The sequence below is a fragment of the Leopardus geoffroyi genome, chromosome A2, assembly GCF_018350155.1.
Source record: "Leopardus geoffroyi isolate Oge1 chromosome A2, O.geoffroyi_Oge1_pat1.0, whole genome shotgun sequence".
In the NCBI taxonomy this organism is placed as follows: domain Eukaryota; kingdom Metazoa; phylum Chordata; class Mammalia; order Carnivora; family Felidae; genus Leopardus; species Leopardus geoffroyi.
Window position 1 is genome coordinate 20,591,906 of NC_059331.1, and position 134,191 is coordinate 20,726,096.

Genomic DNA, 134,191 nt, shown 5'->3' on the forward strand with positions numbered 1-134,191 from the left:
TACAAGGGCAAGAGAAACTGTGACACAGAACAGGGCGTGGATTCCAAGAGGGTGAGGAAGGTGTTGGCATAAGAGAGTTGCCAATTTGGAACCCAGGCAGAGTAAAGGGGGGGTCTGGACATGGGAGTTCAAGGCCATGGCAGTAGTAGGTATCATAGCATGGACAAGATGAAGAGGGCATCCTTAATGGTATAGGAAATCAGAACTTGAGTACAGCAAGGAGGGTATCTGTGCAGAGGGCATCCTGAAATTTCATGTCAGCCCCAAGTTAGGTGAGAGGGGCATTCACAGAGGACAGCAACCAATGCGGGAAACTGGAGCCTGAGATACATGAAGAGGGTAATGGCCCAGCAGGGTGTCAGAGCTCAAGCAGGGTGAGGACAATGTCTGCATAGCCAGCAGCAGCCATGGAAGATTAATTACATACAGAGGAGACCAGATAAGAAAATGTATTAAGTATAATTGGGACCAGGTGTCTTAATCTTGGAAACAGGAGGTAGAAATATAGAAAGTAGAAAACTAGAATGAACTCTGATTTTAGATTGTAATTGGAGATATCAGTGTGAACTCATACATTTCAATATAGATAGATGATAGATGATATAGATGATAGATAGATAGATAGATAGATAGACAATGTGTGCTTGTGTGTATGCACAAACATATATTCCCTATCTCTGTGCACTGAGAGGGCCTGGGACCATTGCACCCCAATGATAATGAGAACACCTTGCTGTGCTCTCTGGGGTACTCTACTGCATCCCCAAATTTGCAGTTTTTCCCTGGCTGCCAGTTTTTAAGGTGGGTGTGACCCCTTTCCTTGTTTTGTTGCTGATGCTAAATTTTTATGGCACTTGACCTTTGTGCTGAAAGATGAGAATCAGCTCAGGAAATGAGCTCAAAGAGGTAAAATGTGTCCACAGCCACACAGCAGTGAGTGGTGGAGTAAGGGATCTGACCTAGGATTTGACTCCAAAATCCTTGCTCTTTACTCTGAGACACTGAACACAAGAGGGAAAGGTAGTCAAGGAAAAAGACAGAAGTCCTTCAGAGTGAGAGACCAGAACCTGTGTGAGACACAGGGGTGGGACACAGAGGCACAGAGCTGGACATACAGAGCTCATGCCCCAATGCAATACAGAGAGCTGGAACCTGAGGCCTCCAGGCAGTATCTCAGAACCCTGTGAGCTGAAGGACTAGTTTGTCAGGGCAGAGTAGATGGAGCAGGACCAGATATAGGGGTTTTGAGCTTGCAGTCTTGATGGAGAATAACCCAAGACCCCAGGACCCTGTGTCTATAGGAAACCATGGGATAGCAGTGCCCAGATGGGCAAAGGGACAGCTTAACCTTGACCTCTTAATGGCCCCTTTATCACGACCTAGGCCCCAATCCCACCCCAGGGGGGCAGCTTTTCATAGGAAGTGACTGTCAGAGGCCCCAGCTCCAGCTGGACCAGCCTCTACTAAGACTGAGCCTGGGGATAGGGTGAGGGAGACATGGCTGATCTTTCTTAACTCTTTATCTGTGAGATGCTATGACCTGACACTCACTAGAGGGTTAGGCTAGCAGTGGAGTGCGTTCTTTCCCATCTCCACTCCGGTGGAACCTCCCACAGGTCTGAAGGGGAATGAATCCTAGCCTCCATTTGGGACTGGAGGATGAGTTTGAAGTAGGAATGAAGACTGGGGCTATGCACTCTTAACAATTTACAGTTTGACTCATTCTGACTTGGAGGCTGGGTATGAGGATACAGCCCCCAGTTGGGCAGGGAGTTTTGAAGAAGGTCGTTGAGAGGATATGACTGCACATTGACTTGGAAGCTGGACCCAGGCAACTGAAGGCCCCTCATCCCCTCCCTTATCCTTGGAATGTGCATGCCACCCACCATGCCACAGTGGGAGCCTTTTTCAAGGACATAGCCTTGAGAGAGCAATGTGGCATTGAGAACATCTGGACAGTATATGTGTCTGAACCCTGTTAAGGCTTATATATAAACTTTTAAGATTCTGGCAGGCAGGTGAGATCTACTCACCTTGAAGCCACACAAGACAAGCCTCATACATAAGTTCATTTACTTATTAAACCTGCCACCTACCAATCTGAAACAGCCTGCCTCCTCCTTTCCATCTCTCCTTGCCTTTTATAATGGGGGCCAGTTTATGAGCCAAAGGGAACCATGATCACAGAGCTTGGGGTGGATGGGCTCCTCTCATTCATGCAGGTGAGAGAACAAGCCCTAAGCAATTAGACCTAGGTGGGTGAATTCCCGACAAATGTGTTGCCATTGCCATCACTAACCCCCGCCCCCACCAGGCCTCCATTATATGCAACCTTGGGGAGGGGCACCATTTACATGAAGGATGCTCCCAGAGTTGGCCAACATGACAGGTTTCACCAACTTTTCTACTTATGGCAGACCTTGCTAATCAGTCTCTCCTCAGTCTGGACAAAGGCTCAGGATCCTTCCCCTTAACACACTCGGGCCTTTGGACAACCCGGCCCATTCCTCAGTGCCAGATGTGAAGTATCTGCTATCATGTGCCCTGACCTCCTGGAACCTGTCAAAGAAAGAGCCTGGGGGAAGACCACTTCACTGTTTTATTGGGAGGGGAATACACTCTGTCACAATGCAAGGCCCTGAGCCCAGCAAGATCTCTAGCTCCAGATGCAGCTGGTTGGCAGTGACTCTGTACTGGCCCTTGATGAAACCCTGGGAAGCACAGGAGTGGCACCTCCAGTAGGCCTGGATAATGCGGACAGCATTGAGCAAACGGCAATAGCGCCTCCGGATGCGCCACATGCGGACCCAGGACTGCAGCTTGACTGCCGCCCACTCCTTCCGTGTAAAGGTCTCCAGTGCTGTCCGCCGCCTCCTCTCCATTAGCTTTGTCAGGATGTGCTTCCACCAGCGCTGGATGATCAGCGCTCTGATTACCGCGTGCAGTAGTGTCCGGCGCACCAGGGTGCCTCGCCACCAGGCCTGGATCTTTATGACTTCTTGATTATTACTGGTAGAGGGCTTATTTTGATTTCTTGGGATCTTGCAAGAAAAAAAAAGGAGGGGGCATTTTGAGAATGTTCCCTACCCATTTGAGTTTGGGGGCATGCCAGAAAGGGGCCCAGATTCCCTATCTACAATCAGCCCTTCTTCTGAAGCTCAGGAGCACTGGACAAGGCACTGGCTGGAACAAGAAGACCAGGTAGGTGTCCTGTCTCTGCCACTCTCTGGTTAATGGACATGGACACAACATGTTGACCTCTGAATCTCAAAGTCCCCATCTGTAAAATGCGAGTACGTCTGCCCTGTCTATTTTATATGGATTAAGTTGGCCAGCCTAGGGCAAGAACACATGACCTATGGGTCAAAAAGTTACATGTTCCACCTGATCAAGACCTATGATCCTTCCTTTCAGACTCCACTCACCTGCTAGAGAAGTGGCATCTTTTGCTAATCCTGTCCTTTCATCCTTGACTCCAGCTCCAAACCACAACCTGCTCTCTTCCTCTGTCATGTTATGGTATTAAGTATCCCCCACCCCATAAAGTTTATTTCTTATCTTTTCCCCATCCTTACTCTTCTTGACTTTCACATTTTAACTCTTAAAAAGCAAACATATATGCACATGCTCTCTCTCTCTCTCTCTCTTTCTCTCTCTCTCTCTCTCTCTCTCACACACACACACACACACACACACAGACAAATATTGCTTAAGCTCAGCTTTCCATATGTTGGCTATTCCATTCCACAAACACAGCCCCTACATTCCCAGCCCCAGCCCTGTGTGGTCTTGGGGGATAGGGGCTCGTACTTGTCTAGTTTTCTTATCAGCACCATCCACTATCTGTGTCTCAACTGTATTTACATCTTCAGCCTGAAAAAGAAATGGGGAAAGAGGACAAACAAGAATGAGTTTATTCCTTTCTTAGTTCTAGACCATGCAAAAAACACTAGCTACAGGCACTGGGACACAAGGACCAGAGACATCCAAGTCAAGGCTCCTCCCACCTCTACATTATTCTCTGAGGTCAGTGGTACTGAGGATAAACTGGTCGGTTCCTCTTTCTGCTGAGACTCATCTTCAGTGGGTTCATTAATATTTTGAGGCTGGTCCTTCTCCTGCAAGTCAAGAGTGAAGCTGTGCTCCCTCCCTCTGCATTCAGTATCTCTAGCTTCCAGGGATTCCCAGAGTATTCATATGCCAGGGGGATCCCCTTATCCTAAGAGATTTATGGAGACATCCCTAAAAAGCCTGGTTTGTCTGTCTCTCACTTACTCACCATTGGATTGGGTGTAGATGGTTCAAATCCCCTCAGGTCTGTCTTCCTCTAGCCATGGATGGGTAGATGGAGTGGAGGGGGAGACCTATGATGTCATAAGGGCAGCTGTGACTCAGGCACAAGGATGCTCCCAATAGTTGAGCTGCATCCAAGGAAAAGACAAAAGTGCTGTCCATTCTTTTCTGCTGGAAATGGCCAAAGCCCTGAATACAAAAGTAAGACACTAGAATATTGGCCCACTGATGTACAGGTATACAAAAATAACCAGTCATTGATCATATCCCTAATTGGTAAAAGTGAGGATTGATTTAATTGTTAACAGTCCATTTATACTCAGAGAATACTAATAAATTATAACTGTAAAAAAATGAATTTAGGGGTGCCTGACTGGTTCAGTCAGTAGAGCATGTGACTCTTGATCTCAGGGTCATGAGTTCAAGCCCTATGTTGAATGTAGAACTTATTTAAAGGAAGGAAGGAAGGAAGGAAGGAAGGAAGGAAGGAAGGAGAGAGAGAGAGAAAGAAAGAAAGAGAGAGAAAGAAAAAGAATTTTTTAATAATGAATTTGATTTATATGTACTGATGAAAAAGTGTATCTAAGATATATTTGTAAGTGAAAAAGTTGGAGATCATTATGATCCCATTCATGTAAGTAAAGTCATCAAGATACATAACTATACATATATAGTAAATGCATAAAAAAGGGGGAGAAAGGTATATGTACCAAATTGCTACCAATGATTACCTTGGAAGAGTTGAATTGTTGAACCATCCATACAAGGCCCAGGAAACTCCATGAAGCTTCCAGGACCACCTGGGGCCCCCATTGCAGACTGCAATGGTCTCAGGTGCCCTCCTGTCTTCTTCCCTGAGGGACTCAAGGCTACATTTTATGGTGAGGAGTGGCCACTATAGAAGTTCTTAGCTGTGTTCTTAGCTCTGAACCATACAAAAGGCACTTGCCACAAGACCTCCCCACCTTTGCCTGTTCTTGTCCTGTGAAAGCCCACCTGGTTAGTGTGAGTCCCTGGTAGCCCCTCAGAGTCACAGCCCCAGGTGTCACTGACAGTGCATTTCTCATATCTTCCAGAACACTGAGGTAAGCCACATGACTGAGCAGTGGGGAGGAACTGAGAGAATATCAGGTAGGGCTCAAAATGTATCAAAGGGATGTGGGTTCTTCTAACCAGACTCCTTCAGGAAGCCTGCCCACAAGCCACTGAGGATGCCTCACCTTCAGATTCCCCAGCTGGCATATAGACATCTCTAGCACTCTGTGCCACTCACCCCATACTCCCTTACCCATGGCTGGCTCCCTGTGTAGGCCTCTGAGGATGATGAATAGAAGCCTTTGCAGATGGCCAGTGAATATGCATACAAAGCCAGTTGTCTCTGTGGGACTGAGAAAGAACACAATTTGAACATTCAGCACTGCCCCAGGGAAAGCAAACAGGAGGCTATCAGAATTCAGCCTGGCTTTACAGGATTGAGAGAAGACATACAATCTTAAGAATCCTCTCGAGAAGGAATAAGTATGGAGCAGGTATATTTATTTTTGAAGGAGAGAGAGATAGAGCATGAGCAGGGGAGGACTAGAGAGAGAGGGAGACACAGAATCCAAAGCAGGCTGCAGGCTCCAAGCTGTCAGCACAGAGCCCGACACGGGGCTTGAACCCACAAGCCATGAGATCATGACCTGAGCTGAAGTCAGATGCTTAACCAACTGAGCCACCCAGGTGCCCCACCCCTGCAAAATTTAAAAGCAACAAGAGCAACATTTTCTCACATATAAGGGAAACTCCTTAAAGGTATCAGTGGATTTCTCAGCAGAACAGGCCATGAGAAAGTGATATATTCAAAGATATGATATATTTAAAGTGCTAAAAGAAAAAAAAACAACCCTGCTAATCAGGAATAAAGCTGTCCTTTAGAAATGAAGACAAGATAAATACTTTCCCACACAAAAGCTGACAGTTCATCTCTCTCACCACAAGACCTGCTTTACAAGCAATGCTGCAAGGAGTTCTTCAAGCTGATATGAAAGGATGCTAATTAATAACAAAAACATATGAAAATATAAAGCACACTGGTAAAGGTAAGTATACAGTCAGATTTAGAATACTGTAATATTGTAATCTGGTGCTGTGCTAATCACTTAATTTTAGTACAAAGGTTAAAGGGCAAAAGTATTAAAAATAACTATAGCTACAACAATTTGTCAATATATACACAATATAAAAAGATGTAAATTATGACATCAAAAACAGAGTTGGGGGAGGAGTAAAAGGGTAGGATGTATATACAATTGAAGTTGTTATCAACTTAGACTATAAGATGTTTTATGTCAGACTCATGGTAGCCACAAGGCACAAACATACAGTAGATACACAAAAGAAAAAAAAAGGAAATCAAAGCATACCACTATAGGGGCACCTGGCTGACTCAGTCAGTAGAACGTGACTCTTGATCTTGGGGCTGTAAGTTCGAGCCCCATGTTGGGTGTAGAGATTGCCTAACAAAAAATAAAATCTTAAAAAAAAATTTTTAAGCATACCACTATGGAAAAACATCAAAGAAAGACAGCAAGAGAAGAAAGGAATAAAAGAACTACAAAAGAGCCAGAAAACAATAAGATGGTATTAGTAAATCTTTACCTATCAGTAAGTACTTTAAGTGTAAATGGATTAAATTCTCCAATCAAAAAGACACAGAGTGGCTAAATGGACAAAACAAACAGAAAAGACCCAGGTAATGCTAGTTAACAAAGACTTAAGTTTCAAGGACACACATGAGCCTAAAAGTGAAGGGATAGAAAAAGATATTCCATGCAAAAGGAACCAAGAGAGAACAGAGGTACCCACTTAGACAAAATAGACTTACATTATCTGATTTCAAGACTTACTGTCTTGGAAGACTATAAAGTTACAGTAATCAAGACAATGTGGTTTTAGTGTAAGAAGAGACAAACAGATCAATGAAACAGAATGAAGAAGCCAGAAATAGACTCACATTTACACAGTGTATTGATTTTCTTTAATGTATCAAGATAATTCAGTACAGAAAGGAAATGCATTTTCAATGGGGAAAAAAGAAAAAATCTTGACCCCTATCTAATATCATAGACAAAACACACCACACATGATGTGTCATAGATCTAAACAAAAATTAAAGCTAAAACTATAAAGCTTCTAGAAGAAAAACCATGAGAATTATTTTGTGACCTTGGAGTTGACAAAGATTTCTTAGACAAGACAGAGAAAACATTAAGTACAAAATATTGATAGAATGGACTTCATCCAAATTAAAACCATTTGTTTATCAAAAGACAGCATTTTTAAAGGTCAGCTGGGTGCTCACTTGGGCAACCCATACACTAAAATTGGAACTATGCAAAGAAGATTATCATGGCTCCTGTGCAAGGGTGACATACAAATACATGACATGTACCATATTTTTCAGTATGGAGACCACAGTCAACACACTGTATGGCATATTTGAGAGGTGCCAAGAGAGTAAATCTCTTTGTTTTATTATTATTTATTTTATTTTATTTATTTGATGGGTGAGGGACAGAGAGAGGGTGAGAGAGAATCCCAAGCAGGCTTCACACTGCCAATGTGGAGCCTGATGTGGGGCTCGAACTCACAAACTGTGAGAACATAACCTGAGCCAAAATCAAGAGTCGGATGTTGGGGCGCCTGGGTGGCGCAGTCGGTTAAGCATCCGACTTCAGCCAGGTCGCGATCTCACGCTCCGGGAGTTCAAGCCCCGCGTCTGGCTCTGGGCTGATGGTTCAGAGCCTGGAGCCTGTTTCCGATTCTGTGTCTCCCTCTCTCTCTGCCCCTCCCCCGTTCATGCTCTGTCTCTCTCTGTCCCAAAAAAAAAATAAATAAATAAACGTTGAAAAAAAAAAATTAAAAAAAAAAAAAAGAGTCGGATGCTTACTGACTGAGACACCCAGGCGGCCCTCTTTTTTGTTTTTGTTTTTAGATGTTATTTATTTGTTTTGAGAGAAAGAGAAAGAGTGCATGAGTGCAAGTGAGGGAGGGGCAGAGATAGAGGGAGGGAGAGAATCCCAAGCAGGCTCCATGCTGTCAGCGTGGAGCCTGAAGGGGGTGGGGGGTTGATCTCATGACTGTGAGATCATGACCTGAGCCAAAATCAAGAGTCAGACACTTAACTGACTGAGCCACCCAGGTGCCCCTGAGAGTAAATCTTAAAAATTCTCTTAACAAGTTAAAAAACTTCTGTAACTGTGTGGTGACAGATGTTAACTAGATTTACTGTGGTAAGCATTTTACAATATATACAAATATCAGATCATTATGCTGTACACCTAAAACTAATATAATGTTGTATGTCAATTATACCTCAACTTTTTTTTGAAGTCACAGGCTAAAGAAAAGAATATTCACTGTATATATTATATATACATAGAGACAGAGAGAGAATGTGACAAAGGTCTTTAGTCCAGGATAGAAAAACTTCTGCAACTTAATAATAAAGATAAGCAACCCAATAAAAATGGGCAAAAGACTTAATACTCCATAAAAGAAGATATACAAACAACCACCAAACACATGAAAAGTTTCTCAACATCGTTGCTTATTAGGGAAAGTCAAAACTTACGCTACAATGAGATACCACTACTTATCCATTATAATGGCTCAAATGAAAGAATTTTTAAAAACTGAGACCAAATGTTGGCAGAATGGAATGACCAATTTGGAAATTAGTTTGGCTGCCCCTGATAAAATTAAGCATACACGTACACCTGTTCTGTGACTCAGCAATTCCACTCCTTCATATTTACTTGAGGGAAATGAAAATGTATGTTCACAAAAAGACTTGTACAGGAATGCTTATAGCATTACATTCATAAGAGCCAAATACTGGAGACAAGTCAAATGTCTATAAATAGGAGAATGGATAAATATTTTTTATGAGTATACTCATAAAATACTATTAAACCATAAAAAGTAAAGAACTAACAATACATGTAATAACATCGATAAATCTCCAGACATTATGTTGAGGGGAAAAAAAGACAAACACAAAACAGAACATTTTGTATAATTCCATATACGAAGTTTGATAGCAGGCAAAACTAATACATAGGGATAGAAATCAGAACCAGGGTTGCCTTTGGGAATTAGGGCAGATTAGAAAGAGGCATGAAGGAATTCTCTGGAGTGATAGAAATGCCCTATATCTTGATAAGGTACAGATTTATGGGATGTATGCATTTGGCAAGACTTATTTAGCTGCACTTTTAAAATTTCTTCATTTCACTATACATAAATTATAACCTTGATTTTTTTAAGATAAAGTTGAAATAAAGCCATTTTCAAAAAAAATAAGAATTCAGAAAACAAAATTGCTAACAGATTCACATTAAAAGAAATGTTGAAGGAAGATCCCATATGGAAGCCCACATCAGCAGGTAGAATTGAAGGCCCCAGAAGTAGTGAACGTTGGGTAAATAGAAAAGACCATCTTTTTTTTTCTTTAAGCTTTTTATTTTAATTCCAGTATAGTTAACATACAGTGTTGTATTAGTTTCAGGTGTACAATATAATGATTCAACAATTCCGTACATTGCTCAGTGCTCATCACGATAAGTGTACTCTTTAATCCCTATCACCTATTTCATCCATTCCCCCACCCACTTCCCCTCTGGTAACCATTAGTTTGTTCTCTATAGTTAAGAGTCTGTTTCTTAATTTGTCTCTCTCTCTCTCTTTTTTCCCCCTTTGTTTCTTAAAAAATTTTTTTAATGTTCTATTCATTTTTGAGACAGAGAGAGACAGAGAGTGAGCAGGGGAGGGACAGAGAGAGAACGAGACACAGAATCCAAAGCAGGTTCCAAACTCTGAGCTGTCAGCACAGAGCCCAATGTGGGGCTCGAACTCACAAACTGCAAGGTCATGACCTGAGCCAAAGTCGGATGCTTAGCTGACTGAGCTGCCCAGGTGCCCCTGTTTGTTTCTTAAATTCCACATATGAATGAAATCATATGGCATTTGTCTTTCTCTGGCATTTCATTTGGCATTATACTCTCTAGATCCATCCATGTTGTTGCAAATGGTAAGATTTCATGTTTTTTATGGCTGAATAATATTCCTGTGTGTGTGTGTGTGTGTGTGTGTGTATCTTTGTCCATTCATCTGTCCATGGATACTTGGGTTGCTTCCATAATTTGGCTATTGTAAATAATGCTGCAATAAACATAGGGGTGCATATATCCTTTAGAATTAGTGTTTTTGTATCCTTTGGGTAAATACCCAGTATTGTGATTGCTGGATCATAAGGTATTCTATTTTTAAATTTTCTTGTAATTTTTTTAATGTTTATTTATGAGAGAGAGATAGTGCAAGAACAGGGGAGGGGCAGAGAGAGAGAGAGAGGGAGAGAGACAGAATCCGAAGCAGTCTCCAGGCTCTGAGCTGTCAGCAGAGCCTGATGCGGAGCTAGAACCCACGAACTGTCAGATCATGACCTACACCCAGGTCAGACACTTAAACGACTGAGCCACCCAGGTGCCCCTATTTTAAAATTTTTGAGGAACCTCCATACTGTTTTCTACAGTGGCTGCATCAGTTTGCATTCCCACCAACAGTGCACAAGGGTTCTTTTTCTCCACCTTCTTGTCAACACTTTTTTTTTTTAAATCCATTCTGACAGGTGTGAGGTGATATCTCATTTATTTACATTTCCCTGATGAGTGATGTTGAGCATCTTTTCATGTGTCTTGGCTATCTGGACGTCTAGAAAAGACCATCTTTTTTTTTTTTAACTTTATTTATTTATTTTGAGAGAGGAGAGAAAGAGAGTGTGAATGGGGGAGGGGCAGAGAGGGAGAGAGAGAATCCCAAGCAGTCTCTGTGCTGTCAATGAAATGAGAGATTATGACCTGAGCTAAAATCAAGAGTCAGTGGGAGCACCTGGGTGGCTCAGTGGGTTAAGTGTCCAACTCTTGATTTCGGATCAAGTCATGATCTCATGGTATGTGAGTTCGAGTCCCACATGGGGCTCTGCACTGACAACACAGAGCCTGCTTGAGATTCCCTCTCTCTCCCTCTCTCTCTGCCCCTCCCTGTCTCGTGCTCTCTCTCTCTCTCAAAATAAATAAATAAACATTAAAAAAAAAAAAAAAGATTCGGTGGCTTAACTGACTGAGCCACCCAGGTGCCCCATAGAAAAGACCATCTTTTAAAATTTCTTTAAAATACCATGGAGTCTGGTGCTGGCAAGATGGAATAAGGGCATTACAGCTAATCTTTCCCAATGATGACGACTAAAAACTATGGCTAGAATACCAAAAGCAACTGGAGGGGCACCGGGATGGCTTAGTTGGTTGAGCACCCAACTCTTGATTTCATCCCAGGGTCATGAGATTGAGTCCTGCTTAAGAGTCTCTCTCTCTCTCCCTCTCCCTGTGCCCCACTCACATGCCCTCTCTCTAAAATGAACGTTTTTAAAAAGTTGGGGAGATGGGGCGCCTGGGTGGCTCAATCGGTTAAGCGTCCGACTTCAGCTCAGGTCACAATCTCACGGTCTGTGAGTTCGAGCCCCACATCGGGCTCTGGGCTGATGGCTCAGAGCCTGGAGCCTACTTCCAATTCTGTGTCTCCCTCTCTCTCTGCCCCTCCCCCATTCATGCTCTGTCTCTGTCTCAAAAATAAAAACGTTAAAAAAATAAAAATAAAAAAAAAAGTTGGGGAGAAAGCAACTGGACTCTGAAAAGTGGACAAATAGCAGGTAGATTGGGGAAGAAAGACAAAATTTGAACTGTCAATTTGTTTCCACATCAGAGCTGAAGGTGTCTCAAAACACAGAATTGCACTAGTGTGGGTGGCAAATGATCCAAGAGAAAGCCCCTCTTTTTCACCAGAGGGTCAAAAAAAGGCACCTCCTCAAGCCAAAGATTATGGACAGCATCCCTCCCCCCACCCCACCCCCCATTTTCCTGTTTTTGTTTTCTCCCACGGCTCTGCCCCATGGCAAAGTCATAGAGCTGTCACAGTGGTAGCACCATGAGCTTCTGAAAAATCATCTCCTTGGCTAGAGGAAACATCCAGGATACAATCCAGAATTACTCAATTTATAAAGATCTAGGAAAATCTGATTAATTCTTAAGGAAAAAGACATTTAATGTTACAAGTATCAGACAACAACGTTTTAAACAGTTGTAACTATCTTCCATGATGGTAAAGGTGAACCCTTTCTAAATGAACAAAAACATAGTTCTCAGAAGAGACATAAAAACTAAAATAAAACAAAAGAGGGATGCCTGGCTGGGTCAATCGGTAGACCATGCAACTCTTGATCTCAGGATCATGAGTTTGAGCCCACCATTAGGTGCAGAGATTACTAGAAAACAAACAAACAAGGGTCGCCTGGGTGGTTCAGTTGGTTAAGTGTCCCAACTCTTGATTTCGTTTCAGGTCATGATCTCATGGTTCTTGAGTTCGAGCCCCACATCAGGATCTGTGCTGACTGTGCGGAGCCTGCTTGGGATTCTCTCTCCCCTGTCTCTGCTCCTCCCCAACTCGTGCTTTCTCTCTCTCAAAATAAATAAAATTAAAAAAATTAAAACAAAACAAAAAACTTAAAGAGGAACCAAGTGAAAATTTTATAACTGTAAAATACAATATCTGAAATAACTCACTGGCAGGCTCATTAGCAGAATGCAGATGACAGAGAAATCAGTGGGCTTGAATATAGAGCAACAGGAATGAAATAATCCAGAGAGAAATAATATTGTGAAAACAATTAAAAGAGCCTCAGCAATCTGTGGGACAATATTAAAAGGTCTAACACTTATGTTATTAGAGTCCCAGAAGAAGTTGATGTAGAAAAAACTTTTGAAGCAAGGCTAAGAACTGCCCAAATTTGTGAAAGGCATAAATTTACAAATTCAAGAGTCTCAGCAAACACCAAAGGGGATATACTCGATCAACAACAAAAAAGCAAACACCCTAATTAAAAAATGGGCAAAGGACTTGGATAAGCATTTATCCAAAGAAAATATCTGAGTGGCCAAGAAGTGCATGAAAAGATCCTCAACATGATGAATCATTAGGGAAATGCAAGTCAAAAGTGAAAGGTGATACCACCTCACACTCATTAGGATGGCTCTATCAAAAAACAAAAACAAAACCAAAAAAAACCCAAATGTTGGCAAGGATGGGGAGAAATTGGAACCTTTGTGCACTGTTGGTGGGAATGTAAAATGGTAGTCATTGTAGAGAACTGTATGGAGGCTCCTCAAGAAATTAACCATAAAATTCCCATATGTCGCAGCAATTCCACTTCTAGGCATACACCCCTCCAAAAAAACCGAAAGCAGAGTCTTGGAGAAATATTTGTACAATTGTGTTCAGAGCATCATCATTCACGATAGCTAAAACATGGAAGCAATCCATTTGGTAGATGAATGGATAAACAAAATGTGGCATATACGTACAATGGAATATTATTCAGTCTTTAGGGGAAAGGAAATTCTGACACCTGCTACAGCATGAATGAACCTTGAGGACATTATCTGAAGTGAAATACATCAGAAATGCATCAGTCACAAAAAGACTAATAGCGTATAATTCCACTTATAGGAGCTAGTTGTAGTCAAAATCGTAAGTAAAATGGTGGTTGCTAGGGGCTCGTGAGAAGGTGGGCTGTGTGCGTGTTGGGGGGGGTATTATTTAATAGGTATAGAGTTTCAGATTTGTAAGCTTTTGGCAGGTGGACAGTGGCGGCAGCTGCACAATGTATAGGTACCTAATACCACTGAATTGTATGCTTAAAAATGGTAAATTAAAAATTAAATTAAAAGTAAAGGTAAATTAAAAAGTAAAGGTAAATTAAAAGTGGTAAATTTTGTTGTGTGTTTTAACACAATAAAAAAGAAAAAGATGTATTCAAGAAAACCATGCCTTGGGGCGCCTGGGTAGCTCAGTCGGTTGAGTGTCAGTCTTCGGCTCAGGTCATGATCTCGCAGTTTGTGGGTTCGAGCCCCACATTGGGCTCTGCTGACAGCTCAGAGCCTGGAGCCTGTTTCGGATTCTGTGTCTCCCTCTCTCTCTGCCCCTCCCCCACTCGCACTCTGTCTCCGTCTCAAAAATAAATAAACATTTAAAAAAAAAAGAAAGAAAACCATGCCCACACATGTAATTAAACTGCTGAATATCAAATCTCAAGAAAAATCATAAAAGCAGTCAGAAGAAAAATGATGCATTACTTAGTGGGGAGCAAGGATTCAAACGATGTGGATTTCCCCTAGGAGGAGCACGCCGATAGGAAAGGGGTTAGTATATTAAGGTATACTTCAGTGTTGCTTTGCAGTGTCTTTCAGGAGGTATGTTTATGCCATCATTGAGCTGAATTGGAGGAGAGACACATGAAATGAATTCTATCGACGTCTTCTGACCTCGAACAGGATTTTTGGGGGTTTGATTTGAACCTGACCCCGCTGGCCTCAGAAGAATGAGGGCAGGCAGGAGCAGGTCTGAGGGTGAGGCCTCAAGAGCATGGGAGCAGGAGAGAAGCCTGTGGCTTCCTGAGGGGACCACACTATTCCTAAGTCTGACACTTGTCCCCAGGCAATAAGCAGTGTAGCGTGTCACTCCCACCCCAGGGGCAGTCTGTCCCCTCCAGGTTCTTGACCTGGCCCTGGCAGGAATGGCGGGGGTGGGGGGCAGGTCACCCTGACACCCTGACTTGTAGGCCTAGTGGTCTTGTCAGTTCTCAGACTCCACAGCCAGCCCCAACACATAATTGGACAGCCATGGCTTCCTGGCTGAGAGGTCAGCTTCTGACACCTACCAGCCCAGAGCAGTGGGTAGAGACCTGGCCTAATAAGGTCACAGAGGATACTTAGGGACCAGGGGCTTTCTGAGGTCTCCATCCCCAAGTTCCATGGAAAAGGATAAAAAGCTCTCTGCCATCAGAGGGGCAGAATGGAGACTGTGGGAGCCCTGTCCCTCCCTGGCCTTTTCCAAGCCACAGTCCCACCATCACCCGCTGTCCCCGCCCAAGAAGCTGCAAGAGACAAGGCCCAAAAGAGGAGGCTTTTAATACAAAGAAGGCAGGGCCTGGCCTGGGAAGGACTTAAATAAAGTGGAGAGGAGTCAGGAGCCGGCAGTGGGGGGCCTGGGGGCCCTGCGGAGGGGGATGATGCAGACGGAGTTCCGAGCCTCTTTGATGCGCCACCAGCGGCCAAGCCTGCAGAAGACAAAACGAAAGGAGCAGCTGAGGCCAGGCCCAGCCCCCACCACCCCCAGTCCCACCAGGTAGCCCAGCCTCACCACCCTCACCCCTCCAAGGATGCCTCATACCTGTGCTCCTGCCCCACCCCAGCCACCAGGAAATCCCCAGAGGTGGAGAACTTGAGGCTATTGATGAAGCCCACCTGAGAAGAGGGAGAGACATGGGAAGATGTGAGAACAGATTCCCCCAACACCACAGCCCCAGCCTCACAGCCAAGGGCTTGGCCTCAGCAGGCCAGGTTAAATCCCTGCTCTGCCTCCTGCACCCAGACCAGCCCTTGACCTGTCAGGGCCTTAGCCTCCATACCTGTGAGGTGGATGATAACAGAGCAGCAGCCGCACAGTGAAATTTGTGAGGATTTAAGGAGACAGTGTATGCCAAGTACGTCGGGTGTCAGGGGTAGCCCAGGGCTTAGCTCCTGGCTGTGGGATCCTAGAGACCCCATGACCATCACCAAGCCCTTCACTGTCACCAGATGTCGCTGACCATCCTGCCACTGTCCCTTAGGGTGCCACACATTCACAAGCCCTAGCCTGGTGTCAATCTGGCACCAGCCTCACAGAACCCATCACAGCACCAGGCCCTCCATGGCTCTGCACACAATGTTCCCTGCCTTGTCCCTGCCTTGTTCCCCTGCACCCAGGACAAGGTAGGGAGTAGAAAAGGGGAAAGGGGAGGAAGGGAAGAAGGAAGAGGAAAAAGGAGGGAGGGTTCCTGTCAGGTCCTATGCTAGGAGCTGGGACTATAAAAAAGAGAAGTCATAGCTGGCCCTGACCTGAGAAGCCTCCATTCTGGTAGGAAAATACAGTAAGGGTCTAATTCCAGGGGCCACGAGCTCCTGGGCCTCGGGACTGTGGCAAAGACAGGCTGGGCACTAGAGCCCCACTCACCAAGGGAATGTCACAGAGAGGGTCAAGCCGTCGGAAGCCCTCCCCACACTGCCAGAGCCGCACGCAAGAGCTGTGGGAGCCTGTGGGAGATGGGGAGACAGTGAGCACCCCCACGCCAGCCCACCCTGCAACCCCCTCCTCCCTGCCTCCAAGAGCACCCACCTGTAGCCACAAGGTCCGTGTTGAGAAGGGCTGCCACCGATGACACCCAGAAGGGCTGCTCCAGGCCTGGCTCCCCCTGCAGCCCATGGGCCTCACGCTGCAGGGCAAGTGGCCGCTTCTTAGAGAGGCCCCACAAGGCCACAGAGCTGCGAACGGAGAATATGATCATGAGGGGCTGGGGTAGGGCAGAAAGGCCACTCAGCGGAAAGGAATCACACCAGCCACACAGGGGGATTCCAGGAGGCAAGTCCAGGAGCAGTGGCAGTGGCATGAGACATCCAAAAGGCAGTTCTTACCCATCATCTGCACCCGACACCATGTGCTCCTCATTGATGAGCTGGATGCTGTCGATGGAGCCCCTGACAAAAGGAGCAGTAAGGGGCATGGCCCCTCTCCCCAACACCCTTCCCAACCCGGCCCAGCGGATCGCCTTACTGGTGGCCATAGAAGACAAGCTGGGACTCCTCCGGGATCTTCCACACGCGCACCGTCCCGTCTCGGCCCCCGGCCGTCACGCAGCACTCCCTGCTCAGGGCATCCAGCGCGGCCACGGCGTCCTGGTGCCCAAAGCTGGAGGGGGGCAGAGGCAGGATGGGTCACACATGAACAAGCACACACATCCGCACACCCTCTCCCCGCACACACTCACAGTGTCTCCACATAGGAGTTCTCCGCCACATTCCACACCTTCACAGAGCGGTCGTGGGACGTGCTGTAGAGCTGGTGGGTGCCTCTGCGGAAGGCCAGCCCCTAAGGGTACACAGAGAGCAGGTGAAAGGGGACCTGGACTACGGCAGGCGAGACGGGTCAGGCCCAGGGAGGACTTCCCGAAAAGCAGGTCACAAGACACAGGAGTCAGGGCACACTCCCTAGCCATCAAGCAGCTGCAGACTTCTCAGAGGGCTCCCTGCTTCTTAGGCAAGCCCACTCAGCCTCTCCCAGCTCTTCCCTATCCCTTCACCCCTTTATGTCCTTTACAGTGCCACCGACTGCACAGAAGTACAGGTTCTCTGACCTCAAGGACCCCCTGCCTCATTCACCCCATCACCCAAGCACCACCAAACATCCATAGTTCCTACCGACACAGCGTCCCGGTGTCCCGTGAAAGTGTACAGGTGCCGGCAGCTCTGGGCCTCCCAAATGAAAATGAGCTTGCTGCGGTCACCCGAGGCCTGTGGAGATGATGACAATGGCCCCAGGCACCTGATGTGTGCCCGGGCCTCTCACCCGCTCCCAGGGCCAACCCTGCCTTACAAGGTACTTGCCGTCAGAGGAGATGGCCATGCAGAGGATGTGGCTGCCGTGGCCGGGGGGCTGCCCCTCCACACCCTTCTTGGCTCGTGGGATCACATGAAGCTTCCGTCTGCTCTCAACACTCCCTAACACCAGGAAAGAGAGAGGCTACTGTGACGGAGGAGAGGACTGGCTGGCAACCCCCTCAAGGGCAGTATGGGGCTGTGGAAAAGGTCATGGCCTCAGGGCCAAAGATCTGGCTCAGCCACTGTGAGACCCTGCACAAGTCCCCTCAATTTCCTCATCTGTTAAATGGTGACAATAATGCCAAAAAGCAGCCACAAAGCCCCAAAGAAAAGGACAGGATGGAGCTTTGGGACCAAGGGTGCGCGTTCTTCTGGTTTCTCCTGAGGAAAGTACTCCGCTGTCAAAGGGGAGACCCAGGAGGACCAGGAATGCAATCCCAAGACTGCACAGGGCCTCAGGTACCCTCCAGCTGCCCACCTGCAGCATCACTCCTCATTCAATCATTATCCTGCCTCATCATCCCCAGTGACAGCAACACAGAGTCACTAGGGCCACTCCTGGGCAAAAGCTTCCGTTGTCATCCAGAAAACACTTCGTTGTTTTTTTTTTAATGTTTATTCATTTTTGGGAGACCGAGAGACAGACTGGGGGAGGGGCAGAGAAAGAGGGAAACACAGAATCTGAAGTAGGCTCCAGGCTCCAAGCTGTCAGCACAGAGCCCGACGCAGTTCTCGAACCCAGGAAGCACGGGATCACAACCTGGGCCGAAGTTGGATGCTCAACCGACTGAGCCACCCAGGCGCCCACAGAGAACACTTCTTCAGGAGCAAACTTACCTCCAGAAGCTTTCCCCATCAGGCCTCAGTCTGCCCTGATTACTCCCTCCTCCGCAGACCAGCCCTCCCCAAAGACCCCTGGTGAGGCTGCACCCCCACCCAGCTGCTCACTCACACTTGATAATGGTGCAGTCTTTGGCAGCAGAGAAGATGGCTGAGTCGTCAGGGGTGATGACCACACATGTGATGGAGAGCTGGTGCCCCCGCAAGACTTGGATGTCAGCCGGGGCTGGGGCCTGAATCTGGTGGGCAGGGCTGGGTCACTGCGACAGGGGGCAGGAAGGCCCCGACACATACACACACACACACGCCATCCTTTCCCACCACCCTGACCAGAAGGCAAAGTGGACACAGAACTGCAAGGATCAGACCCTTATCTGGTCCGTCCTGTCTGCCTTAGTGCTCACCATGTTCCAGAGCAAAGAAAGACCCCCACAGCCTGAGTCCCCAGGCTTACTTATACCAAAGTGCCCTGCCCACTCACCTCCTTTGCCACCGACTTCTGCAGCCTGCCTCTCTGCTCGAGCTGCACAGAGAGGAAAGGGTGAGCTCCCAGGAGCAGGGCCAGCCCCACCCTTCTCTCCTACCACCTTCCCTCTACACTCACCACATCCTCCTTCAGGCGCCCTGCCACCTGGTCCTCCTCAAATGCCTGGGCCTCAGCCTTCTCCTCCTCTGTGCAAGGACAGACCAGACCAAGTAAACCGAGGCCGAGACTCCACTTCTCCCTTCCCATCCCCACCACCACCACCTCCATCCTGGGCCCCAAACACTCAAGCTGTGTCCCATGGAAAGTTTAGGATGCCTTGGGCAAAGGAGGGGTCTCCTCCTGCCTACCCCCTGCCTTTACTTAGAGATAAAGTAAGCTGAAGGTCTGGCCCAGCCCAGGAGGCCCGTTACTCTCCTAGCCATTCTCCCCCAGGGCCACTGGCACCAGGAGCTCTGACAGCCCACCAGGTACCTGAATCAGTTACCCATCAGGTACAGCAGGCAGCCTTAAGCACAGACCCTGAACTCACAGGCCCAGTGCATGGGCTCACCTTGTTGCCTGAGCTGCTCCAAGTAGAGTTTGGCCAAGCGCAGCTTCTTTTCCTGGGCTGTCTCCTCCAGCTCCTCCTCCTCTTCCTCCTCAGTCTTCCTGGGAGCTAGGCTGGGGGTGGGGAGGGGCTGGCTCTGAAGGGGCTCACCCCGCTCCTCTAGCCTCTAGGACCATGCCTCGTCGCTGCTTCCCGACACTCAACCGCCCCCATCCCTGCCAGCCCTCATGGCCAACGATTACACATGTAGAAAACCAAAACAGGTGACTTACCAAATTGAAAGGACCTACCCAGTGCCTGACATAAGGGTGAAAAGAGACCCCAAACCCAAGAAGATCACTGTGAAGTTTCTCAATTCTAGAGGGAAAGAGAAGGTTCTACAGGCTGCTGACAAAAGGTTACATACAAAGGGTCAGGAATCAAAAGGCTTCAGAAGTCTCAACAACAACACTGAAAGCAGGCAGGCAAAGAGCCTCACACACAAAATTCTGAAGGAAAATGTGAACTCCTGGAAGGCCATGCCAGTTACTATCAGATATACAAGGTGCCACAAGATTGGTCTTTTCTACACTTCATTTAAGGATGGGGATGTGCTCCCCAAACAAGAGGATAAACTAAGAATGAGAAAGGCATGGGAGACAGGGAATAGGAGATCCAACATGAAAAGCAGAAAAGGTAAATCCCAGAACCACCCCCAGACAGGGGAGCAGCCAGCCCAGGTCTGAAAAAAGGACCCAAGAGGCAGACACGCTGGGATGTCATTGCCGCATCCTCACCTTGGATGCCACCTCACTATGGATGCCATAGCACCATCCTCTACCTTGAGGACAGGATTCCAGGTGAAGCTTAACTGGTCTTGGCTTGACCTTGTGCTGAAGTTTCTGCTTTCCCTTCCACGCCCACTCCCTACCCCGGCTGAGGGCACTCTCTTTACTCAAGACAAGTCCTACTTTGACTTGCTCCTGGGAGCTAGAGGTAGGTCACAGGAACCGTCCCTTCTGATCACATGCCTAAAGATACCTAGTCCTGGGGCGCCTGGGTGGCTCAGTCGGTTAAGCGGCCGACTTCGGCTCAGGTCATGATCTCGCGGTCCGTGAGTTCGAGCCCCGCGTCGGGCTCTGTGCTGACAGCTCAGAGCCTGGAGCCTGTTTCAGATTCTGTGTCTCCCTCTCTCTGACCCTCCCCCATTCATGCTCTGTCTCTCTCTGTCTCAAAAATAAATAAACGTTAAAAAAAAAAAAAAAAAAAAAGATACCTAGTCCCTGTCAAATGCCCCAGTTGTTCCCCAGGACTCATTCATGACCCTGCCCACAACTTTCCCAGAAAGGACCTTGGAAACTCTCAAGGAAGCCGAAGCTAAATCAGGTCACAGAGACCATTTAGTACTCAGTGCTCAGCAAGCCTTCAGCCAACAGGGTTGGTGGCTGCCCTGCTAACCAGCCAAGGTTAGAACTTGCACTCCGTTTACCCAAACTAATCGGTCTATTGTTTAGGGGTTCACACATAGGAGACAGAACTCTAAAGGAAAGCAAAGGAAATATACATTGTATTGTATAATTCCACTCATTTGATGTTCTGGAAAAAGCAAAATCCAGGGACAGTAGTTAGCAGGGACTGGAGGCAGGGCAGTAACTGACCACAAAGGAGTGGGGGTGAGTTCTGGAGTGTGATGAAACCCTTCTATACCTTCACAGTGGTGGTCATTATACAACTACATGTGTTTAACTCACAAACTGTACGCTAAAAAAGGTGAGTATTACTATATGTAAATTGTATCTGAATGAAAAAAATGAAGAAGAGAAGGAGAAGGAAGGGAGGGAGGAAGAAGGGGAGACCAAAGAAATGATTAACTCAAGTCAGGAATGCAGTTGGGGCTTCCAAGTTTCTGCAAATGGTCTAGTTCCTAACCTAAGGGGTGGGCGCACAGAGGTTCATCATTTCACCACTGCTCCCTATAGTACAAACACGTTTCATGAACTCTTCTGTATCTCATACATTCACAACACATTCTTTAAACGTTAAAAGTATTTGGCACAGGGCCAGACACACACCTGCCCAGAGTAACCTTGAGAGAAAATATATATCTCTGTGAGCAGGTTAAGGCCAACATGTACTCAGTTTTAGAAGCTGAATTTCTAAGGCCAACTCTAGGATCCATCCCCTGATATGACAGACTCCATTCCACAGGCTCAGGACTTGACACTTTGCTAGCGTCCTCTGAAACCCTGCATCATGCCCCACCCCTGTCACCTGCAGAATGAGGGAGGTATTAAAAGCCCTCAACAATCTGGATGCAGCCAACACCTACCTTTCCATCCTCTCCATCTCCCAGTCTGGCAGTTTTACATACAAATTTGACAATTTACATACAAAAAGCCCTAGACTTTTCTCTGATCCCTGAGTGTCCTCCCTACCTCTACGTGAGGGACTCCTCTTCATCTCTCCAGGCCCTATTTAAATGTTCCCTCACCTGTCTCCAGAACACAGAGCTGTAGAATACACATCCTATTACAACACGTTTTGTCTTCACCTGCCTGCTGATCTCTATTCTCAACAGTAAAGCCAGTACCTGGCGTATGTTGAGAGTCAGCGGGGAGAGCAGCAATTGTGAAATTGGGGAAAGCAGATGAAGAACTAGCAAGCATTTCTTGCATTCCACTTCCCTTACCAGCCAGTCCAGCCTGTGCTCAGGTCCCTGCCAATGAGGGAGCTCTCACTGGTCTCGCATTGGGACCCTGCAGGGAAGGAGATGAGACTTCTCAATCTCCTCAAGATGAGACCTACTCATCAGGGTTAGAACTGGAGGAAAGAGCCAAGATCTAAGAGCCAAAAAGGCGGGAAACCTGGGTTCTAGGCCCAGCTCTGCCCACACTCACTGAATCTTCCATACACCATGGGCCTCTGTGTCCCCTTTCCCCAGTGGAAGAGAGCTCACCTCTCACTCTCGGAGTCGCTGGAGATCTCCTCATTCATCTTGCCGCCTCCCTTGGACTTGCCCTTCTCCCCGGCAGAATCCGCCTGAGAATTAAATAATCCTTTCGTTGGTCAAGGGTCCCAAACACCCCGGCACTGTGCAAGAGCCCTTTCCGATCCCTCGAGAGCCGCGGGACTAGGAAAGGCGGTGGCCCCCCGGCTCAAGTGCAAGGCCTTCCAGGATTTGGCCCGCGGAGAGAGGGACGAAGCTGACTCCAGCTGGAATCCCGAAAACAGGGCCACGGAGGGGCTGGGGGCCAGGGTGTCCATAGGAGATGACGGTGGTCCCAGTAACGGGACTGACTCTGGCCTGCAGAAGAGCCAGACTCACCTTCCGCCGCCGCTTGCCGGCCCCTGCACTGGCCCCGGCCCCCGAGGCCGACCTTCCGCGTTTTCGAGCCGCCGCTGCAGCCGACATGCTGCCCACCTTGCGTGTAAGGACCGCCACGGAGAACTCACGTGGCTGCTAAACCCAGGCGGTCTGGCAAGACTCCGGGCCCGGATAGGCTCCCATTGCCTGGTAGGCCCCGCCTCCCACAGCTCCATTGGGTCCTTCTGTAAACTCTGCCACGCCCCCCAAGCGCCCATAGGGTAAACGCTTGTGGCCACGCCTCCAACAGTTCCTACAGGCTCCCGCGCCAGTCTCCAGTAGATAGCAAGCCTCTCCGGGCGCTTCCGGCACAAGGCAGTGGCGCGTGCGCCCTGCTTCAGGCTGACGTCCAAGGGCGGGTCGGAAGAGACGGGCTTTCGCTGTGTTTGCGGCCCTTGAACGCCGGGAGGTGTCAGAGATGCAGGGTTTCACGTCTCGGAACGTGACTCCTCCCCGTCGGGGGCGGGGGCAAGAACGAACCAGCCTGGCACTAGATAACCCGGGGAATCTAGGCAGCCTCGAGAAGAGGTAGGCAGTGCCTGCACCAGGGTCCAAGGTCATTGGCAACCGGCGGACTTGTACTGCGCACTTCTGGCCAGACAAGCGGCGCTCAGGATGCGTCAGTCCCTTAGGCCTTGGCTGTATCCCTATCAAGTGTCCATGGGTCCATGGGACAGGCTGCCGGCCTCCTCCTGCCCAGCCTCTGACTCACTTGACTGGTGGCCGGATAGCTAGAAAACCACACCCCCCACTCCTGTGTTGCCCCTGCCCCCATCTCTGGCGACTGTAGGGAAATCACTCTCCAAGTCACACCTAAGGTTACAGAGGGTTGCTAGACAAGGCCCTAGAACTGGAACTGCTGTGGGGGTCCTGATAGTAGACCTTCACTAGGCCGCCACTAGCCGCCAGGTCACGGCTTCTTTCTCCTAGGTGAGTGCCCTATGATCCAGCCCACAGCCCTCCGCAGGGCAGGGCAGGGATGGGTGGGACTGGCCCTTGCCCTCTGGCAGTTCAAGGCCACTGATCTCACACCCTGACTGGCACCCCCGAACTTTTGAACCCCTTGGGAATGAATGGTTTCTAGGCCTCTGGGTCGCACGTTCTGGAGGGACACATCTGGCCCCAGGAGTGTGGCCCCGGGGAGCTATTACTGCCCACTGTCCTCCATAGTTGGGTGACTCAGCCTAGCAACCATGTCAGGCCCATCTGAGTCAGCTGAGACAGGGGAGGAGCAAGCAGTACCCAGGGAGTGCTCTGAAGGGAGGAGGAGCCCAGAAGCAAGAGGAAGGAGATTCTCCTTTCACTTTCCCTCCCTCATCAGGACATACTGGATTGCTAGAGGATAGGGAACCACTCTTCCTTGACCCCAGGCAGACTGTACAGGGTCCTGGCCTGGCCCCTCTGAATGGGAAAAGGGAAAGGTGACTGGTACAGAGAGCTGGTTTTGGTCTGAATCTGGGAATGGGGAAATGGAAGCAGGGGGAGACAGTGGCTTGAGGGTGGGGGGTTGGGGGCAGAACACCAAAGGGCAAACCCAAAGTGGGGCAAGCTGGTGCTGTGCCAGCCAGGTGGAATGCAGAGTCCATGAAGCCCTGAGGGACCCCTCTGTGCCCCAGAAGAGCCATGGCTCCAAAACGCAAGCCCCCGGTGCAACATGCGGGTCCTGAAAAAAAGAAGGGGCGTCAGGGGGCAGAGGAGGAGGACAGCTTCCGCTCCACTGCCAAGGCTCTCAGAGCTGCACCCACGGAGAAGCACATAGTCCGAGTGGATCCAGCATGCCCACTCAGCCACAGTCCCAGGACTCAGGTAAGCTGTAGGCCCCATCCAGTCTTGGAGCCTACTCCTTCCTAGGTATAAATACACTCAGACCTACTCTGCTTCCCACTGGGGCTTGGTTCTGGCCTGATAGGTCAAGGTCCCAAGTAAGCTATGTTCCCCCAAGACCCCAAAGGTCATGTAGGGTTATATACCATCAGATCCAGGCAGGTCATGTCTGTTCTTCAGACCCCAGAGCAGGCCCCTGAGCTTCTTAGGCCTCCCCCTGCCACACTTAAGGCAGGGCTGTGACCCCTCAGTCTTCCCAGGGTTCACTATGTCCCCTAAAGCAGCCCCACAGAGCCATGTCCCCTGAGATCCCTTGCATGGCAGGGTCATGTCCCTGTCAACCCCCCAGGGCAGAACCAATGTCTCTCTCTGATTCCCTGATACAGGGCACAGCCATGTCCTCCCAGAACTCACCCCAACTGCCTGGGTTGAGTCATGTCCCCTCAGTCTGTGTCCCCCAGGGCAGAACCGTGACCTCCTCAAGCCTTCCCTGACAGGGCCTCCTCCGATGCCCCAGTGCAGCATGACTCCTTCCCCATCAGACCCCTGTCATTGTGCAGCTGGGTACCCTGTCTCATTCAAGGGCAGCCCAAGCCAGCCTGCCTTCCCTATGCCCCCTCTGGCCCCAGGTGCATGAAGACTACGCCTGCACCCTGAACCAGACCAACATTGGGAGCAACAACAACAAATTCTACATCATCCAGCTGCTGGAAGAGGGTGACCACTTCGCCTGCTGGAACCGCTGGGGTCGTGTGGTGAGTGCCACCTTCCCACCCTGTGCCCACCTCCTCCCCACCTCTCCCTTTACAATACATGCCCCCTACTCCCCCAGGGTCCCCACAACTTACTCAGCTGCTGACCACACCCCCTCCCCACTTCTGACTACCCAGGGGCTCTTGGCACAGCAGAGGGCAACTAATGTCCACAGTGGGTACTGTCGCAGGCACACCCCTGAAGGTTGTTGGTTGCAGGGAGAAGTGGGCCAGTCAAAGCTCAGCTATTTCATGTTACTGGAGGATGCAAAAAAGGACTTTGAGAAGAAGTTTCAGGACAAGACCAAGAACAGCTGGGTGGATCGGGACCATTTTGTGGCCCACCCGGGCAAGTACATGCTTATTGAAGTACAAGGAGAGGACGAGGCCCAGGAAGCCATGGTGAAGGTGAAGTGGCCAGGGAGGGTGGTGGGCCTTGCATTGAGGGAGGGGACTAGATGGAGAGACCCAGCCAGTTGTGTTCTGCCACTGTCCAGCTTTGTGGCCTCAGGCACAGACCTCTCTTCTCTGGCCTCAACCTGGCCAGTCTCTGTTTAATGCCAGGTTCTTCTCTGGCTGTGCCCAGCTACTCCTGCTCATTTGTGCCCTCTACCTCTAGATGGTTGGAGGCCCAGTAAGGACCATGGTTCAGCAGGTGCGGCCCTGCTCCCTGGACGCAGCTACACAGAAGCTCATCACCAACATCTTCAGCAAAGACATGTTCAAGAATGCCATGACCCTCATGAACCTGGGTGAGGGGAGAGAGGCCGGACAGGGTTGCAGGGGCCTGGGGGCTGCAAGGCCATGGGACTGAGTCTCCCTGACTTTCCCCACCTCCTAGATGTGAAGAAGATGCCCCTAGGGAAGTTGAGCAAGCAGCAGATTGCACGGGGCTTCGAGGCTCTGGAGGCACTGGAAGCGGCCCTCAAAGACCCTACAGATGATGGCCGCAGCCTGGAGAAGCTATCCTCCCACTTCTACACTGTCATTCCCCACAACTTTGGCCGCAATCGGCCCCCATCTATCAACTCCCCTGAGCTTCTGCAGGCCAAAAAGGACATGCTGCTGGTGAGGGTTGGCAAGTGGGTGGGCAGTGGGGCAGACAGACAGACTGGGCAAGGGAGATGGAGGACAGATGGCCAAGAAGGCCCAGATAGGTGGACTGAATGGGTAGGTTGAAGGACAGGGGAGGGGAAGGCCAGGCAGATAGATGGTATGGGGGTGCACAGGTGGGGTGACCATGGTCCCAGTCGTGTGGGAGGGAGGAGGCTGGGAGTCAAGTGGACAGACAAGCTGCCAGTGCCCATCACTTTAGGTGCTGGCAGACATCGAGCTGGCTCAGACCCTGCAGGCAGCCCGTGAGGAGGAGAAGGTGAAGGAGGTGCCACACCCACTGGACCGAGACTACCAGCTCCTTAAGTGCCAGCTCCAGCTGCTCGACTCCGAGGCACCCGAGTACAAGGTGGGCCAGGTCCCACAGAGGAGCCTGGCTAATAGCAGGCACTGTCCCTCTACCCATCTGCCCTCCTGGTGTGCAGAGGAATCCCTTGGCCTTGGCCTTCTCTCCCTGTGTCTGAAGGGCCCAGGGAGAGTTCTGGGACTGGGGCACCAGTGGGGGTTTGTCCACACATCTGTCAGCCTCGGCATCCAGCATCTGCTTTCCTTGCAGGTAATATATACCTACTTAGAACAGACTGGCAACACCTACAGGTGCCCTGTTCTTCAACATGTTTGGAAAGTAAACCGAGAAGGGGAGGTAAGAGAGATTCCTCCCAACCCACTCCCCTATCACTATCTGACTCTGAAGGAGATGACCTTAGTTTATGTGCCCATTAGTGAGTCAGCTTAACAACTTGTCAGTTTCCCTCAGACCCAGGTCTTGTGCACGTGTGCATGAGTGGATGTGATTGGCCAGAGGTGCCTTTGGCCTTGGTGGTGCTCTCTGAGCATCAGGGAGAAGCACCTGAGCTTGGATAGCATGACCTTTCCTGTTCCCACCTCCTTCCCCCCAGGGAGATAGGTTCCAGGCCCACGCCAAGCTGGGTAATCGGAGGCTGCTGTGGCATGGCACCAATGTGGCTGTGGTGGCCGCCATCCTCACCAGTGGGCTTCGCATCATGCCACATTCTGGTGGCCGCGTTGGCAAGGGCATCTACTTCGCCTCAGAGAATAGCAAGTCAGCGGGCTATGGTGAGATACCCCCGGGGGCCACCTGGGCAGGTGCAGGACACCAGGGAAGACCAGGCCCAGTGCTCGCCCAAAAGAGGAAACCTTGAATAGCTACTGATAAGAGTGCTCAGCGGGGCATCCTGAGTCCTATGGGGACTCCGTGGAGGGGCCAGTGGTCAGAGACAGGTCAGACAGCCCCAGGCAGCATCTCTTCCTGGAGCAGGTGATGCAGATAGGATGAGCGTGCCAGCCAGATGTGGAGGGGAGTGCAGTGAAAGAGGAGGTTTGGAGGTAAAGAAACTAGGAAGTGGCACACAGGCTGGGAGGCTATGCACACCATGTCAGGACCTCCAAGCACAGCCTGATGATAAGGCTCCAAGCAAATGCCTTGTGTGGGCGGGAGGGCTGGGGCCTGGAAGATCAAGGGAGCTTTATCCAGATAGTGATGGGACCCTCACCAGACTTGGTATAGCAGCAGCATCTCAGTGGCTACAGCCCCAGGGAGAGCGACTGAGGCCAGAGGCATAGGGAGGCCATGTTCTTACCCAGGCCAGATGTGATGGGCACACAACCCAGGCAGTGGAGGTGGGGGAAGAAAGAATCCGTGAGAGGGATGTGCGGGAGGTGGGATGGGCAGCATGTGTGACAGGGTTGAAGTATCTCTGATGACCCCCAAGTTTCTGTCCCGAGGTGTCCTCACTGAGGAGACCTCCCCAGACTGGCTCCCCGGCCAGCCCATCATTGGAGACCACTACCACCCACTGATCCAAGAGAGCAAGGTTGGATGGGGCTGATGTTCTCGGATGTCTGAGGTTGCTCAAGGCCAAGGGGACCACCAGGAGGGCAGAGGAGCCTATGAAGGAGTAGAGGGTAGCCTCAGCAGAGCCAGTGCAAGGGGGTCCTAGGCTAGGAGGTAGAGGATGCCAGTGGCAAAATCAACAGAACAGGCCAGAGAGAAAAGGCCTCCACCCTGGATTTGGTCACTGGGAGCCCCTTGCTGACGTTGGTGTCAGGTAGAAGGGGCTGCATACACCTGCTCTCAGGGATCAGAAGAGTTGGGTAAGGGGTAGGGGGGAGCACAGCCAGGACAAGTGGTGTTTTTAAGGATGCAGGAAGAGTGGGCACTTTCCTGGGCTCGGTCAACAAAGCCAGAGGAGATAAGGATGCAGCAGAAGGGGACCAGGGAGTCAGGTAGGAGGGCCAAGCTTCTTCCCTGTGTCCCCCAGTTACTGGCATGTCCTGCGGAGCCCACCAAATTGGCTACATGTTCCTGGGTGAGGTGGCACTGGGCAGAGAGTACCACATCACCATCGACGAGCCCAGCTTGAAGCAGCCACCTCCTGGCTTCGACAGTGTCATTGCCCGAGGCCACACAGAGCCTGGTGAGTCCTGAAAAGCTAGACAGGCCTGAGGATAGAGACCTGGGGCTGAGCTAGGGGACCAGGATGCTTTCAGGGCATGGTGGGCCCAGGAGGTGGGCAGGGAAGGAGCTGAGGAGAGGGACAAAAAGCAGTAGGCTTCCTCACTATGGTCATTCACTTTGTCATTCGACAAACATTTGCTGATTGAACATATTCCTGGGCATCCAGGAGGGCTTCAACGAAAAGGTGTCATTGACTGAGCATTGAAAGATAAGTAGGCATTTCCCAGGCAGAGAAATGGGGAGGATACTCCAGGCAGAAGGCCCGGCCTGTGCAGTGGCTTGGAGATTGCAAGGGAGGGAATGAGCAGGTGTTCCCTGTGGCAGAAGTGGAGAGCATAGGAGGCAGAACTTACTGGTAAAGCCAAGGACCAGTGACCCTTGAGTCACCCATGGACCTTGCTGTGCCCTGCAGATCCAGCCAAGGACACCGAGCTGGAGCTGGATGGACAGCGAGTGGCGGTGCCCCAGGGCCAGCCCGTGCCCTGCGCAGAGTTCAGCAGCTCCACCTTCTCCCAGAGCGAATATCTCATCTACCAAGAGAGCCAGTGTCGCCTGCGCTACCTGCTAGAGGTTCATCTCTGAGCTGTCCCCCTACCCTTGCCCCAGGGCCTGCTGGCTGCTAGACCATCATCTCAACCTTCCTGCCCATCCCCCATATCACCCCTTCTTGCCTCCAGATCTCCCTCTTGTGTCCCAGACAGTGATCCCCCCCTCCCTCCAATCCTTGCTAGCCCTGGCATGGCTGTGGCCCCAGAGTCTCACCTCCTAAGGTGATGGGCATGATAGGCTGCCATTATTACTGGGGCACAGATACAGCAGCCCATTCAAGTTAGAGGAGCACAGACTGAGAGTGGGCAGAATCCCAGATCCACCTGGGCTGTCCACCCTGGCCCAGCTTGTCTGTCCGAGAGGTGTGAGCACCAGGGTAGGCTAAACGTCAAGCATGCACAGCAAGCTTATTAAATATTGTATCTGCTCACTCCCTGGCCTCTGCTTGTCTGTGCCGCAGCTGCACCAGGCCCAGGCCTCCTTTTCTCTTGTTGGGGACCCACCACACCGCACAGCTGCACCAGCCCACTCCAGGGAGCAAGCACTCACAAGGTTGATGTGGGACGCACACGCATGCGCGCGCGCGCACACACACACACACACACACACACGCACAGGTCGATCTACATCCAAGTCTGCAACAACTAGCCTCCTGATCATTGAGCCTTCAAAGGGGGATTCCAAACTGTTGGGCATCTGGAGACTCACCTGGGCATCTGGGGACTCATTTGGCCCAGACACAGCCAGGCAAATCTAGCATTCCTGTCTTGGGGCCAAGCATCCATATGTATCTTACATCTGAATATTATTAACAAGTTCAGCACATATCCATGGAATACTGCTGTACAATCATGAAAGGAATGACAGCCACCCCCAGGTAACGCTGTCCACAAATGGGGTGCAGGTGCTAGAGAGCAATCAGGATCCAGTCCGGGGTCTCACACTGCATTTAGTTGTTGTGTCTCATCCGTCTCTTTCAGTCTGAAGCCATTCCTCAGCCCTTCTTGTCCCTTCATGACTTTGACATTCTTGACACTCGTGAAGGGGATGGGCCAGTTGTCTTACAGACTAACTCAAAATTTGGGTTTGTCTGATGTTTTGTCATGATCAGATTTGGGTAGTGCAGTTTGAGCAGGGACGTGACCTATGTGATGTGTCTTCAGTGCATTATATCCAGAGGGACATGTCCCATTCTAGGTGATGTTAATTTTGATCTCTTAAGGTGGTGACCACCAGGTTTCTCCACTGGAAAATTACCATTTCTCCTATTTGTAATTAATCAGTAATCTGTGGGAAAATATTTTGAGGTGTAAGTGTCCCATTTTTCCTGGACTTTCACCCACTAGCTTTAACATCCACTGGTGACTTTTACCTGGAATCAATGACTTAAATCAATCTTTGCTAAGATGGTTGCAAATGACAGTTATCTAATCCCACCATTTCTTTTATATTTATTGATACTAGTCCTTTTTCTTTCTTTATTATCCATATGGACTTGTGGATTCTTATTTTATGCATTAGGTTATAATCCATTACTATAATTATCCTGATCTTCAAAATGCCCCAGATTTTGCCAGCAGAAGGCCCTTCTAACTGATTCCTGGATCTATGTCATTTTCTGAGCACTTCCTTACTTTCTGGCATCACAAGATGTTCCAGGCTCATTTCACACAAACCCAAATCAGCCATTTCTCCAAGGAGCCCTGGTTCCCTAGAGCAGGAAATGGTATTTAGCATCCCAGATTTGGGCAGTAGTTATGCTCCTTAGTTCTGGGGTGTCATTGCTTGTAAGTTCTTGTAGTAAAGAGAGCCAGGAAATACGTATATGTATATAAATTAACACATCTGTCTGTCTATATCTATTTCTTCAATTCTAATCCAACACCACAGGGCTCTTCCATTCTTCCTCAAATACATATTTAAAATATCTCTTTTCTCTAACAGTCAGAATCTTGGTTTCCATCAACCTTAATATATTTACTTATCACTAAATCCCATGTGAAAAGGGGCTTCAGAATTGCTACACCTGTACCATTATGAAAAACAAACCTAAGTCAAGCTCCAGATGTATTGAATCTTATTCATGACCACCCTCTAGACTGAGGGTCAATGGTCAAAGCAGCAGTTTGAGCACAGGTTCAAATGTTATTTGGATGAGCTATTTATTTCTCTTCAGTGTGGCTGTTATGCATTTGAAATACAGGGAGGTTCATTTGTTCCTGTTTATAGTTCACTTTCAGGGAGTTTCCCTCATCTTCATTGATTTGTTTTTTTCAATCCATAGAACATTAACAGAGTCCCCAAAAGTCCAATCTTTTGGACATAAGCATGCACTCCGAAAAGTGTCCTTCTCCAGCCTTTCACTCCATTCCCACCAACCTGCTGCAGTTTCTGATTTATCCTTCCTTCATTTCTTTGTGCAAATTAAACCAAAAAAAACCCCACATAAACTATGAAGTGTTCCATTTTCCCCCCATTTTTAATTGAGTAGGACTGTTTTGGTAGGAGGGGGCACTCTCCAACCCACCATCGTCTCTGTCCCTCCCCTAGCACCTTTCCCAGCCCACGTTTCTCATTTGCTATTCCCACTTGGCCCTTCTGAACCCTCCCCAGGCCCTGGTGGCTCAGGCACTGCCCCAGCCCTGCAGGCCCAGCTGGGCAGGGAGAAGACGAAGGAGAACGTGTTGGACTTCCCCTTACTCTCAACCAAGACCTCAAAAATCCAGCTTCACCTCCTAGAGGCAAATACCTATGTTTAAATTGTGGCCAAGCTCAGGAAGTGGTGCCTGTGTGGACAGAGCCCAGGAAGCAGGTGACCTGGGTTCCAGGTACAACTTAGCTGTGTGATTTGGGACACATTCCTTACCTCTCTGAGTGCCGGTTTTCTCATTTGAATAATGGAGAATTGGATCAGGCCCTTCAAATTCCAGCAGGAAATGAGTCAAATCTGGAGGTTCATGCCCTGGTGGCTACCATCTAGCTCTATACAACGCTGATCATGTGCCTGGGGTGGGTTCTAGGGGCACAGGCACGAGCAAGACACAGCCAAAACCCCTGCTCTCATGGACCTTACAGGCTAGTACAACAGGCTGTAAACAAGCACATGCATAGATATGAAATTCATCAAGTAGGGAAAGTGCCAGGAAGAAAAATAAGTCAGGGTAAAAGAATTAGTGATGGGAAGGTGGGGGGATGTTAGAAAAGATGGTCACTGAAGGCCTCTCTCAAGCAGAGCCCTGAATTAGGTGAAGGACTAACTCCTGGACAGATCTGAGGGAAGCATATTCTGATAGAGGAAATAGCACATGTGAAGATCCTGAGGTGGAAACCAGTTTGACATGTTGGAGGATCAGCAAGATGGTTGCTATGGCTGGAAGTGCGGTCATCAAGAAAGAGTGTGAGGTCAGAAAGGTGGGGAGAAGGCCAGCTGGGCACAGAGGAGCTGAGAGTCTATTCTGATGATGGGAAGCTCTGAGAGGGATAACAGCAGGATCGTGACATGATCTGATTTGTTTTTAGAGGGATCCACTTCAGCAGCTGTGTAGAGATGGACTGGAGGGTGTGTTAATCAAGATCCATCAGCAAAGCTGAAATCACCCTGGGATTCCAGACAAGGGGAATTTGATAAAGGAAAGAAACTGAACTACCAGAGGGGATGGTGAGGCAATCCAAAGATTAGCAGCAGCAAGAAGTTGCTACCACCCTTAGGCTGGAGGGATAATGGAAGGAAATGATATTCCACCATGGGAGGCCAGGGTCTCCCTTCAGGTGTGGAACGACAGAGGGGGCTGCGTGAAGGAGAGAGAGGCTGTCCTCCACAAAGGACAGTAGATTCAGAGCCCCAGGCTGAGAGCATGAGAGGGAAAATACCTCGGCTTCTTCCCTCCCTCCACCCTCCAGTCTTCTGCTGCTAACTTCCATTAGCTGAATACACCCAAATACCAGCTATAAAGAACCCTGAGAAGTACAGTTCCCTGGAAGGCGGAGCACTGGGGAAGACTGGGGAATGGATCTGAGGACAAATGACTGCATGAGGTGCAGAGGCAGAGGCCAGGAGATCAGTTGAGAGGATGCTGAAGTGGTTCGGGTGGGGGGTGGTGGTGGGAGAAATGGCTGGATTCACACATATTAATGGATTGGACATGGGGCCTGGGGGAAGGGAGGCATTAGTAAAACCTTCTGAGATGGGGAAGACTCTGAGAGGAGCACATTGAGGAGAGAGGTCAAGAGTGATGGTTCTGTTTTGGACATAGGAAGTTTAAGGCACCCAGTAGTCAAAGTACTGGGGGAGATGTTGGAGAGGCAGGGGAGAGAAAGGAGCTTCGGATATTAGTCAAACCACCAGGGCATAGAAGGGGGTTGGACAGGGGACTGGGTGACTTCACCTGGGGGCATATGCCCCATTAGAGTCACATGGCTTTCCCAGAGCCAACCACCTCCGGTGTGGGGGGATGCCATACACTGGCTGGGACTGGGTTTTGCACCTTAGGAAAACAGAGGGTGGGGATCTTGCTCTCCCAACCCCTAACCCTGAGAATTGGGGAGGGATGGTTTCCTAAAGGAAACTCAGGGTGCTCTTAGCAGAAGGGACTTGTTTGCTAACAGCAAAAACAAAACCAAAAAAAAAAAAAAAACAGCAGTCGAAATGGTAACTACACTTAGCGTGGTTTTGTAATGTACAGAATTGTCGAATGTACACCTGAATTAATATATGTCAACTATACTTCAATTAAAACAACAAAAAACCCCAAGAGTTTCCCCCAAAGCCTCCTCTTATTAATTCCACACACTATCATGAAGCACCTAGTCTGTGCCAAGTTAATCCTTGTGGAGAGCCTACTATGGGCCACATCCTACGATGTTTTTCCCTCACTTTTCCTAGCCTCCTCTCCGAGAGAACTAGCCCTCCTGTAGCCCTCCCCGCTGCAGCCCTTGTCTTACTGGTACCTCAGTTTCCCCTCAGGACAAAAGCTGAATAATCTGATTACCCCCACTGGTGGAGATGAGAAGGGAGAGCATGTGGAGGACCACTTCCTGCCCTGGGGAAAGGCAGAGCAGGGTCCCACAGACTCTGAAGCCCCCACTCTGATGTCTCAGTCTAGACTCCAGCCTGTGCCTGCTCTGGGCCCCCCTCCAGAGGCACCCCCAGCTCTTCCACAGCACAGTCTCCAGCCAGCAGCTGGCAGCTGCTAGGACCCAGGGGGCTGGTGCCAGGCCCTGCTCCTCCCTTGCCAGCTCTGTCTCTAAAGGGCAACATCAGAGTGTCAGCCAGTACCATCTCCAGCAGAGGCTGAGTTGCGGCGGTAAGGGGAGAGAGCAGAAGTCCCAGCCTTGCATCCCTCCATGGGGCCGCCCAAGCCCCTGAGAGGATGGCAGCCTGGGCGATGGAGCCAGCACCGGGGCATCCTGTGAGGTGAGGGGCCAGAGGAGCAAGGGACAGGTGATGGGAAGAGGGGAGGGAAGACGCTCCATTTCGCTCTCTGCAGCCCAGCACAGGGTGAAGCCTGAGCGCTCGAATGGCCAACACCACAGTGCTGAACACCTCAGAAGTCGCCGTCTCGGCAGGGTTGATCCTGGCGGCTGTCGTGGAGGCAGCAGCACTGCTGGGCAACGGCGCGCTGCTGGTCGTGGTGCTGCGCACCCCAGGACTGCGTGACACGCTCTACCTGGTGCACCTGTGCGTCGTGGACCTGCTGGCGGCCGCCTCCATCATGCCGCTGGGCCTACTGGCCGCGCCACCGCCCGGGCTGGGACGCGTGCGCCTGGGCCCCGCGCCGTGCCGCGCCGCGCGCTTCCTCTCGGCGGCGCTGCTCCCCGCCTGCACGCTCGGGGTGGCCGCGCTCGGTCTGGCGCGCTACCGCCTCATAGTGCACCCGCTGCGGCCGGGCGCGCGGCCTCCGCCGGGCCTGGTGCTCACGGCCGTGTGGGCCGCCGCGGGGCTGCTGGGCGCGCTCTCCTTGCTCGGGCCGCCGCCCGCGCCACCCCCGGCTCCACCGCGCTGCTCCGTCCTGGCCGGTGGCCTCGGGCCCTTCCGGCCGCTCTGGGCGCTGCTGGCCTTCGCGCTACCGGCCCTCCTGCTGCTCGGCGCCTACGGCGGCATCTTCCTCGTGGCCCGCCGTGCGGCCCTGCGGCCCCCGCGGCCCGCGCGCGGCTCCCGGCCGCGCTCCGACTCTCTGGATAGCCGCCTCTCCATCTTGCCACCCCTCCGGCCTCGCCTGCCTGGGGGCAAAGCAGCCCTGGCCCCAGCCCTGGCCGTGGGCCAGTTCGCAGCCTGCTGGCTGCCCTATGGCTGTGCGTGCCTGGCGCCCGCTGAGCAAGCCGCAGTGGCTGAGGCGCCCGTCACCTGGGTGGCCTACTCGGCCTTCGCGGTTCACCCCTTCCTGTATGGCCTGCTACAGCGCCCCGTACGCCGGGCACTGGGCCGCCTTGCCCGCCGGGCTCTGCCCCAGCCCCCGCGGACCTGTACTCTCCGGGCCTGGCACCTGCCGACATTTCTGCAGCACCTCCAGGGACCTTCATTGCGCCCTGCCCTAGGCCCTCCTGGGGCACCAGAACAAGCCCCAGATTTGCCAGAAGGGGAGAACCTGAGCACGACAGGGGCCACCTGAGAGGAGATCTGTCTCCCATACTGAGCTGGCACTGGAGAAAGATGGTGGTGTCAGAAGGAGGCCCATCCAAACTCCTGCACAGTTCCAGGCAGGTGCCCTGCCTGGATTTCTGGCTCTGGAACAGGAGAAAGAGGGCCTGCAGCCTGGTGAGGCCAAGAGGCTTCTGGGAGCTAGGAATCCTGGGTTCTGAGCCTGACTCTGCATAGCTTTGTATACAGACCTACCCTTTCCTAGGCCCGTTTTCCCATTTGTATCCTGGACCATCTCTAAGAGCTCCTCCAGTTTAGGTGGTTTGGACACTCACGGCTAGTCCCCAGGCCAAAGAAGGAGAGGAAGTGGGCAGGATCACAGAGAAGTGGGCTCTAAGGGTTTACAGCCAAAGGGATGGACGAAGCAGGGCAAGGTCTAGGTAACAGCCACAGCAGGAGGAACCAGTGGCGAGATACTCAGAAGGACTTCCCTGACATCTACACCAAGGAGAGGCTGGACCAAGCTACTGGAACTCCTCTACCAGCTTCTAAAGTGCCCAGAAAACAACTGGATCAGTGTGGTGCCAGAGGCAGGAGGCTGAACAACATGACCCCAAAGGGCCCGAAGCCCCAAAACTGGCATGTGGAAGGAGCCAAAGCCCAATGGGGACCGGTGGATTCACAGATGGGGTCCTCCGGGACCTTGTCAACACCCATTTTCTGGAGGTTTTGCCAACACCCACAATGTTTCACAGCTTCCTGGTCTCTGAGAATATTTATTCAAAAACAGGGATTGAAAAAACTGTACAGAGTGTCTGCTGCTGAGAACTCGGCCCCTGCCTCCACACCACTCCCCCAGCTGCCCAGCAGGGTCCCCTCTTTGGGTTGCCCTCTGCCAAGCCCAGCCAGTCCATTCCAGTCAAAAGGGTATCAGTGGAAGCAGCAGGAATCTGCAGGGAGGTGGGGAGAGAAGCATGGCCCCCAGCCACCCCCCAGCCCTCCTCCCTGATCCCCACAGAGGAGCAGGAGACTGGGAAGCCCTAAGGGATGGGGAGTGCATGAGTGACCCTTTGAAGTGAGGGCACTAAGGATGCTCCCTGCATCCAAGCATAGAGCTAGAGGGGGTGGAGCCCCCTACCCTGGAGCTGCTGCAGTTCCCCAGACCCTGGGCCAGAAACTGCTCCCGCTCTAAGAGGAGTTACTCCCACAAACCGGGGCCGGGTGGGGGGTGCATCCATGCGTCTGGGCATTAGTGGTGTTTGGGACCCCAGGGTGGAGTCTCCTTGGGCAGATAGGGTGCAGAGGCAGCCCCTACCGGTGGTCCTGCCTGCCCCTGCGCCTGTGCCTCAGCCGGCCTCAGTAGGGGGAGAATTTCTGCCGCTCAGCTTTCTTGCTCCCATTGGCTGCTGCCATCTTGGCAGTGTAGGCCGCCAAGCCCGGCGGCGGCCCTGGGGAGGCAGGTGGTAGAGCCAAGAAGGGCACAGGCTTGAGGCCGATGAAGTTGGAGAGGGAGATGGCATAGGGTGTACCCAGCAGGCCTGGGGGAGCTGTGGGCAGGGCCGTCAGGGGCGGCGAGAAGGGGGCAGGCAGGTCTGTGGGGGCCGAGCCGGGCGTCCCCCCAGAGGTAGACTTGGCCGTTTCTAGACTGGAGAGAGGGATATGGGGGGAGATGCAGGGGAAGGTGGGGGTGAGAGAGGGGCAATGAGGGCAAATATAGGGGAGATTAGATGAAAGATGGAGAGGAATCGAGAACAATGACATAGGAGAGAACAGGAGAGTGGGAAACGGGAAGAAAGAATAAGCAGGTAAGGTACGGGGTGAGAGGAGACGCAGGGAGGGCAAAGCCCAGTGGAAAAAGACAGGGATGGGAAAAGAAGACACAAGGAATAGACGTGGAGGGGAGGTGGGGCAACATGGAGTGGGAAAGGCAGGGTTGGGGAGGCAGAGGACACACCCAGACAGAGACAGAGAAGGGAGATCAGCTTTCCCGCCCCAAGTGTGCTTTTCACAGGCACATAAGCCCCGTGACCTGGGGCACCCCCTCCCCACACTCACCAGGCAGTGATGAGGTACTGGGCCAGGGCGATGGAGACAGGAGAACCAGTGATGGTCACGTGCCTCTCGCCAGCACCCTCTGCTTGGTTCCCGATCTTGATATGTGCCCCTGACATCTGCCGGATCTCACTGATCTTGCTGCCCTGGCGCCCGATCACGCAGCCAATCAGCTGGGGGGACAACAGAATTCAACCCGAGGCCAGGCCCAGACTCCTGGGCCCCTGCTGCCCACCCTCAAACTACCCGATCCCCTGCTCACATCGTTGGGAACCAAGAACTCCTGTGAGCTGGTCTGTGTGCCAGGATCCAGTCCTGGGAGGGAGGAGAAGAGGGATCAGATGTGATTCTGGGCCTTTCCTGCCTCCCCATGTACATCCCAAGGGGGCTGTCTGCCCCTTAGAGTGTGCCCTTGCCTCCTTCTGCAGGGCTGCTCACCTGGCACCATGCTGGGTGAGGCAAAGGGGACTGCGTGGCCCGAGAGCTGCTGAAGCTTGGTGACCTGTGCCAAAGAAGAAGGGTCAGAAGTCAGAGGAGGCCTGGTTTGGGAAGGACTCCCTTGGGCTATGGTTACTCACCTCAGCTGGGGTCACAGCCCCATACTGACCCTGGACAGAAAAGCCCTGTGGGAGACAAAGTGGGTGAAAGGGGGTTACTGTGACAAGTCAGACCAATTTGGCCAGTCACTCCTCCTCCCACCCAACCTCCAAGTCCTTCTTCCATCCCTCCCCCATCTCAAGTCCCTTCTCCAGTAATGCTTCTCACCCCTCTTACTGTTCCACCTCACCTGGTTGGCAGAGAGAAGGACGGTACCTAAGGAGAGGCTTGGATGATATGGGATAGTAGCTCCTTTGGGTGGGGACTAGAAGGCACAAATGGGGGAGGCTCTGTCAGGACCCTCCGGGCCCCCCTGTATCCCCCAAGGGCCTATGTTTTCAAGGCCCTTCCCATGACCCCCAGGATAAATGCATCCCGACACCCTGGAGCTCCCAGTCCATCCCTGCAGCCCTGCCCTGCCTCCACCCAGTGCCATATGCATAGGACTTGGTGGCCTGACAAGACGGACCAGGGCCCATCCCCGTCCCGTCTCCCTGCACCAGGGCAGCACCTCCAGGATAACAGCACAGATCTGGCGCACACACAGGATGATGGCATCAGGTACCCCGGACACAGTGACAGCACGCTCTGTAGAGTTGGGGAGCAGGTCTCCTGCCACCTGCACCTGGGCACCCGTGGTCTGCAAGCAGAGAACAGGGGCCACTTCTGGCTGCCCTCGTAATCCAGGCTAGGGCTGCCCAGGCTTAGAGCTCCCCAGGGGACAGGAAGCCATAAGCCCAGATCCACTCTCTGAAGTGGAGGGTAGGACTCCCCGAGGGTGGTATCCCCCTTCTCCTCACCTCTCGAATCTCCTTGATCTTGGTGCCAGCCTTCCCAATCAGTGAGCCACACTGGCTTGCAGGGATGACAAGGCGCAGGGTCACCGGAGGCCTGGAGACATTTCCACCATTTGCAGGAGCAGCACAAAGGTCCTGGGTAGGAAGACTGTGGTTTGGCTGTGCTTGCCCCACCCCCGGAGCACCTTCCTGCTGGGGTTTGAAGGAGGGAAGCCCTCCCCAAATCCCACCCTAATGAAAGAACCCTGCCCCGGGCTTAGCCTTTCTTGCCACCTACAGCCACTGCGTGGAGTCGGAGCCCTGTTCCCCTCCCCCAGGGAACCACCCCTGGCCTCCCACCCCAGCCACCCACGGACCTCATCCAGCTTGAAGGCGATCATGGAGACTGCATGGAAGACGGCTGCTGTGGACCCAGTGATGGTGGTGATGCGCTCGGGGCAGGAACCCTCAGAGATGGTGATCCGGGCACTGCTCTGCGGGTACAGAAAGGCCGGGCAGCAGGTCTCCTTCTCCACTTCCTTGCCAGGAACCTGTCTGCCTGCCCACTCACCAGGCCCCGGCCAAGGCTGGAAACAGCTACCTTCCAAGGGCACTCACTGGTCATCCCAAATAGTGGGGTTCAGGGAAAATGCAGCTAGGGATCTCCCCTCCCCTCCAAACCAGGTGCCCTGGGCAGGTCTCCCAAACTCCATCCTCACCTGCTCCCGGATTCGCTTTACAGTCTCTCCTTTCTGTAGGAGACAAAATACAGAATGGCTCTTAGCCTGACTGGTCACTGCCCCCACACCTGGCCTAAGGCCTCAGATTGAAGTCTACACAGAACAGAACTGGGCACCTACCTTCCCAATTATGCTGCCAACCTCCTGCAAATGAGACAAGAGTAGAGTCAGGGAGCACCAATGCCCCAGGCCCTGCCCCTCCGCCGGGACAGGAGCTCTAGCAGAGACAGAACGCAGGAGATCAAACTGCTGGCTGGCCATACCTCACCTTGCCCCCCATCCACTCACCTTTCCATGCATTAGCATCCGAAGTGTGAGGGTGATGCTGAGCTCTGGCTCCTCCTCCAGCCCCGCATCTGAACCGCTCATCCTGTCAGGCGGGGCTGGGGCCACAGCGGCCTGGGGGTGCGTCCACGGTGCCCAGCCGGCTCTGGTGGGTGCAGCAGAAGCGGGGTTAGAGAGGAGCCCAGGTCTCTTTTGGGTTTCCTGCCCTTACATGAAGATATCAGAGCCAAACTAACTAAATTCCTACAGAAGAGAGACAGTTTCGAATGTCACACTGACCGGTGTCCTTGTATACAACTACTTGCTAGGTAACCCTGGACAGTTCATTTAACCCATCTGAGCCTCCGCTTCCTCATCTGTAAGAGGAGACTACCAAGTCCTACCATCAGAGAGTTATGAGAATTAAAATGAGCTAAGTACATATGCGGTAGGCAGCCAGTCTCCATGGGTATCCTTCCCTTTCCCACATATATTAGAAAAATTAACCAGGAGGCCTATGGGAGTCCAGAGAGGGAGAGCCTCCTCTCTGACCTTTTGGAAAAGGGGACCCCTGTGGATTGGGCCTTGAAAGTTTGGTTAAGGTTGAAGTTATTTCAAATGAGAAGCACTTGCATCCAGGAGCCAGAGCTCCCCACCCCCCGCCGCTGCCCCAGGACTATAACATGGAGTTGCTGCTGGAGCTGAGGCTGGAGAGCCCATCAGGAGCCACAGGAAGGCCTTGAAAGGAGGGTGGAAGTAAAGATAGCAAGGTTCTAGGAGGGTCCATTTGCCCCAGCCTTCCCACTGCCCGGCAGAGGCTTGTGGGGATTGGGGCACAAGGGCTGGGAATACCACCTCCACTGGTCACTAAAGCAGAGCCTCCCTGCAGACAGCAGGGTTCTTTCAGCACATGGGGCAAGGGGGTGGTGTCAGGAGACCAGCAGTCTGCATAATGGTTTTCCAAGCCATCTCTTGTGTGCTGCAGAGGTAAGAAGTGGCCACATTCCCAGCCAGGAATACTTTCTACTGCACCAGAAACAAGTCACTGGGCTCCCAGTCTCAATTTCCTCACCTATAAAATGGAGAGAATGCTTCCCCCCTGGAACTGGGTGATGGGTAAGAAAGGGATTTGGGGGCTGGGAAATGTCAAGGCCGTTAACTGTTAACTGACAGAGGAAGGAGGAGCCAGAGATTAGCTTCTGGGATTAGCCCAGCCGCCAGCCCTCCCAGCCCTCCCTACCCGACCCCTTTTCATGCCCCGACTTAATCCTGAACCTTAATCCTGCTTGGAAATCCCTCTCCTCCAGCCGGCTGTCTCCTACCAAGGCTCAGCCTTGATGGGGAGCTAACTGGGGGACCAGAACCCAAGGCAGAAAATGGAGTGGGACCAATTGGTGCCAAAGCTGAGCCAAGACCAAGCCCTAACTCTGCAAATTCCTTCTGCCCAGGAGGGTGTGGGAACCAAGGATGAGTGTGCCTGCCTAGAGCACTCTAGAGATCTCTGGGCACCTTCTTCCTCAGCCCCCTGCCCTATTCTGACAAGAGGGTCAAGGGCGTGGAGCATTGTCCAATCCCCTCGTTGGAACCCCCGTGCTAGCCAGAGCTTGGGCGTGGAGTAGGAAAGGGGTGCCCCCAGCCTGGCTTTCTCAGGAAGCCCAAGCAAGCCACTCTATGGCATGAGGCCTGTTCCTTCCCTGTACCATTGGGTGACAATGCTGTCCCCCCAAGCACTCAGTAACTTGTCTGCCCAGCACAGGCTCCTCCCTCCCCTTGAGTCCTGTCCATAGGCTCTCTAGAGGTCAGAAGTCAACAGTGGATACAGGGACTCTGTTCTGTGAGCATCCTGGCCAGCCTCATGCTGGCTGCCCTTGCTAATGTTCCCCCAGCTGCATGCACTTCCTCCAGCAAAGCACTTGTAATGACGTGCTTAGTTTGTGCCTCCCTGGACAGCCAAGCTTGGGAGCCCCTTAGAGCAGGGGCCAAGGCTGCCACCTTCTCCTTGTGTCCCCAGAGCTCAGACCAGAGCCAAGCTGGAGAAGGTGTTCAGAACATAATGGTGAGCTGAACAGATGAATTCACCAGACAGAAGGCAACCTGATGCCAACAGAGGGTCTATAACCTGCCCAAGGTCACAGAGAGGTGGCGGAAAGCACAGTCCTGCCTGCTAGTGTGGGGCTCTGTCACAGGCCCCGTCCGCCTCTCCTTTCTGGCTGTCCCGTCTGGATTTGTCAGTCCTCTTCCTGGAGCAGGGCTCTTGAAAGGTGAGGAGCAGACTTAGTAGTCTGTGAGACCCCTGCCTGGCTAGTACATGTGGGTCATGTCTGGAAAGGACTGACAACTTGTCCAAAGCTACGGTCTTAGGCTCCAGAATTTTCAGACACTCAGGGACTCCTTTGGAGTGGCAATCAGTGGGAGACTTCACACTGTCCCCATACCATTGCCACATTACCTCTTGGGGTCATAAGGCTTGAGGAAAAAAGGGCAAAGGGCCTAGAACGTGGCCAGAACTAGAGTTCCTGCCCTGCAAACGGTACCTGGGTCTGTAGTAGAGCCCACTGCCTCAAGTTCCATGGGTGACCTTGGCCAGGCCTTCACCTGACATGGACCTCAGTTTACCCACCTGTGCTATGCGTGTATGTATGGGGCTGGGGGTTGCTGGTGCTGGTATCTCTGTGTCCTTCCTGTTCTGAGGGACCCTCAAGATCTTTCCTGTTTTTAGGAGAGAACAAAAGTTCCTGACACAGGTTTCCCAAATTAGTCTCCTAGGGGCCCTAAGAGCAAACAATCCTATTAGGCGTGCTGGCTCCCCTTCTGCCCTCACCAGGGTTCTAGGGAGTTATTTGCTGGTGGGCCCTGGGTCCCTGCTGGGCCACCCACATGGCAGCCACACGTCATGCCATACTGACCTCCAGCTCACCTCTGGGGGTGCCCAGCCCCCTCTGGTCAGCAGGGCTCCTTGGCAGAACATACCAAGCTCAGACCAGGCCTCTGACCTCGGGTGTTCCCTTCTGCTCCCCAGGCCCCCTCCCCAGATCGAGTGCCCACTCCTTCTGTCCCTGGCTTCCTGCCACCCAGGCTGGAGGGGGCGGGGGGGGGGGGTGACAGCTGTGTAAGCGATGGCGGCTGCCCCTTCCTGCCCCTCCCCCCCAGCTGTCTCTCTCTCATGACAGCTGCCCAATCAAAGGGCCGGGGGCTTAGCCAGCTCCCCCCCACATGCAGGGATCAAGTGTCCACCCTGGCTTTGTTCTGGAGCAAGAACAATCCGGGGGAGGGGAGGGCTCCTGGGGCCAGGCAACTAAAGTGGACGGGACCGCCCCTTGGGGGATTCCCTTGGCTCTGCTAGCCAGTGTCTGGACCAACCAACCAGGGCCTACAGACCCACCTGGGCTAGAGAGAAAGTGTGTGTGGGGGGGGGCAGTCTCCAAGTTCATCCCCCACCTCACATCCCCTGACATCCCCCTCAGCACCACCAGGCTCCAACCTAGCAGCCTCCTACTCCTAATCCAAAAGCAGCCATGCTGGCCACACCCAGTGATGCTGGGGAATGGCTCGGGACATCAGGCAAAGCAGGGCGTGGCGGGAGGTGGACACTAGGCTTGGGGAGATCAGCACTGAGGGAGGGATCCTAACTCCCTTGCCTATCCTCTTCACTGGGTATGCTCCCCCTTCTTGATTACCCAGGCCTCCACAAGAAATGTTCCAGTATCCTCCGACCCATGTGCCCAGCCTCTCAGCCTTACAGCTTCCCAGGATGACCATTCATAGCACTTCTTGGGAGAGTCAGGGGAGGAGAGGCCTGCAGGGGAGCAGCCTGGGGGGTCCATGAGCTCCACCCTCTGGTTTCCTGACCCAAAGCTATCCTGTAGAATCTGTGCTAGGTAGCGAAGGGGAGCTCTGACAAGTTGTCTGGTGTCAGAAATGCTATAGCCTCCTTAAGGCATCATTAGGCAACTCCTCAAGAGTCCTCACAGCCGAGGGAAACTGAGGCAGGCCCAGACTGGGCTCCAGGAGGAAGGACACAGCTTCATGGTACAGCCCCACCCCCTGATACCCTTTGCCTCACCCAAATTGAGAAAGGTCTCTAGCTTTTATTTTCCATGCTGGAGACTCGGTCATTCTGCTGCTCAACAGCCATCGATGGCTCCCCAGTGCCCAAGGAATAAAGCCTGATCACCATAGACAAGCACTCAAGGCCCTTTGTGATCTGGTCCCTGCCAACTTCTCTTCTCTCATCTCTATCCCTTCTCCCCTACACACCAGGCTGCAAAACACGCCTAGCACCTCCAGGCCTCTGGGCCTTTGCCCAGGCTGAACCCAGCTTGAAATGCCCATCCTCCTCACTCTCTGTCAAAATCCTTCTCAAATGCCACCTCCTCTGTGAAGCCTTCCCCAACCTTCCAAGTCAGATATAATCACTCAGGCCTCTGTGCCCCCTAAAGATATGCCTCAACTCAAAGGAGCCCCAACTGGGCATTTTCAAGCCTATCTTTCTACTACCCAGGAAAGTAAGAGTTCCTCCAGGAGATCAGGAGCCAGGACGTGTGCAGGGAGAAGGGCCTGGCGGCATTAGGGACCAGAGATGGGGCTGAGGGTCCCAGAGAAGCAGTAAGGTTGGGGTGAGAAGATCAGAGCATGGGGGGGACCAGCCACATAGGAGGCCCAGGATCTGGCTGGACAGAATCCTCTCTCCATTCCTCAGCAGAGCCCCTGCTCCTGCTGTTTCTTTGGATCTAGGTGCTTCCAGGGCATGTCAGTGGGGTGGGGAATTTGTGCTGTGCTTTGAGACTTCCAGGGGCCCAGAATGGGTTCCCCATGTGGAAGGGAGGCTGGAAGAAGAGCTGGGGAGTGGCGCAGGTTTCACAAAATCAGAACCTGAGGCCCAAAGAGGAACGCATTTGTTTACAAGGCTACATGAAAGGCAACTGGCAGAGCTGGGAGAACCAGGGGTCCACCTGTGCAGCTCAGAGCTCTTTCCTCAAGAGGTCAATGCCACTGGGCGATGGTGATGGAGGCTAGAGGGGGGGTAGGTGGCAGGGATGGGAGTAGGGAGGGTGGACAGAGCCCGTCTGGGGACACAGGGCGGGGCAAAGCCAGCCTCCCTGTGGCCTGGGCCTGCCAGGGTGTGTGGGCCGCCTGCTCCCAGCCCCCCACCCTGAGCATGCAGGAAGAACAATCCCCTTGTGTTTGGGCAGTCTGAGCCTGCATGCTGATGAAGGCTGGGGGGTGGGGGCTGGGATGGGGGTGCTTTGGAGATTGAGGGGGTTCCAGGGCCCAGAGCGACTAGGGGACCTTCAGATGGGAAAAGGATAGGATCCCAGGTGCTGGCCCTGAAGCAGTGAGGGTAACCTCAGGAAAGAGTGAAGACTGGAGCTAAGGTTTAAGCTCCTGGAGAGTCCCTGGGGTCTAAGAGCTCTTTGTAGGAGAAGGAGGGCCCCTAGGGATACATGCCCTGTTGGTCCAGCATAAAGGTAAACATTGTGGGCTTGGTGGGGACCAAGAGCCCACATTCTGGAAGGAGGGCATGCAACTGGCTGTAGGTGCATCCCCTTGAAGACCACTCCCCATGGTGCTGGAGCCGGGCGGAGCACTGGGTGCCACAGGTCTCAAGATGGCGGGCCTGGGACAGGGGAGTGAGGAGGTGGGCACCTCCCTCTCCTGGCCAGGCAGGCATGAGAACCAGGCTGAAGTGAGTAGCCAGAGACACCCCCTGTCCTCCAGGACTCCAGCTAGAAGCTAGGTCAGAGCTGAGGGGCTGAAGAGCCACAGGGCATGAAGGACCACTCTGAGCCCCCAACTGTCATCTCCACACACCCCTGGATGGAGATCTGTCTGCCGCCCCCCCCCCCCAAACCAAGGACTGCGGAGAATGGGAAGGGGTGTGTGTCCAGCCAGGAACTGCAGGGGAATGGCAGATGGGGATAGAGATGGAGCAGAACCAGAACCCAAGGCAGGAGATCGAGAGAAGAGCAGGTCCAAAGAACAGAAACAGCAGGTGGGATGTGGGCCTCGAATCTGGGGTCTCAGGTCCAGGAAGGCCCTCCCTTGGTGCTGGGGGCTCCTCTGGCAGAGCAGCGCCCCCCACCTGTGCAGGCCTGGGCCCGAGTGGGACAGGGAAGCATGTCTCCCAGTCTCCCAAATCTGGACCCCGGCCTGTAGACTCCAGCGCGGGCTCCCCACCCCCCGGCCGAACCCCCAAACTTCGCGGCCCGCGGTGCCCCGCCCGGCCCGCGCCCTACCTCGCTGGGGCTGTCCTGCGGCGGCGGCGGCGGCGGCGGCGCGGCGGCTGGGCCGCTCAGTCCCACATTGTCCCCGGGAGAGGCGGCCGCTCACAACTGCGAGTGACATCAGCTGCGAACAATGAGGGGTTTGACAGGCGCGGAGCCCGGCCGGCCCGGAGCCCGGCTCCGCGCCCCCCCCCCCACCCCCCGGCCCGCCCGGCCCGGCCCCTCCCCGCCCCCTCCCCGGATCCGATTACAGCGCGGCGGGCCCGCCCCAGCCGCCCCAGTGCCGCAGCCGCCCGCCCCGCCCCGCGCGCCGCGGTGCGCCCCGAGCGGTGGCCGTTTCCGGGAGGGCTGGTGCGACCCTCCCCCGGGAGGTCGTCCGCGCGCCGAGAGCGGGGGACCTGGCTGGGTAGGGGTGGAGGGGGTGCCCGGCCGCGAGCGACCGCCCAGTGGTCCCGCGGTGCCTGGCCCCGAGCCCCTGCGCTCTCTGCCCGCCAGGGCCGCCCGCCCGGCGCCTGCGCCGAGCCCACCGCTCCCAAATCTCGGCCTCGGGCCGGCCGCCAGGCCCCACGCTGCCTCGCTCGGGCTCGGATCCCTCGGAGCCCGGATTTCAACCCTCCGCCCGACCCGATTCCCAGCTCTGCTCGCTTCTGCGCCTTCCATCCCCGCAACCCCGCGCGGGGCTCTCGCCCACCAAGACCCGCGCCCCTCAACCACCCACAGCTTCCGCGAGGCCCGGCCCTTGTCCACCCGGGACAAGTTACCGGACCAGCTGGAGGAGGGGCCTGAGAGCGGTGTGATCCCGTGCAGCCCGCCCCGCCATTCTCCCAAAGCTACCCCCAGAATTCCTTCTGGGGACTAGGGTCGCAAGGGCCGCGACGCAGTAGAGTACTCTGCTAGGGAATGGGAGGAGTTGGACGGTCCCCCAAGCCCTCTCCTTCCCCCATCGCACCCCCTGGGGAGCAGATCTACCTCCCCTTCTCCTTCGTAATCGGCTCAGCCTGGTCCCACTGACCTCCACCTCCCCCCGCAGCTGAGTCTCTTGGCACCTGGGTGTGTGTGGGTGGGGAGGGGAATCCAATCTCCCTTCCCCTCCATCTGGCCGGGTGGACAAAGGGCAGGGGGACCATCTGGTCCCGCCAGGGTGGGGGAGGGGCCCACAGTGGCTGTCCCCAGGGACGGGGGAGGGGCGGCGCTCTGGAGACAGCGAAAGCCTGCGGGGTCTAATTGCATCACTTTATTTCACCGACCTCCACTCTCCACTCTCCGTCTCCCCAACCCCCAAACCTCAGAGCAGGAAACAAGCTTGGCTGAGCAGATGCAGGCCTAATAACCTGGGGAGGTGTGGAGCACCCAGAAAGAGAGGAGGGGAGGGCAGGGAGATCTGAGGGTCGAAAAGATGTCACCTTTTGGGGGGCAGTTCTGGTCGGGGGGCCTGCTGCAACCTGTGGGTGAATGAAGTTCAGGGCTGGCTACCCCTAAGCTTGGCAGAGGGCCTCCTGCTAGGGCTGGCCTATTGGGTCCCCACCTTCCTGGACAGTGGGTGCTGCATGGTTGGGAGGGGGCATGTGTGGAGGCACAAGAATGCATGTGTGTTGAGTGCATGCAGGGCAAAGCTGCAGGTGACAATGTGCATGTCAGCCCAGAGTTGCCTGTACCTATGCAGTTGCTCCCAGGTGAAGGGTCATATTTGGGAATATAGATGGCTCTAAATGTGTAAGCATGCATGTGGTCATGGATGTCTCTGGATGTATGTGTGGTCTAAGGCAGGGGTAGGGGATGTGAATGCCCCATAGGACAGCCAAAGAGAGAAGCTGGAGGCAGGATGGGGAGGCTGAACAGGGCAGAAAAAGGGGTGCAAGCAAACAGGAAAGCCTATAGGAGAAGCCCATCTAATGGATTACCCTCCACCAGATTATGTCTCTTGATTCCTGGGGCTTTTCTTCTTGATTTCACCTCCAAAGTCTGTCACTGCAAGAGAAAGAGGAAGAGGAAAAGATAGACCCCAAAGACAAGAAACCAGATAGAGACACACCTGTTGCATGTACACGATGCACAGGGACCCATGGCAGGAGGAAGGAGACAGAGCCCAAGGCAGACCAGCAGCCACCCCCATCAGCAGGGCTGGGTTTCATGCTAGCCCCTGCAGGAAATCCAGCAGCCCTGTGTGCCACTCCCCAGGTTTGTCAAGGTAACAGGGGTGCCCTGCCCCCTCCATGACCAACACACGGTGGTTGGGCAGATGCTTCAGGTGCTCAAAGCTGGTCAGACCCATGGGGTCCTGGTCTCCATATACAATAAGTGTTGAGGTCTAGAGAAAGGAAAGGGAGACAGAGTAAACAGGGACCTGACACACCGGCCCCAGCCTCCTAGAAGTCAGCTCTAGCCCCACAATCACTTCAGTCTCTCCCTGGGGTCACCCCAAATAAGGGGGAGAGACAAGCTGGCCCAGTGGGTGGTAGAAGCCCCAGCTCCAGGCGGATAGAGGCATGGATGTTGTCTGCCCCAGCATACAGATTAACACAGGCCAAGGCACAGTAATCTGCTAAGTAAACCAAAAGGGTGGAGTTTGGTCATTTAGCTCCTCCCAGAAGACACCCCTTGGTTACCCTGCCCCCAGGTGAGGAAAGGCCCCAGGATGGACCCTTCCTTGCTCGTGGCAGGGGCATCTCAGCCTCCCACACAGGGGTACCTTCACACTGGCATAGTCGGCAGCATTGATTTTGTCAGTGCAGATAGGGGCCACTGGCACGTAGCCCCGGAGCTGGGAGCCAGGGGCGGTCAGGAAGGGCAGGGAGTACATGCCACTCAACGACGGGCTGATCACAACTGGGGGACCCAGGTCCAAGGCATCTACCACAGCTGCCAGGAAGCTGCTGGGGACCAGCTCTCCAATAGGGGCAGGGGCTGCTGCTTCCTTGGAGCGCCCCAGACCTGCAGGGATTCAGGTGTGAGAAAGACAAAGGCGTGAATCGGGAAGTGGAAGAGACAGTCCCTTCCTCCAGGAAGTCCTCCTAGGTGGATCTTTCTGTGCCAGGTTCCTGCAGCACACAGCGTACCCAAGCTTATTCCTACAGCAGCCTAGATCTACCATTATCTGTGGCAAGCATGAGGCATTTCCCTCGATGTCTGTGCCCATCTCTCCCGGCAGTAGAGTGGTCCTGGAAAGGATCAGGCTCTGAAGTCCAACCCAGCTGGGTCCAAGTCTCAGTCTTCCACTTACTATCTATGTGACCTTGGGAAAGCCTCCTCAACCCTCTCTCGGCTGCTCAGTTTCCCCATGTGTTAAAGGAGATAACAAAAGTATCTGTCACTTCAGATTGTTGGGAAAATTAAGTGAGTTAACTGGTTAAGAGACACCCATCCCAGGGCTGGCAGAACGGACAGTGACTGAGGAGCTGGCTCTGCACATGGACCTCCCCTCCAATTAGTCGTACCTTTCCCAAAAAGATTAGCTCAAGACCTTCACCTGGAAGATCAGCCCAACCCACTGTCTGAACCAATTCCATCTGGGCCTAGAGGCCCACACTTGGGCACTGAAAACTTGGCAGCCATGCCTGTGAGGGGAACAGGTCAGCTATGCTGCCCCTTCACATGGCACCATGTCTAGGTTATGACTGCCAGTCTGAGGCTGTCCCTGCCTACTCCAGAACCCAGTTTAGGGCTTTGTACATGGCTTAGCCACCCTCCAGGGTCTGCCCCACCCCCAAATGTGTCAGAAGATTCAGTCTTACTAGGCAGGACTTCCAACAGACCCTATGGTTATGGCTCCATCAAAAGATTTTACTTCCAATTGGCTGAGCACCGATTACTGGGTGTCAGGTACTGGCCACTATTCACATAATCTTAGTCCATTCTCACTAGAGCCAACCCTCAAAATGAATGTATCTCCCATTACAGATGAGGAAACAGAGGCTCAGAGATACTGAGACACTGCCCCAGGACAACACAGTTAGAAGGATCTGGACAGTGTCCAGACCACATCCGGATGGAGACTAGAGACAGTGGAAGGCCCCACAGTGTGCACCGTGCCCTGTGGAGCTTGGGGCCCAGCCTGGCCAGGTCCTCCCAAGTCCCCCAGCCCCCAGTGAGGCCCCCACAACCCCTGTCCAGGAGCCCGCCCCAGAAATACCTGGCAGGTCGATGGCCACAGCCCGGTAGCCAGCCTGAGCCAGACTGTGCAGCGTGCCCAGGTTCTGCCAGGTCTCAGAGGAGAAGCGGATACCATGCAACAGCAGAACTGAGAAGCAGGCAGCCTGTCCACCGCCTGGCCGAGCCTCTCGGAAGAAGAGGCTCTGGCCCTGCACCTGGATGGTGCCCTCGTGCTGCTCCACACCCGCCATACTGGCTGCTGCACTGGTGAAGCACCTATGGGTTCAAGGCCAGACTGATGAGCCACAAAACACCCTGCCCAGGCTACCACAGAGAGAGAAGGGGTCCCTCAAGAAGCAGCAAAAAGGCCTCCAGGAAGCTACCAGAACTCTAGGAACATGCTTTGGGGGGGAGGAAGACATAGTGTTTTTATGCCTCTCCCACTCAGTTGTGTGGCCCTGGGCCTCAATTTCCTCTTCTGAAATAAGGAACAATAAAGCCTACCTCAAGAATTAATGAGTTAAGAAAAAAAAAAAGAATTGACAGATGAGGGTGCCTGCCCTTAGAATGCAATACATGGGGCTCCCATTACGATTATTGTCCTCACTGTTATTATACTTTTCTACAAATAGGGATAATACAATAGTGTTCGGCTCATAGGTAGTTGATGAGATTAAATGAGCTCAGGCAGGTAAAACGCTGGACATCGTTCCTAACACATAGGGAGCATAGTAAGTGCTCAATCAACAGTAAGGTGCTGTTTTGCTTATAGACCTCTTCCTCTTCAAGGCACTGTTACAGGCTGTAGGTTGGCACCACAGGCCAGAGGGGGTCGGGGATGGAGTTAAAAACCCATTTTCCGGAGGCGGAAGCTGGAGCAGAGCCGGGAAAGGCATTGGAGTTCCGGCCTGCAAGGGATGCGGAGTGCCCAGCGCGCTTCCCGCTGGGGGCCAACGCTCTGACGCCGTGGTCAGGGGGCACGGTCAACGGCGCTGCAGCGGCTCTCTCTGTCCCCTCCGCGGACCTCGGTTCTGGCTCGCAGGGCCCGGTAAGGCGCACGCGGAAGGGTGGGGGCAGACCCGAGGAGGGAACCTGGGGAGCCGAGAAGGGGAAGGGGAAGAACTTGGGGTAGTAGGGGTGGGCCCTCACTGGATAGCGGAAGAGAGGGTCGGGGGTGCAGGGCCGGTACCTGAGGAGCTGCGTAGGCTCGCGCAGACAAGAAGCAGGCGAGTGCTGGCTGCGACTGAGGCCCGGGGCAGGGAAACCGGGAATTGGCCTGGCCGAGGGCGGGGACCAGGCCGTGCTACGGGGCGCCCTCTTGTGGCCACAAGACGTCGCAGGCCTGTCGGTGCCGTTAGACCTATCTTTCTTGTCGCAGCGGCCTCAGTTTCCCAGAGCCCCTCGGCCCCTTGTGTTCCAAGTACCCGGCTAGGTGCGGCTCCCAGCAACCTGCCCCAGATGCACATGGTGCGGCTTGAGGTTCATGGAGTCTCATCCCTGCTGCTCCTCCCCGCCTTGTCCCCAACCCACTCATCCCTGGGGCCTTGACTGCCCGGGCCCAGAGTTGTGCGCCTGACATGCAGTGAAACCCGACAGCTTTGAGTGCGAGGTACTGACAAAGTCCAGCCAGGTGGCGTTGGTCGTTTACCTATCGTCGCTGAGCCTCCTGGCCTGTAGAATGGGTGTGATGTTGCATTTTTAGCAGGGTGTCGATAACAGAGTGAGTCCTGCATGCTCAGCGCAGCTTCCCCGTGCCAGGCCTGGCCGCCAAGCCTGGGACCTGTCCTGAGCCCAGGGCAGACCACACGTTGGTCACACATTGCCCACCAGGATGGGTGCTATAAAGAGCCGTGAAGGAGCGAGAAGCAGCCCTGGGCTGTGACCAAGTGCGTGCGCATGTGTATCCGTAGGGGTTGGGGAAGCAGTTGGGCTGAGACCTGGAGCTACCAAGTAACAATAATATCTGACATTTACAAGGCAAGGGACTCCTCGCCAGACACTGAGCTAAGGCCTGACCGGTCCTTTGTGGTCCTTAAGACAACCCTTATCCTTAACCCCGTTGTGCAGACCAGGGACTGACCCACGATAGAGATGGTCTGGTGGAAGAAGCCGGTGGCTCTCCCCTGGCCCTCGGGATGGAAGCAATCCGGAAAATCTGGACGGGGGACGAGGCCTGTGTGCTTTCAGGCGCCACCTGGACTCCCCCCCATCTGGGTTGGGAGGCGGGGGTGGGGGAGGAGGCGGAGGTGGGGGGGAAGTGCTGCGACTGCGGACTGCGCAAGCGCGCCTCCTTGGCCACGCTTTCCGCCGACCAGTGCCCGCAGCAGCCTGCGGAGCCGCCGAGGCAGCGCAATGGTTGCGGCGCTGTTTGGCTGCTGGTTCCGCGTGGGCGGGGCCCGCTCTGGGGTGTCCGGCCCGGTCATCCCGGTCGGTCGGGTGAGTGTCCCCGGGGAGTGAAGCCAGCAGGGTGCCCGGGGCGGGCCATCCTGGCTCCGCCCCTTGCCCCCAGAGTCCTGGGGCAGAGTCCTGCGGGAGTGGCAGGCGCTGGGGCAGTGAGTGTGTGTGTTGGTGTGTTGTGTGTGCACGCACGCGCTTGTGTGCGTGTGTTCTTAGGGGTCTGAATGTACGTGTGTGTCGATGTGTGTGTCTGTTTCTACATGCATACATAGCGGAGGGTTGGGGATCCGTCTGTCCGCTTGTGTTTGTGTATGTCAACTGTGTGCATTTCTGCCTACATGTGATTTTGAGGGTGTGTATCTCCCTGTGAGTGTATTTCTGAGGGTATGTCTGTCTGTTAAGTGCATGTGTGTTTCTTGTATGCATGTGTAGTTTTAGGATTGTGTGAATGACTGTGCTGGAAATGTGAGGGTCTGCATGGTTTTGAAAGCGTGTGTCTGTATGTCCACCTGCCTTCCTGATGGCTGACTGTATGCCTGATTTTGAGGGTATGTATTTCAAGGGATCAATTGTCCACAGGCCAGGCATGTCTGCCTGTACGTGCGGGGAATAGCTTGTGCAAAAGAAAAGCATGTGGGAGCAGGACTCGATGTTTGTGCGCACATGTGTACACCTGTGTGTCATTGTTGACACGTATGTCAAGGACCTAACTTGAGTAAAGCTTCCCCGTCCCCACACACCGTATCTGTAGTTGCCTGCAGCCAGTTGCTTGCTAGCTGTCCACTATCATGGTCTAGTGCACTAGCTGCCTGGATTGCCAAGGCAACAGCCAAAGTCCTGACTCTCCCTACCCCCAAAGGGTAAGGTGCTGGGCGCCTGCAGAGAAAGGTACAGCACAGATTCTCCCACTGGTGGGAACATAGGCTAATGCCAAGTGGGAGGTTGCTCTTGGTGGTCAGAAGGAAGAGAGGAGCGCCCTCTTCCTCTCCTCAGCTCCTGGCTCTCCATCAGCACCAGAGGGGCTGCCCCTGCCCACCCACCACGGGACTGGGAGCCTGGAGGTGGGGGCTTGGGAAATATCCCCAAAGCTCCCAGGAGAGGAGGGTGGGGCTCAAGATGGGTTTCCAGCTCCTAGCGAGGGCCAGCACCCAGTTGGCACTCAATAAAGATGTGTTCGCTGCAATCGGAATAAGGCAGGTGTACTCATCCTAGGCCCAAGAAATGATGACAGGACATCCCTGGATCAGGTCCACTGTCTTATTGACATATCACAGGAAATTTGAAAGGGCTGATGCAAGGTTATCCTTTCCCCCCATTTTACTGACAAACTGAAGACACACAGCCAGGAAGTGGCAAACAGAGTCTTGAAGCCAGGGCTAACTGTTCTGTCTGGGTCCTGGGTCCTGGAGTCTGTGCTCTGGATAGTCAGAGGACTCAGACTGAGGTCCTGAAGCTGGGGTCGGGGAAGCATTCATCTCTCCAACCTCCATGCCGCCTTTTCCATTTCTAGGTGTACCATGCTCCTCCCTTGCCCCATACCCCTTATGCCTCAGCATTTCCCCCATCCCAGATATTCTCCAGGAGCCCTCCTCCCACTTAATATCAGCTGAGGTAGAGTGTTAAATATTCCCATCAACTGTAAAAAAACACATTCTGATTTAAGCACTATTCTATGCAATGTGATTAAAAAGGAAAAAAAAGGACCATTTCAAACATGCTGTCAGTGGGATGTAGCTTTACACATAGTCCTTCACTTTTGATGACTCTCACTACTCTGTCCACCAGCAAGGCTCCAGTTCATCCCTCACCTCTCAGCCCCATGGTTTCTTCCTTGGCAAACGGAGTGTGGCTTGGTGGTTAGCAGCCCAGCCCCGGATTCAAATCCCAGCTCCCCTACTTGCTACTCTGCATTTTGGGCAAGAGAATTTACCTCTCTGGGCCTGTTTCCTCATCTGCAAGAGAACCATAATCATATCTGCTCCCCAGTGTTCGTTCTTGTGTGGATTCATGAGCCCTTGCATGCGAAGGGCCAAACACAGGATCTGGCTGTCATCAGCACCCGATGAATGGAAGTGGTTTCAGCTGGCACAGTGGTGATGGTCACTGAGCATGCTGTGTATCGGGAGACATCTCAGATGCCCCTTCTCACACTGCAGGGTATCTGAGCCCTTGCGCCAGCATGGGGAGGAGTTGAGTATGAACGTCAGATCCCTGCCCAGAGCAGGAGAAAGGGCAAGGGCTGAGCTCTTCCTCTGCTGGGGGCTTCTGGGCGGGGTTTGGGGATGGGGTCCCGGGGGCCTGGTGGAGGCGCAGCGCCAGCCTCTTCTTCCTCTCCTCTCCTCCAGACTGTGGTACAGACCTCCATGAGCCGGTCCCAGGTAGCCCTGCTGGGCCTGGGCCTGCTGCTCATGCTGCTACTGTACGTGGGGCTGCCAGGCCCCCCTGAGCAGACCTCCTGGCTCTGGGGAGGCCCCAATGTCACAATCCTGGCTGGTCTCACCCCTGGCAACTCCCCCATCTTTTACCGCGAGGTGCTCCCACTCCACCGGGCACGCAGGTGGGTGCTGACCCCAGGGTACAGTGGAAGGACTAGGTCCAAGGGGAGTCCCTGTGTGGGACCCCAGCTCAACTCAGGGTGCTCAGGGCCTGGGAGGGCAGTGGGAGAAGCCTAAAAGAAAGAATGGCGGGCCACTCTCAGACCCCCAGGACACACACTCCCCTGTGTGCCCACAGGGTGGAGGTGGTGCTGCTCCATGGAAAGGCCTTTAACTCCCACACGTGGGAGCAGCTGGGCACACTGCAGCTGCTGGCGCAGAGGGGCTACCGGGCTGTGGCCCTTGACCTCCCAGGTGAGAGCCACCACTCCGGGGTCTAGGGAAGCGACAGCATCCAGCAGGTACAAGGGGGCAGTTTCCCAGAGTGGGGAGTCGGAGGGGTAGAAAAGCCTTACGGTATGGCTTGGGTGGGGGGGGGGGTTGGCATTTGGATCCCAGTGTCTGGACAAACGGTGGCAGGTCGCAAGACAAGATGGCCATACTAAAGGGCCTGTGTTTTTATTCTCTACCTTGAAAACTAGAATGTGGATTGTTGCATGTCACAGAGCAAATAGAAACATGACTCACTTTACAAGCCATTGCATGGAGAGACCTCTCTGTATTTTTATGACAAACTAGGTAGCTTTTTGGTTTTTTTAGTTATGCAAATGGTTTATGCTATTATTCTTGTCTTTAAAAAATCCAACAAGAGTGATGCCCTCAGAGACCCATGCCACATTTCTCTCCCAGCAGTTTGGGGGTTCCTGACTCCCTTTGGGCGTTTCCATATATAGAAAAATGTGGTGCTGCAGGATTGTGTGGTGAGGTTAGGAACGTGGCTGGTGTCCCGTCTGCTTAGCAAATCTATCCGCAGTTTGGTTTTCTCCTCCTGTACCATGTCTCATGGGGCATGCCAGTCATCTGTATGTGTACTATGTGCCATTGGAGGCATGGACACATTTTATCTGCCCATTCCTCTACTGGTGGATATGTAGGTTGATTTAGAGTTTTCAGTGTAAATTGAAATGCTTGAGAAATGAAGCTGAAGCAACTTTGGGCATGTCTCTGAGCACAAAGGCAATAATTTCTGTAGGGTAGCTACCAAGGACATTGATGGGTCAAAAGATACACATTTAAAAAATTTTTGACAAATACTACCTTACCCTCCAAAAATGCTATATGGATTTATCCTCCCATCTGTCATTTATGAATGTGCCCATTTCTCCTCATCTTTCCCAACACTGCGTATTATCAATCTTCTTGGTTTTGCCAATGTAATGAATTAAAAATGCTTTTCTAGCAGACCTATCACATTATAAAAAGTAGCTTCTGGGAAGTTTGGGCTAGCATTGCCATGTGCCACTGCTCTTTCCCCCACTGTGGTGGGCAGGAAGTCCTGAGTTCCTTTCCAGCCTCCCTCAGCTGGTGCCTCCTGCTGTTCCCAGGTTTTGGGAACTCAGCACCTTCCAAGGAGGCAAGCACAGAAGCAGGGCGGGCAGAGCTGCTGGAGCGAGTGCTTCGAGACCTGGAGGTGCGGAATGCCGTGTTGGTGAGCCCCTCTCTGAGTGGCCGTTATGCCCTGCCCTTTTTGATCCAAGGCCACCACCAGCTGCGTGGATTCGTGCCCATCGCACCCGCCTCCACCCAGAACTACACCCAGGAACAATTCTGGGCCGTGAAGGTACTAGGAGGAGGGTTTCCAAAAGTCCTGGCTTGCTATCCCTGGCTTGAGTCATGGCAGGAAAGGACTCAGGTCTCACTTGGAGGACACACGGCCTCATCTGGATAGAAAGAGATGGGGTGTTTGGGAAAGATTTCCTAAGGAGGTGGCTAGAGGGTCAGTTCCCATCAGGCTCCAGGATCACAAGCCCTTGCCTTGCCCTGCAGACCCCGACTCTCATCCTGTATGGGGAGCTGGACCGCATCCTGGCTCGGGAGTCACTGCGGCAGCTCCGTCACCTGCCCAACCACTCCGTGGTGAAGCTGCGTGATGCAGGCCACGCCTGCTACCTCCACAAGCCTCAAGACTTCCACCTTGTCCTCCTTGCCTTCCTTGACCACCTGCCTTGAGGTCACCCACCAGCCAGGCCCGAGGCCTGGCCTGAGCTTGGAGAGTCTGGACCAGCACCTCACCAGGGAGGCAGCCCCTGGGATTGGAGGGTGGAGGTCAGAGGGCCAGACCCAGTTAGGACCTCTCATTTCATCTCACAGGCACAATAAAAAAGAGCATTTTTGTCATGCCTGGGGAGTGACAGGTCCTGTTTCCTGGTATTACAGCAGGTGGGGTGGGAGTGGGAGGCAAGTCTGGAACTGCTTTGGGGCTGGGAGCTGGAGGGAGGTTTCAGCAGCCTGGGAAGACTAAGAACATGGGCTACTTCCTAGCTGGCTGCCCTTACCACTCTGTGACTCAATTTCCTCATCTGTAAAATGGGCATGATGTTAATACCTAACTCAAAATTTGGTTTTAGGATTGAATCAGTCTGGGTAAGTGAGGTACTTGGCCACACGGAGCTGGAGGGGGTCAGGGCGAGGGGGTATTACTACTGCTGCGTGCCCACTGGGATTGGTGGGAATTCCAGGATCTGGCAGTTGAACTGAGTGAGTCAGGAATGCAGGACCTATGGCCTAAGGGAGCAGGATGTGTAGGGCTGGAGGTGGGAAATGTAGTTTAACAATTAACATAGCATTGGTGGTGAACTACCAAGACTGCTTGCTCCTGGGTATGTAAGCAGACCTGACTTAAACCCTGGGAGCGTTGGTATGGACCCCTACCCTACCCTCCTGGCCTGCCTCCTCTGAGCCAGGAGGCTGAAGTCTTCAACCCTGCCCCTCCCCAAGCTGACTCAGAACTGCCTAAGGGTACAAAGGGCAACTGGGGGCACAAGTGGGCAGCTATAACTGTGTGCAGTCTGGGGGTGGCCAGTACGACACCTGTGCCTCTTTATCCTCCCTCTCCGGTGGCTGCAGAAGAGCCAGGAAGCCTGGCACAGGGTCAGCCAACAGTATGTCACATGTATGCTTTTGTGCAGTTTCCCCACCTCTCCCGCTGTCACGCAGCCTCAGTTTCATCCTCCCACCATGACATTCTCTGTCACACAGATGCTACCACACCCAACCACCACCTCACACTCGTATTGTCACACACACGGTCACACACACTGATGCACACTGTTAGATTTGCCCACACAGCTGCACATTCGCACGATCTCACAGGCAGTCACATATGCGCCCCTCTGTCCATTTATCCTTTCCTGGCACTTTGTCCAGGCATAGGCTCAGTGCCCTACCAGGTACACGGATCTGCGGGTACACGGACTGGCCTCCTGGAGCTTATACAGTATGAAAAAACAGATATTGACCAATAACCTCTCCACATAGGGGGCTGAGGCAGTCAGGGAAGCCCTCCCTGAGGAGCTGAGACACGGAATGGGGGAGAAGTCGGAGACGCATGGGAGGGGGTCGGGGAGCAGGCAGGGGCCAGCTCTGGCAGGACTTTGCAGCTCTGTACCCCAAGAGTAAGGGGCGCCGGAGGGGCAGACACTTGGTGTGTCAGTGTCTACCCGCCTCTCTTCTGTCCCCATGTGGAAGTTGTGGGAGATAGAGCCCTCTGGAGGCGGGACCATCCGGAGCTCGCTTCTAGGCCCGGGGGCGGGGCCTGGCGGGGTGGGGCCTGTGGGGCGGGGGCGGGGCCAGCGGGGGCCAGCAGTCAGCCGCGGGGCGTAGCGGGTGGCGGCGGAGGCTGCCCCCGAGAGGGATCCGGTAATCGGAGCCGAGGCTGGAACCAGGGGCGGGCGGAGACTCCCGCGCCGACGCGGCCCTAGAGACTGGGGCGGCCCTTACTCGCAGTCTTCGGCCCCGCCCCGCGACCCGGTCCGGGCACGTGGTAGGCAGACCCGGGCGGTTCTGAGCCCGCGACCTCGCAGGACCCTGAGCCCTGGGCACAGTCCGGAGCGGGCGCTGAGAGGCAACCGCGGGCCCAAGACCGGCAGAGAGCGAGGTGGGGGGCCCCGGAGAGGAGTAGAGCGATCTGGGGTTCCATGGGATAAAATCCGGGCAATTGGGAGAATGATTTGGGAAGGGCTGGGGGAGTCAATGCCTGGGATCAAACCTGGCTCAGCTATTCTCTAGCTGTCCCCGAACCTCTCAGCCTCAGCTTTCTGCTCTGTAAAGTGGGCATTCAGAGGCACAACTTCATGGGGCTTTTTGGCGGATTCAAATGGGCATGTGTCGAAAGCGGCCAGCACGGCTCCTGAAACAGAATGGGGGCTCCAAAACGGGGTGTGTTCTCCCTGTGGGACGTTGGAGGAACCGCCCTGGGGAGGGCCTGTGTGCAGATGGAGTCCACTGGGCCCCAGACGGGAGGGGTAGGTAGCCACTCGCTTTGCCCCCAGCTCACCCCCGCGCAGCGCCATGGCCAGCGAGGGTCTCGAGGGCGAGCACCCGTCCGTGACACTCTTCCGTCAGTACCTGCGCATCCGCACAGTCCAGCCGGAACCCGACTACGGTGAGAACGCGGTGGTTCCAGGGCCTGCGGTGGGGCCCCAGGGCGGGGACTGTGCTCTATACCAGACTCCAACCCCTGTCACCCAGCTGAGCCCCACTCTGCTGCCCCAAATGGCGCCTCAACGCCTCTAGCCATTCCCCAGACCAACAGACTGCTCAGCCGCCCCCTTCAGACTGTGCTGCACCAGAAGTTACTCCTGGTGGCTAGTTAAGGAACAACTTCACCTCACTGCCCAGTGTTTGAGGTCGAGGAGGGGAGACCAGACAGCCACAAGGAAAGACGCTCCAGAAGCCTACTGGGGCAGGACAAAGGCCACAGCCCTTAGGGAATCAAGCTTGGTGGCTGGAAATTGTGGACATGGGTCCAAACCCCTGCCCTGTATTTACCAGCTGGGAGACATTAGGTGAATCTCATGTCTCTGTACCACAGTTTTTCTATTTCTAAGGAAGATAGCAATCACTCCTGTTTCTAACTGTGGACTTCCCACTTGACCTTCCACAAAGGGTCCCTGACTGGCCAAAAATATCTTCTTCCTTGGAGACAGAAATGCAGGTGTCCCTGAGGGATGTGGAATTGCACTGAGGAGGCAGCAGCCCATTTCGAATGGGCTCCCCTCTCTGAATGCACCCCAGCTTTGCCTGGATCGGTGGGAAGTGTAGGTAGGCAGAAGCAACCCCAAGACTCTCTGTGTCCCCAGGGGCTGCCGTGGCCTTCCTTGAGAGGAGAGCCCACCAGCTGGGCCTGAGCTGTCAGAAAGTAGAGGTGAGCTTGGGGCCCTGCATGGGGAGGGGATCTGGCCCTGGGGCATCTCCTCACCTCCTGGTCCTCTCCAGGTGGCACCAGGCCGTGTGGTGACCATGCTGACGTGGCCAGGCACCAACCCCAGACTCTCCTCCCTTTTACTCAACTCCCACACGGATGTGGTGCCTGTCTTCAAGGTGTGTGGGGGGACGGGGGGAGTGGTGTAGGCTTTGAGGCACGCGAAGATGATGTAGACCTTCTCTTGGACCCCAGGGATCCTACTGGGCTGGTCCTAAAACTGACTCCTGATCTCATAGGGCGTTACTCTGTTCAAGCAGCTTTGGTCCAGTGGTCCATTCTGTGCCCACAGTGGGGGTGGGGGTGATGGTGGGAACAGAGTTGAGGGATGGCAATCAGCTGCCCACTTCAGCCCATTTTTCCCCTTCACCACCCCACTTGACACCCCAGCTCTACTATGGGCTTCCAGGACAGGGCCACAGTTGAGCAGAATAGAATAAATTTGGGGCTTGGGTCCTTCTTCTCATCTCCACCCCAGGAACACTGGAGTCATGACCCCTTTGAGGCCTTCAAGGATGCCGAGGGCTACATCTATGCCAGGGGCACCCAGGACATGAAGTGTGTCAGCATCCAGTGAGTGCCCTCCATTCCCTGTCCCCTCCAATGTCACTGGCCCATTGAATTGACACAGGACCTGGGGTGTGATTGGAGAAACTCAAGGCCAAGGAACATCTTGACCCCTTACCTTGGACAGGAATTACCACCATTACATGGATAGGGAGACTGAGGGACAGGGATTTCCCAGAGTCCCCCTACCAGATTGTGGCAGAGTAGGGCCCAGGGCCCAGGGCTCCAGCCTGCCCACCCAAGCATCTGGTGGCTCCCTCAACACCTGGCTTACCTCCTGTCATTGCCCCTCAGGTACCTGGAGGCTGTGAGGAGGCTGAAGGCTGAGGGCCACCATTTCCCCAGAACCATCCACATGACCTTTGTGCCAGGTAGGAGTGGCTTGGGGAGGGACACTTTCAAGGGAGGAGGATGTGTTGGTGAGGGTGGCTCCCTCATCTCATGTCCTTGTTGCTTTTGCAGATGAGGAGGTTGGGGGTCACCAAGGCATGGAGCTGTTTGTGCAGCGGCCCGAGTTCCAGGCTCTTAGGGCTGGCTTTGCCCTCGATGAGGGTGAGCAGGGTGGCAGGCCCCTGAGCGGCCAGTAGGGGATAGGGAATCTGCTAGTGGGGGCTGGGCCACTCCACCCTCTGAATCCCCTTTTCCTCCCCAGGCCTGGCCAACCCCGCCGATGCCTTCACTGTCTTTTATAGTGAGCGGAGCCCCTGGTGTGAGTATGGGCTCAGCAGGAGGGTGTCACTGTGCAGATGGGGTGCTGGGCCAGAGGGGCAGGGGCCTGCCCAGGGTCATGCAGCAGGTTTGGACCTGAGTAGGCCTTGAACCCAGAGCCTCTGCCTCCCAGACCCTTCCTACCTGGGCTTCTCCTTCCTGAGCTTCTTAGGGTAACCCCCTGCCATGAGCAGAAGCCAGCTCTACACTGTGCATTCTGTGGGGGACAGCCCTGCCAGAGGAGCTTGGAATGAGGGGAAGACCTGGGTCCACCCCAGGGCTGATACTTTTTCAGCCCTACCCATGCTTAAGACACCCACTTCTCACTCATTTTTCCCAGGGGTGCGGGTCACAAGCATCGGGAAGCCGGGTCACGGTTCACGCTTCATTGAGGACACAGCAGCAGAGAAGCTGGTGCGTGGCACACAGGGAGGGAGTTTGGGAATTCCCAAGGCTCTATCCCAGGGCCACTCTCACATCCGATCTCACACTCTCCTAGCACAAGGTCGTGAGCTCAATCCTGGCTTTCCGGGAGAAGGAGAGGCAGAGGTAAGGCAGCCTGGGAAAGAGGGTGGGGGTCTGAGCATCTGTGCAGGAGAGAAAGGAGGTTCCCCCTGCTGCCCCTACCCTGTCTCCCACCGCAGGCTGCAGTCAAACCCCCACCTGAAGGAGGGGGCTGTGACTTCTGTGAACCTGACTAAGCTAGAGGGCGGCGTGGCCTGCAATGTGGTACCTGCTACTATGAGCGCCAGTTTTGACTTCCGTGTGGCACCGGATGTAGACCTGAAGGTGCCACCTCTACCTGGGTTTGGAGGAGGGAGCCAGGTCCTCAAACCTATCTTGGAGGCTCAGGGAGAGCCCGAGAGGTCAGCTCATCTCCCTTCTCATAGGCTTTCGAGGAGCAGCTGCAGGGCTGGTGCCAGGCAGCCGGCGAGGGAGTCACCTTCGAGTTTATTCAGGTATCGGCTGGGGACCCGTGGTCGGGGAGCCGTGGGCACAGGGGAGACCGGGCTGGCTGAGTGTGGGTCACAGTGGGAGTGTGTGCTTGGTGTGCGTGCATACATCTAGACATGGCTTTAGCTATGAGAGACACGTTTTATTCACCAACAAGCATTAGTCATGGAGGCCACTGTTGGGTGCTGAGCATAGCATAGGAGTAAAATTAGGCACAGTTCATGGCCTTCTAGTCCTTACAGCACGAAAAAAGGAATAGACCTGAATTAGACATTTGTATAATATTACTTTTACATAAGTATGAACACATGTGGTTCAGGAAAGGGTGGGACCCCACACTCTGAGAACCCATAACGAGTATTCGGCCGGTCTGAGAGGTCTGGGAGAGCCAACCTGAGGAAGGGCCACTTGGCCTAGGATATGAAGGATGGACAGGAAGTAAGAAGATGGAGAGCAGGGCAAGGTCCCAGACCTGTGGCTGGACTGGCCAGCTGGGCATCTGAATAGGTGGATTGAAGCCAGGGTGGGGAGTGGGGGTTGGATGTGTGCCTGTGGCAGGCACAGCCCACCCTATGAAGAATAGGGCAAGATGTCCGGGCCCTGTCCTGATCTTGCCTTCCTTCCCCTCCCCCCAGAAGTGGACAGAGTCCCGAGTGACATCTACTAATGACTCAGATCCCTGGTGGGCAGCATTCAGTGGGGTCTTCAAGGACATGTGAGCATACTGGCCAGCCTTTCCCTTTCCTCTGTCCTTCCCCTACCTCCCTTCCACCTTCCTTGTCCCTTCAATCCTTCCCTTGCCCTCTCCCCTCACTGCCTCCCCATTCACCAGGCTCTTCCCTCGGCAGGAACCTCACTCTGGAGCCAGAGATCTTCCCAGCTGCCACCGATAGCCGTTATCTCCGTGCGGTGAGCCTCATGCAATGGATGAGCAGTGGGTGGGCCTGGATCCTGGCCTTCCTCCTAACAGCTTCTCCTTGCTCCCTGCAGGTGGGGGTCCCAGCTCTGGGCTTCTCACCCATGAACTGCACACCCGTGCTGCTGCATGACCACGATGAGCGTCTGCATGAGGCTGTGTTCCTCCGTGGGGTGGACATATACACACGGTTGCTGCCTGCTCTGGCCAGCGTGCCTGCCCTGCCCAGTGAGAGCTGAGTCCCAGGCTCCCCAACCTCTACCCCGGGAGTGTCCATCCTGACCAGTGTTAAGTACCCCTCTGCCCCCCTGCCCCACAATAAAGTCTGTGTGCGGACAGGGGCCAGTTCTGAAGTACTAAGAGCAGATGTTCATGAAGCAGGGATTCTGTCATTTTCTTTGTGGACATGCTGTTATCACCCCCAGTTCAGATGAGGAAACTGAGCCTGGCTCTGGATATGTCTCTAGCACCCTATGCTGCTCTTGTGCCCCTCCACACGGCATGCTCATTCAGTACCACCCAGCCCTGTCTGGCATCAAAGGACCATAATTCTTGTTCTCAATGGTCACTATACCTATATCTGACTTTTAAGGTCGGGGATACCATCCGCGTTGAGGGGGAAACTAAGACAAAGATCTCAGGGAAACATTCCTGGCTTTCTGGAAACACACTTGGGATCCTGAGATAGAACTAGAACTGGAGGCCAGGTGGGCCCTGCCAGATGTCGGGGCAGGCAGATAATGAGCAAGTCATGACTGCTTGCCATTTGCCAGACCCTAGGGATGACAGGTGTGGCGCCTGCTCTGGTGTTGGGAGCTTGAGTCACAGAGGGGCAGGAGCCTTGGTAGACCTGGTTAGTTGACTTTAGGGTCCCCAGCACCCTGTGTAGGGAAGGATCAGTGTGCAGAGTGGCTCACGAATGGGGGCTTCAGTCTGTCAGCACTGCTAGGGCTCTAGGCAGTACCAAGAGTCACCGTGGCCCTGAGAGTTGAGCCTGTTCCTCTAGCCTTTCCGATCTAGTCCTGTTCTGGCCTCCACGGGAACTGGGTGGGACAGGTATGGCTGGGCTTTTCAGTGCTGATAGTGGCCAGAGGGAAGTCCACAGCCTGGTTCTGTGGCCTGCAGGCTCAGTCCCCATGGTAGTAACCCCTGCACCTGGAGTTCTGACAAGGAGCCAGGACTTTGTTACCTTTGAACCCTCACAGCAGCCCCTGGATGCAAGTTTCACCGGAACCCCTTTAGAAGCTCTGCTAGAATACCCTGTCCAGGACTGCATAGCTTGCAGGTAATGGGAGTCCACAAAGAATTGAGACTCAACAACTGGGGACCTGTGCTTCTACACAAGGGAGGCTCCATGCAAAAGCTGAGTGCAGCAAGCTGGTTGTGATGTTCAGTAAGCCTAGTTGAAGCCCCTGACCTGGGGTCTGGCCTCCCCCTTCAGACTGCAGCAGGATGACTGGGCAAAGGGGTCTTTATGCCCCCTCTCTTGGGGATTAGAGCACAGGCCTTAGTGGAAGCCACATGACCTGGTAACCTCAGGCTGGGCCAAGCTACCTTCAGGACATAAATCCTGCTTTTGGTCCCTTTCAAGACCCCACCTATCTGACACACCCTGGTAATGGGGCAGTTGGCCATCCAGAGCATGCCAGGATGACAGTCATGAGCTAGCAGCCCAGCCTTGGCTGGCCAAGCAAACTTTCTGGGGTCCAGCATGGGCTGCCTGGGTCCCAATGCGACTTCCATCCCAGCCTAGCTCCATCATCTTGGAACAAATTTCCTTCCCTGTAAAACAAAAAGAATAGTAATACCTACCTCAGAAGGGAGACCATTTATCATGGGTTGTAGCTAGTACCCCAGAGTAAGGAAGTGAAATCCTTGAGACAAGTACCCAAGGCTGGCTCACAAATTACATGATCACCATACTCAAAAGTGAGTTTTGAGGACTGGGTGACCAGGAACAGTGATATGCTTGGCACCTTCTATAGGAAGCCCCCAGATACCAATGACCACTATACCACTTGCTTCATTGACTCCTCTAAGGATGAAGACTTTGCAAATAAAGCAGCTGAGCCAGGGTGCACAGCAGGGTCTGGCGCAGTTGCACTAGGAAGACAGTGCCACCACTGCCCTGCCTGCCAGGGCCCCCAGCGCTTGGGGGGACCAGAACAACCGAAATAGTGGATGCTGGCCATGTACACTAGGAACAGCTTAAGTGTGGAATGGCTCAGGCCAGAGTGCAGAATTCAGCAGGGTCCTTTATCTCCTGGGTAAATTCAAAGATCAGGATGTTTGTGATTACTTTCCTCACCAGCCTGCCTAGTCCAGCAGGCTATGTGCTCCAGCCTCCCTAAGGCCCACCACCATTTCTTTTACCAGGTCCCCTTCCTACACTCCAGAACCCCATTTCCCCTGACTCCCACCCATACCCTACCACCGAGAGAAAGCAAAAAATGGAGGTACCAACCCCACTCCAACCCTAATTCCAGGATCACAGACACAGGCCAACTGACAGATCCTGCCGCAGGTTTATTTGTACAAATAGCACAGGAGGACACCAGCCCCATGCAGATAGAAGCCCAGGGGTCACACCAGTCCTTCTACCCTCACACTGGCAGATGGAAGCCTCTACACTGGTGCCTTTGTGGGGGCCTGGGCACCTTTGGGAGCCTGAGCCTGAGCTGCAGCAGGAGCTGGAGCAGGAGTTGCAGCTGCAGCCTGGGCCTTGGTTTGAGCCTTGGCCTTGGCCTTTGGCCGGCAGAGCCTGAGACCCTTGGCAATGCGGGCACGAGCACGTTTCCCGAGCTTGGGGTGAGCGATGTAGGCAAGTCGATTGAGCTTGCGGCTGCCACCCTTTGGGATCTTGGGCTTGACCTCCTTGGGCTTGACAAGGGCCTTGATAGCCTCGGCACGTGCACTCATGGCCTTGGCGTTGTTGGCCTGCATCTTCTTCAGGCCCTTCTTGTTGTGCTTCTTGGCAAAGCGCATGTTCCTCAGGAACTTGGGGTCTACCTGGAAGGCAAAAAAAAAGCAGACACTGTAAGCGCAACAGGTGGGCCCCAAGTCACCTGTTGTGGCCCTCTCCACAGCTGTACCCAGGAGATTGCCGGGCTCCAGCCCAGGCCTACTGTGGAGGTAGACAGTGATTGCCGGGCTCCAGCCAAGGCCTACTGGGGAGGTAGACAGTCAAACTTAAATGCTGAATTATACACCCCTCACAAATCACCTGAAGAGAAACATGTACTACAACCCCAAAAGCCAACACTCCACCCTAATGCTCCACACACACCACATTTTCCGGGCTATATGCCCAGAGCCCAATAGAGCTCAAATCAAGTGCAGAAGGAAAGAACAAATGAAGGCTGCCCCTTCTGCCAGGGTTGCAGGGCGTCAGCTCAGTTTTCCTGAAACCCCTCAGGGCCATCCCCACCTCTTTTAAGGAAAGTGTCAGTTAAACACCAAACCTGGTACAACAGATTCATGGCAAAGAAGGCTGAAAAAAAAATCAAGATGGGGAAATTGAAGCTGTGAAATTCAAAGATTCATCCCACAGATCAGAGACCAAGGGCACAGGGAAGAGACAGGACCCTGTTCTCTTGCTTAGACCCTGTAGCCTCAGCCTTCTCAGCCAATTCTTGGAACTCCTTGGCACAGGAAGGAAAGCTGACCCCCAAGCTCAGCACCGGGTCAGATCAAGGTCATGTGACTAGAAGAATGGAAGACTCTCACAAAGTGCGCAGTACACAAAGATAAAGCCATTCCCTCCCTTCAAGTGCTCTGGATAAACAATGGGGATGGTCAAACTACCCTCAGGAGGCAGGTTACAGTTGACCAGGGAGTTACGACCTGGGCTGGGAAAAGCCAAGTAAAGGTTTCTTATGGGTTTGGCAGAACTTCAAGTCCAAGCAAAAGGTGGCTGGATAGAGAAACCGTGGACTTTGGTAGTCCAGGTAAGACAAGAGACAGTTCATAACGGTGCTCAGGCAGATGCTGAAGCCAGAAAAAGATACATGAAAGGCTCTCTGATGGTGCAACTGGGGCCAAACAGACACACTTGTATGTGATGCGGCACACACACTCACCCCCTTAAGAGATTCGTATCTTTGTGACCGGGGCTTCTTGATGCCATTTCTGTGCCATTTCCGTGCTGTGAGGAAGTAAAGGAATTAGACCAAATGAGATTTGCTCTATTAAGACCACCCAAAATCACAGCTGGCCAGCCTGGGAAAAACCATTACTTCCCAGAGTAGGCCTTCTTAAGATCTGGAATAACCCTTATCATTGAATGCAAAGCACGGTGGGTATCTCAAGCGGATGCCTGGCTTCTACAACTATAACCCAAAGGTAACAGTGACTGAAAACAAAATCAGCCCCAGGCCCACAGTAGAAATGCACCCCCTTGCCCTGCCCCGCATCCCTAGTTCTTGTCAGGGTCTGAAGTGTGAGATAAGAGGTTGGGCCAGGGGAACTTACACTGGTTGTGCGTGGTGTGGTTCTTGGACTTGGCCATATCTGCACCTGGAAGAGGAGAGTGGCGGTCAGGCCCGGGGGCTCACAAGGCTGGGCCTGTCACTGCCGCCCTGATGTGGAAGGACGTGGGCCAGAAGCCGGAATGAAGCTGCACACAGATGCCTGCCTTGCATCTGCGGCCTCCACCGGCCTCAACTTACTCAGCACGACCCGACGCCGGTCCCGCCTCCCGAACTCGGGTAACAGTGCCCTGAAACCAACCCTCCCTCCCAAGGCTGCGCTCTACCCCAAATCCGAGTCCTCCCCCTCCCATCCACTCCTTGAGAACCCGCAAGCACCATGCGCGCTCCGCGCCTTCCGCTCCCCACAGTCACGCAGCCGGTCTCCCTGTCCTTCGCGGGGTTTGCGCCCGGCAGCTGGCTGGGAGCCGCGGATGGGTCCGGATACCGCGCGGCCAAAACTCACCAAAGCCCGCGGCTCCCGAAGCGCCTTGGACCGGAAGAGAAAGAGGAAGGCCGCTGTGCAGCACGGGAAATAGGGTCGTCCGGGCCGGAAGGTTCTTCCGGAAAAGCTTCCCCCAGCGCCGGGAAGAAAGGTTCCGAAGCCTGGGAGGGTACAAGCCAGATGGGAAGGCGGCGCTACGAGCCTCGCGCAGCTTCCTGCAGGTTTTACCCACGTTTATTCTTCCTGGACTAGGCTCTTGGGGCCCAGTTCTCACTAAAGGTCCCGAAGACGAAGGGAGACCCTGAGGAATACATGCTAGGAAAGGAGTGACAGACTTGTGTTCTTTAAAAGTACCTTGGCTGCTGTGCGGAGAATGGACTGTAGGGGGCAGAAGTGAAGCGGGGGAGGTGTGGGGCGGCTGGTGCCGTCTTCTCCGTGGTGCCCCTGGAGAGTGGGGGAACCTGGAACCCAGCCAGGGCGGCCGGTATGGGGAAGAGTGGATCCGTAGACTGGACTTGGGATGCAGAAGATGAGGGAGAAGAGGGAGGCCAGGTGGCCCCTAAATTTTTGGCTTGAACGTCTGGATGAATGCTGGTACCGTTCACAGAAGTGGGGAAGGTTGGGAGGGACAGGGCTTTTATTGCTTTGCTTTGAGGAGGCCAGTGATCCAGATGTTTCTGTTTGGATGCATTAAATGTGACACGCCTGTGGGACATCCAAAATGAGTCGGGCGTTTCCTCCTGACAACTTTTCCCTCTTCCCCTCTCCCCCTCCACAGTTCATCTCCACGCAGCAGTGGGACCGGAGGGCACGGTTAAAGACACAAATCAGACCTTGTCATTGAAAGTCTTCAAAGGCCTCCTCTTGCATTTGGAAAGAAACTCTTTACTTCCCCTAACCCTGGCAGTCTTCTCCATATCATTCACTTCTCTCCAAACCCATGGGCTTTTTTCCTTTCCTGCCAAGTACAAATTCTTGTTCTGACTTCAAGGCCTTTGCACTTACTATCCTCTCTGACTGGACTACCTTCTCCCTGGACTATGCTCTTCGGATGGTGTGCTTTCTTGGAGAGGTCTCCCAAAGACTGCCCACCCTATCTAAAATAGATACGCTCTACTCCATCTCCTCAGTTATTCTGTGTCCTCTCATTCTCTTTACTTCCTTCATAGAACTTTCCAGACTCTAATTATGTTCTATATTTACTTGTGTACGTGTCCACTGGCACAAGTGCCATGAGTTCAGGACTGGTTTGGTCACTTTTACTTCCCCATTGCTTGACATAGGACTTGATGTAGAACAGGAACTTAATAAACACCTGCTGAATGGACGTTCTTTGGCAAGGTGGTTTCACGGAGTGACAGGAGCATATTGCAGAGAGTTGGGAGGTGAAGGGGGAAAGGAAGATGTGGACATCTGCTCGGGACTTAGTTTTGCCAGGTTGTTATAACAGTGGCAGAGCAAGCAGTGAGCAGAGAGCCGTAGTCTGACAGGGGAGGCAGATTCAAAGACAGGTGATGGCCATGCATTAACATTGGAGCTGCTATAGGGATTGGCCCAGGGTGAAATCCCAGCTGCCTGTCAAAGGGGGAGCAGTGACAAGAGTGGGGAGCTTTGATTGATCTGGGACTTGTTCAGGAGCCAAAAGGGAACATGACCTAGAGCCACTTGCCTGCCATGCCTTTCAATAGGCAAGATGGTAGGGCCAGCCTTATGTATAGGGATAATTCCCTCCTTCTTCCTTCCTCCCTCCCCCCTCCCTTCTTCTCTCCCTCCCTTCATCCTTCCCTCCCTTCTTCCCTTCCTCCCCTCCCCTCTTCACCCCTCCCTCACCTCCGTCTCTCTTTCTCCCTCTCCCTCTCCCTCCCTCCCTCCCTCCTTCCTCCCTCCCTTCCTTTCTTTCTCTCATTCTTTTTCCGTGAAAGCTCTTTTGTGACAATTGTATTCATTCAGTCATAATTCATGGACATCCTTCCCTGTTCATGAAAATCCTTTGTGGTCCTATTTTATTTTGCTCATTTGAAAACATTATTGGTGTGTGTGTGTTGGGGGGGCACCTGGGTGGCTCAGTTGGTTAAGTATCTGACTTTGGCTTAGGTCATGATCTTGCAGTTTGTGGGTTTGAGTCCCGCATCAGGCTCTGCATTGACATCGAGGAGCCTACTTGGGATTTTCTCTCTCCCCCTCTCTCTGCTCCTGTCCTGCTTGTTCTCTCTCTCTCTCTCTCTCTCTCTCTCTCTCTCTCTCTCAAAATAAATGAATAAACTAAAAAAAAAAAAAAAGGAATATGGAACTCCTGGGTGGCTCAGTTGGTTGAGCATCCGACTTTGGTTCAGGTCATGATCTTATGGTTCACATGAGTTCAAGCCTCATGTTGGTCTCACTACTGTCAGCACAGAGCCTGCTTTGGGTCCTCTGTCCCCCTCTCTCTGCCCCTCCCCTGCTCACACTCTCTCAAAAATAAATAAGAATTTTTTTAATTAAAAAAAAAACCTTTAAAAACATTATTCTGGGGCTGGCTCAGAAGAGTGTATGACGCTTGATATAGGGCTTGTGAGTTCAAGCCCCACACTGGGCGTAGAGAGTACTTAAAATAAATAAGTAAATAAGCAACAACAACAACAACAAAAACCCACCACAACAATACATTATTCTGAAAGAGGTCAGTCAACATCACCAGATGCCAAAGGAGTCTCTGACACAAAAAAGGTGAAAAATGTAACCTTTCCTCCAAGGTTGACACACTTCCACCCTCTATGAATGAGCAGCTCTTGCCCCATTTCAGGTCCATGTGGAGGCCTGGGTCCACCTTCCATCCTCAGTGGCCTAGCCTAGGGCAGAGACACTAGCTAGACTCAGTGGAGTGTCTATCAACCAGGCCCCTTGCCGATGCCTTGGACACAAGCTGGAGAGGGGAGGCCTAGATAAACCTTGCACTGGACGAGGCTGGATGTGACCCACCTGAACCACGTGAACTTCCGGTGGCATTGTCTTGCCCAGGCCTTGTCCAGAGCCACAGTCCAAGTAGGATCCAGTAGGGCCCATTCACCAAAGTAACAGGATTGGAGACATCTGGGATTATTTTTGCTGTGCCTGGCACAGGTCCAGGTGCATGTGGGGGCCTGATAAGTATTTGAGGAATTAAATGTACACACTTCACAAAGCCAGGCAGATGGCAGAATCAAGAGGCAAGAAGCCAATCAGCCTGAAGGGATTTCACAGGGATAAGAGTCAGCTCTTTGACCAGGTCAGATCTCTGCTCTCTAAGCTTCATTCTGAGTGTAACCTGGGGACAAACACAGTAATTGCTCCACAGGGTGACAGTGGATAATTTGAGTAAAGCACTGAACACTGTGCTGAGTACACATTAGGTGCTCAATCATTGTCAGTCTCATTTATGCTTTTTTCCCCACGAGGCCTCTGGAGAGGGGGAGAAGGCTCAGGGAAAGAATGTCAGAGGCAAGTGAATGCTAAAAATGAGGACAGGATCCAAGGGAGGGTCAGGCTGGAGGGAAGGGACAGTCCTCAGGGGTCCAGATTCTCCTCAGGCTAGAGTCCCCTCAGTTCCAGAGGGACAGGGACCCCCAGTGTACCAGATAAGAGAGACTGTGGGTGGGTTATCAGAAACCAGGATGTTCTCTCTGTAGAAGACTGGGGGGGGGGGAGGGCACAGAAGAGGAGCCCCCCTGAGCAGTGGCTTTGGATCTGCTTAGAAATTCCCAAGTGAGAGGCCACCTAGCTCTATGTGGCCACAGAAGGCAAAGCTGTGACTGAGGAAGGCCAATACCAGCTCCATGGATGAGGATTATTTCAGATCAATCAGAATTTCCTCCGAACTATGGAGCAGTGAGTTCCCAGAAGCAGTGAGCTCTCTTGTACAAGAGGTATGCAAGCAGTGATTTAATTACTGAAGATGAGGATGAAGTATGGGATAGAGGGTTGGAGAATATAACCTTTAAGTTCACTTATCTCTGGGAGTCTGGGATTCAAAGTTCCTGAAGAAGGAAAGGTTGTGGGCAGCGTGTGACGCCAGCGTGGGGCTCGGGGCCTGGCAGGAAAAGAGAGGACAGATCAAGCGGAGGCTTGGAGGTGCAGCCCATCCCTCAGGTCACTGGGTATGTCTTCAACAGCCCCAGGCCACCGATTTTCCCTCTGGGGGGGCCTCTGGCCCCGGAGTGCTGCAGTGTCCCCAGCCAGGAATGTGAGCCTACTATCCGCATGGGGGCAGCACGGGCCCACGAATGGAATGGTGCTGCAGCTGGTAGGCTGGGGCTCCCTCTCATGGGAACCCTTTGAGCCTCCAGTCCCTCTCTCCCTCTCTCTGTCCCTCTCTCTCTTTCTCTCTTTCACACGCCCACCCCCCCCCCACACACACACCCACACACACACACACACTACTTTTCCACCCACCTCCACCTGTAGATCAAGCCTCTATCTGCCATTCTTGGCAGGTGCTCTGGGGTAGGTTGGGTTCCCCTGGCCCCATCAAGAGCCTGGTGGTGGGTGGGTGTCTTCCCCGAAGAGAGTTCAGGGTAGAGAAAACGAAGCCTGTGGGGACCACCCCTGTTGGTCTACCTGAGAGTTATAGGAAGCCACAGTTTGGGCATCAGGTGGGCTTGGGTTCAAATCAGACTGCCACTCACCAGCAGAGTGACTTCACATTTCTGAGCCTCAGTTTCCTCATCTGTAACAGTGGGGGAGAGCATCACCCAGTGCTGAGCAGGAGGAAAGCCTCCCAGGGCCTGGATGTGCATTCATGAGACCGCCTGGCAGCCTTGGGGGGTGATGGGGCTTTCGTTACCATATTTCACAGATGGAGAGAGGGGAGTCTTTGGGCATGACTTGCTAGAGGTCCCACAGCCAAATGGAGGGCTGCCATAGTCCAGACGCCCAGCGGGACCCGGAAGAGCATGGGATGGTGTATGCCTGGTGAGGCCATAGAAGGAGCCCTGTGATGCTGACTCCCACCCCTCAGGTGATCTGGGAGAAGCCCTTGGCCTCTAAGGTCAACAGATGCTCTGAGTGGGAGCATCCTCAGTGCTAGCCCCTGCCTCTGCTCAGACTCACTCACCCAGAACAGGCCTAGAAAGGAGGGCGTGTTGGTGATGGTGGCAGTGACCCTGGGAGGAGGCAGGGGTCAGCCAGCCTCAGGCGGGCAGAGGCAGGCAGGATGTGAATGGAGGAGAAGCTCAGTGCCTCAAAGAACTGACTTGCTGGGCATGGAGGGGGAGTAGGTGCGTGTGAGGGGGTTGGACAGGGCAAGACTGCATCCCCAAGTGGCTCCCCCCACTCCCGCCCCGCCTCTGAGGTGGAAAACACAAAACAGCCAAGGGGACTCCTTTTTAACAAAGAGGGTCTGAAAAGGAAGAATGAAGCAGAGGGCTGGGAGGGACCCTTTCCTTTCCCTCCCCAGCAGCTTCCAGGGAGTCAGCAATGTCATTGCTATGGCAACCGCAGCCCCTCCAGTTCCCCTTTCTCCTTTACCCTGTCCTGACTGGATGCCCACTGTCCCAGCCCAAGCTACAGAGAGGCCTGGGGTGGGGGGAGCATCTTACTGTCGGGCTGAAGGACAGATAGGCCATGAGGGCCACAGGAGGGTTGTAAGCCAGGGGGTGGGGTGGGGGAGGTCTAGGGGAGGCTCTTAACTTGCCCTTGTCTGCTTCCCATTTAGTCCTTTAGTAAACTCCCCTCCAAGGGCCCAGTGCATCATGGATGAAATGAGGGAGAAGGAAGCCCACCCCTGTTTAGGGAGGCACAAGGGACACCAGAAAAGGAGCCGGGGATCTGAGGAACAGCATAGCCAGGAGGGCTGAGGTCCCATCAAATGCCCCCTTATCAAGAAGGGCTTGTGGACATAGACACTGCCCTTTCTAAGCCGTGTCCCTGGGTAAATCACCCAACTTCCTAGGGGCTACCCCTTACTCCCCTTCTGTCCCCATTCCATGTAAAATGGGGTCAGCCATGCAGGCTGGGGGAGATTCTAGTGATGCAGCAAAGAGAAAGGATGACCTCTCCAGGAGATCTGTGGATGGACCCTGGGAGGCCCTGAGCTTAAAACCGTTTACATCTGCTGGGCCGTAGCTGTGGCCACGACCACCAGGAGCATCTACTGTGCACAGAGCCTGGAGGACTGGGTGGAGAGGAAGATGTAGGCACAGAACACCAGAATGCAGAACAGAGAGGGTCCACCCAGGCCAGGAGCCTCTAGGGGTTGGAGGAAAGACCTGGAATTCTTCCTGGGAGAGGAGGCATGCTGTTGGCTGGAAGGTAGGCTGTGAAAGATCAGGCAGGAGTGGGGAGGGGACGGGAAGGGGGCAGGGAGCTCTCTGGCAGGAGACCCCAGCTGATCCGGGCCTCCCTGACCTGTACCCTCAAAGTCCAAGGGCCTGGCCCACAGTGGGCATCCTTGCCTTCCCAGCACACAGCCCTAAGTCCAGGCCTCAGCAGAGAGAGGGGTGCCCTGCTGAGGTCTGGAGCCAGGAGCTTTTCACTGCTCATCACCGGTCCTCACCATACCCTCAGAGCGGCTTCCCTCGTTGCTCCCATGTTGCAGATAGGGAAACTGAGGCTGAGAAAGGTGAAGTGACTTGCCCAGGGTCACCAACTTCTTCTCCTCTGTCAAAGCCACTCTTGGAAGGTCTTCTGGGCTTGGACCCTGCCTGAGACTCTCACACTGGTGACAGTTTGGGAAAAGGAGAGTGATGCCTCACCTGAGGAGTGAGTCAGTGATAGAGCGTGCTCTGGCATCCACAGCAAGTAGCAGAGAGTGGAGGGCCTATCTCGTCCCCCCAGAATAACATTGGTGCGTCCTTCCTTTCTGTGTCTATCGCACACTTGTTCATCAGCTGGCCGTCACATTCTCAGGCACCCCCAGCCCATCCACTGGTGAAAGTTCAAGAGTACGATCCAGATCTTGCCTGACACATAGCAGCTGGGTGAGCTTGAGCAAATACTGAACGCCCTGTGGCTCAGTGACCCCTCCTGTAAGATGAGGATGAGGACACTACCTACTTGGCAGGTTGTGGTGAGGCTTCAGGGACCCATTCCTACCACGCACTTACCGGGGTCTGGCCGCGATCTCTATCCTGCTGAGACCAGGCTTGAAGCAGCCAGAGGCCAGGCAGGCACTATGGGGGTCCTTCCCTACCCCCCCAGATCTTTTCTGGAAATAGGGAAGCTGCCCACCCCCAGGGTGCCCTGTCCAGAGGGAGATGGGAGAGCAGGGATGCCCTGGGATGCCCTCTTCACCTTGGGCCGGGATGGTGGGGGCGGGGCCAGGAGAGGGCGGGCTGAGGAGCTGCTGCGGAGTGGGGGTGGCTATGAGGGGCATGTGAGATGAGATCCCCACCACTCCTGGCAACCAGGCCCCAGCTCTGGGAGCCGGTGGCGGGTGAGAGCCCAGTGGTCCTCACTGGGCCTGTCTCTGCACGGCTGCCCATCTGGCACGGGCTTGGCCGCACTGGTTTTAATCGTTTTCCACAAGCAGCTCCTGGAGGTGCGGGGGCGGCTTCCCCTTGACTTGCCTCTCCTGGAGGATGAGGCTTGGCTAAAAATAACTTGAATTGCTGTGCTCCCACCCTGGCGGGAGGAGGGGCCTGGGGGCTGCGGGGGTGGGAATGTGGCAGCAGCCTGGAGAGGGGGTTCCCTGAGAGAAGACGGAGCAAAGTAGTGCCGGTAGGTGGGAAGGGGTGCAGGACGGTGCAGGGAATGTGGCCCTTTCTCACCCACTTCCCCGGGGGCCTGTTCCTGGAGCACAGTATTTATGGAGTAGAGCTGGGGACCAAGGCTGGCCTGACCCCTGGACTTGCATCATGGAGGGAGACCAGCCTGGCCGATATGGTGGCAGAGGGCTCCTTCCAGCACCAGAGTCTGTTTGGAGGAGACCCCCCACATACTGTCAGGGCAGGAGCCCCCTCCACTCGCTCCTGCCCAGACAGGGGCTTGGATCTGGGCTCCAGTTCCCTATTCTCCCTTCCCTGCCTTGTGACACTGAGCCTCATATGAAAATTGGGGGAAATGCAAAATTAAGCACTTGACTCCTGGGCCTGCTGAGGCCTCTCCTAATCCCACTTCCTCCATCAGGCTGGAGAGTTGGGGTCCCCATCACCCCCTTGGTGCAGGGCTGAGAAAGACCATCCTCAGAGCAGGTGGGGGCTGTGTCAGAATCCAGGAGGAGAGCTTCTTGATACCCTGGGGTAGACAAGAGTTGGGTAGGCGTGGCGCATACAAGAAAATTCCACCAGTGAACATCTCTCAAGAGTCCACAGGATACCAAGTACTATTGATACTGGAGGGGATGCAGGCCTGAGCAAGACAGACAGGAATCCCAGGCCTCACGTTGCTTACAGTCTTACGAGGCAAATTTCATTCCCCTTTTCGTATTGTTTGGTAGGTCACCAGTGTCCATTATATCATTATGCATTGCCATTTCCAGATATTCCTTTACATTAAACAGATATTATGTTTAAACAGATAAATAAGGAATAAACACAAATTTAATTGCTCTCTCCCTCAAAAAAAAAAAAAAAAAATCCCAAAGTGGGTGAGCTCCAGAGCCTGACCCACTCTCTTTGCCTCCTCTCACTGATATTCCATCACATCACATCCATCTAAAAGGAATCCCCTTCTGCACTTCTATCCCCCCTCCAATTTCCGATCCCAGTTGGAAGTCCCACAAGGTCACTGTCTCACTCATTGGAAGGCAAGGGTCAGATTTGGTTTGGAGTGCCAGATTGGTATGTGGTAGGATACCTGACCTTTGGGAGAGCCAGAGCCAGTTGGGAAGATAAAATGCAATGGAGAGAAGTACAGAACCTGGGAAAAATCTCTCCCTTGGCCCAGGGCTTTTGTTCTATATTAATAGAAGCAGAAAATGCAGAAGGGGGGAGGTTAACATGTATGCCCTGTCTCAAGATCTTGATCTCTACCTGGGGAGCTCAGCCTGCCATCCATCCATCCATCCATCCATCCACTCATCCATCCACCTACTCACACATCTATACATCATCCAACCAACCATCTATGGTAGACAGAATAATGACCCTCAAAAATGCCTACATTCTAATCTCCAGACTCTGTGAATATGTTACTTAACACGGCAAAAGGGAATTAAGATTATGGATGGAATTAAGGTGGTTAATCAGCTGACCTTAAAATAGGGAGATTATCCTGGATTATCTGAGTGGACCCAATGAAATCACAAGGTTCCTTAAGGGTGGAAGAGGGAATCAGAAGACAGAACATGATGGCAGCATTGCTGGCTCTAAAGATAAAGGAATGGAACCCAAAGACAAGGAGAATGAACAGCCTCTAGAAGCCGGAAAAGTGAGAAAGTGGAATGTCCCCTGGAACCTTCAGAAGGAACACAGCTCTGTCAACACGTTGATTTTAGTCTAATGAGATCCAGTTCAGATATCTAACCTCTAGAACTATAAGATAATAGATTTGTGTTGATTTATGCCATTAAGTTTGTGGTAATTTGTTAGAACAGAGATAGGAAACTAATACATCATCTAATGATCCAATCCATCAGGCAACCAAATATCCACCCATCTATCTATCTGTCCCTCCAACCAACCATCCATCCATTTATTTAACAAATATTCACGTTAAAGGAGTGTCCCCAACTGTGAAAGAAAACAGTTGCCACCTTCCAGGAGCTCCCCATCCCCTGAGGGAGATGGACATAGGGTTTCCATCCAGGACCCTCAGTGCTACCGTGGTGGAACACAAAGGCATTTGGGAAGGATTATGGGAGGACTCATGGCTTGATGGCTGGCAGTAGCAGGAACAGGAGAGGAAGCCCTACAAGACAAGAGTCTGTAGGGTTGGGTGACTGTGTGCCTGAGTGTGTGTGTGTCATGGCGCTCTGACTCTCAGGGAGCAGCTGGCAGGAGCCTAGGGCCCCACATCCCTACAGCGGTTGCCACCCAGAAAATTAATGTGTTTACCAGGAAAGGCCTGGGTAGCCATGGCAATTAGCGTTGTGGAGCACAGGGCAGTCACACCAGTGACTGTCAGCAAACCCAGACCAGTGGAAAGGGATGGAGAGGAAGGGGCTTTAGCTGCTTTGGCCCCCAGGCTCTGCTGCAGCTTTTGACCTCCAGCCACACCGAGTCTCATGCTACAAGAAGCTCACAAAGCCTCCTGGCCACTTTTTCATGGCTCCCATTTCAGCCTCATGGGAAAGATGGCGAAACTGAGGCTCAGGGGAGGGCAGTCAAGGGCACACGCCAAGAAGGGGCGCCGCTGGGCCCCAACCCTTGTTTGGCTCCAGATATTCTCTGCAGAGTGAGTGCATCCCCATTTCCCCGGCTTGGAAAGGTGGTTTCCCACAAGACTCAGAATGGGGCCGGTGAAGGAGCACGGCTCCAGGGAGTCAGGACACCTGGCTTCAAAGCTAAGGCGAAGGTGGCAAGTTCAGGTTAAGCCCACACTTGGGAGTCCCCAGGCCAGGGCTTCATCTATGACCAGACCTATGACCTGTGGGCTCCCTGAGGTCCATCTTGATGCTTCTGTCTCCTGGGCCCTGGCACACAATACAGCACCTGCTGGAGAAATACATTGTTCCTTGAATGCCCAGCTCTGCTTTCTTCTGTGTGTGCGGCCTCAGGGAGGTGACTGGTTGGCCGAACCTCAGTTACTGCATCTATAAAGTGGGATGATCGTATTAGTTCTTGGGAGGACTCAGCATGTGTGTAAAATACCCAGCACATACCATACCATCCTTGCTGCAGTACTGATTATATGAAATATTCTGCTCCTGGGTGCCTGGCTGGCCCAGTCGGTAGAGCATGTGACTCTTGATCTCATGTTGTAAGTTTGAGCCCCACGTTGGGTGTGGAGGTTACATAAAAATAAAATCTTAAAAAAAAAAAAAAAAAAGAAAGAAAAATTCTACTCTTCTATCCTGACACCTGTCCATTCTCCTCTCCGCGAATCTCCAAGCCACCTTTTCTACCGCAGTCAGCTTTGTTCCTGCCTTCATGACTGCCCACAAAGCTTCCTTCCAGGAATGTCCTTCCTCTGTCCCTCTGCTGGTCCAAGGCCTGTTTTGCCTTCTTCAAGGGCTTCCTCCCTGCCTCCTCTTCTTCTGGCTGTCCCTGACCTCCCACCACCGCCCCCTCCCCCACAAGCCCACCCCCCACCCCTGCCCCCTGCTGCATTCCTGGATGTGAAGCTGCCTGAGAGGTGCCATTCAGAAACCCCAGAATCTGGAACTTCTGGCACATTTCAGTGATGCCCAAGGACAGAAAGACAGAACGTGGAAATCAGGATTGCCTCTGACTTTCTGGGCTGTGGAGCCCATTTCACAGATGGGGAGACAGAAGGACTTGAGAGCAGGTGCACACAGCCTACCTTCAATGACTGACACTTTGTCTCATTTTACTCCTACAGCAACTTACAAGGGAGGCTCTCTTCACATCCCCATTTCATAGATGAGGAAACTGAGGGTCTGAGAAGTGAAGCTCACATGGCTATTAAGTGAAGAAGTCACTTAAAAACATCCACTGACCCTGTACTTTACAAAAGTAGCAACAGCAGGAACTTCTGGATGATTTCTGCCTACAAGGAATGCTTGGATGTTCTGAACATCTCAGACTGTCTGCCTTGAGGCCTTTCTGAGGGTGTCTGTATGGATCTCCTTCCCATCTCATAACTGCCACAGGAGGCAGCAATCCTCCCCCCCATGCCCCGACTTTGTCCTATTTCCTGGAAACACTCAGGGTCAGAATCCCTCTAGGGTTCTGGTCTCACTACCCCCTCACCCCCCACCCCACCCCCGCCATTTCTTCACAGGGACGGTTTGGGGAAAGAGAAGACTGGAGGTGGAACAAGGCTGGGAGATGAGTTTGGCATATGTTTTGGCAGCCAGGGAAATTCTCTCCCAAATGCAGGGTCCAGCCTCCCCATGTGGTCCTGTCTCCCTCCCGCCTCTCTCCTATCTTGCTGCTACGGCTCTAGCCTTGTCTGGGCCAAGATCTCTACCGGAAGACCAGAGTGGATGCCTCTGAGGCCCACTCCAGCTAGCTGGCTGGGTGACCTCAGCTTAGACTCTTGACCTCTCTGGACTGAAACTGTTTCTCTGTGCAGCGGGCAATTTTGGGTCTACAAGTCCCCCAGGGAAACAAGGGAGGAGGCTTTCAATCCTAGCACAGAAACCAGGAAAGGCAACAAGTCAGGGAGGTAGCCCCCCGTGCGTCCTACAAGCTGCTTTAGAGCTAGGAAGGAATGCTAAGGAGCGCTAAGAGAAGAGGCCCTGCACTCCCAGATCAGATTCTCTCCTTCAAGCCCTGTCTGCAAAGGTGGCAGCTCCCAGCACTCTCTCGGGTGGAGGGACAGGGCATCTGCGTCACCCATCCTTGCTAAGCAGTCCGTCTGGCTCCCCTGCTGAGCACGCCCCTCGGGGGCAGAGCTGGTTTCACAGTCTCCACCAGACTGCCTGATGCCTGCAGGGGCTTTCAGCAGGGGAAGATTCGCCCCAGACCCTCACACTCACTGTTCCCTCTGCCTGGAACAGTGCGCTCCTCACCTGGCTCAGCCTAAAAGATCATTGCCTCTGGGAGGCCTTCCAGGACTACCCCAGCCAAACCAGGCCCCTTTCTCCACACCTCCCCCAACACCACAGGCTTTATTCTGGTTGTGCTTTGTCCAGGCCCATCTCCCCTTCTGAGTGGGGGGACTCCCCAAGGGCAGTTTCAGGCTCCCAGCGTTTCCTGGGCTGGGCCGGGACCCCCAAGGAGAGCTCCCTGCTTCGTCTTCTTGGCCATTCCTATTCCTGAACACGGTCCAGTATATTTCCCCTGGAGGGGCCAGGCCGAAGGGGGAGGTCAGTCACTTTGTCATTCCCCACACCTCTTGGACCCCTCTTTCTGAGTCTTTGCCCCTGCCCCAGCAACCCACTCATCTTCCCTGAGGGCCTCCAGGACTGCACAGGCATCTGTCTCTTTTCTTCCGAGACTGCCCTTGTTGGGAGAGACTGTGGGCGGAAAGGTTCCGGGGCTGAGGAAGGGGACCACAGGAGGATCCTGTGGACAGACAACTCCTCTGCCTCCCCAACCCTTCGTGTCCATGGCCTGTGATGGATGCAGGGTGAGGGGGGGGGGTGGGGGAGATGGCAATGGCTGGTCCTTGGTCCAAATCCAGGTCACTCCCGGCCTGCTCAGCAGCCGTCGGTAATTAGGGGCCAGCAGGACGTGGGCAGGCGGGTGGCAGGAGGCCTAATTGTCTGATTTTTCAGGTAATTAACGGGAGGCTGTCTGGCCTGTCCCCACGGGGCCCAGCATCCGCCACCCCATCCCCCGGGCAGCCCAGCCGCCTAATGAGGCCAATTACTGAGTGATGCCTGGGCCCTCATTAGCCACCTGGAAAGGTCATGTGGAATTGGCACTGAGGGCGGGGCTCAGCCGGTGGTGGTGGAGGCTGGGCCACCCCTAGAGATCAGGGTGAGGACCTGAAGGCCACAGGCCGGTAGATCTCTGCTGCTGCTTACAGGTAGCCCACCCCACACCTGGGAGCTCACTTCTTGCCTCTTCTCTCAGGACAGCAGCCTTAGGTGAAATCCTCCCACACCACTTCCCAGCAATGTGGCCTCGGGCCTGTCACCCCTGTCTGACTCTGTTTCCTAAATCAGAGATGAGGGACCTAAAACACCTGGTGCACTGTGGGTGCCCAGCGCCTGGGCGCCCACCTTCCTCCATGCTGCCAACTCCTTATGTCACTCTTAAGGAGAGGAAACCCAAAGACGGTTGGGCCTGAGGTCACCGATGTGTCCTCAGCCCACTCTGCAGGGTTCCTGGAGGCGGCAGGGATGGCCCCCTGGGATTCACCCCAAGGGACTCAGCAGCCAGTCAGGCAGTCCTGGGAGGGGTCAGTAGAGGCAGCTGGATAGAGGAAGGAGGCCTAGGAGGGGCTGGACCTTCCAGGCACCTGAGCCGAGTAGAGGTGGGGAAGTGGGAAATCCCCCAACTCCCCAGGAAATGGGTGACTTGGAAGCTCCTGGTGGAGCTGAAGGGCCCTCCTAGTCCCTGATGTGGCAGGGCCCCCCAGGGAGAAGCTGACGGCGTGCCTGCCGCCCAAGGCAGGAAGCCACCCTTTGAGGGTTAGTACGCTCCATTCTTAAACTGGGAGAGCACTGCGCCTTCAGATGTTGAGTTTTTTTGGCTTCTGTGGCTCCTCTGTTTTAAGAATTTGGTGACCTAATTCCATGCTGACAAATTCCATGCTGTTCGGGCCCCTGTAATCATCAGCTAATGCTACTTTTGGTCCTACTGCCAGCCTAGAATCTAGGTCAAGGGTTTCCAAACTGTGTCCCCCCCGCCAAGGAGCCGTTAGGTGGGAAAAGAAGGGAGATGCTACCGACCCTCCAACTGGAGCAGCTGGACTTTGATCTCTGATGAAATACTAGTAGCTGTTGCTCTGTGAGCTCTTGCCACGTGCCAGGCACACATAGGGGCTCTGCCTCCACAGTGGTATTTTGTCTTCACAAACACCTGTGAAGAAGGTAGCAACACATTCCCATTTTACAGATGAGGATGCTAAGACTGTAGGAGGCTGAGCAGCCTGCCCTAGGTCTCACAGCTTGCAGGAAGGCGAGCCAGGACTTGGACCCAGTTTCTACTCTGAGCCACCAGGGCATATGGGTCCCTTGGCTGGAAAGAAAACTAGGTGTAGGAGTCAGAGGGGATGTCACATTTATCATCATTTGTTTCCTCCGGGTCAGTGCGTGCAGGCACACCTGCCTCTCTGCCCCAGGGGAGCGTGGTCCCAGCGCCAGGTTACCAGGGCCCCTGTACCCCACCACGTGGTGTCCGTATGCATGAGGGTCTGTCTGCCTGAATGTTTCTCTCCCCTCTGCTGTGGGCTCCGCTTCCCCTGCAGTCCAAACCGATAGGATCCAGCCCCGAAATAGCATATGTTTCCAGCCTCTGCTCATCCAAGTCATAAATCGCCTGGTGTGATGTGCTCCTTGCTTCAAAACCCAGGGTGGGGGTGGCTGAGTGAGTGTAAGGAGCTTGCAGGGCCTCCTCCACACTGAGACACGAAGCTGGAAGCCGGGGTGAGCCCAGGACGGAGGCCCAGGAAAGGAAGTGAGGGCCAGTCCTCATTAGACCTGGGGGCTGGCCTGGGGTTCAGCCTGGGATGCGAGTCAGGGCTTGGTGGCCCAGATTCAACCTGGGCCTAAGGGTTCAGACAAATTGGAGCTGAGGTCGGAGATCAGAGCGTTGGGCTTCAGTCTTGTCCAGCAGTCAAAGGCCCAGACTTAGCTTGGAGTAGGGGGTCAGAGGGCAGGAGCCATTGCTCAGAACATGATGAGGATGGAGAGCCACGCTCAGTCTGAGGTCAGGGTCAGGACTCTCAGGCTGATGTAAGTTCAGAGGTCAGAGTCATGATCAACCTGGTGCTGAGGGCCACTGCTGACTGAGGAGGAGGTCCCCAAAGACCCAGAAGCCTTCCTCTTTCCTGGAAATGAGCCAGACAGGACCGGTGACAGGGGGATGCCTATGATAAGCAAGATGGAGGCTTCCAGGGATTGTACAAGACTAGGAAAAGGACTGGGGGCAGGTCCACTAGAGCAAAGCCACTAGAGCAAAGCCGTCCCTGCTCCTAGAACGGGAGCCTCAGCTGTTCATCTCTGACATAATCATGGTCATGGCACCCACCTCCATATTGATCATGCCCCATCGGTATTGCCTATTTCTGCCCCTGCCACTGTGGCTCCGGCATGGCCGAGGTGAGCTGACAGGATGCACAGTCGAGGCAGCCACATGACATGCCCAGTGTGGATTTATGTCCCTTCCCTGCCTCCATGGCACAGGGGGCCCTCACGGGCAGAACCACATCAAGGCTCTCAATCCCCAGTTACTGCCCAGAGAGCCCCGTTGCTTCCCAAGCTGCCCCTGAGAGGTAGCCCTGCAGCCCGTCCAGGCCTCAGCCGCCCCAGCCAAGTGGTACGCACGCCGCAGCCCTGTCCAGGCACAGGTTTTCCAGTCCTCTGTTCTGCCCCCTGGGCTTTCCCGCCTCTTCCCTGTTCTGGGCCCAGCATGGACAGATATGTGGGGACAAGTCCACACAGCAGCCAGTGGGGAATGTGGGGGTGGAGCAGGCAAGCAGGAATGAGAGGCCAGCAGGCAGAGGAGAAGGGTGCCAAGGGGGAAGCCTTATCACAGGCCTCTCTGTTCTCATCTCCCACAGGGCCTGGGCATAGACCAGTCTCAGGCCATTCACTCGGCACTGGGGCCCTGACCCCAGAGGTCCCCCCTCCCTAGGGCACCACGGGAGATTCAACCAAGGGGGGAACCAGCATGTGTGAGGGGGTGGGCGGTTTGGAGGCAGGTGAGAGAAACCCTAGGAGACAGGAGTTGTGGAGAGCCCACAGAGGATGTGTGGACGACTAGAGGGCTGCCCTGCCCACCCAGGATTCGAGGCCTCCAGGGTTTGGCTGTGAAAGTCCCGGTCACCTCCTCCAGCTGAGCTATTAATACCCAACTACGACCCACGCACCCTTGTTGGGAGGACGCCGAGTTCCTCGGGGGCTAAAAAAGGTCTGAGATGGGGGTGAGCCAGGCCTTCTTCTCTTCTTGTTGGAGGAGATGGGGCCAAAGGCCAGGCTGGCCTGGAACAGGGGGTGGAGCTAGGGTGGGGGTGCAGAGGGTAACAGAGCCCTGGGGGTGGCCTGAGGATTCCAGCTTGGAGCAGGAAGGTGCTTGGCCAGTCCAGTCTCCATTGCTCAGAGAGCCAGGGCAGGGACTTGTCCTCGGTCCCACCTGGGAGGGGACTACCACCGAGCTCTCCTGGTTCCTTGCCCCTACCCAGGCCTTCTCCTTCCCCTCAGACCTCGGCTTGGTCTGCCCCAGGCTGCAGTGAGGCTGAGGGCTGCCTGTCTCCTCCTGCCAGAAGGGGCCTGGAGGAGAAAGGGGGCTCTAGGGGGAAGTTCAGAGCCTCTGGTGGGAGCTGAGCCCCCTAAAGCATAGCCATTCATGTTTCGCTTCATGTGTGAAGTCTCAATTATTCACAGCATTCTCTGAGGGGGGAATTACTGGTAGCCCAATTTTATAGATGAAGAAACTGAGGCTCAGTTATTTCCCTGGAGGCTGAGCTGCATAGACCTGGTTTGTCAGACTCCAAACCCCTACCCTGTGTTGCCTCCTGTTACATCATTATAAAAGGAGGTTTCTTGGTTTGTTTTGGGGATCCATGAAACAGCTGTTTCCATCAAAATGCCCCAGTTGCCACAGTGTGCCAGGCCTGTTGGGGTGGCTGGACCAAGCATGAGGAGCCCTCACAGGTGCCTTTCTCCTGCACTGGTGAACCCCCTCCCCCCCCCCCCCCCCCCCCAGGGATCCACGGTCACTTCTTCCTCATTCCTGGGGCTCAAGGTCACATCCTGGGTGGGGGGGGGGGGTCTGTGCTGGTTTTCTGGGCTCAAAGCCACCTGCTCCCTGCTGTGTCCCCCTCCTTTCCCAGGGCAGATGCTCCAGGATCCAGAGGCAGACCCCAGCAGGGTACAGACTTGGCCGGGAGAGTCCAGATGAGAAAGTGGCTGAGAGGTGTCAGCCCCAGAGGCCCCCTGCACCGGAAATCCTGACAGCTGCCTGGCTCACAGGCCCTGGGCGCTGGGCCCTGACCCCAGGCTGGCTATGGCCGTGTCAGGTGTCCAGAGGAGTTGGGGGAGGAGATGGCTAGAGCCACGGGCACTCTGCCTGTGGTTGTAGAGGCTGTCAACACCTCCTGGGCAGCCAAGGCAGAGAGGGGCCAGGGGCTGGCAGGGGATGGGGGTGGGGGTCGTTCCTGCCCTTGCCTGGCCGGTTTACAGGGGAGAGATAGGGCCCTGTCCTGAGGGACTGAGGGGGAGTCAGGCCATGTCCTGAGGGTCTGGGAAAGGAAGCATGGCCACAAGGTCCTATCCTATGCTGAGAGAAACCTGGCCTTGCCTGAGAAATCTGAGAAGAGGGAGAGACCCCTAGTCTTGGGGGCTGGTACAGGGGATATATTTCCTAATGGCTGGTGGGGATTGGGGCGTGGGGGGCTGTCCCAGTCTCACAACAGGGAAGGCTGACTGACATGTGGAGGGGGAGGGACCTGGACCTGCCTCCCTGCCGTTCTCAGCTGGCAGGCAGGTGGCTCTGAATTTCCCCAGTGTTTCTTCTCCACGACTCTGCAGGACCAGGCAGGAGCCCTCTGGCCTCGGGCTGACCACACAAACAGCCCCAGGGCTTCCCTCCACCACATCCAGGAAAGGAGCTGGACTAGCCCTGCCTGGATTTTTCCTATCCCTAAGGAAGGTCTCTGCCTCTGCACTGGATGGGAGGGTGGGTGTCAGGCCAGGCTTAGAACGGGCCCTTCTGCTTGCTCACCCCCATACACCCTCAGCTCTCCAACTGCCCATGTGCTCACTCCTCTGGAACGGCCCTTTCACCCCCAAGCAGTCTTCCTGGATTAATAGAGATGACCCCTACACCAGGCCTGGAGTGTCCCTGCCCTGCCTGCCTGTTTCCCTGGGGGCCCCGCCAGCAGAACCCGACCTTATGATGGCTTGGGCTTCTACTTCTCCTCTCCCATTTTACTTTCAATGCTCCCTCCCACCTGGCTGTCTCCTAGACCCCCGGGGCCTCGGTTCACTGACCAAACCCACCCCTCTGCCACACTAGCTGCCACACTCAGCTGTCCCTGCTGCTCGGCCTGGGCTCTGGCTGCCCCCTCTTTGCTCAGCTTCCTCCCCTGTGCCTCTGTCCCTTCTGTCTGCATTTCTCTTCGCCCTTTGCTGACTCAGATGTGGCTCCGTCTCAGTGTCCATCTCTGGCCTTCTCTGTCTGGCTCCCTCCCATCCAGTTTCAGATAGCCCAGCCTTCCTGTCACTGTTGCTCTGGGACCCTCCCCTGCTAGTGTCTTCTCTCCCTACCTGGCCCGGATGGCTGCTGAGACAGCTGCTCTGAGCTCTGACATCCACTTGCTGGGCCCCAGGAGGAGCTCAGACCACATTTGTGATCCCGGTTCTGGCCCAGGTAGTGGATGTGACTCCCAGAAGGCAGGAGGCAGAGAGTGGCCGGGGGACCGTGTGCTTGCCTATCCCTTGGGGGGGCCTCCCTCTGTTAAGGCCACTGGCCGTGGTCTCTGCCTAGGCTTCCAACTTCCTTCACCACTTACGACTGTGTGACCCTGAGCGAGCTCTGAGCTTCAGTTTCCTCTTTTACAGTGCCAGCAGGGCCTGCTTCAGCAAGTGCCACACAATGAAATGTTAGCCTGGCAGGTACTTGGCACTGTACCCAGCACGTGGCAGTACTCAGTAGAATCCCCATCATTGTTACCATGACCATAAATCCAGAGGTCCCCAGAGCCATGATGGGTGGAGTGGGGGATGGGCCAAACCTCTGCTGCTGGAAGTGTCCCCATATCAACCAGAGTCCTACGCCCATCCCTTCCTCTGGGGGACGGAAGACATCCCCACACACCTGGGACCTTCCTGTCCTCAGAGTCAGTCTGAATTGCATGCCGTGGTGCTCACCAAATTAATTACTGCTGGCTTGGGGATATACTTTTTTAAGAAGACATTTTCCAGGGGGAAAAACACGCAGGAGCTATAATTAGTTGGTAAGAGGAAAGAAGAACGGCGTGTGTGAATCACCAGCCCCGGTGACAGACTGTTAGAGCTGAGCAGAAGTTTTGGGCGAAGCCGCCGGGGTGTGGGTGAGCTGGGGACAGGGTGCAGGCAGGCTGGGACCCTCAGGCACAAGGCGCATTCAGGGGCGGAGACCTTACCTGTCACCCTGAAGTCTTCCTGCTCTCTCCCCAGACTTGTCACCCATTGCCTTACGAAGATCCCAGCTCCTTGGCTCCCCTGCAGCTCCTGCCTGCCCATCCCCAGGGCTTCTGGCCCACTCAAGCCCAAGGCCACTGCCAGTACTTGCTGACATGGACCTGGGCAGAGACCCTGCAGCTCCAGTGAGGAGGGAGACCCTGAAGAGGGTTTGAGCTGCCCGGGGGTTTGGAAACCACCCAGTTCAATTTCCCGTTCATTCATTCACTTGTTCATCAAATGCTGAAATACTGCTTGTGCCCGGCCTACAGACGAGCAAACAGAGGCCCAAGGCTATACAGCTATGAGTGGAGAAGTCTCTCTGCCTGTCCTGTCACACCAACTATGCCAAGCCAGACCCCGGGCGGGGCCCTGGGCTACTGAGGTGACCGTGACCAGGCCTTCCTGTCACGGAGCCCATATCCCGATTTGGGGGGCAACCAAACATCTATAGAGCAGAATGCTCAGTGCCACAACGTGGGAAGCACAGGGCTGTGGGAGCCCAGAAGTGGCTCTTGATCCAGCCTGGCGGTCAGAGGGGTTCACAGGGGAAGAGGTAAAAGGGGTTCAAAGGGTGGAAACAGCATGATGCTCCATCATACCCAGAGGGACCTAAAGTGACTCTGTGGCTGGGCTCAGGAAACAGCAGGTAGGGAGGTGGGTGATGGGGAGGGCTGCTTCTGAGCCAGGTCATTACAGTGCCCATTGCCACCCCCCCCCACCTCTGCCGTTTCTCCTGAGCAGCTGAAGGGGCTTGACCTGCTGGGTGCCCCTAGGACACTGTTTGCCATGTGGCCTTGGTCCTTGCAGACCCTCTGCTAGCTCTTTTTGATATCTGGACCCACTGACCCCAGGTAAACCCTGTTTGAGCAGTCAGTGGCCAATGAGGCAGGACCCAGCTTTCTTCCTCCCTCCCTCTCCCCTGGCTGAGGACTGGCTACCCAATTCTCTAGGGGGTCTCAGCCCAAGCCTAGGGGCAGGTACACTAGAGCAGCATGGCCTGTGCCTGAGAGCAGAGGCCCCAGGTCTCCAGTGAGAGGACACTTCCTCCCCTGGGAGAGTATGGCATCATCCAGCGCACAGAGCTCCCTCCTAACCCCAGACCAAATTAGCCTTCCAAATTACAGGCTGCGTATCCTCCAAATTGAGGATCGGGTGGGAGAACAGAGGCCCAGCTCTCCTTCCCACTTCCTGCTCACGGAGGACTCTCAGTTGGCCCATCCGCAAATAACAGACCGCGTTAGGAAACGATTCTGGGCACACACACTCTCCCACCCCAGGTTCTAGGCCCCAGACCAGCATCCAGGCTCAGGACAAGCTTGTGCTCTCCTAGAATTTGACAATGAGCTTGGAACCAGGGCATCTAGTCAAGGCTAGCACAGAGTTCTGAGGGCATTTTGGGGGCTACTTATTCATTCAACAAACACTTTCTGGGCACATTTTCTGTGCCAGGCACTGTGCTGGGCCCTGAGACACTGAGATGACAGACATGTGACCAGGCAGGTATGGGACAGTGAGCAGGCTTGTGGCAAGGGGTGAGCAGTGGCTGTGGGAACCCCTGATGAGGTCAGGGAGAGCTTCCTAGAGGAAGGGGTATATAAGCTGAGTCCCAGAGGACGAGTGTGTCCTGAGCCAGAGGAAAAGAGGAGGAGACAGTTTCAGGAGGAAAGAACATCAAGAACAAAGACGGGGAGTAGAGAGAGTGGGTGGGCATTAAGCAGTGGGTGGAGGCACTGGTTTGTTCAGACTCCAGGGCCTTGCCAGCCGTGTCAGGGGATTGGATTTCATCAGGAGTAGGAGGGGAGGAGGTCTGGGAGCAGGAGAGTGGAGGAGGATGGGTGTGTGCGTGCAGAAGCAGAGTCGACCCCCTAACCCCACCCCGAGGGCTCCCGGTAGGTAGAAAGGAGTGCGGGTGGGGTCCCTGGGACCTCCCACACTGGCCTCCCTCAGACCCCTTCCAGACGGCCTCAGGCCTTTGGAGAAATAATCCAGTTTGCTGCAAGGGAAACATGGGAGCATGATTGTATTTCTTTGTGTCCTGAAATTAAGGTGACTTTCTGTATTTTTGCTAATTGGTTTGGGATTTTTCGTGTTTTTGTTTTAGAAGAAAATTATATTGTAGACGCTGAGAATAAATGCAATTATTGTGTGGTGCCGAGTGCAGAGAGTGAAAGGACTACCTCCCTGAGCTCGCCCACTTTTGTGTCACAGAACAGGCGAGTGAGGTGGGGAGGGAGGGACGCAGCACCAGGCGGAATACCCGCCCCACCTCGTCTCTGGTCTCCGAGGAGCAGGAGGGTGTGGGGTGGCGTTGAGCAGAGGATGCCTGGTGGGAGTTCCTCCAGCTTCTGGTCTTGCTTGCACACCTCCTGGGACGGAGAGCTCACTGCTTCCCTCTGCCTGTGATGATTTTGCCCAGCTGCATCCGTTTGACGGTTCCTTCTGAGCCGCTTCCAGCACCCCCTCGAGGTTCCCTGCATCCTAACCTCTGCCTGGCCCTCCACCTCTTTTTTTTTTTTTTAATGTTTACTTATTTTTGAGAGAGAGAGAGAGAGAGAGAGAGAGAGAGAATGAGTGGGGGAGGGGCAGAGAGCGAGAGGGGACAAAAGATCCAAAGCTGGCCCTGTGCTGACAGCAGAGAGCACAACATGGGGCTCGAATTCAACAAACCGCGAGATCATGACCTGAGCCAAAGTGGGATGTTCAACCGACTGAGCCACTCAGGCACCCCCAGCCCTCCACCCCTTGTCTTCACCTCTGCCTGAGGCAAGGCTGAGGCCAGGGTGGACTCCATGGGCCCTAGACTTCTACAGGCCACATGGCGCTGGGTCTTGTCTGTCCTGAGTGGGTGGTACCTGCAATTCTGTGCCTGATGGCTGGGAGGGCTTCCGGCCCAGAGGCTCCCTTGCTGCCGGCCTGCGTGGGGACGTGAAAAGAGGCGCGTGATCTGCTTCCTGGTGCCTGCTCTGGCATCCAGCACATCCTGCATGGCCCAGCCTGGCCCGGCTGAGGACACGGGCCGGTGGGTAGAGGAAGGCCCTGACAGATGGTTCCACGCCCATAGAGGAACAGACGGGCAGAGCACCGGATCAGCACACGCCCTCACACGGCAGTCTTCTGTGCCCGGTCTTGCAATGGCTGCTGGGCCCTCCAAAATGAATTTGTCACAAACCTGACTCCTGACCTCGGGAGCCCATGGTCTGGACAGGCATGGGGGAGACAGGTCACAATAAAAAGCCTGCATTGCTGGCCTTACCAGCAAAATCAGCTCCAGACTTTTTTGGGAGCATAAATCCTACATATTGTAGCTTCCACCCAGAAACTAAAGAGGGACCTCTAAGTCACCTCTGTTCTCCTGCTCCCGCCATGGTTCCCAGTGTGTGCTCCACACTCCCTCCACCCTCTAGCCTCTCCTAGAACTCAACTGGACTCAAAGCACTGAACACACTCAGGTTTTAATGGTCTCCCTGGCCCTCTGGCCTTTGCCCAGGTTGTTCTGTCTGCCTGGAAAACGTCCTCTCCCTTTCACTTGCTAACTCCTACTCACAGTCAGCTTCCCAGGCCTCTCCCTGGGCAGCTTTCCCAGCTTCCAGACCATGCCGGCCCCCTGGTGCCTGTCCCCACAGCCCCTATACTGCCCTTGGAGCACTCACGGAAACTGAGATTTTTTTTTTTTAATGTTTATTTATTTTTGAGAGAGAGAGAGACAGAGTGTGAGTGGGAGAGGGTCAGAGACAAAGGGAGACACAGAATCTGAAGCAGGCTCCAGGCTCTGTGCTGACAAACACAGAGCCCGACGCGGGGCTCAAACTCATGAACTGTGAGATCATGACCTGAGCTGAAGTCGGACACTCAACCGACTGAGCCACCCAGGTGCCCCTGCGATTAGATCTTAATTGTGTGCTTATTCCATTGGCATCTGTGGCCACCATGGAGAGCAAGAGGGGCTGGTTTCTCTTGGTCACGGCTGAATCCCATTGCCTCACCCCCGGATGAGCCCGGACCACATGCTTAATCAATGTATGTTGAGTGATGAGTAAATGAGTATAAAAACCACAGTGTTCCTATTAATAGAAGCTTAAGTTCAGGCACATGGGGCTAGTAAGATTGAAAATGCATGTGCTGGCCGTGGCAAAGATGGTTACACTGGCTCCTAAAACGTAACCAACCCCTGGCCTGCCCCAGCCTCACTGGCAGTGGCTGGTTCCAGGCAGCCTTGATGTCAACAGCAACAGCAGTGACGCTGGCCATGTGTTGGAAGCTACCTCAGCACCAAATAAGTACAGAATGTTTTTTCAATGAAACATTATATTTGGATGCAAGAACCTAGGGTATCAAACATTCATGTGGAGCCAAGATTCATTCATCAGCAGACATTTCTTCAGCACCAACTACGTGCCAGGGGTTGGCTGAGCACTGAGGATTTGGCCGTGGACAGACAGACCTGCCTTTGCCTCAGCCTGAAGTCAGGAGAAAAAGCAGGATAATGGACCTCACTTTCGCCCCTCTGACCAAAGGGAAGGGAAGACATTTCCTCCCATGGGATGTGCCATCTCTGAGCATAGCTGCCGTCTGCAAAGAGGCACAGACTGACCCTGTCCTGTGGGGCCCTGAAAGACCCAGGCCAGCCTGGGAACCTGGAGACTGCAGTCCCTGCTGGGGGTCTGGGCCAGTTGCCCTCACTCTCTGGGGCCAGTGTTCAAGCAGCTGTTAGGGCTGGGATGGGCCAATGGACCCCACAGAAGCCAGCCCACCCTTTTCCCCTTCCACAGGATGCCACTCCACGGCCTGTACGTGGGATCTGGCCCCAAATTAGCTTCTGTCAAGGGTCACATAAGGGTCATGTACAGGTCACAGCTCAAAGCAGCCCCTTCTTGCTGCCAGATCATGGTTCAGGGAGTCCTGCTGTGTATGTGTGTGTCTGGGTAGGGACACACAGAGGACAGAGGGGGCTCTGGAAGAACAAAGCTTTGCCTTCCCCTCAGACTCCTCAAGTCAGGGCCTTATCTTCTGCTTCAGACTGGAGGCCCCAAGGGCCTAAACCAGGAAGATGGCTGAAAGTGAGGCCAGAGCCCCCATCCCTGCTTGGCCAGACTCTTGGGTCAGTGGCCTGGAATCTTCAGCCACTGTGCTGACGTGCGGAGGCTCCAGTCCTCACCCAGCTGTGCCCTGCCCAAGCAGGGAGGGCTCTGAAGGACACAGACAGCTCTTCCTCTGTCAGGACAGTGGGACCATTTATCAGGGAGATAAGCAGTAGCCAGAGGGCAGAGTTGGCGGAAGGAGCTGTCTGGAGCAGATAACCTGCGGTCACTCAGAGGGCACGGAAGGGCTCCTGTCCCCATCCTGAGGCCACCCAGGCCCCACCCCAGACCCTGCTCAGACACCTGCCCCTAAGTCTGCTGACCTCAGACATCTGCCTGTCTTGGCCTCATGGAAAAATCTGCTGTCCTCCAGGAACAAGGAGCTCGTGCTTCAGTCAGGCATGGAGTACATTTCCTCTTCATATTCTGTACCACAGCAGGGCCCCTATGATGCTGCCTTGCCTAATTTCCGGATGGGGAAACTGAGGCGCAGGGGGACGGTTTGGACTGCCCTTGTCCCAACCCTGCCCTCAGCCCTCCTGCACAGGGTGGGAGGGGAAATCCATAGGGCACTGTGTTAGTGAGCATTTACTATGTCCCCGGTGACTTGGTGCATGGCCTCTGCCCTGTCCCCAATCCCCTGAGGGAAGAAAAGGCCTTGCCTTGTTTACCTTTCCCAGATGGAAGCAATGGCCAGAGAGTGAGGTCACCAGGCTAAGGCTGAACCACTGGGAGGTGGCTCAACTAAACTTTAAACTGGGGGCTTCAGAGTGGTATCCAGAGCCTCAGCTGGCCACTGAACAGTACTGTCTGCCCAGAGGGGTCTTAGGTGCCTGGCAACGGCCAGAACAAACCCATTGAGCAGTCCTCGCTTCAGCAGCACATATGCAAACCCACTGGGCAGAGAACAGCTCTGGGATCCCACTGCCCAGCTAAAATCTGACACCCCCAAACTGTCAGAATTTTCCCAGGCTGCTCTGCTCACCCCAAGTCCCTAACCTGGCACTCAGGAGGGCTCAGTAAATTTTTCTGAAATTAATTAAGTCGAAAATGAGCAGCCACAGGAGCATAAATAATGACGTTGCCCCACGTTGTGAGCTCTTAGGGTTGGTCAGGCCCATACCAGGGGCTGTACACACTCGTCTTGATATCTCCTTGCCTGGGAAATGCCTGTCCATCACCTGCTGGACCAGAAAACATGGGGCCACCCTTGGGAGCTGAGAAGAGCCTAGACCTTAGATTGCAGAGATGGGGAGGGGGAGGAGGAAGAAGGAGAAGACTTTGCTCCTGGGCAGGGGGCTGGACTCCTCATGCCCTGTTGTGGAGACCTCTGCAGCCCTGTAGCCCTCACCAGTGGGAGCTCTATGGGCTGGTGTGTTCAGGGAGGAACTGGGGCTGTTCTGGGGATGATCCCTGGCTCTCCTCTCTCAGCCTCAGGGTCCAGGGCAGTGATTTGATCCCCTAACTGCAGAGACTTTTCTGGAAAGTATTCTACACGAAGGGCTGAGGGAGACATGCTAGGGAGCCTTGGAATTCATCTGGCAGGCATTGGGGGAGGGGGTGGCCTTTGAGAAGACTGGGGTCCTTCGGCCCATGACTACATTTTAAGGTGGGGGGTCGGGGGAGGGCTCTGGGTAGCCTTTAGCCCAGGTCATGTTGGGCAGGGAGAGAGTCTGGGCCATGCATGGTGCAGGGAAGGGTCCTCAGGTCTGGGGAGGTAGCCTGTGAACATGACAGTTGTGCATAGAGGAGGCCACAGGGGCTGTGTTGGGAAGGGGAGGATGACAAACAGGCACAGTAGTGCCAGCTTCATCACCCAGCCATGCAGGAGCCCCACACCCAGAGGGGCCCTTCCTCGAGTCTGGCTGGGGGCATTGGAACTTCAGGTGTGGAAGGTTTTTTTTTTTTTACCTTCTGACACTGATTGGGTCACCTCATGTCAACCCAAGAGAAGATACAAGCCCCCAGTCCTTAAGAGAGAAGCACCAGACTGCCCCCTGAACCAGCAGAGACTAGCCTTGGGAAGCCTTCTCCAGAAAAATTGCCATCTTTGGAAGAGCCCTGGTGGTTGTGTGTGGGGAGAGGGGCAGCAGTTGGCCAACCCCACATTGAGCTGGTCCAGCCCCTTGGGGGACAGTGCAGGCATATGACAAAAATATTGACAATAAAAAATCTGACCCAAAAACCCTGGAGAGTAGCCCTGCTGAGCTCTGGGTGTGCCCCAGACACGCCTAAACAAGGCTTCCCTGCCGCTCTCCCATTTCATTTAAATCTCAAGACCCTCTGAGGTTTGCACAATTGCTCATCCCTCTTTCACAGACGAAGAGCCAAGACCTGGAGGGGTTGAAGTCCGGGCTCAGAGTTGCAGAACATCAATAATCCTAAAGGCTCATGTGCACACACTCAGAGGGGCCACGGCACTTTTCCAGGGCACGTCCCGTGGCACACGAGCACACTCTGTGCAAGGGCATCCGCGATGGCAGAACCATGAATGGGGTGGGGTGGGTGGGTGGGTGAGAGGAATCACTGGGTAACCTGAAATGTCCGTCAGTCAGGTTCACGCACAGGACAGGACCTCAATGAGGTGGACGTGGAATCTGGTGCGGAAAGCAGTCCAAGCCCATAGCTGGTAGTTGCAGTCAGCACAGATGGAACCCATTTATGTGTGTATGTGTTATAGATACAACACCCAGGCTGCCGCCAAGGGCTGCTGGGACACCTTCCTACACGTGTGCTGGAGGGCACCCAGCCCAAGCCCAAGGGCATTACCTCCTGGCACCTCAGCATGCCTGCCCACACAAGGACCACTCACAGGGGACGCGTCCGCTCGCTCTCTCTCTTTGGGCCCAGGTCCAGGGTGCCAAGTCCTGGCCGGGGCTGGAAGACTGGCTCAGACGGTGGGGGCTGTGGCTTTGCCCCTCTTCACCAGCTCCCTGCCCCCTCTCTTCCTCTCCTTCTCTGCTTCTCTCTTGCTGGCTCCCACTGCCCTCTCATCCTTGAGAGGTTCTGAGCTCTCTTCGGTGGCAACTGCCACACAAGTGACACGTCATGCTGCCTCAGTCACACACAGCCCTGCCTCCCGGGCCGGAGTCCCACACTGCCTCTGGGTGTCCGTCTCGGGTCAGGCTGGCCCGTGCTGGCTGTAGCCTCACTCACGCTGCACCTCCAGCCTGGCTGACCGTGATGTCCCCATCTACCTGTGGCAGCCCTGGGAGGCCCAGTGGAGTTAGTTGTCAGAGCATAGAGGCTTCCGGGGTGGTGGCAGTTCCCAGGGCGGGCATGGAGGATGGAGAGGGCGTGAAGGTGGAGGTGTGAAATGGAGGAGGCGGTGAAGCAGGGGCAGAGCTGTGCCCTTGCAGATGGGCCCTCCTGGAACAGGTCGTGGCCCCCTGTGCTTCTCCATCTCTGCCCCTAGCCCAATGCCTGCCTGGCTGTTCCCTGCGGCCCCAGAACACAGAGGTAGCTTTCTTAAGCTACACAGATTCTGGTGCAGACTTTCTGTGGTCTTGGGCCAGTGAGGGCACCACATCAGGCTCAGTTTCCCCATCTGTTAAATGGGGCAAGGTGATGATGGACTAAGAAGGCACAGACCCTGGAGATGCCCACCAGGACCCGGGGAGACAACTCCCAACAATCACAGGCTTATCCAGAGCCAGACGCTTCCCATCGCTGTCTCCACCTCCTTCATTTAAGTCCTATCGCTCCCCTCAGCTGACATGGAAACCGACACGCCCAAGGCCACCCAGCCACAGCATGCTGGTGCCAGGGTTTGAACCACTTACCTCTCTCAGGCCGCCCGTAGTGTGAGTGGAGCAAGAGGCTGCCAGACACTGGCCCAGGATTGGGGCTGTCTGAGCCCTGTGTTGGCCCTACGTCCACCTGAATGGCCGTCCACCCCATCCTGCTCAGAGCTATTCCGTGCAGGTTATTTCTATTTCGACAAGGTGCCGGGAAGTCATCAACCTCCCACGGAGCCTGCTGAGAACTGGCTACGAATCCAGCCACTCCCTGTCCGTCCTAGCAGCAGCCCCCGAGGCCTGAGGCCCAGTCCCCCAGGTGCATCCTCTCTGTGCCTTTCCCAGGTGTGTTGTCCTCCTGCTCCCTTCCTGTGACAGAAGCTTGTCACCTCCTTCCAAGCCCTCCTCCTAGAAGCTCTTCCGGAGAGCATCTTTCCCATGCCCAAAACTCCCCTACCAGGTGTACAGGGGCCTCTCCGGTGCCTGGTGCCAAGCCTGGTGGGGCTCCAGACTGTGACTGGCCAAGAGACCAGAGAGGATGCCCCACCAGGAGAAGAACAGAGGAACAGAGGTAGGTGGCTGCTGTGCACCTTCCCTGAGCCTAACTCAGAACACTTACCCGGCAGGGCTTTGGGAAGAGAAGACGAGGTGGGCCCTTGGCTTGGGGTCTCCGGCTCCAGCAGGTGGCCCAGGAGGAGGTCCCCAGTGTTGGCTGTTTCTCCCTTTGCTGAGGGGCATGGCGGGTTGTCCCTTCCTGCTCCATGACCTCTCTGGGGGCATGGCCAGCTCCCATGTGCAGGCCAGAGAGTTGACTGTCCTCCTGGGCTGAATGTGGGGGGTGAAGCAGGGACTGCAATGGTGGCCCAGGGGCAGCCGGGGTCGGGACAAGGCCCCATCCCTGGCCTCCTGGGGTCTCCTTGCCTCCTCCTGAGCTGTGATTGTGCCTGTCTGTCCCTGGCCAGGCTGAGCTATGCTAATGAGCAATGAGGATGAGGGTCTTCTGACAGCAGGGACTGGGGGCTCAGGGGGATCGTCTGCTAAGACTAGACCCAGGACCTCAGCTCCCGCCCACACTGCCTCCCTCCCTGGCAGTGTGAGAGGTTACCTGGGACCAGCCCCACTCTGGACTCTCAACAAGCTAGTCCAGCACCGGCCCTTGCCTCCTCCCTGTTCCTGTAGACTGGACAGGCCCCATGCCCCTGCCCCCACCCTATTCCTGCCCTCAGCCTGTGGCTGCAACAGACTGCCCCCTCCAGCCCTCACTTCCTCACATCCCGACTCCCATCATTCTCTGAGAATAGGGTGTGTCTCAGCCTCATTGAGCCTCAGTTTCTTCATCTGTAAGACGAGGAGAGTGATGCCCATCTCATGGGATTTTTGTGACGATGAAGTGAGATCAAGCGTACATAATGCGTGGTGCAGGGCCCGTGTGAGGCAAAGCCACACTCAATGGGAGTGTTCTTGTGATCACGCCAGGCCCTGCGCGGCCCGTGGAAAACTCAGAGGTATTGGTCTGACATTCCCCATTTTCCCAATGAGGAATCTGGGGCTTTGCCAGGTTAGCAACATGCCTGAGGTCACCCAGCTGCAGGTGGCAGAGCTGGCGCTCAAATCCAGGCTGTCCTGCACCTGCAGCCACAACTCCATTCCCATGACCTGCTCAGCCCACACATGGAGTGCATCTGTGGTCCTCAGCAGAGGGCAGCCTAGTTTGCACAGGGTTTCCGGTGCCTCATCCCAAAGCGTCTGAACCCACAGGACACGAAGCACATCGCATGGCTCTGTGCAGCCCTCCAGAGTGGGCTCTGAGCCCAGCTGGGTATGCCGGGCTCTGCAGGAGCCCCCTTGGCCCCCAGCGCCCCTCTCCCAGGGGAGGCAGGGGTGGGAGGCTGCAGCTGTACGCTTTCCCCTTCTCCCCACACGGGGATACCTGAGGTCGGGGCGATGCTGCAGCAGCACGTGCTGTGCCAGGAAGTGCGCCAGACCTGGCCTGGAGCCGGGGAGGTGCCGGGCAAGTGGACGCTGCAGCTCCACTTTGGAATTCCAGGCACATCCAGAGGCTGTGGGGTTGAAGCCAGGATGCACGGCCGAAAGAGGCCAGAGCAGACACCCCCCGGCACCTGCTGCGGCACTGGCAGTAGGGTGGGTGCTGTGGGTGCCTAAGGGACCCCCGCCTGGCCTTTACCCCTGTTCTCATGCCCCCCAGGGCTCCCTGCCCCCTGCCTGCAGGATCACAGCTCCACAGCTCAGTTCTGTGGCTCAGTGCCTCAGCCTTCAGGTAAGCCTCCCTTCGGTTGCCCAAAAGATGGGGAAGATAATCCCTCCCCATGACAGCACAGTGGGGTGATAGGTGCCTGGAACAGAGCCTGGCACACAGGAAGCTGAATCCATTAGCTTCCTCTTCCGTGACTCAGTTGGCCTGTGAGGTCTGGGAGCGGGCTTGAACTATCTGGTGTAGCCCATGGTGCTGGTGGATCAATCACCTAATCACTGGGTTGTACTCCTCGTCCAGCAGCTGGTATTTCTGTCTCATGGACCCACACAGAGCACCCAGGCCAGAAGCTCCACTCCTCTTGTGGGGAAAACAGAGTTTGTAGGCAGCATGGCCTGGAGACAAGGGAGGGACAGATGACCTCCTGAGGGCCTGTCCTGCCCTAACCTTCTCAGGGCCTAGACAGGTAGGCCAAGCAGTGGGCTAATGCCATGTTGAGGCTGGGGAATGGCCCAAGAGGGGGAACATGAAGGCACATCCCTGTGACCATTAAATGGGTCCCTGTGGGATGTGCTGTCAAAGTGCCCACCAGCCCCTCCTAGAAAAGGCCATCAGTCTTGCACCTTCCCAGAAACTCTCATAATTAATCAGGGAGTAGCAAAACAGCTCTGTGGAGAGCAGAGTCCACTCCCACCACAGCCCTAATCAAGACCCGCAGGCAGGGTACAGTCCCCCAGTGACCTCCACGGGACAGAGGAGCAATAGGGGATAGGACTCGGGGTGAAGTCTGAACAGGCTTCCTAGAGGAGGGGAGCTCTGAAAGTCTCGTGACCGGGGAGAGAGAAGGCTTGAGTCCTAGAGAGAGAGAGGGAGGACAGAGAAGGGCTGTGGATGTGGGACACAGGTCCAAGCAGTGGTAGTATGTGGGCAGGACAAGAGCACCACTTCCTGTGGGAGGGAACAGTCCACTCGGGGGACTCTGGACACCAGCTTCTGGGACTGATGTGAGCCAATGGTAGGTGGCTTCAAGGGTCACAGACCCAGGTCCTGGTTCTAGACATGGTGCCCTGACACCCTCCACCATACCGGGGGCTGCTTCTGGAAGGACAGTTTTCTTCCCACAGCTTGCAGAACTGCCTTGTCTGGCCCACCTCTAGCCCCAGAGAGGGCCTGGTCTGCTGAGTCCCGCAAAGGCTTCTAGACCCACAGGGCCCCCAGCTGGAGGGCACTGGAAGGACAATCCTGGGAATAGAGGGGGGATCCTGCTTCATTGGTAGAGGGCATCTGGAACCCATCAGAAGACACAGAAGTCGGGTCCCTGAAGGAGTCTGTGATCTATTAGCCATGTCCGCCAAAGGTGGACCATGGACCAGATGAGGTTGGATGGCTGTGTGTTTGCAGCCCTTCACGTGCAGATGGAGAAACTGAGGTCCAAAGAGTAACTCTCCTAAGACCACAGAGCAAATTAGAAGCTAACTGCTTCTACTTTCCTTCAAGTGGTGATTTTCTTAGGGCAGATTCCCAGGAACAGAACTACTGGGTTAAAGGTAATGTGTATTTTTAGGCCTCTTAACTCAAGTTGCCAAGTGGCCTCCGAAAGTATCTCCGGTCCCATGCCTCTGGTGGGCTGTGAGGCAGTTACGAGGGGGAGAGACCACCTCATCCCCACACTGGAGACTCATTTATACCTGTGGCCTGGGATAAAGCCCCTGGGTTCCCTGCCCTGGTGGCAGGACTCGCCTGCACGGACATCAAGGCCCATAGCCTCACCCAGCCCCTTCCTTCCGTGGGGCGTAGCAGTGTTCAAGCCAGCTGTGCCCTCCTGGAGTCTCACGGGGACCCTGCAGATAGATGAGCTTTCCCAGCACTGGTGGGCAGGGTGGTGGGCACAGTGAAGGCATTTAACTTGGTCAGGGGCCAGGGCAACTTCCTGAAAGAGGCCATGCCGGCTCAAGCAGGAGGCAGCTGGCTGGAGATAGAAGGGAGATTCGCGGCAGCTAGGCCTTGGGTTTATTTTGTCCCCAAGCCTCTCTGGGGCTGGGCCTGACCCCAGGACGAAGGCCCCCCACCTGAGTTCCATCTCTCCTGCCCAGACAAGGGCTGGGGCTTGGGTGGCCCCTCCTCCACACCCCAGGGGACTGAACTTCCCCGGACCTCAGCTTCCACTCATATAGTAAAACGGGAACCTGGTGGAGGAGTTTGGAGAACTCATGTGAAGCCTCCAGCTCTGAGCAAGAGTCTCTGCAGGCCCCAGACACCCAGGGAGCAGAAGGCTCCTGGGAGCAGGTGGCAGAGCCCACACACCACTGGCTGAGGCCCCAGGACGACCGCCAACCAGAGTTCAGACTCAGACCACAGCATGCAGAATCCTGCTGTCAGACGAGAGATCTCTGAGACTACCTTCTCTGAGCGCTGCCCCTGTCTCTGCCCTCTGAGGCCCCGGGCATAGGGTGGAGTGGCCCAGCACCCTGCCCGCCCACTCACCTGCAGGGTCACCACACTGTGTCCCCCACTTTCAAGGCAGCATTTCCACCCCCCCAGTCCTCCAGAGTGTGACTGCCTGGACAGCAACTGAAGGTGTGTCCGAGGGGAATGCACCCCGGCCCAGGGCCAGCGGGCACCGAAGGGTGTCCTGGAGCTCCTACAGCCCGCCCCCAGCAGCCACACCCAATGACAGCTGCACCTGTCCTCCCTGGGCCTGGTGGCTCAGACAAGTTACTCCCACACCTGAGGAGCCCGGTATCTTTATTATCTCCATTTCAGTGAGGCTCGGAGACAGGAAGGTTCACACAGCTGACCCCCTCTGAAGGCGGGACTACAAGCCCATCTGAATGCAAAGCCAGATGCAGCTGTGCCACACGGCCCACCCCACTGGGACACGCAGGCCCTGTATGACACCTTCCTGGCTTGGCTGTTTCCAGAGCCTTTGTTGATCAGAGCCCTCTGATCCTGACCACAGCCCCTGAGAAGCAGGGGGACTCCCTCAGGACTGGCAGCTGAGGCCCAGAGAGGGCAAGGCTGGCCCTGGGTCACATAGCTTGGAGCCGCTCACTGAGCCCAGGGTGCAGTGGGCTGTACCCCTACACAGAGAGAGGCTCCCATGAGTCCCGGGCTGAGGGAAGGTGCTGTCAGAATATTGTGTGTCCTCCTCAGAGGAACATTTCATGAGAGAATGGAGGCTGAGGACAGAGTTGGGTTCTACCTGGAATCCTTGAGGCAGATGGGGCAACCATCTGGGGTCCCATTGGCTAATAGATGCTGGTGGGTTTGGCCTAGCAGGTGTTACATAAGAACTCAGAGGGTCTGAACTGGGAACAGATCCTTGATGAGTCCAGCCGGGGTGCAGTGGGCAGAGTGAGGTCCAGAGAGGGCAGGGACATAGCTGCAGGCCCATGGACCTTCAGAGGCAGAGCTAGAGCCAGAATCCAGAGCCATAGCCTTCTGGCCCTGCTGAGGAACACCCAGGCCAACTGTCTCTCCCTCAGACCTCAGCAGCCCCCTCTGCTTAGTACAGGCCCAGCTCAGGCAGGTGCTGACCACTGTTGGGACCCAAGACTGGGGTAGAGGCTGGAGACTGGGGGCTGTGTCGGAACCGTGGTCCTGCCTGGATCTGAAAATTACCTGAAGCCCCATCCCCGTGACACCCACCTCACCCTGATGGCAGCTACAACAGATTGTTCTGGGATCCTACTAGGGACAGCCCTCAGCGTCAGAGGGCCAGGTCCCCACTTCTGTCCCCGGGTACCTCGAGGCAGCCTCAACCTCTCTGTTCCCTTAAGGTGAACAGTTCAGGGGCTCCCTTGGAATTGAAGGAGCCAAGCTGCGCTCAGATCCCAAGTCTTGGCCTTTTGCAGCTGGAGTTACAGTGGGGGTTCAGTTCTCAACCCCTTCCCAGGTCCCGGGCTTGAGTAGATGGGGAGAGGCCTGAGGCACCAGGGATTCTGAGAAGGGTAGCTGCGACCGAAGGGGTCCTTGGCCAGGTTTGGGTGGGAGAGCACCCACCTCTACTCCCAGGCTGCCTGACATGACCCAGGCTGAACCCAGCACCCTGTAACCAGGGCAGCAGCCCCACCCCCACCACATGCTCCTGGGAGCCCAGAAGAAGGGGTGCCAGGGCAGGCAGGCTCCAGGGAGGGCCGGGCCGGGCATTTCCTGCCGACGGGTGCCAGGCTCCAGTCCCCTGAAGGGGTGATTCTTTAGCCTTAGTCAGAGGAAGTGAGGCAGGGCAAATGGGCAATGTGTGTGCAGTGCCGCGGGGCCTGGCAGGGCTGGGTTGGGAGGACGGCAGCTGTAGGAGCCAGGGAGTATCCCTGGCCCTGCATATCCCCTACAGCCATACACATCATGGTCTGCCCTCAACAGCCAGCCTACTGCCCAGCACCCAGGCAGGTTGCCCGAGACCAGGGACAAGCCCCTGACTCCAGCTCCCTCTTACCTAGCTGCTGAGTCTCTGCTCTGTTGCTGTGTGGCTTAGACCGGTCACGTCCACCCTCTGAGCCTTGGCGTTCTCATCTGTGAAGTGGGAAAATTGTGGAACCCATATGCTCCTGGCTTTCCCCTGCCCCAACATCAGGGGCCCACCCTCCCAGTTTGGCCCACTCTCAGGATCCTGGGGAAAGAGGCCACCAGGGTAGTCTCTGCCCTCCTTGAGCAGAGGGGCAATCCAGGCTCAGAATGCAGGGCCCTCTCAAGAACTGCCCGCTTGAACAGCTTATGTGGTGCAGGCGTGCCCAGTGGTGATACCCCAGCTCTCGGTCTTGGCCAAGCTGTCTGCATCCCCACCATTGGCTGGGCCCAGACGGCTGAGCCTCCTTGCCCTTCACAGGGTGGTGATTTATCAACACTATGGCTGCCTGCAGGCTTGGGCTGTGGGCACCTATCACAGGGCTGCTCCCCAACCACAGCCCCTGCTTCTGAGTGTACCTTGGACCCCTGATGTCTGGATTCTTAGGATTTTTTCCATGACTCAGCTCTGACTACAGTGGATAGGAGAGGCAGTTTCTATCTTGATCCCTGGTCTGGGACCTCTTCCCCAAAGTCCCACCCACCCCTCTCCCACTGGAGAAGCCCAGCAAACCCTGGCCAAATAGAGAAATGAGGAAGCATGGGGGGCTCAGGGCTCCAACAAAGCCCCTAATAAAGAGAGACAGAGGGTGAGGTTGTGTGCCTTGGGAGAGAGCCCTAGTTCTCTTGGCCTCTGCACAGCCAGGTGCCCATGGGGGGCTGGGACTAGCCCAAGGACAAGCAAAGGTGGCCTTGAGCTAGCTCACACCATGGAAGGTCACTGGGAGCAGAGGCTAGGCAGAGGCCTGGTGAAGACTGAACTAGAGAGACCTTCTCTGCTCTTCCCACCACTTGGGCCAGGGGTGCCTCCATGCCTCTGCTCTCACTGGGGCCAGCACTGGCTGGGGCAGGAGCACAGGCGGGAAGTCTTACCCCTCAGGGTTGCAGACACCCAGCCCCCTGCTCGCAGATAGGGCAACCAAGGCTACGAGGGAAAGAACCAGGGGCGCTACCTGGTGCCCTCAGAGTGGCTGGCTCTGCCCCAGCTCTGACTGAGCCGAAAGGGAAAGGTAAGGAAGGCAGGGAGGGTTTCTGGGACAGATGTGACTGGGCAAGATGGGGCGAGGGTGTCGGGCTCTGGCCAGGCAGGGTAGTCGGCCTCCCTGCCGGGGCCTAGGCTGGGTGGGGGCAGCAGGGCTCAGGCTGGCGGGCTGTTGATCCAGCCCAACAATGATGAAATGGCCCCTTTGTCCTGCGGCGCCAAAGTTGCTGTGACTGGAGGAGGCGTGACGTGAAAGGGTCATTGTTCCCACTTGGGCAGCCACTCAGGGAGCTGGAGGACCGACCAGGAGCAGGCTTCATGCCAAGGCTGCAGCCCTGCCTGCTGCCTGCGGCGGTCGGAGTATCCTGGGCTCTCAGACTCCTACCCATGGCCACCACCCTGCAGGGCCAGACTGAGCACAGGTGTCCACTGACCGTAGTATCCTGTTCCCTCCCTCCACTGAGCTCTCCCGATGGAATGATATGGTAGATCATGAATGGGGTGTGCCCCCAGTGGGGGAGGTTCTGCTCTGCTCTTAACATACATGTGAACTGTGTGAGGCAGGATGCCTGCAAGCTTGAGGGGTAAAGAAGGTGCTTTGTCCTGTGGCAAGGAAACTTGCCAGTGACATTCACATGCTGGGGCTGTTGACCTCAGGGACCCTCCTCCAACCTTCCAGATGCAGGGAAAGAGATGCAGAGAAGAGAATTGGGTGGCCCTAGGCGACATAACACTAGCACACTAGCTGGTTGGCTGATACTACATAGCTGCCTCCCAAGTCCCCACACCTGATGGACCTCTGTTCCCTCTGGACTCTTGAAGCCCCCTCCTTGCCGGGACCTTTCTCCTGCCCCTCTAATCCATTCTCCCCTGAGATCTTTCTAAACCCAAAACTGATTAGGTCCCTCCTTGGCTTCCAACCTGTCATGGCCTCCCACAACCAGAGAAAGTTCAAACTCTGGTGCTGGCATTCAAGGCCCTCACCGTGCTATAGCAGTCAGGGGTTAGAAGCCCTGTCTAGAGTCTGGAGTGTCCCTCAGCCCCTGTGTTGGAGTGTCCCTCAGCACTGACCACAGTAAAGCCTATTTTATCTCCCCAGGTACAGCCATCATTCCTTGTTTCCACAGGTCCTGCCCTCTGGAGGGATCCCTTCTTTTCCGTGCCACTCCTCCAGGTCCCCTTCTCTTCCAGATCCACCTGTCTACAGCCTCTGGGCTTCAGGTGAAGAGCCAGGAAGCTGGGCAGAGGTGGTCAGGAGGGGGTGGTCCAGGTCCAAATTGGAGCCCCTTCTCACCCCAGGTGGCCCAGCTGGCTCCGAGGTCTAGAACTATTCTCCTCTCTGACTCGCCACTGCCCCCAGCAGCTGGCATCAGGCTCAGCCTGACCCAGGCTAATTAAACCCTCCCCTAGCCCAGGCGAGGCTCTGGCTCCGGCTCTAGACTTTTTTCCCTGGAGGGATGGAGCTAATTAACCGAGAGGGTTTAATTAATCAATTAGCGTGGCCTCCAGACCCCTCCACTTAGCTGTGGCAGTAGCAGATATTTATAAACAGGAGCTGCCAGACCCTTCTCTGTCTGGCTGGAACCAAGGGGGAAAGCAGGCAGTCGCGGTGGGCATAGGGACAGTGAGAACAGGGGCTGCAGGGGCCGGAGACCCAGCCAGTGGTACAGAGGTGCTCACTTCCACCTCCTGGGCACCACCAAAGGCCTGAGCAGGTGCAGGATCAGCAAAACCTGGACGCGTGAGGCTACAAAGTGAGGCGTGTACTCCAGGTACACCTCCATGGGCACAGGTCATGCAGGCCTGACATCCAGAGCTGGGCAGGTTGCTAGAAGCACCCCAGACAATGGCCAGAAGGGCTAGTGATGTGCAGCTGGAGCCAGGACCCTGGCTAGCAAGGCCTCCAGGGGATGGGGCTGCATAGAAGGCCATGGGAGCTAGGGGAGGCACCAGAACCCCAGCTAGGGGAAGAGGCTGGGAAGGCTTTCTGGAGGAGGAGGCATTTGAGCCAAGCTCAGGAAAAGAGTAGAGAGAGGTGGCTAATTGAAAGGCGGGGGTAGATGATGCAGAGTGTTCCAGGGAAAAGGAAATAGCATATGCAAAGGCCCAGAGGCAGGAACAGCAGGAGGTTCTTCACCACAAGATGTCCCCTTCTTTGGGAAGCCTCCCAGAGAGACTTACTGGTTAGAATTGGTGTCCCCGAGTCTCTGCCCCTCCAACCCTCACACTCCAGGACAGCCCTGACTCAACACTCCTTCCCATGCCTCTTGAGCAGTCGCCAGCTCTCCTCCTCTGCCTTCCCTGCCTGGTCCTGAGGAGCCCACACGTGCACCCCACTCCCTTCAGAAAGGGGGCTATAGACTCCCTCCTCTGAGATGCTGCTTTCCTGGCGTTGGCACAGGCAGGAGCCGGGTGGTATCAGGATGGGGGGGTGGGGGGAGGGATCAAAAGATCAAAGCTGTCCCTTACCTGGCAGGCCTGGGTTAGCTGAGAGGAGGGACTCCCGACCCCAGAGCAGCACCTTTCAGGCTTCGTTGCTCTGTCTTGGCTTCCTCCTCTGTTCGTCAGGGATAATCCAGCACCTCCCTCTGAAGGCTGCTGGGAGCATCAGTTGAGTTTATCATGAAGAGCTGGCAAGGCACCCTGGCCCAGAGCAAGGGCCACGTACATGTGTTGTTATTAATACTCTTCCTGCACTTAGAGCTGCCAGAGGACCAAATACTCAACAGAACTCCCAGACAGGGCAACCATGAGGGACGGCTGGAGCTGCTGAGCCAGGCGGGGGCTCCAGCTGAGGAAAGGCTCAGCCGCCGTGCTTTGCTGGGCCCCTGCTGGGTGCCTGGCACCATCGACACATGGCTTCTCCAAAGCAGCTACAATAATAGCCAAAACGTAAAAGATAAATGATCTTGCTTTCCTTTTGGAAACCAATTGGAAAAATGGAGCACAGGTGTTTGCCCCGGAAATGCCACTTCTGGGCACGGGGCCCAGAGAAAGAACCTGAAATGCAGAAAACACTCCACTCAGAGTCCTGGGCCAGAGGTCCTGATGGATAATGAAGAAGAGAGACAACCTGAGTGCCCAGCGACCAGGGAGGGGCGGTGGTGTCCAGCCTCTCTCTTTCCCAGGGACAGGGGAAAGGGCTGTAGGGGCCTGGCTCCGGGGACGTCAGGGACAGTGTGATCCAGGGCTTTGTTCCTGCCATGCCCCATCCTGGGCCACCGTCCCAAGCCCCCATGCTATTCTCTGTGGAGAGAAAAGAAGCAGCTCCAGCCAGCGATGTCTCGAGCACACGTGAATGGGGGACCAGAGGCAGGCTTACATAGGTGAGGTGCTGTGGATGGGCAGGACATGGGAATGCAGGGGGCTGGTGAGGAGGGTCTTTGGACAAGCAATGTAGGAAAACAGGCTGAACAAAGCAATAGACTGAGAGGGAGGGGACTGAGCTCAAGGACCTTTCTGAAAACCCCAGGAAGACACCTAGAACCCCTGAACAAATCACCCCCAGGCAGGGCTGGAGCAGGGAGGGGCAGTTCTGGAGCCCTCTTGCTTGGCAGAACTCTAAGTTTCTCAGGTCCTCAGAGCCAGGGGACACTGTGGGGGAGTCCCCTGTGCAGGTAGATGGAAAGAGAAAGTGTTCTCAAGGGGCTGCAGCAAAAGAATTTCCTGGAGCAGAGAGGGGCCCAGCCTGACCCACCCCTCCCCAGGCAGGCACCCTGCCCAAGGCCCCCCAGCCCTCAACTCCAGCCTTCTTCTTTCAGGCTGTGTACCAGCTCCTAGGCTACTCTGGATGCCAGGCTGTCCAGGCCTTGGGACAGAAGAGAAGATCTGAGCCATAATCCCTAAGTCACAAGTCCTAGGGCTGGGTCCCTCAGAGTCATTATTCTCATTTCTCACCTGTACAAATAGGGAACCTGAAGACGGATGGGGAGGAGACCTTTCCAAGGTCACACAGCCATCAGCGATAGCTGGCCCTGGGAGGTGGCCCTCTGGGGGTGGTCACAGTCAAATTGGCATCATCATGACTCACATCCCCAACGTCTCACTGGGAAGAAGACCCTACATCCTGCTTTCTTCTCTTAGGCCCACAATTCTTTTTTTTTTTTTTTAAGATTTTATTTTTAAGTAACCTCTATGCCCGACATGGGGCTTGAACCCCCAACCCAGAGATCAAAATTTGCATGCTCCACTGACTGAGCCAGGCACCCTAAGACCCACACTTCTTATTTCCACTGTACAGAAGAGAAAACCAAGGCTCTGAGAGGGGCCACCGGGGCTGTGCTGTGCCGGGAAAGTCTTTAGTATGAGGGAGGACCTTTGTGAGCCCTGCCACTCTCTGGCTATTCAATGTGTGGGCACACATTGAAGGGGTGGAGCAGGTGAGTGGGAACACAGACTCCAGTGGCCAGGGTTCATCATGGACCCACGAATGTCCTGGCTAAGACCCATCCTTCTATGTGGTGTGGTGTCTGCCATTCAGGCCATGGACATGGAGTCAGACAAGCTGGGATGCTCTGTCCACACCCTGGGTCTTGCCTCCCATGAGGTCCAAACACTGCTAGTCCTGCACGTATATCATCCACAGTGGTCCAGTCCCCCGAACCACCCCCTCCCCCCCCCCCCCCACACCCTGAATGACCAGCTCAGCCTCCTCACTGTCGCCTCTCCAACATGCTTGCCCCTCAGGCTGTTCTCCACTTAGCAGTCAGGGGATCTTTCTAGAGACCACCAGACCCTGTGAGCACTAGACTTAAAGCTCTTTAGGGGCTCCCCTCTCCCCCAGACCACACCAGGTTCCTCCCTGGCCCATCCATCTCTGGAGAAGGGGCTGCAGCCTCTCCTTTGCCTGTAGCAGGGGTGGAAGGGCCCTGGGGCCTGAGGAGGTGTGGGTATGGAGGGGGCAGATGGAGGTCCTACAGATGCACAGAAGCTACAGGATATATGATGACCCTGGAGGTGTGTGATGGAAGGGGGTTGACTGCTTGAGCAAAGGATGTTCTGGCAGGCACTGAAGTCCGACGTCGCCTGTGGGCGTTAATCTGACCCAGCCAGAGACAATGGGGCTGAGGCCTCATTTTACCTCCGGAGGGTTGCTAATGATGGTCTTTAATGGCCATGCCTGGGAATGGATGACCTCACCCCTGCCGCTCCCTAATGAGAGGAGGCTAGAGTCAGAGGCAGGCGGCTCCCGCATCACTTGGGACCTGCTTGGGCTTGTCCTGTCTGAGAAATGAGGGGGCCGTGTGTGTGTGTGTGTGTGTGTGTGCGCGCGCATGGTGCGCATGCATATGTGTTTGGTCCTTCACAGGGTCGGAGAGAGAAGGCTCCCAGTCTCACTGAGAAGGCAGGACCTGGGGGAAAAGACTCAGGACAGCAATGTGAGGAAGCCTGGCTTCTACCATGACTCACTCACTCTATGACCCCATCTAAGCCTTGCTTTTCCTATCTGCATGGGGTTGGGGGCAGTGGGATGATTCTGAATCCTCCCAAGGGTCTCAGGTCTGCTGGGTATCAGGAGAGGCCAATGGGACCAATCTGAGGAGATCTTTGGGAGGAAGTGAGAGGGCTGTGCTCAGGTGGTGTCCCAAATGAGCAGGGGAAATATGTCAGAGATCAGGACTCAGACATCCCACCCATGCGACCCAGGTTCCTGGGGTGCTCAGAGTTCAGCATGCTAGTTAGCATGCTCCCTCCAGGGACACCTGGCTCCCACATCAGGCTTTCCGGCTTTGGTTAAGGGTTTTGGTGTAGGTGCTGGTGTTCCCAGCCGCATCCAGACAGATGGACATGGAGGGCAGCCCCCATGCAGACTGGGCGTCAAGGGGCAGGCCTGAGTGTGTCAGGCGGCAGCGGCAGCAGGAGGGGAGGAGGCATGTTCCCGCATGGGTTCACTGCTTGCCTCCATACTGCCCTGTTCTTGAGGGGTGACTAGGTTTGTACCCTGGGGATAGGCCCTTTGTGGGCAATCCTCCTCCTGAGGGCTGCCTGCCCCTCCCCCAGGCTCAGAGGAGGACCACCTTAGGGAAATGTTCATCTCTTGTCTGACGTCCTGCAGGGGAACTGCTTCATAGTGCTGCAAGTTCTTTCTCATGTCCGGCCTTAGTCACTCCTGCTGTTGCACCTGATTCATTTTTCAGAGGACAAACTGAGGGCCCCATTATCCTGCCACCCAGCCTGACATCACCAAACTTCCCTCGGGCATGTTCCCACTCCTGGGATAGCCCAGCCCGCACAGGAAATGGCTGCTGGATGAATGTGTCAGTGAGTGAGTGGCTCAGATCTTCCTCCCGTGAGAAGGCTAGGAAGTGGCCAAGAAGTGGATGGGGGAGTTCCTGGGCCTGGGCTGAGATGGAGACAGAAACAGGAATCCAAAGGGAGGCAAAGAGGGGTCAGGAGGAGAGATGGGACTGAGGGCACAGAGACAAATGGCCTGGGACAGACAGGGCCCATGGGGGTATAGCACAGCAGAAATAGGGTAGAATAAGAGGAGCTCAGAGTGGACCATGAGACAGATCAGGGGGACCATGAGGTGGGAACCTGGGAGCCCGGGTGGAGACAGCCGTCCAGAGTAAGCATGGTCTAGCCCGAAGTCACAGAGTGAGGACCCAGAGTCCCAGCCACCCGGTCATGACCTGGCCCTCTGTCCTCACCAGAGGGAAGCAGAAGGGAGCCACAGCCAGGCATGGTGCTGAGGTGTCAATTTCCTCAGCTGAGGACACGGAGGGTCAGAGAGGACACCTGGCCTGAGGTTGCACAGGACGGAAAGCCCCCTGGTCCTCCATTTGAGGAGCTGGCTCAGGAGGCAACGCTGCTCCCACCCCCCATCCTGTGCTTGGGCACACTGGCACTGCCAGGCACTTACTCGGCCTGTCGAGGGCCCAGCCCCCAGCCCGGCACCCGCGGGCTTCCCCAGCCCCAGCCAAGGGCAGCGAGAGGGAACAAAGGCCCAGTCTCTGCCTGCTCAGCCCCCACCCCCTTGCCTGCCCCTGGCACAGACGGACCAGGGCCCCGAGGGAGCCCAAGTGCAAAAGCAGCACCCACCCCTTTGCCAAGGCTGCGAGACTCCCCTTCCCCCCTCCACAGGCCTGCTGGCTGCACAAGTGTTCCCCCATTCGAAAGATGGGAAACCTGAGTGACAGGGGTAAGGAGCTGGTAGCCATACATCTGGCACTAGAACCTAGGTCCTTTTGCTTGAAGAACCTACCTTCTACCACTCATCATATGCCTGAAGGCGTGACTGCATTCTGGTTGAACCTAACTCATGGGCAGAGATGAAAAAAGCAGAGCCTCCCAGACAGCCCAACTGGGAGTCTTTAGAAAGAGTACCTGGGGCCAGCCCAGTGTTGGTCATAGTGGAAGGGATAAAGCCAGATGACAGGCAGAGATGAGGAAATGGAGTTAGCACCTAGTGCCCAACAGGGCTCACTCAATTCTGCCAGAGGCAAAGGAAACATAAAGGAGCCCCCATTCCCCATCTGTAACGTGGATCTATGTTGCCCACTGAGGGCCTCACACCCCCAGGCCACGGCCACCATCCTTCTCCAGGCCCCTTCCCTCTTTCTTGCTCTGTGCTCCCAACCAGGTCCTGGGTTTTTTTTGTTGTTTTGTTTTTCAGGTCCTGTTTTTGAGCCCCCAGTGGGGGGGCCTACCTGGCGGGTGGATGCTCCCTTGAAGAATCCAGGCATGGCCGATTCCTCCCTGTAGGTCCAGGCCCAGACCAGGAAATGGAACGTAACATGTTCATTGTGTCCCAAACACCAGAAAAGCACTGAATATCTGAGTGTGATTGGCTTGATTTTTATAGATGGAAACTGAGGCTACCCAGCTCCTGAGGAGCGAAGCAGTGCTGACCCATCACCAGGCAGGTTTTACATCCCACTGGCTTCCCAGGGACTGTGGGGTGGGGGTCAGGAGGATGAGAAAGTAATACTAGCATAGCCTCCATTCCATGCACAAGAGCAGCAGGAGAAGGGTCAGGGACCTAGGGCCCAGTCAAATCTGGGTATCGCGAATCTGGGTGATACCCGAGTGGACAGCCCTGAGCAATTCAGGGTGGGCAGAGGTTCAGCTGTGTGACCTTGGTCTACAAAACCTGTCCAAGCTTCCATCTTCTGTCAACCAATCAGCAAAATCCCAGAGAAAGCCCTGAGGTCCCTGCCTGCAGTGCCTGAAGGCTGGGCAAATGCCACACCTCCGCTCCTCCAAGGCCTGGCCACTCCTCCCAGTGAGGACCTTAGGGGACTTCACACAGAGCAGGTGCTGGGATGCAGGTCACAGCCACTCTCCTTGCCACCCCCCAGCCTGGGCCCAGGCCCTTATTGGACAACACAACTTGTTTTAAAGAAAAAATAATATTTATTTGCAATATAAACAAAGTCCCGTTGCTGGTTCGGGATATATATATGTATGTGTGTGTGTATATATATGTAGGGTCACAAATTTTCCTTCATAAGATCATAAAGCAAAACTGGCCACCCTCTTGGCATACTCTCATTTACACAAATCTGATGCATCTTTCTGGGTTTTTCTTTTTAAAAGTAAAAAAGAGAAAGAACCATGTACAGCATGGAAGCTTTTCGTCAATTTCTCGACTGTGGCAAGATTTTAATCCGCTGCCTTAAAGAATCCCTGAAAACCGCCCCGTGAGGTAAGATGCAGTGGGGCAGAGTTTCCATGGCCTCACTCACATGCCAAGTGCCGGCTTGCTCAGGGACCCCAGCCTGACTACTCACCTCTCCCCGGGCCCCTGCAGTCCTGACACCTGGAGGGATTGAGGCTGGAGAAGGAACAAAACTGGAGAGGATAACGGAATCCGTGGCTTTGTTCTGTGGATCCTAGGAGGGGCGTGGACAGAGCCCCACACCCCGTTCACTTGTCCATCCTCGCCCCTTCCGCCCCTGCCCTGGGATTGAAACGGGTGCGAGTTTCCTGGTAGTAGAAGGCATGGGCAAGATGAGTGCAGGGCAAGCTTCCACGGGACAAGGGGGCTGGGAGTAGAGCTGGACCAAACCAACAGCCAGAGTGAGGGACAGAAACTAGGAGGTAGGGCTGGGCCTCCAACACCGAAGCTTCCCCCGCCAGCCACTGGGCCTCCACTCTCAGTCACAAACAAACAGGGAGAGAGAGACAGAAGTAGTGAGTACGTATAGGAAGGGCCCGGGGCCCAGACCCTCCTACGGGCTGAGCCCAGAGGGCTAATGCTACTGCTTGGCAGTCCCCCCGACCCCACCTCCAGCAGGGCAGCGGCAGGGCCTCCCATCTCCTGCCTCAGGGGGTCTGCAGGGGCCGCTGGAGGGCAGAGAATGCAGAGGCCACCGAGGGCAGCCCACCTATTACGCCTTGCAGAGGTCATCACGGGCAAGTGCAGTGCCAAGGGGGCTGGGCCGAGGGGTGTGCATGACTGGGGGTGGGGGGGTCTGACACTAAGAGAGCAGCAAGCCACCCCTTCAAGAAGGACCTGCTGCAGAAACGGAGGCTTCACACATGTGCAAAACGCATTTGGTCAAGATCAACACGGGGTTTGTCTTTTCCATTAAAAACAAAAACAAAAACCAATAATTGCTTTTTGAAATAGGAAGAAAAAACAAAACTGAGAACATTTCTCTCTCTCTCTCTCTCTCTCTCTCTCAGGATCAAGGAAGGGATGAAATACTGGTTTATACAATCCACTGTTGTATGTAGCCTGAAAATAACACTTTTCATTAAAAAAGAAAAATCAAGAAGAGCTTGAACACTCGCCGTGCTCCAGGGAGCTTGGATTTACCTGCCAAAAGTAAAAAGTAAACTCAGGTCCGTGGATGTGTCTTTAAAAAATAGCCAAACCGGCTGGGCCATTGGCTGATGGAGTGTCCTGGGACAAGGATGAGGCCCTGCTGGACTCCCAGGGCCATGTGTCTCAGAGCTCAGGGCCTCTCCACAAAGTCCTGCAGAGAGAGGCCTTGCTGTGGTTTCCGCCCTCCCCAGGGCAGCGAGGGAAGCTCAGCCACCCACCAGCCTGGGCCTCTGGGCACAGGCCATGTCCGATGATGTCTGGGTTCCGGCCGGACACAGCAGGAGTGGGCAGCTCACCTGGCCCAAGGGGGGTCGGGAGGGGCCGGCCCCACCCACCTGTGCCCCAGCCTCACGTGGACTCAAGGGTGTTGAGTGGGAACAGGTTGTGGTTGGTCGGCGTGGAGAAGTAGAGCTGCTCGCTGGGGGTGTGGTTGTCGCATGGGCTGCTTAGCCCCAGCGTCCGCTCGAAGTCCAGCAGCTGCCCCATAAAGTTGAAGTTGGGCGAGATGTTGGACTTTTTCCTCTTGACAAAGTCGTAGGCGTCATTGAGTGACAGGTTCATCTTCTGCATCAGGTAAGCCACGGTGACGGTCACCGAGCGGCTGATCCCTGCTAGGCAGTGCACCAGGACACCACACTTCTTGGAGCGGGCCTCGTCTGAAACACACAAGCATGGGTCAGGGAGGCTCCTCCTCTAGGGAGTCAGAGGTGGAGCAGAGGCACAGAGGGTGGCACGGCCACTAGCTGGTGCTGCCTGACTCTTGAGGGACCTGGTGAAGTCCCACATGAGCAGGACAGCAACTTGGCATGGAGGTCAAGAGCATGACTGACTGTGGCGTTAGCTTTAAGTCACTGGACATCCCTGTGCCTCGGTTTCCTCACCTATAAAATGGGCCCCCTTGTTCTCAATGCTCTTGTAAGGACCCGAGCCAAGAGAGGGCTCCACAAACACCAGCACCAGTGACGGCTGTGGTCACGGCTAGTCCTGCTGCTGCTATAGCTGAGTGCGCAGACTGTGCTGAGGGTGTCACCCGTGTCCTCTCAGGCCATCTGCACCACGGTTAGCAAGTTCATTTTATAAAGGAGGACGCAGACGCAAAGACAAAGTGACAAGCCCAAGGCCACACAGAGGCTCCTCCGAATGCACAGCACATGCCGTCAGCCCATGACCTGGTGGTGGGGGCTGAGCTTGCTCTCCTGGTGCAGCTCCCATGGGTACTCCTTGAGAGTCTCCTGGGAAACAGGCCCGAGGGAAGCCCTCAAAAGGGAATCGGGGCCTGGCCCTACACTCAGCTCTGCCCCAGCCCCAGCAGCTTAGCCTCCCAGGGCCCGGGAGGAAGGCTGCACTTGAGGCTTCACAAGTGAGGTTTGCTTAAGCGCAGCCCACCCACCTCACTTACTCGACTTCCCCCAGCAGGCCCATGCATCAGTAACATCTCCCACCACAGCCAGCCAGCTTCCGCCAATCCACCCAGCTTCCCCTGGTGCCGCTCTCAGACTCCTCCGCTTGACCTACAGTAGGAGCTCAATAAATATTGGTCAACACTGAACAACTCAGTCCTGTCATCCCTCCACCCCTGGGCCTAGGGTAGCTGACTCTCTCTGTGCCAAGGATGTAGATTAACAAGAGGCAGCTCTCTGGGGCCCTCAAGGTCCCCACCTCTGATTCTGAGACCACTGGGAGCCAGGCACAAAGGTGGCGCTTAATCAGTGCACTCGCACAAGATGACACGCAGGTTCACAAGCTGTTCTGCTTCTGATGCTCACTCCCTCTGGCCCGGCAGAGCTTCCCCTCCTCACCCCATAAGGGTACCCAAGGCTAAGTATGCAATAGGTACATAATCCAGATTCGGGGACTGACTAGGGGCAAGACTAGCAGGGCAAGAGATAGATATTGTGGCTTTGTGCAGAGTCCTGTGGTCTGACCTTGAGACTTCGGGCTAAAGGGGTGGTGGAGATGAGCTTCCAGTGGTGACACACCAGGATATGGGGAACGCCTGGCCCCCAAACCCACTCCTGGGTGATCCAAAGTGAAACTGCTTCCGCTGGCTTTATTTTTAGCACTCTCAGGGTGTGGCTGAACAGTGTGGGGGCTGGGGCTTGATCCTGTCCCACTGAGTCCTAGGGGATGCTTGGGCCTCTATTCCTTCACTTGTGTCCCTCCACCCCTCCACCTCCAGATGCAGAGGGGCCTTCAAGAAGGACAAAGACACCCATGACCCAGGCTCAGCCCCTGGAGTCTGTCCGGGGTCCCCTTTTCCCCTCCCCTTTCTCAGTGAGGGAGAGTGAATGCTCAGGCAGCATACACACACCTCTCCTCCGCTGCCGGCAGCGTTCTCCTGGGCAGAGCTGGGAAGCTCTCCCATCGCCAGGTCACAGCCCCTCCCCCAGGCCTCAGCTTCCTTCCTTCCTCCCAGCCAGGCACCTAGTTTTGGTTCCCAGTAAGCGGATGAGGCGGGGAAGCCTCCCACTTCCTGTTATTAAAGCTAGCCCAGCCCAGCTGACAGCAAAACGCCCTCCACTGGACAGGGCTGCCGGCAGGAGAGGACTGTCCAGGCCACCTCCCCTCTACCATTGGAGGCTGGGGAGAAACACGGGGTCACCAGGCTCAGAGAACCAAGGGTTTACGTACACCCTGATCTTATATCTCTTCCCCACACCCTGGGAAGAGCCAGGGCCGGGAAGATGGCCTGTAGTCTAACAGCCTCCAGCTGGCCATGGAGGAAGCAGGATGGGGAGGTCAAAGATAAGGCAACTTGTGGAGCTTGAGTCAGCTGGGGATGTAGGGGGCTGAGGGCTCTAAGCCAAACAGCAGAATTGCAGTATGCTCTAGGGGAGGGCCCCTACACTCCAAGCAAGCCCCATAGGTTGCCGGAAGCATCTGGTGCCCCACCAAGTCACTCTGGGTCACCAGATTCCAAAAGCTGCCTATTTGGGGTAGGCCTCTGGCTTCAGGGCCACCCTTCAGCCCCCTCGGGTACAAAATAAAGCCCAAAGCCCAAAGAGGGACCGTGACAGCCCCCTCCTGGAGAGACACGTGTGCTGAGGCGTGATGCAGAGCAAGCAAGACTCGTGGGAGGTCTGAGAGCTGTGATGTTTCAGCTAGATGAGCCCCAAACAGCAGAACCAGAAAAACACAAGCTGGACAGTAAAGTCCATGGGGTGCCAACAGTTGCAGGGAGCCCAGGACTCAGGGGACTGAGGGCCTCGGTGACTCACAGCAGGCATGGGTTCACCCATGGGCATATGTTGGCACATGCAGGGCACACACAGGCCTCGACAGGCCCAGAGGTACCCAGTCAGGCGCGGGTGACACCCAAGTCCAGTACACACCTCGACGCACCTGCCCATCCACCCTGCCCAGAGCCCAGCGACACCTACCAATGAAGCTGATGGCCTCAGGGAAGAACTGGGAGAGGTTCTGGCTCCAGTGGTCAGAGATGGGGATCTGCTTGTAGGTGAACTCGCCACCGTGCTCAAAGGCATTGGGCAGGTTAGGCGTGACATTGAGGATATACTTGATGCCGTACTTGCCGAGCACGTCCAGGTTAGTGGAGTCCTTGGCGCAGCCGAGGTAGAGGTAGGGCAGGATCTGGACGGGGAAGGCTGGTTGGCTGGATGGCACAGGGCTGCCGTCCGACTCAGTGGCACTGCTGGGCAACTCTCGGTCTGACTCTCCGTCTGAGCAGTCAGAGCTGATCCGCAGGCCCCCCAGGCCCAGCACTGAGGTGGGTGGTGAGCCACTTGGTGAGGACGAGCTGTCCACGTTGGTCTCACAATGCTCTGAATACTCTGTCTGGAACTTGTTGAAACCACCTGTGGCCAGGGTGAGAGGCCCTGGGTGAGAGACTGCCCATGCCACTAGACCAATGGGCTGCACAAGACCAACGATGGCCAGAGCTGCCCATGTCAAGCACCATAACCCAACAGCCAACGTGGGCCAGGCAAAGTTTGTTACACATGTACCTTCTCCTGTGTTCTCTAGATCTATCCTACGACCCACTGGACAGAATGGGAAACTGAGGCCCCAGGAGGTGAAGTAACATGCCTGAGCTCCATTCCCTTACCCATAAGGCTTCACAGCCCCGGCCATACCACCAGCTTTAGGGCACTTAAGGCCAGGCCCCAGCTCATTCATCTTCCACAGCTCCCATGCATACCTGGCACCCATGGGTGCTCAATAACTGCTAAGTGGTAAAGGAGAGCCGACAACCCAATCTCGGGCTAGCACCTGTGGGTTTGCAAGCCCTTCTTATAGATGAGAATGCAGGGGCTGGTGCTGTGTCTAGGTCAGTTAGAGGCACAGAGGGCCTGGGCCTCCGGACTGGGAGTCCAGTACCTGCTCCCCACCACAACAGTTAGGAAGGGCAGTGTTAAAGTGTTGGTTGCCCCTTTCCCCCCACAGTGGCAAGTTCATAAAAAGGGTCCCAAACTCCCCCTCTCTCCCTTAAAACACAAGACTCCCAGCCTTGGAAACATGGAGGGAGAGAGCTGCTGGGGCTTTACAGAGAGAAGAAATGGGGAGCGTCTTGCAACTAGGCATGGGCCCTGCGCCCGAGGGTGCTGCAGGCCTCCCTTCCCCGCCTGCCCGCCTGCTGCCAGCAAGAGGCCATTTTGGAATGTTAATTGGAAACACCGGCTGCAGCCACTCGCCCCCCAGCTGCCTCCCCCTTCCACAAGCTCTAGGGCAGGAGGCTGGGGATTTAGGGGTCCTGGAAAGCCAGGGAAAGGGACACTGCTTATAGGCCTGCCCCAAGTGCCCCAAGAGGCTGTGTCTCCAAGTAGTGAGACCAATGCTGAGATGCCCAGGGTACCCCAACCCAAACGGTCCCTATACCTTGAGGGCATGGATAATGCTGCCAAAGACTCCCCTAGCCTGACCCAGGTCTTCCAGGGACACGCATTCTAGACCGGAGGAGCTGGATCTGGGTGCCCGGTCGCTTTTCGGGTCCCAGGAGGAGGCATCTCCCTCCTCTGAGGGGCTCATCTGGGCGCTGCCATGGCCCCAACGACAGGGGGAGGAAAAAAAAAAAAAGGAAATCTCAGGCCAGGAAAAGTTTGTTCGGCCCCCTCGAATCGTGCCGAGAAGGGGGCACAGAGGCGACCCCATGCTAGCCTAAACGCTCACTGCGGAGGCCGAGCTCCCGGTAGCGGCGGATGCGGGCCGGGGGCGACGTGGCGCTGGCCGGGCAGGCGGAGCGCAAGGAGAGAAAGTAGCCTCCGGCGGGGGCGTCAGGGAGCCGCGGGAGAGCCCCAGTCCTGGACAGGGGTCTCAGTGCTGCCCTCACCTTGGAGGTAGTAGGCCTGGCAGCCGTCGTCGCGAAGCTTTTGCAGGAGCAGGCCAAGCACCGAGGCAGGAGCGCCGGGCTCTGGCTGCCACTCGGCCGTGGCCTCGTCGTAGAGCAGCACGGTGGCCGCCTTGCAGCGCGTGGCGAAGCGCTCCTTGTCGGCGTGGTTGGGGATGATGGAGCGGATGGGCAGGTTGCCCTTGCGCAGGCGGCGCAGCATGAGGCCCGGGATGGCCAGGTTGATGGCCGTCTCGATGTGCGACGACTCGAAGAGCTCATGCGGCCGGCAGTCGAGCAGCAGCAGGGACGCGCCGCCGCGCGCCTCCAGCTCCTCCTGCAGCCACTCGGCGCTCTTGCAGGGCATGGCTCCCGCACCCGTCGCAGCTCCCGCGCCGGTGCTAGCGCCGGACCCGGACCCCGCACCGGGATCCGACCCCGCCCCGGTGTCCCCAGCAGCCGACGCCCCCGAGGCCGACATGTGCGCCCGCGCTGGGGGGCCGCGGAGCTGGTTTTTCATGGGGAGCGCGGGCGGCCCGGGGCAGGGGCCGGGCAGCCCTGCCCTGGGACGGCGCCCCGGCCGCGCGGGCCCCAGCCGCGTCTCCGGGCGCCCGCCTCCCGCCGAGCTGCGCGCCCGCCACCCCGGCCTCCCGGCCTCCGTCCCGCCCGGCCCTCCGCGCGCGCCGCGGCCTGACAGCCCCAATTAAACCGCGGCTCTGGCGGCCGCGCGCCGAGGCGTCCTCCGGGGGGCGGGGCTGCAGGGCCGGCGCCGGGGCTTAAAGGCGCCGCGCCTCCGCCGCCCCTCCTCACGGAGTACGGGGGCGCGCTGGCGGCCCCGTGAGTCCTGAGACCTGCGCCTGCCCGGGCCCTCTCCCTGCCTCAGCCCGGAACCGGCTGTGATTTGCCTGGAGTGCCCAGCCAAGACCTTTCCCTCTAAGCCCGCGCACCCAGGTCTTCCGAGTCCTACCTTGAAGGGCTGCCCTAGGGTCTTCCTGCGCCTAGCATCCCCTCCCCCACTTTCACTGAAGCAGAGTCTCCCCAGAGATGGGGCGGGGGGTGGGGGCCGTCACGCTGAGCCAACCTCCCCTCCTTCTATCAACCCCATTCATTCATTTTCTCAGCGAGTTCATTCAACAACTGGAAATTGAACGCCTACTACGCGCCAGCACTGTGCTTAGGAGGTCACCGTTTCAGGCAACTGACTAGTCACTATGATGGTCACAGGCTCTGAGACCTGAAAGGGGGTCCCATCCCAGCAGGCCTGATGGGGAATCAGCAACCAGGGGACGGGTGGAGTAGGAGGACCCAGGGCCGTGCCACACTCCACGAGCAAGAGTGGTGAAATCCTGGAAAGGACCGGCCCTGGGAAGAAAGAGCGAGCCCTTTAAGAAAGCTTTACAAGCGGGGAGGTGACAGGCGCCGAGTGAAGCGCCACGTGACTTTTTCACAGGGGCGGGTGGGAGGGGGAGCTCTCCTTTATCATCAGGTCTCCCTCTCCAACCTCCTTCCCAATGTACCAATCAACTTTCGAGGTAGGCGGGAGTGCGTCGCGCAGATGGCCAATCGAGACCGAAGGAGGTGGTGGGGGAGTGAGGCGGGGGCTCGTCACCAGTTCCACCCAGTGCGGAGAAGTGGGCGGAGTCTCCGCGAGCGCCGTGTATCGGCTCGCAGGAGGGCGGGGCGGAGGAGGTGAATGGAGCCGCAGGTAGCGCTGGAACAAAGCGGCTCCACTCGAGCCGCGCGCGTGCGCAGGGACTGCCGCGCTTTTCCTACCGAGCCAGTGTCATCTGCCCGGGGAGGGAATTAGCGGCTAGGCCCTGCTGTCCGCCCGATCCGTTTTCTGCAGGCGGAGTGTCCTAACTTCCTTGCGGTTTAACCCTCCCACTCTGCCTGAGTCTGGTCGGCAAAACAGCCACTAGCTTCTACCTACCCCTAGCTGGAGGGAGTCGGGGTCAGAGGCGGGGCCGGAGGTGCTTGAGATTTGCCGAAGGGAGGGCTTCTGGAACCCGGAGGATTTGAGCTTTCCTCTGACAGGAAGGCATGAAGAGGGGCGGCGCTGGAGCAGTCCCCACTTCCCCCAGTCTTCCATGTGGAGGTTGAAGGGTTTCCAGAGCCACAGGGCTGTGTCTCAAAGGAGCAGGGGTCTCTCCCACAGTCACACTCAGAAACTCCAGAGCATTGCAGCCAGAGATGGTCTTACCACCCGGGATTCCATGACCAGAGAGGTGAAAGGAGAATCGTGTCTCTGGCTTCTGCCCAGGGTTGTCGGGGCGGGGGGAGGAGGTGGGTTGCAGGGAGAACCTACTTCCTTGGAGTCCTAGGACCTGTGGAAAAGCTTCCAGGGTCTGAGAAGCCCAAGTCCAGACTCTGCCCTGTCACTTGCTGATATGTTGTGACTGACGATAGTTCTCACCCCTGGGCCTCAGTTTTCCAGATTATAGGAGAGTGCTGGTTTGGCAAGAACCCAGCAAGCCCATCACAGATCTGTCCAGCTGTGAGGGTACTTCTCTGCAGTAGGGCCCTTGGCTGGCTGTCCAGGTGTTGGTTGTCAGGGGTGGAGGCAGCAAGTGAAAAAGAAGCTTGAGCAGACCCACACTGGAGGGGACCTGCTGGCTGGTGAATCATTCCTCAGCGGGCTTGTTGAGGGCTTACTGGAGCTTCAGGTACAGCAGTGCCCAAGGAGAAAATTGGTCACTGCTCTCACTAGTGGGGGCACAACTGAAATGGGGACCTCCAATGTGTCCCCACAGTCCCTGTCCCCCCCATGGAAGAGAAAGAACCTCCCTGGACAGAGGAAAGGAGGCCCTGCCACCCCTCCCGTTAGCTTGTGATGGCTCCCTTGTCTCCCCCTCAGGACTCTTCCAGGAGGCATGCACACGCTAGAGGAGAGACCTGTGAGGATGTGTGGAAATAGAGAAACTCTCCAGGAGGTGGGTGCGTCCTCCAGCAGGGATGTAAGAAGAGGCAGCATTCAGATGACTACAGGATGAGGGGGGCACCGAGAAGAGGGTGACATTAGAAGCAAAGGAGTGGAAGAGAATTAGTATGGCAGTATAAGCTGCCAGTATGCCAGTATGAGCCAGCAAGGTTGTGGGCTCCCATCACTCAGCTTGGAGGAGTAGCCCAAAGCCTTGGTTCCCGAGTGGAAGCCCTGCCTCCAGTCTTGAACAGCTAATAAAGTGGATCATAGCAGGGATGCCCTGGATGTATGTGTATATGTGTGCAGGCGTGTGCAAGGGGGAACACAGAATCCTCTGACTTACAGAGCATAGCAGGAACTTGCCCTTGTTCAGACAGCAAGAGACCAGAACTACCTCTGTCCAGGGCCTTGCCCTTTAACAGTGAGCCGCCCTCAAGAATTCTGGGAAAGGGTACCTGGAAGAGGGAGCCTGGTGCCCTGGGCAAGGTCTTGTGATCAAAGACATTCCTCCTCTTCAGGAATGTGGCCTTTCCTGCCCTTCAGGGTTCAGGCCCTCCCTGCAGCCCCCAGGAGAGGTGCCCCACCTCCCCTCTTCCCCCTCACCAGGGTCTCCCTGAGGGCCAGTGTGGGGGCCCTCAGAACAGGTCTGGGTCCCTGGAGGTGAGCTGGTCTCAGGAGAGGACCTGCAGGTAGGGTATGTTTGAGCTCTCTGAAGGCTGTCCCTTTCTCCCACACACCTCCAGGCCTTTGCACACACTACTCCCTTGGCCTGGACATTTTTTGACCTCACCCTTTGCCTGCCTTCTAGAAGATCCCAGTTCAGGTGTCACCCTCAGAGAGGTCTCCTCTGATCCTCCAGGCTAGAATTACCCACCTTGCTCTGTGCCCCTGGGACCCCTGCCCCCATCTTTGCTCTGGAATCTATCACTGTCACTGTTCAACACCCCCCACCACACTTTCTCCCTTTGGACACCCAATGGCATGTCTACCTCCCCTCAAGCCCATTCTTTCTCCTGCAATCTGTCTCATCCCTGTTCCCCTCAGGTGCCAGGCCTGAGCCCATGAGGCGTGTTTGGAGCCACCTTCCCTGTCTGCACATAATCCATCCCCAGAAGCACAGTGAAGGGGCGTTCCCAGCAGGGCAAGTCTCGGCTATGACAGTGGGATGTTTGATGTGAATTGAGCAGATATGAACTGATATGCCCCCCCTCCCCCACCACACACACATCTACATGGTTGGTAACCCAGGAACTATGTCAACCAAGAATAATTTAAGCATCTTGGAAGCAAACTTTCCCTTTTCCACTGGTGCCCATGGATTTCTTAGATAGGCTAACATTTTTTTTTTTTAAAGTTCATTTATTTATTTTGAGAGAGCATGAGAGAGAGAGAGAGTTGGGGGGGAAATCTCAAGCAGACTCCACATTGTCAGCACAGAGCCCAATGTGGGGCTTGAACCCACGAACTGGGAGATCATGGGCCAATATGGTTTTGAATAGCATATGCCAGAGTGCAAGGAATGCAGGGGGGGTCAGTTCCTTGCCCTCCTAGCCTAAGAAGGCTAGTGCAAATTTAGGGTGAGCTCCTGCTTACTTCCAGGAGGGCAGTTGGCAATAAGGATGGATTTCACATCCCACCATGAGATCTGAGAAGGGGCTGGGGAGAGGGCCGGGTACTCCAGGCCAACTGTGCCTGAGACCCAGACTGAGGGTCACTCTGCTTGTCCCTGAACTTGGGACAGCTTCTTCTCCATCCCTTGGTGGGGTGCCTGTGTGAGTTGCAGTCAGAACGGGTAATGTCTAAGCTGGGCCAGAAGGGAATGGTGGAAGGCCCTGGCAACTCCCTTGCCCTGGACAGAACTCTTGCTGTGCAGTCCTGTGCTTGTACGTGTACATACATGCATGCAAGGACACATACTATATGCTGTATCATATGCTCACAGGCATAGATATGTGTGTGTGCAGAAATATACAATACACATGGACACACACAGACCCTGCACGTCTGGGCACTTGCCACTCTTGTTGGAGGTAGCCAGGAAGGGTTCTTACAGGCTGGGGGAATCCGCGTTCCCCTCCCCCAGACCTCCAGTCACCTGGACTCACCCTGTCCTATTGGCTATTGCTAGGATCTCTTGTGGTGACAAGTTCTGAATCGAACCACGTTCTGCCACTGCCTTCCTTCAGGTGGGGAGCTGCCAGGCCTTGGGTGATGGCAGTGCAGCATGGGGAAGCTGTGGCCCAGACAGGCGGCGCTAGTGTTAGGGAGCCACGTGCATTTTCATCCCCCCCCCCCCCCCCGCCCTGCCCAGGTGTGTGGGCCAGAGGGGTGGGAGGACAGGGCCTTGGGGAGCAGGTGGGAGAGGGTTACACCCAGGATAAGCAGAGAACAAGACCCAGCAGGATGAAACTCCCCAAGGCTGCCTGGAGAAGGCAAAGGGGAAGAAGTAAGGAGAGCCAGCTCCCCACCATTCATGCTCAGACGTTTCGGGGCACCTGCCCTGGGCCAGGGAGTATGCAGGGAAGGCAACTGGGACCTGAGAGGGGAGCTAGGCCAAAGTAATTCCTCCCTCTCCCAGCTCCCCACCCAGCAGTGGCAGAGCAGGCCCTCAGCTGACCTCCCTCCCCAAGTGGATCCCCGTGGCTTACTTGAGAGTGTGCTTCTCTCAGTTGCATATCCAGCCCACCGGGGTCAGCCTGAGGAGGGAGACTACAGGACACAAACACAGGGCTTTGCCATGCTTTGTCCCTGGCAGGCATTACTAGTCAATCACAGCACTTTCTCCTGCTGAGCCACTCTCTGGCCTCAAAACCCTTCCAAGCAGGCATGACCAGCTGATTGATTGTGGTAGGCAAGGGAGATAAAGCCTATTTGCTAAGGCTTCAATTCACAGCCAGACCAGCAATGGCCTCTCTGTCCCCAGCCCCAGCTCACTTCACCCTGACCTTCTCCTGCTCCCTACTCTGTGCCCAGACACAGCACCTCTGCTTCCACACACTTCCTCATTCCATACTCCCACCCTCTGAAATCATCTCCAGCTTCTGAGGGGCCTCAGCCTCAGGAAGCCTGCCTTGCCTGATCTCAGCAGAGTCTGCTCCTTCTCCTGGTCCTTCCTGTGCAGTCCATACTTTCTGCCCTCTCCCCACTTAAGGGCAGTTCAGCTCATGGGGATCTGTGGTAGAGCAGGTCCAGTCATGGAGCCTCACCTGTGACTTCACCTATGTGAGCTCTCCTTTCATCACTGGAGTCCCACTGTGGTCACCCAGAGTCCTAGGGCCCAACCAGGCCTTCCTCATGGCCCGGCCCTCCCTCCATTCCAAGCTCTCTCCAGCATGAGGGCCCCCTTAAGGGAGATGGGGGTCTCCCGGGCTGCTCTCTGCTCAGGGCTGATTTGGGACTGATGTCAAGCGGGCCTGGTTTTTGTCCTAGCACAAAGGCCACACCCTGTGCTGCCCTCATCCTATGGCAGCTTTCACATCCTCAGCCCTGCATGCACCGAGATTCTCCAGTGAGGAGACCAGGGCTTGTCTGTTCCACAGGTGGGGAAGCTGAGGCCTAGGAAGGGAAATGTCTTGCCCAAGGGCCTGGCTGCAGGCCCAGCCAGTTACTCACTTACCCATTGGGCCTGGGGTGAGTCATGGTGGCCCAGGTGATGGGAAGGAAACACATAAACACGGGCAAGTGGGAAGGGCAACCTTGGAGACCGGGGGGGACGGGGGGGGGGTGGGGGGGGGAGGGCGGTAGTGCCTGCCTGGGACTCCCAGCTATGAGCTCCCACACACAGGCCCCTGTGGGCTTACTGGGAAGGTGCACACCTGACGGTCTCACATCCTGTTCCCTTCTGGCTCTGTGTCCAGGCTTTGCATCACCTCTGGAAAGGCTGTCAATGCATTTGACAGATGGGGACACTGAGGCCCATGGTAACCAATCAAGCTGTGGCAGGGGGCTGGGCCCCAGACTAAACCCAGAGCTCCTTTCCCCCAGGTGAGGGGCTCCCTGCTGGCTCTTATTGCAGCTCCAGGACCCTGTAGGAGGAGACCCAGGCATAGTCCACAGGAAGCTTTTGCTCTACTTGCTCTTCCCCGTTTCTGGGGTGGCAGGGGGCCAACACAGGCAGGGTGGGGGACAGACAGGAGGCATGCACAGCTATTCGCCCCATGACAAGAGGGGGCTATATCTTGCACGTAGCTTATGTGCTATCAAACACTCTTTCTGCTTCCATGGCATACTTGGGTAATCCATCCCATGACCCAGTTTCAGAATCTGCCTTCCCAGGCTCTCCTACTTCTCCCTGGCCCATCTTCCCAGCCTCCTTCCCAGCCCCTGCTCCATTCCCTACACGGCAGCCAGAGGGATCTTTTGAGAATGTGAATCAGACTTGGCCTTTTCTGCTGTAAAGCTTCCCATTGTCCTGGCAGAGTCCCAGCTCCTCTCTGTGGCCAGTGTGGCCCTTGATGATGTGACTCTGCCCCTCTCTCCACCTCCCTGCCTCTTCTCAGGGCTCAAGGTTCTCTGACTGCCCCCACTCTCCCAGCCCAGCCCTGTCCCTATGTTGTCCTCCTGCTCTGTGTTTAGGGCCTTTGCACTCCCTGGTCCCTATGCTGGAAACCTCTTCCCCCAGTTTTTGCCTTTAAATACCTTCTTATCCTTCTCCCCAAACCCACTTATTCTCCAGAGTCAGAGTGGACATCTAGGAAGTGGCTGAGCCAGCATTGGAATCCCCCTCTCCTTCTAGACTTTGTGTTGTCAGCCCCAAGCCAATGGTCCTATGATTTAAAATGCCTTTGGTTCTCCCTGCACACTGGTTGGTTCTGGAAGCCTCTCACTTCCATTTCCCACTTGCACCTCAGCCTGTCCTGCATGACTGCCCACAGTCACTCCGTGAGATCACCTGGAGCCAGAAGAGGCTCTTTGCCATGAAGGGATGGATTCCTGCTCTCAACTTGCCTAGCAGGACCTCGTCCCCAACCTTAGGCTATGGGCCTCAATTTTGCTGTTTCAGAGAGGGCTCTCCTACCCTGCCATCCAGGTGCAGCTTACCCTTCCTCCAAAGACTGAGCCAAAACTTCTACCTCTTGGTGGACTCAGAGGTCCCAAGCCTGGGTTCCAATCCTGCATAGAGCTACCCTGGAGGAGGGGCTGGGCTGGGGGCTAGACTCAGCTGGGAGGCCCATCCACTGACACTGAGGTCATCCCTAGCGGGCCAGAAGCTGCTGGGCCTGCTTTCCTGAGTGCTCAGAAGAAGGCAGAGGAGAGAGAGAAAGAGTCCAGATAAGCCCAGGTGACCCAGTTCCCTGCCCCAAAGCCACAGGTCCCCCTCCCCAGAGTCATTACTCTGAGCTGATTCCCCCTCCCTCTTGTGACATTTGGGGCTTATGGGCAGCACCTCATGATCCCACCTAGGCTCTGAGGGATGGAAGCCAGGGCTTTGGGAGTAGGAGTCCTTAACAACCTGTCCATCTGGTCACCATATTGCCCTTGACCTCTTGCTCCAGGCTTCTGATCCTTCCGAGGCCACCTCTGCCAGGAAGGGACTGGAGTCCCAGGGCCTGAGTAGGGGTGGGAGGCCAGAGGGATCTTGGACAGAGGTTCCCAGTCAGAGCAAAATCAGGAAGCAGTGATGGAGTCAGGAGCGTGTGTGTGTGTGTGTGTGTGTGTGTGTGTGTGTGTGTGTCCAGGTCCTGTCTTTGCTGAACCGGCCTATGGTTTTTTGATTGGGAGAGCCAGCAGTGGCAGGCTCCCGACAGTAAAGCCAGTCCAACCTTTGAGGCTGGGAGGGTGGAGAGGCTGGGAATTCCCAGGGTATCTGAGCAGGGCGGAAGTGCCAGGGGCCTGGGCTGGGTCTGCTTCTTCGGGTGGGCCAAGGGGTGGAGACTGCTAGGTCTCTCTGTAGCTGCCAGGCCTAATTGCCTCATTAGTATCTGCCTGCCGCCCGGGCCTGTCTTGTTCCCTCCCCAATGGCCCAAACAGCCCTGTTTTTCAGGAATCCCTCCTACAAGGCACTGGTGACAGTGACAGTGACCACATGATCATGACGAGGCTGGGGAAATGGCCCAGGAGCCAGCTGGCCTGGGCCAGGCATGAATTTGCTGGGTTGAGGCCTCAGCGTCCAGCCCCATCCCAGGTTTCATGCCCTGTGCTGTCCCACATGGGCTCAGCTGTCAAGCTGCCTGCCGGGAGCTGGATATGCTGTGTTCCCAGGCTCACGGGGACCAGTAGCAGCACCAGAAAACAGTCTAGAGGACTCCCTTCCTGGTCTGTTCCTACCCACCCCTACTCCTGCCACAGGGGCATGTGCCCCAAGACCTGGGAGAATCCATCCCTGCAAAGACTAGGGTCTCCTGGGAGAGAGGAGTCTAAGGGACTCTGACTCTTAGGGCCCCGAGCAGGAGCCAAGATGAGTATACCATGTGTGTTGGGACAGGGCAGGAGTGAGAGGAGGGTGGTGGGTGGAGATTGGGGGACCTGACCAAGAGACCTGGTTCTAATCCTGATTCTACCACAGGCCTCCCTTCTCTGGGCCTCAGTTTCCTCCTCTATAAACTGGGGGTGCAGTATGCCAGGCAAACTGCTCTGAGGCAGGAGGAAGCCCACCATTGAAGGGCCCAGCCAAGGGCTGAGCACATGTTCCCTGAGTCAACCCTCTTGTGCCTGGACAGTCGGGACAGGGCCCTGGGGGCAGGTGATGACCCCCAAAGGAAGGCCTCCGGGAGCAGAGGGATGGGAAGGGGGCTTGTAGCAGCTGTGCCAGGGAACGTGAGCAAGATGGGCTCTGAGCAGAGAGGCCGGCCCCGACAGGGAGGTTAAACAGAGACTGAGGAGACACAGCATCTCTTCTGAACCTGGAGCTGTTGGCTGCCCTGTCCTGAGGCTGATGTCGTGGTGGGGGCGGTGGCATGGACGCTCCCAACACCTGGGGCCTGCCTGTGCAGGTCCCTTCCCATGGGGCAAGGCCCTACCTGCCAGCCTTCTGCCTTTGACTCTGTGGCCACGCCTGCCCACCCACCTGGCTGCCCTCCCATAATGAAGGGTAGGGAGGGAATCAGAGTCATCAGGACCCCAACATGGCTCAAACATGGTCCTACCTCCAAGCCTTGGCCATGCTAGCCCCCTGCTGCCTTCTGTTCACCCTTCCTTAGCTGTCACCCCCATTCAGTTCCCACCTTTTGCTCAGACCCAGCAGACAACAGACCCTGCTCTGAACCCAGAGAGCCTTTCCCATCATGGGGCTTTGACCTATACCTCCTGCCTCCTCAAGGGCTTTTCCTGTAGCACTGTCCAAAATGGGATCCATGGAATACTGGGCTGGCCCGGCACACCTCGATAAAAGAAGTTAAGTGGTCAAACGTCTGGAAAACACTATGAGCTCTGTGGCCCAAGCTGCATAGCATTGGAGTGTTAAATGCCCTGACAAGTCCTGCAAGGATTGAGCTGGATTTATTTTGTTCATCAAGCATTTCCCAAACTCTGGCAACCACAGCATGAGTTTCCTGCATAACCTCCACTATCAGCTCATGGGACTGTGCCCTCAGCATGTCCTTTGGGGGAGAAAGTGGCCTTATGTTGCCCAGTGGCTATTCACACCACATTCTCTTCCCTGGACTGTGCTTCCCATCTTCAGGGTCATCAAGGTGATCACTCAGAACCCCATACCCTTCTTCTGGCCTGCTGTAGGGCCCTGCGGTCTGCTTTCTGCCAGCAGGTCCAGCCACCCCTGTGGGATCAGAAGCTAGTCTGGTGGGAAGGTGAGGGTGATAAATGGATGCTGGGCAACAGGCTGGAGAGGAAGAAGATGAGCCAGACACTCAGCCATGTTTCTCCCAACCGGCAGCTGTCAGCTCTTGGCCCCGACTGGCTCCAGTGGCCTCTAGCTCGAGGCTGCACAGGGCCGGGTTGGGTGGATACAGGGGCTGTGCTGTCCCGGCTTGGGAGCTGCGGACGGGCTCCCCTCCCCAAGCCCAGGCCAGAGTTGGGTTACGAGCCCTGAGGGTCTCCTAATGAGTTCCACATGCAAGTGGATGCCTCGGAGAGGAAATGGGCAGGGGCTGGGGCGGGGGAGAGGGGCCTGAGGATTGGAAACATGTGTGGAGGAGAAGGAGGATGGGGAGGACGACAGAGAGGTGGGGGAGAAGGAAGGGGAGCAGCAAGAGGAGGAGACTTTATTCTCAGAAGTCCTGGTGCCTACCCCTCATGAGGTTGACTGCCAGGCCCCCAAGTCCCTGTCGGAGGCCCCCAGGCCACCAGTCTGCTGGGAGAGTGGTCGGAGGGACCTCAGAGGGCCTACTCCTCTTTACTTCAGGTGGAAAAAGCCCCAACCTCCTGGCCCTGCTTGGTGGGGGTTCTGAGCCATTAGGGGCAGGATAGAACCCGCTGCGTGGGAGGGGCCATGGGGGCATAAGGAAGCCCCTCCAGTGCCAGCCAGCCTGGCCAGCAGCAAAATACTCCTCCAGATCCAGCCCGGCTTCCCCTACTCCACTGGAGAGCCCTGGGTGCAGCAAGGCCACTGACTCGTCAACCCTGACTCCCACCTTTGCCCCTCTTGGCTAGTGGGTGGGCAGGGAGGCCTGGCATGTGGGTTGGCTGCCCTACCACCCCTCCCACTCACGTGGGCACCTGGACTGGCCTGGTAGCTGGAAACCTCATTAGGAAAAACAAAGGCTGTGCAGGAGCCATGTTGACATGTGGGGTGGGGGTGTCTGGTGAGAGAGGCCCACAGTGGGTAAGGAGCAGAGTCTCAGGACCTTGTGGGGTACAACAGATCCCCCCCTCCCAGGAGTACCGGTTGAGCCCCAGGTTTCCAGCCAGCTGACCAAGGTGGAGCCTGGAGTGGGACTTATAGCCAGCTGGCCAGCCTGCAGGACTCCAATGCCAGGAGCCCAGCCCTTCAGCCCCCACCTCCAGCCCCCTCCCCAAGCCATGGACTGGAGCCCAGCAAGGACAAGGTCTGCTCTTAGAGCTTTGTGTGAATTGTCTCAGTGAGCCTTTCCAGCAGCCCTATGAGGTCACTCCTGCTCTTACCCTATGTCATGGAGGAGGACGCTGAGGTACAGAGAGGTGCATACAGAGCATTCCTGGCATCAGAGATAGTGGGTGCAAAGGTCCTGGGGCTGGAATGTGCCTGGTGTGTCCAAGGAACAGCGAAGAGGCTGGTGTGGCTGGAGGGGCACGAGAGGAGGGTGGAGGGGGTGGCAAGAGATGGGGTAGGGGACAGGCAGGAATGAGTGGGGCCTTGTGGTCGTGGTGAGCACTGGGGCCTCTATTCACTGTTGGGGAGGCTGGGGAACCAACCACTGGAAGCAGTTGAGCAGGGATGGCATGAGCTATCTTACCAGTTCTCATTATTTATTGCTTTTTATTCTGACAGCTTAGTAGCCTCTGGCTGCTCTGCTGAGAACAGATGGGGTGGGACAAGAGCGAAAGTGGGAGACCAGGGAGAAAAAGACCAGGCATCTCAGCAGGTTCTGGCTCCTTGCGGGTTTAGCTTTGGGATGGCGTGAGTGGTGGGCAGGCCCAAACTTCTGGGGGAGGTTGACAGGACCCTCACCTGACCTGCACAAGCTTGAGGCTCCCATCCCTCACCAGAGGGGCCTATAGAGCTGAGGCAACCCCAGGCCAGAGACCTTATCCCCCAACAGGAGACTTCAGGATACCTCTCAAAAGGCACGGGCATCCTTGTGGGGTTTCACAGATGTCTCTATCTCAACACACCCTAACTACCAGGGGAGCTAGACCCAACCCCAGGATCAGGGCAACCCCAAGAGCAAAGGTCAGCTTCCTGGTTCCGGCTAAGAAGTCCATGGAAGCAGCCCAGACAGGGGCTGGCCCAGCCCTCTGCCACAGGAAACACCTTCTGTTTCCAGTTAGGTGCATGTGAGCTGCTGCCTGGAGGGTCTGGGAGGACTAACTACACCGCTTCTCTGGCTCCAAGTTTCAGAGGCTTCTGAGGAGCCAATCCAGGAGCAGTTGTCACGGGAGGAAGATTCTGGGGGTTGAGTTGGGAGTGGGGAGCAAAACCAGCATCTCCATTCCAACCTTCGGCAGGAGGGCATGTCTTTGGGGCGGATCTGGCTGCGGTCAGGATTTACAGGGCTCAGTGCAGAGGTGGGGTGGGGCATCATAGTTCTGGGAGATCTAGATGGTTCTAGAGAGAGCTGCCAGGGGAGGGCAGGGGGCAGGGGAAAGGTCTGGAAGAGGCCAGTTAAGCAGAGCATCTGTGGGGTGCATGTGCCCTCGGCCAGGCTTGAGACCAGGAGAGTGACAAGGACTGGCTAAACATGGGCCCCCAGCGCTCAGGGACGTCCATGGCTCTGAAGGCAGTCTTGATTCCAAAGCTCAGTCCAGGCACCCAATGGGAGGAGAACAGAGATAGACTGGGGCTGATGTCAGGATGCGTGGCGGAGCGACACTGCCCAGCATGGGTTCTGGCT

General features: G+C 55.2%; 10 protein-coding genes, 1 long non-coding RNA gene and 1 other non-coding gene across 30 annotated transcripts; 6 read left to right on the forward strand and 6 right to left on the reverse strand.

Annotated features, from left to right (window-relative positions):
- Positions 1–2,581: 2,581 nt before the first annotated feature.
- On the reverse strand, positions 2,582–4,378 carry IQCF1 (IQ motif containing F1). Of its 3 annotated transcripts, none has more exons than XM_045492995.1 (4): positions 4,279–4,378; positions 4,008–4,120; positions 3,811–3,873; positions 2,582–3,041 (listed from the first exon to the last, which is right to left on the reverse strand). In XM_045492995.1, the coding sequence occupies exons 1-4, from the start codon at positions 4,280–4,282 to the stop codon at positions 2,592–2,594; spliced, it is 630 nt and encodes a 209-aa protein (XP_045348951.1). In that variant the 5' UTR covers positions 4,283–4,378; the 3' UTR covers positions 2,582–2,591. The 3 variants fall into 3 exon arrangements, with proteins under 3 accessions (XP_045348951.1, XP_045348952.1, XP_045348953.1); XM_045492996.1 differs by having other exon boundaries at positions 4,008–4,117; positions 4,276–4,378; XM_045492997.1 differs by lacking the exon at positions 4,008–4,120 and having other exon boundaries at positions 4,280–4,369.
- A 3,248-nt stretch (positions 4,379–7,626) lies between these two features.
- LOC123607742 lies at positions 7,627–7,735 on the forward strand. Its single transcript, XR_006716891.1, has one exon. It is a non-coding gene; the product is annotated as a U6 spliceosomal RNA (small nuclear RNA).
- A 7,269-nt stretch (positions 7,736–15,004) lies between these two features.
- PARP3 (poly(ADP-ribose) polymerase family member 3) lies at positions 15,005–30,222 on the forward strand. 9 transcript variants are annotated; one of them, XM_045493004.1, is made up of 12 exons: positions 15,005–15,012; positions 23,956–24,005; positions 24,692–24,881; positions 25,529–25,654; positions 25,871–26,059; positions 26,271–26,403; positions 26,493–26,719; positions 26,967–27,113; positions 27,321–27,407; positions 27,664–27,841; positions 29,047–29,202; positions 29,656–30,222. In XM_045493004.1, exons 3-12 carry the CDS (start codon positions 24,699–24,701, stop codon positions 29,823–29,825), a joined length of 1,596 nt encoding a protein of 531 aa, XP_045348960.1. In that variant the 5' UTR covers positions 15,005–15,012; positions 23,956–24,005; positions 24,692–24,698; the 3' UTR covers positions 29,826–30,222. The 9 variants fall into 9 exon arrangements, with proteins under 9 accessions (XP_045348960.1, XP_045348955.1, XP_045348961.1 ...); XM_045492999.1 differs by lacking the exons at positions 15,005–15,012; positions 23,956–24,005 and adding an exon at positions 23,515–23,603; XM_045493001.1 differs by lacking the exon at positions 15,005–15,012 and having other exon boundaries at positions 23,680–24,005; positions 24,644–24,881.
- On the reverse strand, positions 15,335–23,217 carry RRP9 (ribosomal RNA processing 9, U3 small nucleolar RNA binding protein). Of its 2 annotated transcripts, XM_045493010.1 has the most exons (16): positions 23,037–23,158; positions 22,668–22,756; positions 22,401–22,467; positions 19,736–19,845; positions 19,303–19,370; positions 19,180–19,221; positions 18,811–18,937; positions 17,854–17,978; positions 17,679–17,771; positions 17,249–17,349; positions 17,035–17,169; positions 16,896–16,958; positions 16,600–16,745; positions 16,438–16,517; positions 15,616–15,689; positions 15,335–15,502 (listed from the first exon to the last, which is right to left on the reverse strand). In XM_045493010.1, the coding sequence occupies exons 2-16, from the start codon at positions 22,699–22,701 to the stop codon at positions 15,409–15,411; spliced, it is 1,359 nt and encodes a 452-aa protein (XP_045348966.1). In that variant the 5' UTR covers positions 22,702–22,756; positions 23,037–23,158; the 3' UTR covers positions 15,335–15,408. The 2 variants fall into 2 exon arrangements, with proteins under 2 accessions (XP_045348966.1, XP_045348965.1); XM_045493009.1 differs by lacking the exon at positions 22,401–22,467 and having other exon boundaries at positions 23,037–23,217.
- Positions 30,223–35,089: 4,867 nt separating the features above from the next.
- GPR62 (G protein-coupled receptor 62) lies at positions 35,090–36,576 on the forward strand. The gene is made up of 2 exons (XM_045493017.1): positions 35,090–35,205; positions 35,279–36,576. Exon 2 carries the CDS (start codon positions 35,309–35,311, stop codon positions 36,398–36,400), a length of 1,092 nt encoding a protein of 363 aa, XP_045348973.1. The 5' UTR covers positions 35,090–35,205; positions 35,279–35,308; the 3' UTR covers positions 36,401–36,576.
- A 549-nt stretch (positions 36,577–37,125) lies between these two features.
- On the reverse strand, positions 37,126–47,932 carry PCBP4 (poly(rC) binding protein 4). 4 transcript variants are annotated; one of them, XM_045493015.1, is made up of 14 exons: positions 47,784–47,932; positions 47,035–47,146; positions 40,823–40,964; positions 40,655–40,678; positions 40,514–40,546; positions 40,172–40,288; positions 39,819–39,950; positions 39,530–39,658; positions 39,209–39,283; positions 39,000–39,044; positions 38,860–38,923; positions 38,684–38,736; positions 38,425–38,594; positions 37,126–38,014 (listed from the first exon to the last, which is right to left on the reverse strand). In XM_045493015.1, the coding sequence occupies exons 3-14, from the start codon at positions 40,901–40,903 to the stop codon at positions 37,726–37,728; spliced, it is 1,212 nt and encodes a 403-aa protein (XP_045348971.1). In that variant the 5' UTR covers positions 40,904–40,964; positions 47,035–47,146; positions 47,784–47,932; the 3' UTR covers positions 37,126–37,725. The 4 variants fall into 4 exon arrangements, with proteins under 4 accessions (XP_045348971.1, XP_045348970.1, XP_045348969.1 ...); XM_045493014.1 differs by lacking the exon at positions 47,784–47,932 and adding an exon at positions 43,419–43,507 and having other exon boundaries at positions 47,035–47,216; XM_045493013.1 differs by lacking the exon at positions 47,784–47,932 and having other exon boundaries at positions 47,035–47,220.
- A 309-nt stretch (positions 47,933–48,241) lies between these two features.
- On the reverse strand, positions 48,242–52,418 carry ABHD14B (abhydrolase domain containing 14B). Its single transcript, XM_045493023.1, has 4 exons — positions 52,301–52,418; positions 51,152–51,387; positions 49,712–49,953; positions 48,242–49,330 (listed from the first exon to the last, which is right to left on the reverse strand). Exons 2-4 carry the CDS (start codon positions 51,360–51,362, stop codon positions 49,151–49,153), a joined length of 633 nt encoding a protein of 210 aa, XP_045348979.1. The 5' UTR covers positions 51,363–51,387; positions 52,301–52,418; the 3' UTR covers positions 48,242–49,150.
- ABHD14A (abhydrolase domain containing 14A) lies at positions 51,821–58,282 on the forward strand. 4 transcript variants are annotated; one of them, XM_045493020.1, is made up of 5 exons: positions 51,821–52,159; positions 55,854–56,065; positions 56,242–56,357; positions 57,641–57,723; positions 57,930–58,282. In XM_045493020.1, exons 1-5 carry the CDS (start codon positions 51,950–51,952, stop codon positions 58,110–58,112), a joined length of 804 nt encoding a protein of 267 aa, XP_045348976.1. In that variant the 5' UTR covers positions 51,821–51,949; the 3' UTR covers positions 58,113–58,282. The 4 variants fall into 4 exon arrangements, with proteins under 4 accessions (XP_045348976.1, XP_045348974.1, XP_045348977.1 ...); XM_045493018.1 differs by having other exon boundaries at positions 51,828–52,159; positions 57,488–57,723; XM_045493019.1 differs by lacking the exon at positions 51,821–52,159 and adding an exon at positions 53,401–53,547 and having other exon boundaries at positions 57,488–57,723.
- Positions 58,283–59,753: 1,471 nt separating this feature from the next.
- Positions 59,754–64,851, forward strand: ACY1 (aminoacylase 1). 2 transcript variants are annotated; one of them, XM_045493011.1, is made up of 15 exons: positions 59,754–59,925; positions 60,434–60,546; positions 61,244–61,308; positions 61,380–61,484; positions 61,844–61,938; positions 62,227–62,303; positions 62,395–62,484; positions 62,585–62,641; positions 62,981–63,054; positions 63,140–63,189; positions 63,285–63,429; positions 63,531–63,599; positions 64,230–64,309; positions 64,443–64,503; positions 64,585–64,851. In XM_045493011.1, exons 2-15 carry the CDS (start codon positions 60,453–60,455, stop codon positions 64,747–64,749), a joined length of 1,227 nt encoding a protein of 408 aa, XP_045348967.1. In that variant the 5' UTR covers positions 59,754–59,925; positions 60,434–60,452; the 3' UTR covers positions 64,750–64,851. The 2 variants fall into 2 exon arrangements, with proteins under 2 accessions (XP_045348967.1, XP_045348968.1); XM_045493012.1 differs by lacking the exon at positions 59,754–59,925 and adding an exon at positions 59,932–60,039.
- A 2,165-nt stretch (positions 64,852–67,016) lies between these two features.
- On the reverse strand, positions 67,017–69,537 carry RPL29 (ribosomal protein L29). Its single transcript, XM_045493024.1, has 4 exons — positions 69,443–69,537; positions 68,981–69,025; positions 68,590–68,654; positions 67,017–67,519 (listed from the first exon to the last, which is right to left on the reverse strand). The coding sequence occupies exons 2-4, from the start codon at positions 69,015–69,017 to the stop codon at positions 67,136–67,138; spliced, it is 486 nt and encodes a 161-aa protein (XP_045348980.1). The 5' UTR covers positions 69,018–69,025; positions 69,443–69,537; the 3' UTR covers positions 67,017–67,135.
- Positions 69,538–99,527: 29,990 nt separating this feature from the next.
- LOC123607586 lies at positions 99,528–113,649 on the forward strand. Its single transcript, XR_006716786.1, has 2 exons — positions 99,528–100,309; positions 113,404–113,649. It is a non-coding gene; the product is annotated as an uncharacterized LOC123607586 (long non-coding RNA).
- Positions 113,650–114,120: 471 nt separating this feature from the next.
- DUSP7 (dual specificity phosphatase 7) lies at positions 114,121–121,488 on the reverse strand. Its single transcript, XM_045493025.1, has 3 exons — positions 120,848–121,488; positions 118,941–119,375; positions 114,121–116,216 (listed from the first exon to the last, which is right to left on the reverse strand). The coding sequence occupies exons 1-3, from the start codon at positions 121,362–121,364 to the stop codon at positions 115,909–115,911; spliced, it is 1,260 nt and encodes a 419-aa protein (XP_045348981.1). The 5' UTR covers positions 121,365–121,488; the 3' UTR covers positions 114,121–115,908.
- Positions 121,489–134,191: the final 12,703 nt, after the last annotated feature.

Bases quoted from the DNA above. Each gene is read 5' to 3' on its own strand.
- ACY1 (XM_045493011.1), top strand. From the start codon at position 60,453: ATGGCCAGCGAGGGTCTCGAGGGCGAGCACCCGTCCGTGACACTCTTC. The intron at 61,309-61,379 runs GTGAGCTTGGGG...GGTCCTCTCCAG, and splicing joins TGAGCTGTCAGAAAGTAGAG to GTGGCACCAGGCCGTGTGGT. The intron at 61,939-62,226 runs GTGAGTGCCCTC...ATTGCCCCTCAG, and splicing joins ATGAAGTGTGTCAGCATCCA to GTACCTGGAGGCTGTGAGGA.
- ABHD14A (XM_045493018.1), top strand. From the start codon at position 51,950: ATGGAGTTAAAAACCCATTTTCCGGAGGCGGAAGCTGGAGCAGAGCCG. The intron at 56,066-56,241 runs GTGGGTGCTGAC...GTGTGCCCACAG, and splicing joins CCACTCCACCGGGCACGCAG to GGTGGAGGTGGTGCTGCTCC. The intron at 56,358-57,487 runs GTGAGAGCCACC...TGCTGTTCCCAG, and splicing joins TGTGGCCCTTGACCTCCCAG to GTTTTGGGAACTCAGCACCT.
- GPR62 (XM_045493017.1), top strand. From the start codon at position 35,309: ATGGCCAACACCACAGTGCTGAACACCTCAGAAGTCGCCGTCTCGGCA.
- PARP3 (XM_045493004.1), top strand. From the start codon at position 24,699: ATGGCTCCAAAACGCAAGCCCCCGGTGCAACATGCGGGTCCTGAAAAA. The intron at 25,655-25,870 runs GTGAGTGCCACC...TGTTGGTTGCAG, and splicing joins GGAACCGCTGGGGTCGTGTG to GGAGAAGTGGGCCAGTCAAA. The intron at 26,060-26,270 runs GTGAAGTGGCCA...CTCTACCTCTAG, and splicing joins CCCAGGAAGCCATGGTGAAG to ATGGTTGGAGGCCCAGTAAG.
- PCBP4 (XM_045493015.1), bottom strand. From the start codon at position 40,903: ATGAGCGGTTCAGATGCGGGGCTGGAGGAGGAGCCAGAGCTCAGCATC. The intron at 40,547-40,654 runs GTAGGTGCCCAG...TGTCTCCTACAG, and splicing joins TTGGCAGCATAATTGGGAAG to AAAGGAGAGACTGTAAAGCG. The intron at 38,595-38,683 runs GTGAGCAGGGGA...TTGTCCCCCCAG, and splicing joins AGTTCTTGGTTCCCAACGAT to CTGATTGGCTGCGTGATCGG.
- IQCF1 (XM_045492995.1), bottom strand. The intron at 3,874-4,007 runs GTGGGAGGAGCC...TTTCTTTTTCAG, and splicing joins CCTCAGAGAATAATGTAGAG to GCTGAAGATGTAAATACAGT. The intron at 3,042-3,810 runs GTACGAGCCCCT...TTTTCTTGCAAG, and splicing joins CTGATAAGAAAACTAGACAA to ATCCCAAGAAATCAAAATAA.
- ABHD14B (XM_045493023.1), bottom strand. From the start codon at position 51,362: ATGGCGGGTGTGGAGCAGCACGAGGGCACCATCCAGGTGCAGGGCCAG. The intron at 49,954-51,151 runs GTATTTCTGGGG...GAATCCCTGCAG, and splicing joins TGTGGCCATCGACCTGCCAG to GTCTGGGGCGCTCCAAGGAA. The intron at 49,331-49,711 runs GTACCCCTGTGT...TCCTTTCTCTAG, and splicing joins CCGACTATGCCAGTGTGAAG to ACCTCAACACTTATTGTATA.
- RPL29 (XM_045493024.1), bottom strand. From the start codon at position 69,017: ATGGCCAAGTCCAAGAACCACACCACGCACAACCAGT. The intron at 68,655-68,980 runs GTAAGTTCCCCT...ACTTCCTCACAG, and splicing joins CCACACCACGCACAACCAGT to CACGGAAATGGCACAGAAAT. The intron at 67,520-68,589 runs GTGAGTGTGTGT...TTTGCCTTCCAG, and splicing joins GATACGAATCTCTTAAGGGG to GTAGACCCCAAGTTCCTGAG.
- DUSP7 (XM_045493025.1), bottom strand. From the start codon at position 121,364: ATGAAAAACCAGCTCCGCGGCCCCCCAGCGCGGGCGCACATGTCGGCC. The intron at 119,376-120,847 runs GTGAGGGCAGCA...CCCTGGCCACAG, and splicing joins CCAGGCCTACTACCTCCAAG to GTGGTTTCAACAAGTTCCAG. The intron at 116,217-118,940 runs GTAGGTGTCGCT...TGTGTGTTTCAG, and splicing joins TGAGGCCATCAGCTTCATTG to ACGAGGCCCGCTCCAAGAAG.
- RRP9 (XM_045493009.1), bottom strand. From the start codon at position 23,123: ATGTCGGCTGCAGCGGCGGCTCGAAAACGCGGAAGGTCGGCCTCGGGG. The intron at 22,757-23,036 runs GTGAGTCTGGCT...GGATTATTTAAT, and splicing joins CCGGCAAGCGGCGGCGGAAG to TCTCAGGCGGATTCTGCCGG. The intron at 17,979-18,810 runs GTGAGTGAGCAG...TCCTGGTGTTAG, and splicing joins AGACTGCACCATTATCAAGT to GGAGTGTTGAGAGCAGACGG.